General features: G+C 34.8%; 11 protein-coding genes across 12 annotated transcripts; 5 read left to right on the top strand and 6 right to left on the bottom strand.

Annotated features, from left to right (window-relative positions):
* Positions 1 to 3,934: 3,934 nt before the first annotated feature.
* LOC147397244 (EIN3-binding F-box protein 1-like) lies at positions 3,935 to 7,759 on the bottom strand. The gene is made up of 2 exons (XM_086452775.1): positions 7,419 to 7,759; positions 3,935 to 6,656 (listed from the first exon to the last, which is right to left on the bottom strand). Exons 1-2 carry the CDS (start codon positions 7,441 to 7,443, stop codon positions 4,681 to 4,683), a joined length of 2,001 nt encoding a protein of 666 aa, XP_086308901.1. The 5' UTR covers positions 7,444 to 7,759; the 3' UTR covers positions 3,935 to 4,680.
* A 2,934-nt stretch (positions 7,760 to 10,693) lies between these two features.
* LOC147397243 (uncharacterized) lies at positions 10,694 to 11,425 on the bottom strand. Its single transcript, XM_086450193.1, has one exon. The coding sequence runs from the start codon at positions 11,423 to 11,425 to the stop codon at positions 10,694 to 10,696; it is 732 nt and encodes a 243-aa protein (XP_086306319.1).
* Positions 11,426 to 41,082: 29,657 nt separating this feature from the next.
* LOC147397242 (cytochrome P450 family protein) lies at positions 41,083 to 43,257 on the bottom strand. Its single transcript, XM_086449805.1, has 2 exons — positions 43,074 to 43,257; positions 41,083 to 41,397 (listed from the first exon to the last, which is right to left on the bottom strand). The coding sequence occupies exons 1-2, from the start codon at positions 43,249 to 43,251 to the stop codon at positions 41,171 to 41,173; spliced, it is 405 nt and encodes a 134-aa protein (XP_086305931.1). The 5' UTR covers positions 43,252 to 43,257; the 3' UTR covers positions 41,083 to 41,170.
* Positions 43,258 to 49,132: 5,875 nt separating this feature from the next.
* LOC147397241 (SNARE-like superfamily protein) lies at positions 49,133 to 57,803 on the top strand. The gene is made up of 6 exons (XM_086452774.1): positions 49,133 to 49,268; positions 49,404 to 49,519; positions 55,016 to 55,129; positions 56,276 to 56,355; positions 57,137 to 57,261; positions 57,503 to 57,803. The coding sequence occupies exons 2-6, from the start codon at positions 49,467 to 49,469 to the stop codon at positions 57,572 to 57,574; spliced, it is 444 nt and encodes a 147-aa protein (XP_086308900.1). The 5' UTR covers positions 49,133 to 49,268; positions 49,404 to 49,466; the 3' UTR covers positions 57,575 to 57,803.
* A 5,099-nt stretch (positions 57,804 to 62,902) lies between these two features.
* Positions 62,903 to 67,102, top strand: LOC147397240 (SPX domain-containing protein 1-like). Its single transcript, XM_086452772.1, has 3 exons — positions 62,903 to 63,376; positions 63,924 to 64,050; positions 66,388 to 67,102. Exons 1-3 carry the CDS (start codon positions 63,065 to 63,067, stop codon positions 66,831 to 66,833), a joined length of 885 nt encoding a protein of 294 aa, XP_086308898.1. The 5' UTR covers positions 62,903 to 63,064; the 3' UTR covers positions 66,834 to 67,102.
* Positions 67,103 to 71,398: 4,296 nt separating this feature from the next.
* Positions 71,399 to 74,207, top strand: LOC147397239 (putative polygalacturonase At3g15720). Its single transcript, XM_086451819.1, has 8 exons — positions 71,399 to 71,535; positions 71,638 to 71,796; positions 71,884 to 71,904; positions 72,009 to 72,216; positions 72,309 to 72,390; positions 72,590 to 72,698; positions 73,283 to 73,399; positions 73,779 to 74,207. Exons 1-8 carry the CDS (start codon positions 71,434 to 71,436, stop codon positions 74,007 to 74,009), a joined length of 1,029 nt encoding a protein of 342 aa, XP_086307945.1. The 5' UTR covers positions 71,399 to 71,433; the 3' UTR covers positions 74,010 to 74,207.
* Positions 74,208 to 76,535: 2,328 nt separating this feature from the next.
* LOC147397238 (DEAD-box ATP-dependent RNA helicase 15) lies at positions 76,536 to 83,402 on the top strand. 2 transcript variants are annotated; one of them, XM_086452769.1, is made up of 12 exons: positions 76,536 to 76,696; positions 76,789 to 76,905; positions 78,292 to 78,392; positions 79,357 to 79,529; positions 79,784 to 80,015; positions 80,154 to 80,272; positions 80,803 to 80,859; positions 80,961 to 81,145; positions 81,940 to 82,084; positions 82,181 to 82,264; positions 82,367 to 82,430; positions 83,007 to 83,402. In XM_086452769.1, the coding sequence occupies exons 2-12, from the start codon at positions 76,790 to 76,792 to the stop codon at positions 83,015 to 83,017; spliced, it is 1,287 nt and encodes a 428-aa protein (XP_086308895.1). In that variant the 5' UTR covers positions 76,536 to 76,696; position 76,789; the 3' UTR covers positions 83,018 to 83,402. The 2 variants fall into 2 exon arrangements, with proteins under 2 accessions (XP_086308895.1, XP_086308896.1); XM_086452770.1 differs by lacking the exon at positions 76,536 to 76,696 and having other exon boundaries at positions 76,879 to 76,905; positions 79,222 to 79,529.
* Positions 83,403 to 84,900: 1,498 nt separating this feature from the next.
* Positions 84,901 to 87,986, bottom strand: LOC147397237 (Putative thiol-disulfide oxidoreductase DCC). Its single transcript, XM_086452771.1, has 5 exons — positions 87,762 to 87,986; positions 85,827 to 85,884; positions 85,483 to 85,590; positions 85,240 to 85,332; positions 84,901 to 85,135 (listed from the first exon to the last, which is right to left on the bottom strand). The coding sequence occupies exons 1-5, from the start codon at positions 87,943 to 87,945 to the stop codon at positions 85,054 to 85,056; spliced, it is 525 nt and encodes a 174-aa protein (XP_086308897.1). The 5' UTR covers positions 87,946 to 87,986; the 3' UTR covers positions 84,901 to 85,053.
* A 304-nt stretch (positions 87,987 to 88,290) lies between these two features.
* On the bottom strand, positions 88,291 to 92,932 carry LOC147397236 (beta-glucuronosyltransferase GlcAT14B-like). The gene is made up of 4 exons (XM_086452768.1): positions 92,119 to 92,932; positions 91,498 to 91,573; positions 91,282 to 91,397; positions 88,291 to 89,122 (listed from the first exon to the last, which is right to left on the bottom strand). The coding sequence occupies exons 1-4, from the start codon at positions 92,726 to 92,728 to the stop codon at positions 88,599 to 88,601; spliced, it is 1,326 nt and encodes a 441-aa protein (XP_086308894.1). The 5' UTR covers positions 92,729 to 92,932; the 3' UTR covers positions 88,291 to 88,598.
* Positions 92,933 to 99,395: 6,463 nt separating this feature from the next.
* Positions 99,396 to 100,929, top strand: LOC147397235 (putative sugar phosphate/phosphate translocator At5g25400). Its single transcript, XM_086452767.1, has one exon. It carries the CDS (start codon positions 99,546 to 99,548, stop codon positions 100,596 to 100,598), a length of 1,053 nt encoding a protein of 350 aa, XP_086308893.1. The 5' UTR covers positions 99,396 to 99,545; the 3' UTR covers positions 100,599 to 100,929.
* Positions 100,930 to 118,369: 17,440 nt separating this feature from the next.
* On the bottom strand, positions 118,370 to 123,773 carry LOC147397234 (Major facilitator superfamily protein). The gene is made up of 6 exons (XM_086452766.1): positions 123,597 to 123,773; positions 123,383 to 123,485; positions 122,303 to 122,520; positions 120,786 to 121,327; positions 120,159 to 120,499; positions 118,370 to 119,068 (listed from the first exon to the last, which is right to left on the bottom strand). Exons 1-6 carry the CDS (start codon positions 123,597 to 123,599, stop codon positions 118,536 to 118,538), a joined length of 1,740 nt encoding a protein of 579 aa, XP_086308892.1. The 5' UTR covers positions 123,600 to 123,773; the 3' UTR covers positions 118,370 to 118,535.
* Between the last annotated feature and the right edge of the window lie 2,744 nt (positions 123,774 to 126,517).

The raw sequence follows: 126,517 nt of genomic DNA, 5'->3' as shown, positions 1-126,517 counted from the left end.
TTCCTCAACTCTTATATTATGTTTGGATTGAGAGAAGGAAACCCATTAAGAGGAGAAGAGAAGATAAACTTAATTTTTCTCCATCGTGTTTGGATTGACAAGAGAGAATTTGGGATAGCTTTGAAATTTTAAAATGTCTTAAAAGAGATTTAGGGGCATAGTTATAAAATATTTTAAACGGATTTCTCTCCAAATCTCTCCACTTTTTGAGAGAAAGAAAACTCACATTTTTATCTTTTCTCTCTTCTCCAATTTTTTCCCTTACTTAACAATCCAAATGGAGAAATGGAGAGAAACTCATTTATTTTCTCTTCTCTCCATTTCTCTCAATCCAAACCATGGTTCTAAAACTTAGCTTCACGTCTCCTCTTGTCCATGTCAGATACTGAGTCGTCTTGTCCTTACGTTTGAGACGTCTCATTCAAAAATGAAAAAGATTTTAAATCTCGTTCGAAAAAATGACTTGTTCGTCTCATCCATGCTTGATACCGAGACGACTCAAGCGATACTTCACGATCTTGGACGAGTTTTGAAACCATGATCCAAACACAACATTAAGGTATTCATACACACTCACAACAAACATTGACATGCAAGAGTCAAGTTCAAATATTTTTCCTCTCATGCATGACTGCCTAACAAGTTGGTATGACTCCTAAAGTATACAATGGGAAACAAATAGAAATGATATGTCAAAGAGATTATGAATGCCACACGGACCTAACACTATGAGGGGCTAGGTTCGTGACATCTAAATACTCAATATGATAACATAATAACATAGTATTTTTAAGAGGACATGGAAATAAAATCACCTAAAACTATCCTAATTTAATTGGAATTGTAAGATATATTGATGATTGGGACCAATTTCTACTTTATGACAATTGAAAAATGCTTTGATTAAGAGAACCATCTCCCAAACAAATTTACAAATAGAAGAGAGACATAAAATTCTAGAAAACATATATTGATTTTGAGTTGGAGTTGAAAGAATCATATTGGTTGATTTGCAGTTAGTTATGTGATTAAAGAAAAAATATTTATTATGTAAAAGATTTACATATCTCTATTTTTTTATTAATTGGCAAAATAGATAAGGGTACTATTGAAAAAAAATGTCGAAGAACGCTAATAACCTCATAAAACCTTGGACATTAGCGCTTATATTTCGTGTACGTACGGTGTATATATATATATTTACCATTCTTTGGTTGCATTATAAAAGAAGAAATTTGATTTTTTATGTTTGGAGTTTGAGTTTAATCATGAGAAACTAGCTTTAGGATTTTACTACGTGGCTGGGTCTTGTTGAGGTGGAAATAATGTTTCTCAGAAAAAATTATTTCTTATAGAAAAGTACAATATTGTCCTTCTAAGCAATTAATATAATCTTTTCTAGGTAAAGATTTTTTCCAGGGAATCTCTATCATTTCAACCGCCCGTTTGTGGATAGCCTCAATCGAGGTGGTTGTACTTGTACGTAGTAAAGTCACCTGATTTAATTCAGAAAATTGGAAAAAAAATAAATAAATAAAAATATTTTGGGAGGTTAAGTTCGTCATTTTACAGTGTTCCTAGACTACCACGTGTACGCTCTGCGCTTCACGTGTACTATTCGACCAGGGTCAACTAAGTACTTTTGGGAAAAATAAATACAGATTTCCATGAGTTCAACTTCCCTAGAGATACCACGCGTACTGATCCTAGGATGTTTGTAAGTTTTCTTCTTTCCATCTTGGCCGTTCGTAATCTGTTTCGTTAACGCTTTTTAAGACTTTTGTACAATTCCACATTGTTTTTTTATTACCTCCCATATTAATATAAATTATTACAAAATACACCCTTATGTGAGAAAAGTTTAGAACACCTCCTTTACCAGCCTCTATGTTTTCATTTTACTTTTTCTTCAAATTCATCCTTTTGAAGGGCAATTTGGATTTTATTAAACGTTTACTAGCAGAAAATATTAAGAAGGGTTGTCGGTATATTGGATTAGAGGATTAGACCAAAAATTCAATCTATTTGATCCAATAACTTTGGATGTCGACCGAGCACATTGAACATTTGGACTCCACTAATAATTTAATTTGATAACCTATCAAATCAATTTAGGATCAACCATGTCCCAATTAGATAAAATGTGAGTAATTATATAAATTTGAATTTAAAACATTGATATTTGATAAAAAAAATTCAATTTGAAAAGCCATCCACTTCAATTCTTATCGGTTTGAGAACTAATTAATTAGTCAGATTTTAGTTGAGAGAATGTTCACTGATCTCTCTCTCATATTACATTGACCTTTTATTTCTACACCGACAAATCTCCCCAATAACCTTATTGAATGATCCCACACATAGAAGGTCATTGATTGGTAGGTCCCTTGAATGTTTGGCCCATCCCTAGGTAAACCTATTTCTAATCAATAATACTAACCATTGGATTTGAGCATTTTGGAAATGGGGTCACCAACAATCCCATTTACATTTGATGGAACTCTTATAAATTTCATCATTAGTAAAATGGCAAATAAATTTCAAGTCATTTGGCACTTTGAAGGAAGTATTATTATTATTTTGTGTTTTCTGAGAAATCATTTTCTCTGGAAAATCGAGAAAGGTAAATGAGTCGCAAAGATTGAAAAGAGAGAAGACTAAGTCTACCAACCAGAGCAGAGATCATTATTCTAACATGAACTAATTTAGGCCTCGTACATATGGGGCGGCAGTGACACTCCTTAGAGAAAAATGAGCATTGTTAACGCATATTTGCATTAATTAATTTTTTGAAATGTTTGGGGGGAAAGTCTTATCGGTTAAGACATTTTCCTTAACGTTCACATATACATAGGAACATTGACAGCCATGATGAGGTGTCTGATACAGTGTTTGGGAAGCATGTCAAGTTATTATCAAAATAAAACCTATAAATTTCTTGGCATATATGTGTCTCTCTAGGTACATTTGATGGTAGACTTTGTTACCACTTTCCAACCTGGATACCCAATAGTGTATCTAATACAATCAACTCAAAAGACTAATCAACTCAAAAGACTCCATATTGGACTAGTCTAATTTGACGATCAGATGACTTTGAATAAACCATACTAATGATTTCTACTGACACATTCTTGGAAAACTTTGTATGTCTTAAAGTGAAGGACCAAATTAACTAAGTGGTAAGACTTTGTGGGATTTCTACCGACACATTCTTGGAAAACTTTGAATGTCTTAAAGTGAAGGACAATTAATTAAGTGGTAAGACTTTGTGGAAGTTGTTTTGAGGTGTTAGGTTCAAACTTCTAGAATCCCTTCTTAGCTTAACCACTAACCCCACCAAGTTAAAAAAAAAAAAAAAAAAAAAAAAAAAAAAAAGAGAATATCTTAAGTGTATAATTCTTTTTTAAAATATAACAATAAATAATTTATGATATATCCGTAAACTACTGATATTGCATATAAATTCTTTTTTAAGCCTTTTCTTGATCAAGAAAAATAACACCTTTTAGTTATATACTTCAAGCTTTCTTTAGCCCACAATTGTGCAAAACTAGACAATAACTTTTTTCCAGAAAAACCGAAGATTAATGTGAATCCTATTGAATAATATTTGATGAGAACTCTCCCTTGGACGATATTTGAAACCCTTGGTCCAATGATCAATGGATTTGACAGAGGCCATATACATACAGATTTAAGTGCAAATTTATGGGCAATTCATCCACTCTGAATTCCCTTACGCATTTAAGAATCGTGAACTCAATCCTACTTCACAGACTCTCAAGATCAAGGTCTATTAATTCTCATATGCCCTGTCTGTCTGCTAACGTGCTTGGATCAAATCCAAGCTATAATTTTATTTATTTATTTATTTATTTCTCAATCGCTGTGCACAATCAGAGGGTAACTAAAAAACCAAAACTCACAAAAATGCATATAACAATCATTCATAAAGAAATTGCACGGTACAGTTCACAAAGAGAGAGAGGCCTGCATAAAAACTAGGGCTTGGTAAAAAAAACAACCCAAACAAAGGGTTGTCATGGCAGAAACTGGAAGAACCTCTGCTGCCATAGCCAAAGCCCATGAATAACAGACACCCCATACTTAGAACTGCTAAAAGCAACAAGAACAACAGACACCAACAACAAGGAACCCATCAGACGTGGAAGACTTGGTAAAACCCAACGTGGACAGACTCAAAAACTAGAGTACTGAAACATAAAGCTTAGCCCAGGCACGCTGGCATGCAAGGCTAAACTAAAACACCAGGTGTGACACCCAGCAACATAAAAACTAAAACCATATCAGAGGTGGACTAAAAACCAGGACTTGGTAACCGTATTCTCAGAGAACTATGACCATGAAAGAGCCTCTCCTAAAAGCCAAAAACTCTTGGCAACAACCCTCTATATCAGGAGAGTTGCAAAAACAAGGAGAGGAACTGAGCAGCCAAAGTCCCCTGGAAAACAACCAAGTCACGGAAAGCTGAGAGACCCCCATGACTGTGGGCCAAAAAACCATGAAATACTTCTACCCATATAAACTGCCTATATGGGGGCTTTAATGCTGTTTCAATCTGTGGCACTGGAGTTTGAAAACCTCCTAATTTGATCAACCCCCATCCCTTAGTGTTCGCCATCTTTAATTCTTTGATGGGGCCAGTTCCTTCCCTAATTAGGAAAGGATGTCGCATCTCCAGAGACGCTCCATAAGCTGCTCGATTGTGCTACTGCTGATTGAGTGGCAGTGCTGAATGTTTAAACCCATTAGCGTCTGACCCAGATTTCCCAAATAAGGAAAACTCTTGTCTGACACCTGAGTGCAACCTGACAAGGAAAGGATCTGCAAGTTGAAATGTTTAGCAAAAGACAGAGCTCCGATACCAAAGTCGGTGATTGCACACTTTGAGACATCAAGATCACGAAGCATCGAGCAGTTCTTTGAAATTTCCACCAAGCTTGCATCAGTCATGTTCCTGCAACCATCGAGATTTAGTGATTGAAGGGTCTCACCATGCAACCTTGCCATGGCTGAAACAACAGCATCTGTCAGATTGATGCAGCCACTAAGGTTAACTTTCACCAACCCCACTTCACAGTTCTCAAGAAATGGGAAAAACCCGACATCTGTAACACCACAAAGCCCACTCAGGTCAATGTGTTGCAATCGTGGGCACAATTTCCCCACCATTGCCAAGCTAGCTGTACTGAAACCTGGGCAGTTAGAGATGGACAGGGATTGCAGAGATCTGCTGGGAGAGACCAGAGTCGATCCCGAAACTATGTCCTTAATCCCCATGCACTTTACAAGGGAGAGTGCCTTTAGCTTTGATCCACAGTTTGAGAGGACACCAAGAACCCCCGATAGGGAAATCCGATTGCATTCCTCTAGTTGAAGATTCTCAAGAGATGCAGCAGCTTTTGCGAAAGCTACCATCCCACTGTCGGACACAAAGGAACACTTACGAAGGCATAGCTGCTTCAGGTTTGGAAAACCCTTTCCAACAGCTTCAAGACCAAGATCCGTTACCCCTCGGCAAGAGGTGATTGTAAGCGACTTTAGCTTCTGCAGCCCATGAGTGTTACCCATAACCCAGAAGCCCCTTTCACTCACATTCTGGAGGCTAGTGAGGACTAGATCTGTAACAGCCTTGCCATAGTGCCCTATAGCTGCAAGAGAAACATCGGTGATGTTCACAGACTGGAGCTTTATCTTCATCAAGGAATTGGAAGCCTTAGATGCCAGACTCGTAATTCCTAGATCACCAACAAGTGGGCAGTCCTTGATCACAAGGGACTGTAGTTTCAGGCACCGCTGCCCAATTGCTTGCAGACTATCGTTCCCAATGTTACAACAAGACTCTATTGTCAATGAAGTCAGATTAGGGCAGTTCTCAGCAATGGCAATCAAACCCTTGTTGGAAAGGGAGGGGCACTGATATAGGTCAAGCTTCTCTAACATATGGCAACCATTAGCAATCTCGACTAATCCTTCATCCCCAATCGAAGAAACACCCCAAAGAGAAAGTACCCTAAGGGATGGGCAACCACGGGCAATTGCGGAAAGGCCAAGGTTAGTGACCCCGCGAGTAGAATTGCTTCCTTTAATCAAAAGCTTGCCCAGCCCACCACGGCTACCGGTTCCTACAGCAATGGAGGCAAGTCTAACATCTGTGGCTTTCTTCCCTTCCAAGGACCTAGTAAGGTACCCCTCACTCTCAAACTCCTGACTATCATCATCATGAGAAACGGACTGAGGTTCCTTATCGAGTTTTGAGGACCCGTTTACCTTATCTGAAACCAATCCTTCTTCGGTCTTCAAGGACTGAGTGGTGGGGTTCTTACATACTTCATCCCTACGAATACTACTCTGAAGCATAAGCCATCGCTTGGAAACACAAGCACAGGCGCTCCTGTCTTGACCGCCGGGCAACCGTTTGAAGATCTCAAAGAGGCACTCATCAGGAAGAACTTCAATGGATGGCTGCTTAGGCTGATCGAATATGTCTTTTCTGAAAATGAATGGAGCACTAATTCGAGCCCTCTTGCGAGGAGGGCAATATAAGTCCACACAGGGACCAAGAGACAACAAGAGACCCAAATCCATGGGATTTGAGTACATCGATCCCCCAGAACAGAAATCATCCTCCCCTGAAAAAACCAAAATTTTAAAAATATAGTTCAGCTACAATTATCCCCAAAATTGTATTAAGATCATCACAAACTCACAAGACAGATCTTTAAAAAAGACACTTTTTTCTGTTAAATTTTCCAATCAAAGCTTAAAAAAAATGAAAATTAAAAACTATCATTCAGCGAAAATTATTACCAAAATTTTATTAAGACTATCACAAACTCACAAGACAGATCTTAAAAAGAAGACTTTTTATCTGTTAAATTTTCCAATCCAAGGTAAAAGATGAAATTTAAAAACTATAGTTCAGCCAAAATTATCCCCAAACTTTTATTAAGATCATCACAAACTCACAAGACAGATCTTAAAAAGGGGACTCTTTATTTTCTCTGTTAAATACTTAAATTTTCCAATCAAAGCTATAAAAAAAAAATGAAATTTAAAATCCACATGCCACAGTTGCTCTAGAAGAATCAGAAAATCAATTTACTATAAACAAAACTCATGAAACTCAACTCTAAGCTATAAATCAAACCCTAATGTCAAAAACAATTAAGATCAACTAATATCCCAGAACTGAACTAATACAATCGAAATTCAGATACAAAACATGAATAAAACTCTTAACGATCAGAAAATTCATCAATCCTATCAGATAAAAAAAGGTGAACCCAAACCCTAAAATCTTAGCTAGAGATGTCTCAGATTATCAAAATTCATCAGATCTACTATCAGAACCATAAAAATAAAAAAATAAAAATCAAAGATCCGAAGCTTACCACCGTTGCTGACGAGTGCTGGCATGATTGCAGTCTAAGAAACCCTTGGAAGCCGAAAAATCCTCGATCGAGAACAAAAACCGAGAGATCAAACAGAAACAAGAGACAGATAACGAAATTTAAACCTTGTACAGGTGAGAGCATTACAGAGATCGAACGAACGAGCGAGAGAGAGAGAACAAGAGAAACCCTAACAGAGAGGGAAAAAAGAGAGGAGAAGAGAAAAGAAATACGTGTGTGGTTTATTGATTCTCTCTATTTCTTGACCTTTTTATTTCTATTAAGGCGTCGTCTTCAGATACACGATACATGCCACCGAATCTCTCCCAAGTGCAATGTATCCCACCTCTAAAACCGCTTTTACCCATTCTCCAACCTTTTTAATACCAGAAACCGGAAACCAGATACCGCTTTTTGCCTCTTAGGTTCGTTCCCCCTTGGTCGTCAGCTTTTCGATTTCTTTATTTATTTATTTATTCAATTTCTTTATTTGTGAAATTAAAGAGGACACATCATGACTCATGTCTACAAACCACAAGTTGCTGTTTTATTAAGTTCCGTTTCGTTGCACTTCATATTCGTAACGGTACGTAATTATTGTACCAAAAAATTTGGACTTTGTACTCTTGGTTGGTTGGTTGTCATTTTTATCTTAGAGCTGCTATTAACCCACCAAGTTTTACTTATAACATACCAATCCATATGTAGAATTTCTCTTCTTCTTTTTCCAATGCATTCTCTTAAGAAACATAAGTAGCAATTTGCCATTCAAAAAAATTACAATAAAAGATCATGGTTGATATAAGAAAAGTTTGTCTCTCGTCGTAAGTTTGAGAACTAACATATCGATCTGATATTTGATGTGTATCTCTAAATTATTCTTCTAAAGAGAATAAAGAATTACGATTCCAGAAGTAGCAATTACTTGCAACTAAGCAAATAAGCGATCAATAACGTTATAAAAAAAATTCGTATTCTCACAAGACCTGAGGTAGAGAAAACACCATTATATAAATGACTAGAGTTATTAATGAGTCGGTTCCAATTTGATTCTTTAACTACATAGAATCAAAAATCATTATATTTTCTTAGTTTTGATTCTTATTGGTTATGGTTTGTTCTAAATATAAGAGAAATGATTTGATAAGCTACCTCATGTGGGTTTATCCATCAAAATAAATGAAAAATAGATCAATTAGTGTTACTCAACTATATATATATATATATATATATATGAACCGTCTTAACTCTTGTTATGGGACAATAACTAAGGGTCTGCACGATTGCACATGAAAAAATAGGTAGGAAAATAGTTTCCCCCCGGAAAATTAATAATTCAGTGTATGAACACATCTACGGTTGGTTACGTGCACACCTTCATGTCAGAAATGTGAAAATTTTAAGTAAATTAAAAGTAACACCAACATTAGTGCTTTAGAAATGAGGAAAGTTTTCTTATCTTTTCAAATCAAATATGTAAAATAAAATTACGTTCCCAAAGACTTATTTATCCACTATCTTGACGTTATTAGTCTCATATATGGTTGGATCATTTCCGACATATAGGCTATAGACTTTTAATTTGTTTTATCATCCTATAGTTGAACTGTCATTATTTAATTCAAAATTAATCTCATAAGTTTTGACTAAAACTATGTAAATAGTAAATAAGTTCAATAAGTTATTTTGTAATTGAACCTGTCAAAATTCAGAATATTTAAAAGGGCCTCATTTAATGTAATTATTTCTTAATTCCCACCCCTCCCCAAAATCATACAATACCCTCAAAACAGTAGGAATAAATTTTATAATTGTTGAACTCTTTCAGCTATTGGAATACTTTAGAAGAAATTTTATATCGATTATGTTTAACATAAATAGATTTTCCACGGAAAGCCTTTAAAAATGCATTAGTATAACATGTGTATACCTTTAAGTATTTAGTAAAACTCATTTTATCGTATTTCATGGAGTGAACTCCAATGTCTATATGAGCCAAAATACTAAGAATAATATTATTGAATTGAAAATGATTTTTTTTTTCTTTTAAATGATGGTGGATCCCTTATCGGCATACTCACATCGATCTATTGTCCTCGAATTAAAGTGACAATATATCTATCTTATATAATAAAACACAAGGACTCTCTTTTCAATGTTTATCCCCCCCATAAAAATAAAAAATTGGGATTGGGATTTAATCAATGAACGAATCTCGATAATAATTGTCATCTTTATTTCTTTTCCACTTTTACCCTCCTTTTCTAAGAAAAATCCCTCCAAGATTATTCTTTTTACTCTTCTCTCCCTTATTTAATAATACCCCCTACAATTTAATTGCGTTTTTTCATCTACCCCCTTAACCTCAAAAAAGATGATCATACCGATTGGCATTGACAAACTCTCGTATCTATATAATAAAATACAATGGCAGGGCCCACTTGTGAGGGTTAAACGTCCCCTCAACTACAGTATATGTAAGGGACAAACGTCCCTCAACTACAGTGGTGTCTTTTCTCTTCACACCTTCAACTTTATATTGTCTTTCTCTCCTTCCTCTCCACTCATTTATTAATATCGTTCTAATTTTATTATATTTCCTTTTTAACACCCATTTTCAATAATATCCCTTCTAATTTTATTATATCCTCTTTTACCCATTTAACCCTAAAGTGAATCCCACTTCTTTATCCCATTTTTCAATTATATCATTTCAAATTTATTATTTTTCCTATTTCACCCTTTAAACCCCAAAGAGGATGTTCGTGCCTCGAGCATAAGCGAACTCTAGTACATATACATATTAAAAATCAAAATCCTCAAGACTTGGAGCAAATGATAAATGCGATAACACAAAAAAAAAAATTATTGGCAATAAAATTTTCATCAAATCATTTGTTTATGAATCGTAATTAATATTTTAAAGCAAAAAAAATTAGAAGTTACTAGTTTTTTTTTATTAATATGTTTCTCTACATCTTATTATTATTATGTGGCTCACCTTTCACATCATGAGCCCATCTCAATATGTTTGTTTTCTAAAACCATCTCCCCAAATAAATAATGAGGAAACATTGAATCTTTGTGAATTAGGTGTTTCAATATTTTTGGAAATAAGCTAATTTGGGTGAGACACTCTCCTTTCACACGAGTGCTAGTTTTGGTCATTTTCCTCCTATCTACACTTACAACATTTAATTAATTAATTTATTATTTATTATTTTTTTTTAAGATTAATGGGGGGTTAGGCAGACCCCCAACCATAGAAAAACTAGCTACATTCTGTCATATCTATGCCCGGAGGCGTCCTTACAAACAATGTCCCTAAGACTAGTTGGGAGATCCCCATACTCAAAAAGAGTTCTGCCCGTATTGGGAAGGATGGAGGCTAAAAAGTCCGCCGCTTGGTTGCATTCTCTAAAACAGAAGCTGAACTCGATTTGATGAAAAGACGAAGCTTTAGCTCTTATAGCTTTGACCAACCTCTCTTCCTTCCATGGAATACCTTGCTTCCCCTTGATGCATTCGATTGCCACCTTAGAGTCTGATCTAACCTGCAAGTTCTGGATATTCTCTTCTACTGCTATAATCATTCCCTTTAGAATTGCTTGAAGCTCGTGGAAAAGGACGGTTTTCCCTTGCGTACGCTCAGCTAGGGCCTTTACTGTAATGCCGTTTCTATCTCTGATTATGGCTCCTTCTCCTCCAACATCCCCTCTTAGAAATCCATCAGTATTCAGGACATGAAATTCCTCTGGGGGTTTGTCCCAGTTGCACCTTACCAAGGTTCTAACCTCAAAATTCGGTGAGAGGCTCCATAGATCCATGATATTCCTTGAGTGGGCATTATCTTCGACACTGGCTGTCAAGCTTTGGAATCTCATCTGGACATCTCTTACAATGAAGGACTCTAGAAGCTCCAGAGGGTTGTAGCTGTTTTGGAACAATCTTTTACATCTTTCGGCCCATAAGTGGTGTATGAAAGCGTTGAAGGTGAGTTTCTTCATGATGGTTATCGTAGAATTGCCACTAAAGTTGTTGCAAGCCCATTTCACTTCTTCTCTCCAGTCTCTGTTCGAGTGGCTTATACAGGACCTTTTTAAGATCTTCTGCCAAAGCTTAAAAGAGTACTCGCACCCTAAAAACAAATGGTCTTCATTCTCCGACGAGTTTCTGCAAAAACAACAGCTTGAAGTTTGAATGATGCCTTTTCCCTTCAACCTATCTTGTGTCTTCAGCCCCTTGTTAAGACATAGCCAAGAAGTAGCACTGTGCCAACAACATTTAATTTATGTAAACATATACATTAAGGGCATGATTGCCTCGAAAGAATATAAGATTAAATAAAGAGAACTGATATTGCCACACAAACTTTTACTAATGCCGTATCAATTCCTATGTAACACCTTACTTGGTGTGGCGTTAGTAAAAGTTGGTGTGAAAATAATAACTATCTAAGTAAATATTTGTAAAAAAAAGTAAAGTGGCGTTTCCTACAGAGTACAGCTAGGCTTATTATGCTAGTAAGGATTCCACCCTTAGGTTGTTGACCTTACCTTGTGACATCCTAAAACATGATCCGAATCCATAGGATTGTAAACGATAAACTTTTATGAATTTTGTAAAAAAAATATTTTTTTTCAATGAATTTTAATTTTAAATTTGAGAGTTCTGTGAAAGTTGAGTAACCGTGCATTTTCAAAACCTTGGATAAAGTCCAAAATAATGCACAAATATTTTTTGAATGATTTTGGATTTGAGTTTTATAAAACCACAAAATAATAAAATGAACAAAATGCACATACAAACTATGTGGATTTACGTAATTTGACAGTGTCCACGAATTAGAACCAATCTTCTTCACTAAAAAAAATCAAAGGAGAATAGTACAATAAAAAACATTTAAAGTTTTAATCCCAAACCCAAGTCCTAAAACCGTTGTACATCCCCTCTCCATTTCTCTCTCAAATCCTAGAAGAAGAAGAAAAAATCTCTTGTAACTTTTAGAGTCCTAGAGATACTTATTTATAAAATCGGGAGTTATTAAATGAGTGGTTTTTTGCTCCCATGGTTCACAGACTGATTAGTGCTTGCCACGTCAAGCATACAAGGGCAGTTTTATAACTAAGGGATGCCATTTAATGCATGTGCCTTCGTGTGAATGGTTGATCCCAGATTTTTTTGTGAGCTCTGTGAGCAATTTTTTTTTTTTTTCATTATTAAATGCATCAATTTTCCTAAAAATAGGAAATCCAAAAAAAAAAAAAAAACTAACTAGACATTCTATAATTCCTTCTTAGTAACAATAAAATAAAAGAAAATCCCGAAACTAAAATACAAGACAATTACTCAACAAATTTTTCCATGAAATCTAGAGGGATATGGTGTTAGATTACTAATTTAATTATCCATTTGAGCAAAATGACCCTTAGTGAGGTTTAAAATCTTACCAAGTTAGTAAGAAAAGTGTTTTTCTTTCTTATATTTCATTTCTCCAAAAATTATTTTATTTTTCTTTGACAATTTTCAAAAATTCGTACCTTCTAATATGTAAGTGGGTTGCACTAAACCAATCTTGTAAAAACATAACCATGATTGATCCGAAAAATTATCAAATTTGTGGGACACTATTTCAAATTGGTTGGACAAATTTATATTCATTATAATTTTTTATTTTTTATTTTAAATTTATTTAAAAGAGGACCTTCATATGTTTTCATCGAAAATTACATTCACAAAAACCGGTGGTTCACTAACCCAACCAATTTTATTACAAAATCCGATCACACCTTGTTAGACCAAAAGTTTAGTCCAAATTTTTAACACATTTTGATAAAAAGTTGTCTTTTCAAAAAGCTTTATTATGAACTATTCTGACCTAATTTTAGGAAGATAAAATTTACTTCCACCTACCTGGTGAAATGATGTTTCTTGTGATTCAATTTTCAATTTTGTATCATTATATGACAGGATTGTACTACTCCTAACCTATAGGCCGACTAGTAGGGGTAAGGTAACTAGTCTCTTAAAGCATCATACCCCACAAACCCACTTACTAGATAAGTTACGATAAATCCTTGTTTAAGGGGGTTTGAACTAAAGATCTCTCCCTTTTTAGATGAATGTCCTGACCATTATGTCCAACACTCGTTAATTGGTTTAAGTTTGGCCAAATGCAATGTTGCCAAAATAAAACATCACAGCTTTGAAGGGACCTACAAATCAAAAACCAATTTGGTCTAAGATTTCTAACCGTTGAATATAAGTATTTTATTGATAAATTAGAATCATAAGAGCATTTTATATTCTTTGGTGAAAATCCATAAATCAAATTGAAAATCAATTATGAGATTGATTTAGATTTGATTCATTAAATAATGGGTTAAAAAGCATCCACATAGCAATATATGGCCTTATTAACACATGGAATAAGTATTTATGACCAATTCCTCAGATTGCCTTTGTGTGGTTGTTTTTGTTTGCCTCATTCAAATCACTTGGTCCACCACTTTATATAATGTGGCCAACCTTCCATTTTAAATAGTAACCATTAGCCCTAACCCTAGTTTGAAGATAAAGAACCTAAGGTTAAAGACTAGAAAACGTTACACGGTTTCTCACATGACCTAGACATTGATAATTGATATAATACTATTTATTATTCAAAATCTCTTAAAACTATAAGAGATATTTTGTGGCAGTGGATCTAGTTTATTTATTTAGATATAAACGTGAAACACATGGAATAATCAAATGGGTTTGGTTGAAAATTTGAGACTATATGTAGGTCAGGTTCATTGTGGTAGCACACTTGGCATTTTTTAGTGTTTTTAGTATGGGAAAATTTGAAATATATATGGTAAAAATATAATAAAACTGGACGGTTGTCTCTCCATTTTATATCTTGATCTTTATCCCCTCAAAAGAATGTATTTCAAGGACAACTTCAATTTTGTCATCTCTTTTTTCAAGAGTACTCCTAATTTTAACGTTTTTCGTGTTTTATATCTATTTATAAGAATACCCTTTAACTTCATATATTGTCTTTATCAATATGAGCAATATTTTCTCAAGGCCACCCGTGACAACCATCCTTCACTTACTTGGTGTATGTGATTTGCGGGTGTTGCATATGCTTGGGGGAGGGACCCATGTGCCTTGGCTCCGACCCTGGCTCATTTGGTCCCCCTAGTCGGATGTAAGTCCGAGCACCCTCGTTATCGATATATAAATATATTGCCTTTCATTCTCATCCATTTTTTAAAATACCCCTCTAACTTTAAATTTTATTGTCTTTTCTTTTTAATATTATATATCTAACTTTATTATTTTTTCTCTTTACTCCCTTAACCCCAAGCACGGGCAAACTTGGCATTCGGAGGCCCTTAAGAGAGCCAAACATTTTTTCAATGTATAAGTTAGAAGTTTCAGACTTGGATGATTTTTTATGAGCATAATCTCTAGGATAAGGATATCATCCTCATCAAAAAATCAGCTCATTCTGAAACTTCTAACCTCATTAAAAGTAGTTTACAAAAATGGGATGGTCCACGATTCTTCAACTTGTAAACTATAGTTAGAAGTTTCGGAATGAGTTGATTTTTGGTGAGGATGATCTCCTCATAATAAAAATCATCCTCACAAAAAATCAGTCAATTTTGAAATTTGTAACCCTTATTTTAAAAAATGTTTGGCACAATGTTTGGCTCTCTTTAGGGCCTCCAAACGCTTCCCATACATATATATAAAAGATTGCATGCATGACACTAAGGACCATCCATCTATATGGACCAAACATACAAGTGGTCCTCAAAAACATGACGAGGTGTGATAAGTTTTTTGCTCATAGGATCCGAGATAGACCAATCACATGAGCCCATTTGTGTTTCCCAATTTACAAAACTACCATCATCTAGGCTTTACGTATCAGTATCACACAGTGGATCACCCCATGTAAGTGTTGTGAGCAAATAATTTCTCATGAGGTGTCACATGCATGCATGTAGATGACAAAATTCCAATATAACTTCATAATCTTATTTTTCAAAGATATTTTTCATTGTTGATAAAAACACATTTTAAATTTAGGAGTTAAATGACGTTCAATTTTCAAAGCCTTTGAATGAATATTTTTTCTTGAGTCACAATCCAGAACAGTGTCCTGTTCCTCTAGCAACATACGGTGTCTAGGTGACAAGTCTTGGTTGGAATTTAAAACACATGGGGCTGCGTGCCATGTAGAAAATTGCTTTTTTAAGTGCCCGATGTGTTTCAAACACCAACTAAGACTTGTCGTGTAGAGAGTGTTTCCATTCTATAAGAACAAGACACCATTCTGGATCCTGATTCTTTTTTCTTTTCTTTTCTTTTCTTTTAAAATACCATTAAGCCTAATCTAAACCAAAGTGTCATTTGGTACATAGCAATTCACATGACCTAAATGAGGACCTTAGACCATACAACATTATAGGCTCATGCTTTGTTGACTCGTGAAATACGACTCAAGGAAAAGCACATGATCTCGATTGTGTCTCCCCAATTTACAAAACTACCATCGTCTAGGCTCCAAAACAGTGTTCTGTTCCTCTAGCAACATACGGTGTCTAGGTGACAAGTCTTGGTTGGAATTTAAAATGCATGGGGCTGTGTGCCATATAGAAAATTATTTTTTTAAGTGCTCAATGTGTTTCAAACACCAACCAAGACTTGTCGTGTAGACAGTGTTCCTATTCTATAAGAGCAAGACACCGTTCTCGATCCTAATTCTTTTTTCTTTTCTTTTCCTTTAAAATACCTTTAAGTCTAATCTAAACCAAAGTGTCATTTGGTACATGGCAATTCACATGACCCAAATGAGAACCTCAGACCATACAACATTATAGGCTCGTGCTTTGTTGACTCGTGAAATATGACTCAAGGAAAAGCACATGATCTCAATCATGTTAGTGTTACGTTTAACTATAAGGACTTATCAAGAAGACAAATATAAATAAGTCCGATAGTTGGATTTTACATTGAATCATATGATAATCTGACTTACCCACGTGGCATACTCAATTGACACCCTTGATTTGCCAGGTTCGGGTACCATAGATATGCTCTCCTCAAAATACTGAACAACACTTTCCCATAAAAAGGTGTAGCTTTGTATCCCAGGGAGAGCAGATCTACAGTTCCCAAACCTGTCACATCAAGGGTGTCAATTGAGTATGCCACGTGGGTAAGTCAGATTATCACAACTCTTTCGCATTTATACAATCAAGATAATGTGTTTTCTCTTTATTCATATTTCACGATTGGTTGAAAAATAATCGTGTCCAACTCTTTCATTGGATAGATCCATAAGAATTCACCAATCCCAACAACAAAGAAACCCGAATTGACCATTGTTGTGCCAAGAGTTAACATAAATCCTTAACCCTAACACATCTTACTAGGACTACAAAATGTTCTTGGTGATATAAACCATCAACTCAACTGAGTTTACAATGGAAAAAAAAACCCAACCAACTGCATTCTCAAAAGCTCGAATGAGTCAATTCAATTTTTGAATAGTTGATGAGGTGATCAATATTCACACTTGCCATTACCACTTAAACTCGTACAAATTTTGGAACCATGAAGGCAACGAGAATATGTGTAACTGATGCATCGCACCAATTGTGGGCATGGTTTTAAAAAATTTAAAATTCTTCTCAGATCAAGATAACTTGTCTGATAGTTCGAATATCTCATATGAGTTTTAATTGATTACAAGCTTTTTCATACAAAATAACTAATTAATAATATTATTTATTTTATAATAATAATGGCTAAGGCATCCCTCCAAAAAGGGAGAGAAGTCTTGAGTTCAAGCCCCCGTGAACTGGCATTTATCTCGACTTACTCGGTCTGTAGGGTATTGCATGTACCCGAAGGATTTGGGCGAGATATGTTGTTCTAAGAGGTTAGTTGCCTTACCCTTGCTAGTCGGGCCTATAGGTCCAGAACCCTATCATAATAATAATTATTATGTTATATACAAAGTAAAATTTTATGGGTAAATATATATTAATTCATCTTACATAATAGGAAAAGAACAATAATTATTTTAGATATAAATATATAATATTTAAATCGATTTCAACTTAACAACTTGATTGAGATGGGATGATTTGGATGAGTCTACTCGGTCTTGATGGGTGTTGTGCCATGATGAGAAACCATGTTTTATAACTATGATTGTGGACTCTCTCAATCATGGGAAAGGACCCACATTCTCAATCATGGGAGTACACTTAGCTTGTTTTATTGGAGAGTGGATCGGGATGTGCAATGAATTCTTGTAGGTGACACACATGGTAGGTATTATTAGGTACAAGGATGCATGATAAAAAGAGAGAAAGGTTAGGATCAATGGATCTTGTTGAAGTTATTTTACAAGAAAACTAGATCCCAAGAACTCTCATTTTCCTTTAAAGTTATAGAGGATTCATACAATTATCTTCTATTAAGACTTTTGCACCTTGGAAAAAGAGGGAAAAAAGAGAGAGAAAAAGCAGATAAAAGAAAGAAAGCTAGCTAAGACATCCCACTTGGGTCTTTAATTGCTTTGGTTCTATTTTGTTCTTTTTTCTGATGTTGCCAACTCACCCATTGTGGGATGTTCATGTATTAGTCATCTACTTTGGATTAATTCTCTCCAAATTGAATTATTAACTCTAAAGTCACCACAACTTGAGTTATTATAATGATTAACAGATCCACTTGAATCTTCAGCCTGCTTATTTTACAAGGAGACATAAACAATTCCAACTAGGTACCAAAAATAATTTCAACTAGGCATGAAACGCGTTGTCATGCTCTCTAAGGTGCGAAAATCAAGATTCACCTTTATTTTATTTATAATTATCACGGGGTGTCCGGACTTACGTCTGACTAGGGAGATTGGATGAGTCATGGCCTTAACCAAGGCATATGGGACCCTCCCTTGGGCACATGCAATGCCCACACGTGAGGGAACGCCATCGTGGGTGGCCCCGAGGAAATATTGCTCATACTAGGAATCGAAGACACAGTGATTGATGATGTGGAAATGTGTAATATACTTGACTGCTTGTTTTTTATATAGATTGGGGAATTAGTCTCTAGAGAACATTCTATCTGCTTGGTTCAAGTTTTATTTCAATTGTAAAATTTGTTTGGAGAGAACTTGGATTATGAAATTGATTTTGGGAGAAAAATGGTCTCTATGCCCTCCACAAAAAAGGTCAGCTTAATTCAATGAGAAAATTACAAAAACACTAAATAAAAATATTCAAGACTTTGTAACCTTATAGAAATATAAGACTACAAAGTCTTGAACCCAAGTAATGAAACAAGTTTGGTGGTTCTCCAGTCAATAATAAGCAACAAGTGTGCTCATGCAGTTTTATTTTTATTTTTTCTTTCAATTATAAAATATTTATGAGAATGAGACTTTTTATTTCAAAATTAAATTTGAAACACATTTCTATCAATCCCTTAGTTCTTCTAATAGTTAAACAAGAAATAATGAAGATTCTGCAATTTGTACAAACATCTTGGTGCTTATATAGGTGTAAACTAATAATTAATATAAACGAGTAGAATTTACCAAATGAATTTTGACTTGAATCAAAAGACCATTGTGAAAAGCAAGTGACAAGAGATTAATATTGAAAACATGGTTTCACACGCGATAGGCATTAATAAAAATAGGGTCTTGTTAAGCGTGCCCTAACAGCAAATGTTAAAGTACAATAAATACACTTGGGAAATTGAATTTTGTATCGAAAATGCCCTAAAAATTTATTTTTTATTGATATATCCTCAGATTCACATGTTAACAAAATCCATAAAAATACTAATTGTTGTTCTAAATAATTAAATTAGTTTAAGAACAGAAAATTTTGAGACATTTGGCCTAGTTGTTGAGATATAAATATGTTAAACACATGGATTAATTATTGGTCAAAGAGAGTTGGGGTGCTTTACATTGAAGACTAGTAATAGTTTAACAAAATGGAGATTTTATAAGAGTATTTTAATAGGGGACAAATAAAGGTCGGAATGTAATCTCAAATAAAAAATGAAAATGTATATATGAAAGCTTGTGGGGGGTTTAAAAAAATATCTGCTACCTTACGACATATATAGCTAGGAATTCATGTATTATCTCATCAACTTTGATTTTTTACCTCCAAATTGAATTATTAATGAACCTCAAAGTCTGTACAACTTGAAATTTTTTAATATGTTTTAGTAGATCCATTTGAATGATCTAAGTACGTGTCTTACAAGGACCCACATGTTTAGCTAGAAATAATGCAATCTAGGTATCAAGTCTTTGCTAGAATCAATCTTGCTGGCTTGTTGTCTAAGGGTGCAAAAATCAAGATGATTTTTTGTTGGGAAAATTATGTAATAGGATTTGGGCAGAGGGTTTCTTTCTAAGTAGTCTCTAAGTTTACAACAATATCTAAATAGTCCATTTAGTGAACTTTTCTTTCTTAATGATCCTGGACCTTAACTCACATTATAATATTTTTGAAATATCCAAACTACCCTTTTGAATTCGACGATAATCATTAATGAACTTGAGGCTTTTATGTCATTTTTAATTATTGTCGAGTTCAACAATATGTTTATAGTCGAAGGGTTTGGTTGAAAATTTGAGACTATATGCAGGTTAGGCTCATTGTAGTAAGAAACTTGGAATTTTTAAGTGTTTTTAATAAGGGAAAAATTGAAATATGTATAGTAAGAGATATAATAAAATTGGACCGTTGTCTCTCCACTTTATATCTTGATCTTTATCCCCTCAAAAGAATGTATTTCAAGGACAACTTCAATTTTATCATCTCTTTTTCAATAATACCCCTAATTTTAACGTTGTTCATTTTGTATATCTATTTCTAAGAATACCCTTTAACTTCGTATATTGTCTTTCTCAGTATCAACAATATTTCCTCAAGGCCACCCGTGACGGCTCTCCCTCACTTACCTGGTGCATGTGATCCGCGGGTGTTGCACATGCCTGGGGGAGGGACCCATGTGCCTTGGCTCCGACCCTGGCTCATCTAGTCTCCCTAGTCAGATGTAAGTCCGAGCACCCTCTTTATCAATATACAAATATATAACCAGTCATTCTCATTTTTTTAAATACCCCTCCAACTTTAAATTTGACTGTCTTTTCTTTTCCTATAATACCTGTCCAACCTTATTATTTTTTCTCTGGGTAAACTTAAGTATATAAATATACATATAAGGTGGCATTCGGAGGCCCTAAAGAGAGCCAAACATTTTTTCAATGTATAGATTAGAAATTTCAGAATTGGATGATTTTTTGTGAGGATGATCTCTATGACAAGGACATCATCCTCACAAAAAATCAGCCCATTCTGAAACTTCTAACCTCATCAAAAGTAGTTTACAAAAATGGGACGGTCCATGATTCTTCAACTTATAAACTAGCATTAGAAATTTCGGAATGAGTTGATTTTTGGTGAGAATAATCTCTTCATCATAAAGATCATCCTCACAAAAAATCAGTCAATTTTGGAACTTGTAACCCCTATTTTGAAAAATATTTGGCACAATGTTTGGCTCTCTTTAAGGCCTCCAAATGCTTCCCATATATATTAGATTGCATGCATGACACTAAAGACTATCTATCTATATCGACCAAACATACATGTGGTCCTCAAAAACATGATGGGGGTGTGATAAGTTTTTTGCTCATAGGATCCGAGATAGACCAATCACATCAGCTTGTTTGTGTTTCCCCAATTTACAAAACTACCATCATCTAGGCTTTATGTATCACACAGTGGAGAGTCCCATGTAAGTGTTGTGAGCAAATAATTTCTCATGAAGTGTCACATGCATGCATGTAGATGACAAAATTCTAATAGAAATTCAAAATCTTATCTTTAAAAGATATTTTTCATGGCTGATAAAAACACATTTTAAATTTAGGAGTTAAATGATGTTGCATTTTCAAAGCCTTTGAATGAATATCTTTTCTTGAGTGGCAATCCAGAACAGTGTCCCATTCATCTAGCAACATATGGTGTCTAAGTGGCAAGTCGTGGTTGGAATTTAAAACACATGGGGCTGCCTGCCATATAGAAAATAGCTTTTTAAAGTGCCCAATGTATTTCAAACACCAATCAAGACTTGCCGTGTAGACAATGTTCCTATTCTATAAAAACTAGACACCGTTCTGGATCCTGATTCTTTTTTTCTTTTCTTTTCCTTTAAAATACCTTTAAGTCTAATCTAAACCAAAGTGTCATTTAGTACATGACGATTCACATGACCCAAATGAGGACCTCAGACCACACAACATTATAGGCTCGTGCTTTGTTGACTAGTGAAATATGACTCAAGGAAAAGCACATGATCTCGATCATGTTCGTGTGACATTTAACTATAAGGACTTATCAAGAAGACAAATATAAATAAGTCCAATAGTTGGATTTTGCATTGAAGCTTATGATAATTTGACTATCCACATGGCATATTCAATTGACACCTCTGATTTGATAGGTTTGGATACCGTAGATATGCTCTCCTCGGGATGCTGAACTGCACTTTCCCATAAAAGGTGCAGTTTTGTATCCCAGGAAGGGCAGATCTACGGTTCCTAAACATGTCACGTCAGAGGTGTTGATTGAGTATGCCACGTGGTTAAGTCAGATTATCACGACTCTTTCGCATTTATACAATCGAGATCATGTGTTTTTTTTTATATTCATATTTCACGATTAGTTGAAAAATAATCATGTCCAACTCTTTCATTGGATAGATCCATAAGAATTCACCGATCCCAACAACAAAGAAACCCGAATTGAGCATTCTTGTGCCAAGAGTTGACATAAATTCTTAACCCTTCCACATCTTACGAGGACTACAAAATGTTCTTGGTGATATAAACCATCAACTCAACTGAGTTTACAACGGAAAAAAAGACAACAAAAAAAAAAACCCAACCAACTGCATTCTCAAAAGCTCAAATGAGACAATTCAATTGTTGAATGGTCGATAAGGTGATCAATTCACACTTGCCATTACCACTTAAACTCGTAAAAATTTTGAAACCATGAAGGCAACGAGATATGTGTAACTGATGCATCGCACCAATTGTGGGCATGGTTTTAAAAATTTTAAAATTCTTTTGAGATTGAGATGACTTGTCTGATACTTTGAAAATCTCATATGAGTTTTAATTGGTTACAAGCTTTTTCATATAAAATAACTAATTAATAATAATAATAATAATAATAATAATAATAATATTTATTTTATAACTGTAATGGCTAAGGCATCCCTTCAAAAAGGGAGAGAAGTCTTGAGTTCAAGCCCCCTTGAATTGGGATTTACCCCAACTTACCTGGTCTGTGTACGTATTGCATGTACCTGAAGGATTTGGGCGAGATATGTTGCTCTAACAGGCTAGTTGCCTCACCTGTTAGTTGGGCCTACAGGTCCAGAACCCTTATGATAATAATAATTATTATTATGCTATATACAAAATAAAATTTTATGAGTAAATATCTATTAATTCATCTTACATAATAGGAGAAAAAAAAAGGACAATAATTATTTTAGATATAAATATATAATATTTAAATCGATTTCAACTTAACAAGTTGATTGAGATGGGATGATTTGGATGAGTCAAATCGGTCTTGATGGTATTGAGCCATGATGAGAAACCATGTTTTATAACTATGATTGTGGACTCTCTCAGTCATGGGAAAGGACCCACATTCTGAATCATGGGAGTACACTTAGCCCGTTTCATTGGAGAGTGGATTGGGATGTGCAATGAATTCTTGTAGGTGCCACACATGGTAGGTATCATTAGGTACAAGGATCGATGCATGAGGAAGAGAGAGAAAGGTTAGGATCAATGGATCTTGTTGAAGTTAATTTAGAAGAAAACTAGATCCCAAGAACTCTCATTTTCTGGATCTTGTTGAAGTTATTTTACAAGAAAACTAGATCCCAAGAACTCTCATTTTCCTTTAAAGTTGTAGAGGATTCATACAATAATCTTCTATTAAGACTCTTGCACCTTGGAAAAAGAGGGAAAAAAGAGAGAGAAAAAGCAGACAAAAGAAAGAAAGCTAACTAAGACATCCCACTTGGGTCTTTAATTGCTTTGGTTCTATTTTGTTCTTTTTTCTGATGTTGCCAACTCACCCATTGTGGGATGTTCATGTATTAGTCATCTACTTTGGATTAATTCTCTCCAAATTGAATTATTAACTCTAAAGTCACCACAACTTGAGTTATTATAATGATTAACAGATCCACTTGAATCTTCAGCCTGCTTATTTTACAAGGAGACATAAACAATTCCAACTAGGTACCAAAAATAATTCCAACTAAGCATGAAACGCGTTGTCATGCTCTCTAAGGTGTGAAAATCAAACTTTCACTCCTAATAATACCTACCATGTGTTTGGTTCTCTTTAGGGCCTCCCAACGCTTACCATACATATATACATGTATAAAAGATTGCATGCATGACACTAAGGACCATCAATCTATATGGACCAAACATACATGTGGTCCTCAAAAACATGGCGGGGTGTGATAAGTTTTTTTCTCATAGGATCCGAGATAGACCAATCATATGAGACCGTTTGTGTTTCCCCAATTTACAAAACTACCATCGTCTAGGCTTTACGTATCATAGTGGAGCGCCCCATGTAAGTGTTGTGAGCAAATAATTTCTCATGAGGTGTCACATGCATGCAAAATTCCAATATAACTTCATAATCTTATTTTTAAAAGATATTTTTCATTTTTGATAAAAACACATTTTAAATTTAAGAGTTAAATGACGCACCATTTTCAAAGCGTTTGAATGAATATTTTTTCTTGAGTCACAATCCAGAATAGTGTCCTATTCCTCTAGCAACATATGGTGTCTAGGTGATAAGTCTTGGTTTGAATTTAAAACACATGAGACTGCGTGCCATATAGAAATTTGCTTTTTTAAGTGCCCGATGTGTTTCAAACACCAACCAAGACTTGTCACGTAGACAGTGTTCCTATTCTATAAGTACATGACACCGTTCTAAATCCTGATTCTTTTTTCTTTTCTATTCCCTTAAAATACCTTTAAGTCTAATCTAAAACAAAGAGCCAGTTAGTACATGGCAATTCACATGACCCAAATGAGGACCTCAGACCACACAACATTATAGGCTCGTGCTTTGTTGACTTGTGAAATATGACTCAAGGAAAAGCACATGTAAGCAACAAGTGTGCTCATGCAATTTTATTTTTATTTTTTCTTTCAATTATAAAATATTTGTGAGAATGAGATTTTTTATTTCAAAATTAAATTTGAAACACATTTCTATCAATCCCTGAGTTGCTTCCAATAGTTAAACAAGAAATAATGAAGATTCTACAATTCGTACAGATATATTGGAGCTTATATAGGTCTGTTAAACAAGTAAAATTTACCGAATGAATTTTGACTTGAATCAAAAGACCATTGTGAAAAGCAAATTTTAATAGCTTCTCGTTTCGACCCATTTTCAATTTCTGGATAAGAATTTGAATCCCAAGTGTTAGGAAAAGTGCTTTCCAAACACGTTCGCGAAGACTAAAAGTGGTCTAGAATTTTACATCCTTTTTTTCTACATTCAAATAGTGAATCCATCAATTAGGGTGCTTGTATAAAAGTTTTGGTACACAGCCATCCATGTTGAATCCACTTGGACAATTATGCACTTTAAATAGTACCCATTTTGCCAAACCCTAGTTTTAGAACAAGAGATTAATATTGAAAACATGGTTTCACACGCGACAGGCATTAATAAAAATAGGGTCTTGTTAAGCGTGCCCTAACAGCAAACGTTAAAGTACAATAAATACACTTTTGAAATTGAATTTTGAACCGAAAAAGGCTTTAAAATTTATTTTTTATTGATATATCCTCAGATTCACACGTTAACAAAATCCATAAAAATACTACTTCTTGTTCTAAACTATTAAATTAGTTTAAGAACATAAGATTTTGAGACATTGGGCCTAGTTGTTGAGATATAAATATGTTAAACACATGGATCAATTATTGGTCAAAGAGAGTTGGGGAGATTTACGTTGAAGACTAGTAATAGTTTAACAAAATGTAGATTTTATAAGAGTATTTTAATAGAGGAAAAATAAAGATGAGAATATAGTCTCAAATAAAAAATGAAAATGTATATATCAAGGCTTGGGGGGGGGTGGGGGGGTTTAAAAAAATATCTGCCACCTTACGACATATATAGCTAGGAATTCATGTATTATCTCATCAACTTTGATTTTTTTACCTCCAAATTGAATTATTAATGAACCTCAAAGTCTTTACAACTTGAAATATTTTAATATGTTTTAGTAGATCCATTTGAATGATCTAAGTACTTATCTTACAAGGACCCACATGTTTTGCTAGAAATAATGCAATCTAGGTATCAAGTCTTTGCTGGAATCAATCTTGCTGGCTTGTCGTCTAAGGGTGCAAAAATCAAGATGATTTTTTGTTGGGAAAATTACATAATAGGACTTTGGCGGAGGGGTTTCTTTCTAAATAGTTCTTAAGTTTACGACGGTATCTAAATAGTCCATTTAGTAAACTTTTCTTTCTTAATGATCCTGGACCTCAACTCACATTATAATATTTTTTGAAATATCTAAATTACTCTTATGAGTTCAATGATAATCATTGATGAACTTCATGCTTTTATGTCATTTTTAATTATTGTCGAGTTCAACAATATTTTCATAAAAAAACATCGAATTTGACAATAAAAAATGTTGAACTAGACAATAAAAAGTGACAAACTCAACACTGTAAATGTAATCCGGTTTTTTTGTTTTTTAACTTTTTTTTCCTTTTTTTGACTTATATTGAATAAATCTCCTTAAAATACCCAAAATGCATAAATCATAGTTGCAAAACAAACATTATAACATAATCATAAAAAAATTTAGAATCTCAACTTCGTTGTTACAACTTATATCTATCATAGTTGCAAACAAAACTTACATTTAGATCTTCAAAATTAAGAGTATATCATTTTCCAATCATCATTTATCATAATTAAAAAAAAAATCGTCAAAAATGATCGCAATTACCAGTGAAAAATCTAATTATGTGAAAAAGATGAGAAAAATGATAGTTTGGATATTTCAAAAACATTATAATGTGAGTTGAAGTCAAGGGACCCTTGAAAAATAAAAGTTTACTAATTGGACTATTTGGACACTGCCCAAAACTTAAGAACTATCTAGAAAGAAACCCCTCCGCCACGGTCTTTTAAGTAATTTTCCCATTTTCATGTTGATTAGTTTGCAAGTGGGGATTTGACTCTAGATAGACGGCATATATAGTTTTGAACATCATCATGACTGAAATGACTCCCTCGAGTCAAATTGTTATCTTTACAAACGGGTAGAATATTCATTGTGAATTGTCTTCACATTGACTCATTTGAGTCCCACATTACTTGTCTATTGTTTTGAAAAAATCAGCCAAATCGATAAAGATAAACACTTTCCTTACTAACTTAGTAAGATTTTAAATCCTACTAATAGTCATTTTGTTAAAATGGATAGCCACATTGGCAATCTAACACCACATTCCTCCAATTTTCATGGAAAGGCTCAGATAAAAATATATATATATATATATATATATATATATATATTGGGTTTCATCCAAGGCTTTTGAAATGGATGGCTACCAAACATCCAAGGAATTTATAACTTTAAAATTAAAATTCAACTGTAAAAATATGTGTATATATATATATGGGTCAGGATCAAGGGCCATATGAAAAAACATATATAAAAACAATGTAACATTAATAAAATTTTAAAATATGGATTAGAAGTTTCGGATTGAGCTGATTTTTTGTGAGGATGATCTCTATGATGGGAAGATCATCCGGAAAAAAAAAAATCAGTCCAATCTGAAACTTCTAACCCCATTAAAAGTGATTTAGAATATGGACCGTCGATTTTTTACCACTTTTTATCAATAATTTGTAAATCACTTTTGATGGATTTAGAAGTTTCAGATTGAGCTGATTTTTTGCAAAGATGATCTTCTCATCATAGTGACCATCCTCACAAAAAATCAACTCAATCCAAAACCTCTAACCCATATTTTGAAAAACCATTGTTTTTACATATATCCCTTGAACCGCCCCCCTATATATATATATATATATATATGGGAGCAGTTCAGCAGCCCTAAAGTTTGTCAAGTTTGGTGTCAAACATTTTTTTATAAATCACTTTTGATGGGGTTAGAAGTTTTGGAATATGCTGATTTTTTGTGAGGATGATCTCTACGGTGAAGAGATCATCCTCACAAAAAATCAGCTCATTCCAAAGCTTCTAACCCTAGTTTACAAGTTGAAGAATCATGGACCGTCCAATTTTTGTAAATCACTTTTGACGAGGTTAGAAGTTTTGGACTAGGCTGATTTTTGATGAGAATGATCTCCTCATCATAGAGATCATCCTCACAAAAAATCAGCTCATTCCAAAGCTTCTAACCCATATTTTGAAAAATGTTTAGCACCAAAGTTGACAAACTTTAGGGCTGCTGAACCGTTCCCATATATATATATATATATATTAATAATTTTGCCCTCTACAACCTTGAAGCAGCAAATCATGTTTTTGAAGGCAACAAGGTGGGCCCCAAGGTCCCATAGTCATACAATCCTTACTAACTAAATAAGGCCAGTTGGACTGATCAATAAAACTTACCCAGGTCTGCTGGACTTTTTATTTTTCTCGATAAAAAGTTTTTATTTTTTTGATAATTTAAAATTTTATTACCTAAATAAAAATATGATCTCATGAAAAAGCTTTTAATAAATCATCTTATTTTATATTATATATATATATATATATATATATATATATATATATATATATATATATATAGGGTCCTTTTCAGCGACAAACATTTTGATAAAATATTTTTCAAAACATGGGTTAGAGGCTTTGGAATGAGAACATTTTTCAAAACATGGGTTAGAGATTTTGGAATGGGCTGATTTTTGATGAGGATGATCTCTACAGTGAGGAGATCATCCTCACCAAAAATCAGCCTATTCCAAAACCTCTAACCCATGTTTTGAAAAACATTTTGCCAAAATGTTTGTTGCTGAACATTTCCCATATATATATATATATATATATATATATATGGGTGGCATTCGAAGGTCTTAAACAGAGTCAAACATTTTTTTTCAATGTATGAGTTAGAGGTTTCGGAATGGACTGATTTTTTGTGAGGGCGATCTATACGATGAGGAAATCATCCTCACCAAAAATCAGTCCATTCTAAAACTTATAATCCCATCAAAAGCAGTTTACAAAAATAGGACGATCCACAATTCTTCAAGTTATAAACTAGGATTAGAAATTTCGGAATGAACTGATTTTTGGTAAGAATGATCTCTTCGCCATAGAGATAATCCTCAAAAATAAATAAATAAATCAGCCCATTCTAAAACTTCTAACCCTTATTTTGAAAAATGTTTAGCTCTCTTTAAGGCCCCCGAACGCCCCTATTTTGAAAAATGTGGAAACTAGAACCAGACAAGATCGAATAAAACAAGTGTAAAGATGGAATTTATTTTATGGATTTTTAAAAGGGTTTTATACATAATATAAAAAAAAAATTTAAAATTCATCTCCTGTATTTCTAGTACTTTCTTCTTCTTTTTTTCTTTTTTGATTGATAAGCTGAGATTAAAGGGCCCTTCCCCAAACATTACATCATCGAGAATAGTTACAACACATATCCTCTACTAGAATTCTCGCCAATTCTTGTGGAATGCAAGACACATCCTTGGTTACAAATTGAACTCTTCGGCTATGTTTGGATTGAGAGAAATAGAGAGAAGAGAAAAGAAATTCAATTTCTCTCCACCATGTTTGGATTGACAAGAGAGAACTTAAGACAAATTTGAAATTTTAAAATATCGTAAAAGAGATCTAGGGGTAGAGTTAGAATTATAAAATATTTTAAAGGGATTTCTCTCCCCTTTTCTCCACTTTTGGCGTGAAAGAAAACTCGTCTTTTTTTTCTCTCCAATTCTTTTCTCTTCTCCTCATATAACAATCCAAACAAAAGAAATGGAGAGAAATTCATCTATTTTCTCTTCTCTTCTCTCCATTTTCTCTCCGTCATGTTTGGATTGACAGGAGAGAATTTAGGACAACTTTGAAATTTTAAAATATTTTAAAAGAGATCTAAGGACAGAGTTGGTATTATAAAATATTTTTAAAAAATTTCTTCCCATTTCTCTCCACTTTTGGAGAAAAAGAAAACTCACTTTTTTTTTTCTCTCCTCTTCTCTCCAATTATTTCTTTTCTATCCCCACTTAACAATCCAAACAGGAGAAATGGAGAGAAACTCATTTATTTTCTCTTCTTCTCTCTCCATTTCTCTCAATCAAACACAGCCTTAGAATCATGTGATCATGTTCGCTGAACATCGTGTGGGAATGAATAAAATTTCGAAGACAGCAATTTTAACATGGCTACGGATTCATCAATTTTCAATTTCAGCATGGATCTAAGATAAGACTATCTATGGGATTGAACAAAAATCTCATTTACAAATCGTCCAAACAAAAGTTTCTAGAAATATGAGACATATATAGTTGGCCATGTGATCCAATGGAATTATCCTTCTAAAGAATTAAAATCAATTTCAGCATACGACCCTGGAGAGAGGATTCATTTGGCCAATCATGCACTTTAAATAGTTGCCATTTGACCAAATCCTTTCTGTCTACGAAATGGATTAAGATTGAAAAGTTTAATAATCAGAGGCTCTTAAATTAATTAAATTTTGAAAATGGAATTTTGAGACAATGGATCTAGTTGATTGAGCTATAAATGTGAAACACATGGATTAGTGATTGATTAGTCAAAAGAGGGTTTGACAAGTTGGATATTAATATTTTAATAGGAAAAAATAAAGTATAAGTGGGAATATTATATCTCAATGAAAAAGAAAATACATGCCTAATAGTTATTCTAGAAGTTAAAAAAAAAAAAAAAAAAAATTATTTTAACGACAAATCGTCTAACACCTTGAGATATGCAAAAGTCGAGTTCTAGACTTGATTAGGATAGACAAGTAGCAAAGCTTTCGACAAGAATTTTCTGTGATAAACTCACCCGAACACAGAATTATAAGGGATCAGCGTTAATCTCTCAAATATACCAACACAATAAGACCCAATTAATGAGAAAAGTGTCCCCAAACCCAAAATGAAAAGTATCAGAAAGAAGGGTTTGGCATTAAATTAGAAGGATGTCTAAAAATGTAACGTTCCAACTCTTCACTAAAAATCAGTGGCAAAGGCTATTGTAGAAAATCTATAAATAGGGGGTACTTGATAGAGTATAAATCTGGCGAAACTTCAAAAAATTTATTCACAAACTGTTTTTTCTTTCTTGCTTAATTTGACTTTAGGCCGAAGAAGTTCTAGGGAGGATACCCAAAGTTTATAATAATCAGTTTGTGGCACAGTTTTTAGGTAGACCCCATGTACATTTATGTCTCTTTTGTGGATCTAGGGCTGGCAATGATCCGAAATATACCTAATGTCCGAACCGATTTAATCCAAAAAATATGAAAAATCAGATTTTTGATTCAGATTCGAATCTACCCCAATCCAATCCAAACATATTTCAATATATTTTTTTTGTATTATTCTTAATTTCATATAAATACAACATTTTAATCTTTTTGATTTCCCTCTATATTTATCGTAGATTTTATAAAAAAATTTGAACATTGATAATTTGAAAATAAGGAATGTGTTCGGATCGGACTGCATTGATTTCGGATTAAGGATAAAATGAAACGGATCAGATTCAGTTCACATATTCGTTAATCCAATTGGATCGGGTACATCTTTAAAAAAAATCGGATCGGTATTGGAGTGGCACTGATCCGGTACAAAACTGATCCATTGCCAATCCTAAGTGTATCTACACACACTACCCAGATTTGTGATTTCTTATCCATTCAATTTCATCATATGGGATTTTAATCAGATGGGGGGCAAGAAGTGAAAGGATCTTACAAAACCAACAAGCAAGATCCTCAACTTCAGATGGGCCATAGGAATGCCAAACCTATGTAACAGGAAATAACTAAATTCTCTTCTAAGAGAGTTCTCTATAGAATAGATATGACCAACCAGGAGAATCAAGAGACAAATCCTCATTCTCGACTTTGTTTTCTGGAGACAAAATTGGAGATTCTCTCAAGGAGTGCCAAGGTACCACTCTCCCTAATCAAAGGGTTCCTTCAGGAAGTCTAGAACTTACGCATCAAACCTCTCTCAAAATCCAAGGATCCTATCCCCACTTTTGAGTATTCCATTTGAGACTCGTGTGCAATTTAAACAGGGAGTTTTAGGCCACCACCCATTCCCCACACTATCTCCACAACTATTTACCAAGTACTACCATGTTCATCTCCTATCATTCCTCATGTGCCACAAAAAGGAGTTATAGGCCACCACCCCTCACTCTCACAACCAGGATTTGAGTCAACCACCACTTTTCAAAAGCTAGCCCTCCACAAACATTTACCAAGTAATACCGTGTTTATCTCTTATCATTCCACTCCACCAAGTGATTCCAACCCCCAGCCACCATTTTTCCTCCTCTACTCGCTCCTTTTTGTCTATGATCCTCTTCCTAACTGGTGAGCAACAGACACAGAATTAATCTAGCTGACCTCATACATAAGATGAGGATTTTTCATTGAAATGTTAATTATATAAAAAGGACAATTCTAAACATCACTCTAATCTTAGCTAGTAATAGTAATTAAAAAAGAACTCCGAAAGCAGTCCAGCTAGTTTTAATCAAAATCACCAGGAGAAAAAACAGAAAAAAGAGGATAGATGCTGCAACTTTAGCAAAAAAAAATATTGCAAACCCTTGTACTATATCGGAAATGAACAAAATCCAACAAAGAGTCGCAGATAGCCACAAGTTCAAGAAGTAGCAAATGTCATAGCAGCACAGCAGATAACACTTCCATAAGACCTGAAAAATTGGTACTTTTTACCTGATTATCACATTCTCCTATCCTTCTTTTCTTTTATGGATTACTTGTCCTGTTTGGACAGAAGAGATGCCAGTCCAACCCTCCCGCCGAACACCAGTGATGGTTCTTGCTTTTTTGGCAGAAATGACGTCAAACCTACACGCCAGCCATAACTAGGCAATGTTTCTTGCTTGGAGCTCGTCTCTGAGGACCTGTCATCATAGAACCACAATGAACACATTAATCAAGGGAAGGGCACTAAATTTCTTTTACAGATGAACTCTTTAATAGAAGACAGGAAAACAACTTGGCCATATTCCAGTAGGTATTCTGGATATGTAGCACATTGAATCATTGATCCAAATTGAGCAGAATCATTAAGGGGGGTAGCTAAGGAATAATTTACCGTGAATAGAACAAAGGAAACAGAAACAAATGTTTGAGTAGAAAACACATACACGCAAGGCAATGGACCTTCATTTGCGAATGTTGACATGCCCTGTCGTTGCTTATGCTTCGGATTGGCTGTACATAATATATATACTCTTCCACGACGCTTTACCGTCCTACAAAACTCACACATCTTCTTCACTGATGACCTGACCTTCATTGCTATTCGAGATCAAATTCAATAAACCATCAGCTATCTCATCAAGAAATCAAACACGAAAAAAGAATCTACTGGATAAGAGGAAAAAAACACTATGTGTAGGAAAATCAATAAGCCCATTAGAAAAAACACAGATTAGACCACCAGCATAAGATCATTTTCAAAAGTTCCAACAATGAAGGAACATGATTCATTAGCCAACCCCAGGTCTTTGTGATAAGGCTCCGATGATGACGATAACAATGAGCCTAAAACAGAAGTTTTTGTATATATCATATTATAATATTCCATATTAATTAAGTCTGACGTATGACAATCCATGACATCTATATGCAATAAAACAGTACAGAGTAAGGATTAATCATATTCTTGAACCCTTTTTTTTTTGCTACGCAAGCAAGGCATTAGTAATCATATTCCGAACTTATTTCTATTTTAATACTTTTTTCTGTTATTTGATAGAATTGTATTAGCTGGGAAAGAATCTAGAAAGGCTTTACACAATTGGCCTCTTTAGCAATGTTGTTAAATAGCATATGCGACCATGTGTGACCAGCACATGCTGTTTGCATATGCGATTTCGCACTTCGCATATGCAGTGGCATATGCTGCCAAAAAAAATATTGAAAAAAATAAATATGCCTGCGCACAAATAGCATATGCCATCATACACAAAAAATATGTCATTTGATATTGGCAGATAGCATAATTTGGGGTATGCAACTGTAGCCTATGTGATTTTCACTTTGAAAATAGCATATGCGACCGCATTTGATAGCACTGCTCTTTAGTACTCTGTTCGGGAGTTATTCGACTCTTGGTTGGTTTGGTGCTTTACATCATAAGCCTCTAAGCACATTTTGTGGAGCCTTGCCGTTTGCCATTTGCTGGGGGAATTTGGAAGAAATAGTTGATACACACACCTCAATCCATCTTCCTCATTTAACCCCAAAACTCATCTTCCCCAACATACAACAAAGAAGAATTGCCTGACATGATCACATACCATTTCTATTTCTATATTGCATAAGATACACAAGGCACCTTGACAAATTCTTGCATCAATAATTTCATTCACAATGAGAGCCCATCCAAAATATTCCCACCTATGACATAAAGCTCCATGGAAGGGAGAAACCATCAAATTAAGTACCTGCTTCATTTTAGCTTCCAACAACCTCGATATAATTTTGTAAGAACTCCCCGCAAGGCTAATAGGTCTGATATCTCTAAAAACATTTTTCTCTTACCATTGTCAAAATAAAAGTGATAAAAAATATTTTTAATTCCTCCAATCTGAAAAACAATCATCTTGCAACCCAATCATCTTCGTTAAATTTTCCTTACTACATGCCATCATCTATTCAACAGTATAATTACAAAACCATACAGATTCGGAGCCCAACCTTCTCCAAAAGATTTGGTGTTTCTTCCTCGAATCACCAAAGCCATTTACATTAAAAGGGATTTATTCATAGGCCTTAAAAGCCCAAGGCTAAGATGCCACCCCCTTTGGGATTGCACAACTTTTTCCTTTCTACCAAATGATATCTCTTCTTGTCTTCCTTCCATTCCATAAGAAATCATACTCAAAATTCTCCAATCTAGATGTGATTGAAACTAGTATAGAAAAAGTGAGAGATGATATATAGGGTAACTGATCACAATGGTTTCACTTTAAGTAGACTAAAGAACATTCATCAATTGTTTATGAAGTTCAGTTCATCCACAGAACAAGTCTCGACGTTTTTAATCGGAAGGACTTTATACCTAGATAATGCTCGAGTGAAGTGCTCTCTAAATAGTTACTGAGAAGAAATTGAAAATTCTCTATTAATTATATCCACGACCTCCACCTTATGTTTCTTTACAACAAAATAATACCCCAAACACATTTGGAATTTTCATTTTTTGTGTTACATCCAAATATTACATGGATAAACCTTCCAATAGACCATTAGGTAATCTTCAACGACATGGTGTTGTCTTCTTTATTGTTTCAACGTTGGTCATCCAGGGTGTTTATGGAAAGAAAAAGAAAGGGGGCCCACCTCTGTTCATTTTTTGTTGAGGCATCTAGAAGGATAGGAACAACATTGTTTTGAAGGGAAAGACAAACTACGTACAAGAGGTTATCATTAGTAAATTGAGCTTGTTGTAATACTGACGCTTATCGTTCAAGGATGTTTTCTTTGAAGGTTTTGTGTAGATGGGAATCTGGACTAAATTGAGCTACTATTGCCTTTGTAGTGGTGGTCTATTCAGCCACTATCTCCTTTCATTACTTACGATAAAAAATTTACATGTCAAAAAAAAAAAATCAAAAACCTTGCCAGCCCATTAAAATGTCTACTTGATTTTAACAAGGGGGGTACAACGTGTAGAAAAGTTCTTGGTAACAATGTTTTTAGACGCTAAGGTGTGAGGCAAGGCGCTCGGTTGGCCAACTTCTTGAGGCATAAACCTCAAGGCTTAAAGTGTAAGCCTCATATGTATTATATTTTAAATAAATAGTATAACATTAAAAAACGAAAAATTAGGATAGTTATTGCATATTTATAAATTTCAAATTCACACAAGCGAATTCAAGTTTTAATCAATTACAATAAATAATAATATAAAATATTATTATTTTATATTTTAGCAAAATTGAAATTTTCTTTGAATGGTTGAAAGTCTCTACAATAATAACTATTTATATTTATTGCAAAAATATAATTAAATATTATTATTTTTTCAATAACTTCATTTGTATAGTACTAAATACTACAATATATATATATTATAAATCGCCTTCATGATTTTCTTTGTATATGTTACTATTTCGTGTTCAAATTCATTTTTAAGTGTTTCAATTAAATTGCATGCTAGCAGTAACAGAAATATAAGTAAAAAAAATTATGAAATCTTGCTTAGATAACAAAAGACAAATACATTAGTAAATTTGCTTGAAACAAATAAGAAAAACAAGGAAGAAATGCATCATTTAAAAAAACTAATGTGAAAGTGTATATGCCTGGGTCAAAAGGCGTATGCCTCACATTGAGGCATATACCTTTTAGGTGCGTCATGGTTTAAGCCATAAGCCTTAGCTGCTTTAAGGTTTCAACCGTATGCCTAAGGGCATTTTTAATGAGCCTCATCTTGAGGGGTAAGCCTCATACACCTCTAAAAACACTACTTGGTAATACCAAGAGCTTTCAAAGGCATGCATTGTCGATTGTTAAAAAATCAATTACCAAAATTTTTAGACAATTTAAATTACTCTTGAAAAACTCAATCTTAGAAATGTAACATAAATTATATTGATAACAAAATAATCAACAATTCAACAATTTGTACCTGTGGAATACATGCTTACAAGGACTAGTTCTTAAATCATGAAAATTAGGTTCAAAATAAAATAAAAAATGTCACCTTTTGATTCTAGTTCACTGGGTCTCAAAATCTACTAATAGAAACATTTAGAACCAGTAAAACATCTAAACTCAAGTTCACAAGTAGAATTAAATACAAGAAAACGAAGACAAAAATGAACATAATATCGACTTCCAGTCACAATAAAATTACAAAGCCTTGTTTGATTAATGCATTGATAGAATTTTTCATGCTGAAACCAAACAAAACCCTTTAATGAAGGGATTATCAAGAGAGATCCCATGTAATAAATCAATTGCAATCCACATAATTCATTATGAAACATCTTAAATCATTTCTGTATCTATAGAAGATGACCAAATTGTCCTACAGTTGACGAGGAGGTTATCAAAAGTTCTTGATGAAATGGAAAGAATATTGGTTGTTAGAGAACACATGGATCCATGGAAACAGGTTTTCAGCAGATGAATACAAATTTGTATGAGCAGAGCCTAAATTCTAATTCAAGTTCTTATCAAGGAGGGAGTATGGATGCAACAATTCCACCCAATAAGAAAAGAAGAGTGCAAGGAAGAGGAAATTAGAATTGGGTTTCTTTGACCCATGGTTTAAAATATCGTATCGATTGATTGTTTTGGTTAATGAAAAACCCAATACCGTATCAGCCAATACATTCAATACAAACCCGATACATTTCTAAAACATTCAATGTTTCGTATCGGTCTTGGTCGACACCGATACCTTCTGATATTTTAAACCATGCTTTGTCCAGGGTTTAAGTTAGCAATTTCTTCAAAAACATGTTCTCTTTTCAAACTTGTTTCCAACTAGAATAAGGAGGATACCTTTAGAAGCTTAGTTTCTTTCATAGGAGGAACCCAAAGAAGGGTTCAAGGGATATGAAAACAAACGAATTTGAAGAGAAACTAATAGAAACGTTTTCCCTTTTTCACTGGAGTTAATTCCATCTTCTTCATTCTTTGTAGTGTTGATTCTACCGAGGATGTTAATTGTGGATTACTCACAATTTTATCATCTTCTTCTCCCTTCTTCCCTTTCTTTGTTGCAGAAACGAGAGATTGAAGTTTTCTAACTAATTTCCTCGTTAGACATTCAAGTTCATACCGAATAGAAAAGCATAATAGCTCATAACTAACACAGAGGAGGAACATATAACCGAATTTCAAAATCAACAAAAATGCATTAATAGATAGGCATTTCCAGCTGCAACTCACTAAAGACCTAGGGTTTTTTTTTTTTTTTTTTTAAAGCTTGCCAAGATAGTTTCTACATTCTAAATCAATCGAAACCCTAGTATTCATTGGAGAACATCTTTAATCAGTGAAAACTGCATTAATAGATGGGCATTTCAAGCTGCAAACTACTAAAATCCTAGGGTTTTTTACAAGCTGGACAAGAAGGTTTCTACATCGTAAATCAATGGAAACCCCTAAAATTCATTGAAGAACATCTTTAATAAATGACAAATAAGTAAAGAAATCATTCATGATCGATTGTAACTGTTATCTGACGAACAAATTTTCAAAAAATAAAATAAAATTCTTTTGATTTCTCGACATGAAGAAAAAAAAAGTTAAAAAAAAAATTGAGTATCCCATAAATGAGTGTAGAAAAAAATACCTTGTTGAAGATTTCCTTTTTTTGATAAAAATAATTTTTTGCGCTTCAGAGAATGAAGAAATCACCAATTTTCGTCTGAAAAAGCAATTTTATTTGCGGAATAGAAGATGAGTCATGATTTTAAAACTCGTCCAACACGACCCGAGAGACTCATCTCTATCTGCAATCCGAGTCATCTCTCTTGGGATTTTGCTGGTCCGATATTTTCAAAATCTCAGCCAAATTTTTTCAAAATATCACGAGTCATCTCGGCTCGTTTAAGTCAATTTGATGAGCGATTCACATGGAGTAGAATTGTGGACCACTACCGAATATTCAAATTTAAAATTAAAATACAACAGTGAAAAATAATTTTTTTTTTAAATTCATAGAATTTAATCCACTACAACATTGTTGTATTAGATCATGTTTTTGAATGATACAAGATGATTTTATCAAGAAATTTCATTTTTTTTCCTATGGGCAGAGAGAAACATTCTTCTATTATTACTTATGTCACCAGTGCCACATGTCAAAATAGTGTTAGGCTGTGAGCAAACAATCACTCGGATGATCATGTAGGGAAAGGGAAAACAACAATATCAGGGTTGTGAGTTCGAATTACATGTGGATAATGTTTTTTTTTCACGAGATGGTCTTGGAGGTATAATGAAACTATCTCCTGGATTTTCTAAAGAGGGGGAGACTCAAATATGTAAATTACACAAATATCTTTATCGCCTTAAATAGGGCTTCTCATCAATGGTTCTCAAAATTCTCTCCAACTCTATTTGTTTTAATCTACGTCGATCGATGATATAACAAACTCAAACTTTTTTTAGAACAAGAATGTTCAATCAAGGACCTTAGCCGCTTACAGTACTTCTTAGGCATCGAAGTATTCCAATCTAATCATAGGATTTTTCTCTTTCAACGAAAATATATTCTTCACATTTTACGTGATGCCAGCATGACTGGTGCTCATTTTGCTTTTTTTCCTACAGAACAACAACTTCGCCTCAAATCCACATATGGTAAACCTCTATCTAATCCAACACCTTTTCGTTGCCTTATTGGTCATCTGATCCCTACCTCAAGGTTACACGATCAGACATTCAGTATATCGTTAACATCCTTCGTCAATTTATACTATCACCGCGAACTACTCATTGATGATGTGAATCGCATCCTTCGTTACAGAAATGGTTTTATTGGCAAAGGCATTCTCCTTTCTTCAACTAGCTCTCTCTACCTTAGTTGATTTTCATATTCTAGGCGGGCCGATTATCCTACTACTCATCACTCAACAACTGGCTACTTTACAATGTTGGGCTCTAGTTCCATTTCTTAGAAAATCAAGAAACAACTAACTATTTTTCTCTCCTCGGCTGAAGTTAAATATCGGGCTTTGGCAACTCTCTCTAGCGAACTCTAATGGTTGAAATTCATTCTCAAAGGCCTTGGGATTTCTCATTCTCAACCCATCTCGATATATTTTGATAGTAAGGTTGCTATCCACATTGCCGAAAATCCAATTTTTCACAAACGTTCCAAACATGTCGAAATCAACTGTCATTTCATTCGTGAGAAAATACATTCAAAATTAATTTCTCCTTGCTACCTTCGTTCTTCGGATCAACTCATCAACATTTTTACCAAGCCACTTGGTGTCGAGCTTTTTCAACAATCGGTTCGCAAGCTGAGTGTGATTGATATCTTTCCCACAGCTCCAACTTGAGGGGAAGTATTACTACATGCATGGGTCGTGCATGTATGACATCTTAGTTGCCTATTTTTGAAAGATTTCTTATCTATCAAGAATTCTCATTCCTAGTGAATTCTATCTCTGGATAGTTGTGTTCTCATACGTATCTTAGAGATTTAATTAAATTTGTAGTTATCTTTATTCTAATTCTGTAGCGATTTGTATTTATCCCTTTCTTGTAAATTGATGTAAAGATCTCCATATATACAAGAAGTCATTATTATTTGCATTTATCCCTCCCTTGTAAATTGATGTAAAGATTTCTATATACACAAGAAGTCCTTATTTTTTTATTTCTTACATGTTCACCATTTTATTAAGCGGATGTTACAATCCGAATCAAACACCCCCCTTTGTCTTATGTTAATATTTTATTTCTACAACGTCAATTGCTATATTTTCCTCTTAATGATGTGCAAAAAGCATAGATGTTGCATCCATGAATACCCCCACCTTGAACTACATACTATCATCTAAAATCAATGAAATTATAATCCCCTATCCTTAAAATCATGTTACTCAGAGTTTTAAAATTGTAAAATTTCATTATATTACCTTCAAAATTCCTTTACTCAATATTTTAAATTATAAAAAGATCTTTAAAATATGTGTGCATTTGTAGATGCCATCTAATGGTATAGAAAAAAAAAAAAACCTCCTTTGATAAAATATGTATCATTTTAAACTTTTGTTTTGAATATTATCATTACAAGAACCTTTAAAAATATTTATTAAAACATTTAAATTACTTTTCTTTAAATTTCAAAGAAATGGTCTTTTTTTCTTTCCATAACATATGGTCATATGCCCATCTTCTCTTATAAAGGAAGGCATTTTTCTTTTTGATTGGTTCAACACTGGTGCATTGAAGCTTGTGATCGGTGACAAGTGATGGTCATTAACGACAAAGCTATTTGAAGTGGTGGCGATGGTGATGCCGACGACAACCATCCAATGATTTCGATCTTGAGACAACATATTACGGGTCTTAATGGCAATTAAACACAACAAAATCCTTAGAATAACATCCTTCAATGTTATGAACACATCTAACTTATTCTAAGTAGTTGACTCATCCTTTATATACCAATCCGACAAGAACAATCTTAATCAATGGGAATATGATGTCGTGTACGTTGATTGTATAATAAAATTAAATAATAATTTTATCTTCCAAAATATATCGATAATAACAAAATGTGCATCCGCAAGGACTTACATTTTATATAGGCATGATTAAATTAAACAAAAGATGTTAAATAAATCAACACAAACATTTCATGTGTTGTACTCTATCTCGAAGAATTTCATTGTACAATGCCATACGATTCGCCTGGATTACCTGCACTTTGCGACTTTTGGGTTGACAAACTTGATGGAATCTCGATGACTTTCTATGTCGTGTTCTGAACTCCTCACCATTTCCAATTGGGTCAACTACATCCTCAGCAAATTGAACCCTTTTTTTCTTCTTTCCATTTTTTCTCTCATCTAAATACATAGGAAAATAATAAAAAAGAATAAGTTACCTGAGGTTTGGTCAACTCAATAAAATTTTTGACACATACATTCATTTATTCAGGTTAGGATCATCAGACGCCAAGCCTAGTTTGGATCAACCGAGTCAATCCCTCCCAAATCCATTCAAATTGATCAGACACGAGTTACAAGATTAGATTAATCTTAATTTAAAATAATTGATTTTTTGTTATATATTAGATTAATAGGTGTTACAATTATCATAATTAGCTCGAACACTTGACTTTACTCGAATGCCCATTTAGTCGAAATCAAGTTGACAACTCACGAGTTGACTTGAATGAGTCAAATGTAAACATTTTAAATTTACATATAGTTATTAAAATAAGTACAAATATTTATTATTCTTTGTTATATATATATATATTATATGGGGAATGCTAACCTCCAAGATCTCATGGGGACGTTAGTATTGTCTAACAATTTTTTTTTTTTTTCTAATAATACTCATTCTCATTTTGTCTTTTAGTGAAAAAGACAAGGACTTGTTAATCTTTTATCCAATAATTTTTATTTTTTTTTATCGATTAAAGGGATGTTAGGTAAATACATTTATTATACTATTAATAAATGTATTTGTTATATTGTCATTTATTGCAAAAACAAATATTTAATTAAAAATACTTAAATGCTCATAATATTTATTATATAAACAAGTATTTATTGTTTAAAAAATCTATACATCCTTGTCTTTTTTACTAAAAAACAAAACGATGAGGGATATTATTGAAAAAAATAAAGTGTTAAACAATGCTAACGTCCCAATGAAGTATTGCATCTGAGCATTTCCCATCTTAGCATTTCCCATGTTAACATATATATATATATATATATAACTCGGCCAAGTTTCTTATCCGACTTAGTATATTTTGAATTGACTCAACTGAATTTACAAGTTGATTCAAACATTTGCCAAGTTGGTTCCATTTGTTTTTCGGGTCGGGTACATCACACCCTAGCCAATTTGACTGGTTTTTAAGATGACCAGGTGAATTTTAAAAATATGATAACAATCCCAAAACATTTTTAGGATTGGGCTCCATTGACTCAAGAAATAACCCACGGTCTAGACCGAGTAAACAAAAAACTCCAACGGTTGGAAGTAATCCTCAAAATAAGTATTGTAATAATATATATGATCACGACACACAAAAAATTCCTTCAATTGGACTTTGTGCTCAAATGGTTAGGAACTTATCTGTGTTATTTCTTGAGTCATCAATGATAAATATTAAAATGTTTAAAAATAGAGAAAAGGTTTCAATTCATGTGGGACAGATCGCTAGGCTTTTCCAATCCATGGTTTTAAAACTCATTTTGATGTCTCGTCCATGAATGAGACCAAGTCATCTCGGACGAATTTTCCCATACATAAAAAGTCATCTCGTTCAACAATGAGAAAAATGAATTATGATTTTAAATCTCGTCTGATATATTTAACTTGTTTATTTGTTTCAATGGTGGACGATACCGAGACGTATTGGATGAGTCGTCTCGGTCTCGGACAAGATTTAAAACCATGTTCCCATCATGTCATGCATTGGCTGAGTTTTAAAAACATGCACATAAATTGATGAATATGCGAATCTTAAAAAATAAAACAAAACAAAATAAAAAATCTCAAGTACCGGAAGATAAGCAAGATCGTAGAATTTGAGGAGTTGAGTCCGGATTCCGATCAAATTTGGAGAATTGGGAGGTGGAGTAAGATAACTTCGGGCGACGAAAGGCGAGGAGAATGACAGTGCTAGAGATCGCTATGGCAGTAGCAAAGACCATACTATGGGAGCTCAAAATTGAAGCCATGGTTGAGGAATTCTCAAGGGGAGAAATGGGATTATTATAGCTAAAAATGGGAGATTATTATATTTAAAAATGGCATAAGCATCTATATTTATCGTAAGTTGTTTGCTTTTGCTCGTGCAACTAACGGCAATTTCAAAGAGGATAGAGGATGTCAGTTTTTCTTTCCACAATGCCAACGAAGTTATAACTGATAGGACGGTCAATGGATCGGGTTTCGTATTGGACCCAATTGGATCTAGGTCCTAGGATCAATACATTGGGAATTAAATTTGACCTTGAACTGATGCAACAAGAGATTGATCAGACCGTCGTCGGATTGGTTTTTTTTATCGGATATCAATATTATGATCCAATAACAATTGGATTGGATGAAATCCAATTTGATGTATAAAATTTATATAACTTCATATTTTCAAACACAATTTATAATATAATTTACGTAATTTCTCACATTTGTTTTAATATCATCAGAGCCCCTTTGAAGTGGGACGTGGTTGAAAGTCTGGGATCTGGTTCACATGTTTGATTTGTTGAAATCAAGATTGTCATTGTCAGACAGGGAAGATTTACATTGGGGGGCAATGGGGGGCAGTTCCCCCCCCCCCCCCCCCCGCCCCAAAAGAATTTTCAAAATCTATGAAGATACATGAGTTATTGGGATCAGGGGTGCCACTTGATCCGGTTCAAAGCGACAGCTTTGGGGTGGTTTGGTTCAGTTTGGAACAAGTTGCAGTTCGGTTCTGAATTACAAAAATAGAGAACTTATCAATTTGGTTCGATTCTCGAATTAAGCTTGTATAGAACCGAACCCCTATGCAATAAATAAATAAATATACATGTATATAATAATTATTATGAATTATTTTATGAGTTATGACATAAATTAGTGATTTTTGTATGGATAAACTAATGATTTTCTATGGATAAATTAGTGATTATTGTATGAAATTTTATATTTATTATATGTTTATTTTTTCATTAAAAAACATTAATTACAATTTATAGAATATTGACAATCGGTAAAATCGAATTAAACCAAACCAACTTTAGTTCAATTTGGGTTGGATTGATTCCAATGGAATTTGGTTTGATTATGGTTCTTATTTAGTGGAATCGACCTATGTTGGTTCGGTTCCAATTTGACCTCAAATTGAATCAAGTTGCACTCCTAATTGCAACGGATAAGAAAATTCATTGCTATTACCCCCCCCCGCAAGCGCAAAATCCTGGCTCTGCCCCAGTTAATGCAAAAACATAAGAAACGAAATCCAAAAATACGAGAAAGGGTCATGCTCCATTATTATTATTATTATTATTATTATTATTATTTTTAATTTTTAATTTTAGTGAGTCCTAATTCTTGTTATGGATCTTTGTTAAAATCCACCACAAATGAAACACCAGATTATGAGAAATAAAAAATTAAAATTCTATAATCCAAACCAAACACGTTTTAACCAATTGGAAACAAAGCTTTGGGTCAACTGGATTTTAAACAAATTATAGGTCATAAGGGTATCAATTTATGATTGATTAATTGAAAAAGACATCGAAACCACCAAGAATTATGATGTCCATTTGAATATAATGGCTTTCCAATCAGATCTTTTAATATTTGATTACAACCAAAATCAAATTGGTAATACAACCTTATTATAAATATAAAATTATTTGATGTCAATTTCTCAGAAAATGTCCTCTCTTTTTTATTCTATATTTAACTGCCCAATATTGGATTGGACCATTCGTTTCAATATTTGGTTCTCCTTTTATTTTATTTTTGAAAAAATTAGACATAAATAAAACTTTTGGGACCCACTCTCCAAAGTTCTAAGCTTGCCCTATGAAGTGTAAGTAGAATTATTTAACATTTATATGGTTGGTGTCAACTAGCTTTGTAGGTAAAGTCTTTACGTGATGATAGTAGAGACCTGGTTTCAAATCCCACTAGCAACGAGTTATTGACCTCATTAAAAACAGACTTAATGATTTATTTTTATTTTTTTAAATATCTATATGACTATATCTACATTATTCGAATCATAGTAGTCGCCCTGCCCTTCTCAAAATACATCCCAATTGATATCAAGTTACTAAGTAGAAATAAACTCACTTGGAAATATGTTATTGTGTGGATTCGGTAAGAAGTCATTGAATAGATCAATTGGATATTTATTTTTAAGTGAGGTGCATCTTGAGAATAGGGGGCACCGAGCGTGAGCCATATTATTATTATAATTAGAAGAAGGTGAGCATTGTTAATGTAAATTTATATTGATTAATTATTTTAAATTACAAAATTTTCCTTGGATACACATTTTAAATAGCATCCAATATATATATATAGATAGATATGGGAAATATTCGGCACCCTACTAACTTCCATTTTGCCCTACGTGTTTTGTCCTACATGAGTTAGAAGTTTTGGAGTGGACTGATTTTGGTGAGGATGATCAATTCATTCCAAAACTTCTAGTCCCATGTTTACAAGTTGAATAATCGTGGACCGTCCATTTTTTTAAATCACTTTTGATGGGATTAGAAGTTTTGGTTGTTAAATATTATTTTTTTTTCTGTTTTCGATCATTTTGGATTTTTTAGATATTGAACTTTTCCTTCAACAATTACATGATCTTAGAGCACAGTTCCATATTACTGTTATAGAAATTATTTCAAATAATCAAATCAGGATAATAGTAAAAACATAAAACTCGATATATAGTTTCAAATTAAGTTGTAGGAAGCACTAGCAAACATGAATTAAAGTTTGTGGAAACAACCTTAAAATGACAGGACCAACTTAAGGATTAAAAAAATGAATGTGAACATATGATACAATATATATGTAGTAGTCATCTATGAAGGGTAATTCTCGGAACTATTAAAACATGGCAACCAAGATAAATAATTACCGACCCATAGAGTTATATGGAAAATGTATTGAACTTAAAATACAGGTCGGATCACTAAGGACTGACGTGACAGGCATGATAACACTATCACTGACAGGATATGTGTGACAACTCACAATCTGATAGATTGGTTGCAACTGCCCCAGACCTGTCAGGGCAGTTGTAACAACTCCTGCATCTGTCAAGACATAGAGCAGGTGCAACAACTATGAAAGAAATTACTGAGAATATCTTGGGAAATCCATCAATCAGAATCCCTATAAATATTAGGTTGCAACTCATGTCAAAGGTTAAAAAAAATATTCTCTGAAAACTCTTTAATAGCTCGGCACTAAGTCTAATTTGATCGTCGGAGTAGTCTTGTAACAGGCTATCCACCAAACTAAGAGCTTTCAAGAAATATCTCAAAGTAGAGCGAAAAAACGCATCTACATCATTCTTTCTATATTTATATAATATAAAAATGCAAGAAAGAAACTTAACGGTTTTTTTTGTTCCAAATGAGAACGAATCACATGCACAATTAAAAAAGAAAAAGAAAAAGAAAATCTTTCTCTCTATAATGGAGCATCAAACCAAATATATAATATTTTTGGAAAACAATCCTTTTGTACCTTGCAATATGTAATGTTGATACACGATATGAAATAATCTAGTGAAGCAAGATCAATATTAAATCAGAACTCAATAGGGCCATAGAGACTTGAGAGTTACTTTGATAAAATGTGCACTAATGGCCTACATCTTATAATAGAAAATAGTATTTCCTGTATTTTCTATGCACTATTGCTTTTTCTTTCTGTGCTAATCGTACTTTTCCATTTTGCTCATTTTCTATGTACTCTTTCTTTTATTCAAGTGAAGAGATTATGTGCCATAAAGATTGCAAAACACAAACTACATTTTCAAAATGAGTAGACTCTTTCTTAAGAGTCATTTACTTCGTGCATTCATCTTTGTTTGTATTCTAGTTAAGAGGATTTCTTTAATATAATATTCTTGACTACCAAGAATATACTAATTTGAAGTTTTCTTGATAATCTCTTCATAAATTTTAGATTTTTAGTTTACTCCAATATCCCAAATAACATCATTTTCATTTGAAAACTCATCTTAAGTATGAAACAAAAAGTAGAATCTTTATGTATATTATCTATAAAAATAAATAAAATCTATTTGTATACAAATTCTATTAATGAAACTTATCTTACCAAATGTATGATGACATTCTCATGAAAATTTTATGGTAACTAAAAGAATCATAAGCTTAGTATGAATAGATCACATTATTTATGCATGAATGGAGATAAAAATTAGTAATGAAAAGATAATTAGTACCAACTCAACCATAAGGCAACTAAAATAAAATTATATTTTTAAATTTAATTGATTATTAAATAGGCAACAAATGAAAAATCAATTTACCTTTTAAAAAGGTAGAGGATTTGGATTTTTCTACCAGAGGTAACGGTTCTTCGTTTGACAAGTGAATTTCGCAACTAGTAACGATTCAACGGTTTCGTATTGATAGGTGTGAACTGAAGAGAGTTGATAGTGGATGAGTAAAGCTAACCTTATTACTTTGTAAGATTTTAAATCTTACTCTGGATAGTCGAGCTCACCTTGTGGCATCCTAAAACATGATACATGATCTGACGCCACGGGGATATAGAGAACAAAATTCCATAAACTTTAAAGATTTTGAAAAAATTGAAAATTTTAACCAATCAAAATAAGAAGTTGAAAATTTTAAAATACTTAAAATCCACATTGCTTGGCCTAACATTACATGAGAATAATTTAAATGATTTTAAAACACTAAAAGGAAGGATTAAAATTTGAAAACACTTACTTGATTAAACAAACTTTAATATATAAAAAATATATTAAAAATAATTTAAAATCTTTAAATATCTAATACAGATTAATAAAATATAGAATTTTAAATAATTAGGAAAATTAAATTGTCGATTGATGAAGATCAACCGTTAGTAAATCAAATCAAATAAGACTCAAGTTGTTTAATCGCAAAAAAGGGAGTATCTCTTGAATAAATTTTAATAAATAAAAAATATCAACAACCAATAAAAAAGAATTTAAAGTCTTTAAATATCTAGTACAATTTAATAAAAAACATTTTTTTTTAATAATTAGGAAACTTAAGCTACAGAATGATGAAGATCAACACTTAGTAAACCAAATCAAATAGGATTCAAGGTGTTTAATTGCCCATAAAAAAGATCTCACCTGTGATAACAAAGGGATGAGTAATGCTCTGGCATTTAGTGTGATTCTCTCATTTCTAATTTGAAGGTGCGCATATAACCATAGATGCTTTTTACTCGTATCTCACGGAAACACATCTATGACTATCACATCAACGCAATGAGAATCACATTACAAAGTCCCCCCAAGATTTCTCTATACTTAATTGTGGATCAAGTTTTTAATTTTCTCATGCGATGATATTTAGAAACAAATTTTTAATTTACTTTTTGTAAAGGCAGAATAAGTAGAAGATTATTTTTTTTATTAATAATTATTTACAAATTTTCATTGCATATGATAATCAAATCGTTACTTAAAAAAAACTAAAGACTAATGATAAAATTACGTGCCCTTGACATGTCAGCCGTGTACACACCACACGTCGAATTCGCTAACATCAAATTAGGTTGTCAATAGATAGTCGAAATACGGATCCAAATTCGAATATTATTCAAAAAATTTGGATATCGGATTCAAATTCGGTTATTTGTTAATATCCGAATGTATTTGGGATATTGAGACATGCCCAGACTCAGCCTGGACAGACCCCATATGATTTCCTTATCTAAATCATGCTTACAAATTATTATGAACCCCTGATTTCTCTAACTCCTATATAAATCAACAAAAAAAAAAAAAAACGCACAGTTAATGATGTGGCGTTAGTACAAAATTGGTGCGGCAATAACAACTCTCTTAAATTATTATTTTTCCATCTTTTTCTCATCTTTCTCCACTCACAACCAAAGATCTCGACTTGGGGTTTGCAAGCAACAACCAACTTCTCCGCCGAATCCATCTTGTCCGACGAGTCTATCTACTCCGTCCACCTGTCAAGTAACTCTCTCTCTCTCTCTCTCTCTCCTCCTTCAACCTAGAACCATAAAACCCATCCTTTGCTTGTATTACCGATATACCCTCATCGTCTGGGCAGATTCAAATTGATGCCATTGTAATTTGCATATTCATTAGGGGTGTTTCCAGGCAATAATCCATATAGATCGAACACAAACAAGCAAACGATCAAGAAAAAAAATGCTGCTCGCTGTACTCTTCTCCAACTCCGAAGGCAACATATTGGTTGAACGGTAAGTCAATCTACACCGCTCGTTTTCTTCGATCACTCAGTAGATCTGATCTCTCACCGCAAATCGATTTACGATTCTAGAGTTTCTTTTTTTAATTTCACCCTATTGATCTATTATTTGGCTTATTTTTATTTGTTTTTTTTTCCTTTTAAGGTTTGATTTATCTGTTAATTTAATCTGTTATTTGTTGTAGAAAATGTTTTGTTTGGTAGAAGTTTTGGAATCTTTATGGATCTTCTGATCGTGTAATTTTGTAGTAAAAAAAAAAATTTTGAGGATGGCTGTGAATCTGTTTGATGGATCTTGGTTTTAGTTTATTTGGATGATAATTGATTAGTTATCCAAGTGGATTGGTAATATTAAGTGGGTAGATTGCCAAATTTGTTTGGGGGTTTGAATTGTTGATTCATATAAAATTTAAGACCTTTAACACAAATCATTTATACTGTCAAAGATGGTAAGGGTTGGTTTTTGGGTCTCCTATAGAGAAAACAATTCGCCATGTGAGTGCTAAGTGAACCCCAATTTATCTTGCTAGACCAATCTTGTTGAATGATCAAGAGAGAATCTCATTTAAAATTTAATGAAGGATGGTTTTGTGGGGAAGTTCCTAGAAGAGATGCAACAACAACAATCAAAGCTTACAATTGGTGGTCTTGTTCTGGGTTGGCCATCCGTCCTCATTCTAATGAAAACTTTTACAAATCAAAAAAAGGGGAGAGGGGGTAAACAAGGAAGAGGGCAAAGTTGCAAGTTTCTTAGAGATATAAATGGGTTCAGGTGCTTTGTTAGGTTTGAGTGTCTGACTGATATCAATGTCTCTAACGAACTTGAGGCTAGAGGAAGACATTACTTTTTTCCAACCTTTGTTGGCCTTTGATTGTTGATGGTCACTTATCAGGCATTATTAAGTGGGCTTCATGAAAGGGATGAACCAGTGTACACTTGCATAACTCCAAGGGAACCTTACTTTATGAAGTTTGTTACCCACCAAACCTTACTTTATCAAGTTTGTTGTACAACAAACCTTAGAGTAGATCCTAACCACATCAATTTGTGGCATCAAAAAACATGATTTGATGCCATGGCATTATAAAGGACAAAATTCTAAGAACTTTGATTTTTATTTTTATTTTGAAAAAAGAGTTAATTATCACCATTGAATTTTAGTTTTAAATTTGGGAGTTCAATAGCCATCCATTTTCAACCCTTCGATCAAGCTCAAAAATGATTTTTTTGAATTTTTTTATCTTAAGTCTGAGTTTTTTTCCATGAAATCTAGGAGTTTGTGGTGTTGGATTGCCAATTTGATAATCCATGTGAGCTTAATGACCCTTACTAAGATTTGAAATCCTACGAAGTTAGTCATGCTAGATTGATTCATAAAGTAAGGTTTTTTCGGTAACAAACTTGATAATGTAAGGGGTTTTTGTAATAAAATAGCAACAGATAGGTCTGCATTGTAAATCTCTCAAAAGTAACCACTTTAACCTGCCACATCAGCTATAATATATGCCATTGATTTTGTTTCATGTACGGCGAATCGTGGGTGTACAAACTGGGAGTAAAACAGGGAGTAGCTCTAGAACCCCTCACGTGTGTGTATATATATATATACACACACACACTAGTGAATGCCTGTGCCTACGCCACGGGTGATACAAGTGTGGATGTGTTCCTAACACGTTGGAAAGTTTTTTTATGAGTAGAAAACTCATTTTCACACCTAATAAATGTCCAATTATTGTATTAAACCTATTGAACTCGTTCAAATTTCTAGTAAATCCATCATCTTTATCTTAACCTCTTGACGAAACCTATTCTCACATCCCTCACTATTTTGAATGGTTCATTTTTTCTCCAAGCAAACAAAAAAAAAATATCATGTGTTATATTAAAAAAAATGAGACTCATCTATCATTCCTGCAATACTTCCCATGTAAATAATCAAGTTACGCGGGACCAACATATTTATGTAGAAGACAAACCAAGAACACTTCATTTGTGTAGAAATCTACCAACTTTCAACGTGAGTTTGCAACTCACGAATTGGAATATGATATTACACCCTTAGAAAGCTGAAAATGACTTTTTGAAACACATAAATGCGTTCAGATTTTACACCATTAGGAACGAAAAATTAGTTGGGAGACATAATTGATTGAGCTTCACCAACAGGGCTTGTTCTTATAAGATCATAAAAAGGTTGTTTATAGGGCAAATTATCAATAACACCAAATAAAGCTAGTCTTCTTACAGGATCATAAAAAAGGGCTCATTCTTTCATGTGAAACCAACATATTTATTAATTGCATACCTCCTATTCTTTTATTCCTTACTACTCATGGGATCAGTGCCACCAACCATGTTCATCCAGTAATTCTATTTAGAGCTTATTAAAGCATGATTCTTCCAATAGTTTGTTCTACGTCATTTACAATTTTTTCAATCTTTCATTACTCCATTTAAAGCCTCCACACAATAACACCACAAACGTTCATGTACACATGTTAAGACATGAATCCTGAAATACTATTTCATTACCTCATTTTGGTCTTTCATTACCCTTTCAAAGTTTTCACACAATAAAAACACAATCTTGATGTAGTTAGGGTTTTGGGGATAAAATCCAAGGGCTTTCATCATAGAGGTTGAGAATTAGGGCATTTAGGTAATTTACGATAATCTCTCAAGGAAGACCCAGGTGAAGTGGGGCTGTTTGACCTAGTCCCCCATTTGGCTATTTGAAGGCCATCATTTCAGGTTTTACCCCAAGGCCAAGACGACTTTTGTTGTTGTTGCAAGTCTCCAACCCTTATATCAGAAAACCTAAAATCACTCTTTTAGTAATCCGAACTAACAAAGACATTGGGATCTAAATGAGAACTCGAAAAATGAATGTGACCTGATTCATTAATAACATAAACCATGAAGATCCAATAAAACTAATAGCAAACACGGGAATCAAGAGGTGGGGATGAAGCCTAACCTGGTTTTTATTCTTCTTCTTTTGTAGTTGATGCAATTCTTATATTAAAAGACCACTTCACACTCAAGGATCATTACTGAAAAATGAAACCCAAGAAATTTAAGAAGCCCCAAAACAAAGACTAAATTCATATAGGAGCAAAGTTAAAAGAATAATAAATTCACATAAGAAAAGCTTACAATTCATCCTCACAAATCATTTCTAATTCAAAAAAAAAAAAAAAAATCCTTAAACGCTCTGCAGCCAAAGAAAATAAAGTCTTAACATCCCTATAGTGAGTGTTCTTTCCCATCATATATACTGATTATTTCTCCCTGCAATGCCCAGCTCAACAACTTTTTGTGTCCAACACCATCGACTATTATAATTATAAAAATACGCATTTCACAACTAAGTCAGTGAAATCACCAAAACTAACTACACTAATATCCCAACAACACTCATTTGGTGGCTTTAAGACTCTATAGAATGTAGTGAGATTTTTTTTCACATGGTCAATCCATGACCATTACTTCTATTTAAACATTAATGCAAAGAACATCTCACATTTTCCCTCTTGTTTTCTTATGTAGAATGCATAATTTGAGAAGTGATGCCAAGCATTGTTAGATAACCTGTTTCTTACTTTCTTAGGCATCATTATAAATAGGGTTTATGATTTTACAATAGAGCCTGAGTAGAAGTACACTGGGATCAAAAGGTTGAGGGATGAACTTTACCATAAAGAACATCAGATGGAAGAAGCCAAAGATGAATTGGCTGGTGATGGTAACTTGATCTATGAGGTCAATTCTGGCGAAGCCAGAAATTGAGGTTCAGTGAGACGTTTTAATTCCAACTGTTGTCTGTACATTTGAAACTATTTTAGATTAACAAAAGAAAAACTTTAGGAAATAACCCTGTAGTAGATTAAAAATATCACATATTGGGATTTTAGGTGTAGCTTAGTTAAAGGTTGTAAGCCTGCACCCTCATAAAAAAGAAAGAGATGAATCCCCAAAAGTAGTAGATGGAGGGCAATTGGAATTACCTTACTTCAAATCTGATGGAGGGCAATCCTGCGAACAGTTACCCATCAAAAGTAAAAATGGGGGAAACAATTGATAATATAGTTGAAAAAAAGTGGTGCAAAGTTCAAATAGTTGAAAAAAAAATGATGCAACATATTCTCTTTGTACTACAATGAGTCCATGAGGATCAAGCCAAAAGATTACCGTGAAAAAAGTTGACTATAAAATAAAATTGAAAGAGAAATCATACAAAATCATGCCCTCAATCTCTTAGACAAATGTATCAATTTAAAGAAAACAATCAAACAAAATAAACAATTTCTGCAAAGAACAATCAAACAAAATAAAAAATTTCTGCAAAGAAAACCCTATAATTTCAACAAAAACCACCTCTTAGTCGTCGAAACCATCCAAAGACCCTTCTTCTGTAGTTGAGTCCTTCATCACAAAAGATCTGGAGGTTGAAGATGGCTAAAACCTTTTTAGAAAACAGAACCGTGAGAGAGAGAGAGAGTCTAGGGTTTTACCTAGTATTCATTCAACTTGTGATTCCCTTTCTTGAACTTGCAACACAGAATCGAGAGAGAGGGAGTGCCTTGGACCTGTAGGAGAAATGAGAGAGGAGGGGGGGAGAGATGAGTCATGAGAAAGAGGATGGGATATTGAATTGAGAGAGTGTGGGGGTTTGAAATGTTTCCGCTCATCGAGATCCATGACGATTTGTGGATAGATTACATCCCAACCCCTACTTATGTGAGGGATAAAGGGAGTGGGGTTCACTGTTGTGTTTTATTAAATAATATATATATATGGGAGCGGTTCAGCAGCCCTAAAGTTTGCCAAACATTTTTTAAAACATGGGTTAGAAGATTTGGAATGGGCTGATTTTTTGTGAGGATGATCTCTATGATGAGGAGATCATCCTCACCAAAAATCAGCCTATTCCAAAACTTCTAACCCCATCAAAAGTGATATACAAAAATTGGACGGTCCACGATTCTTCAACTTGTAACTAGGGTTAGAAGTTTCAAAATGAGCTGATTTTTGGTGAGGATGTTCTCTTCACCGTAGAGATCATCCTCACAAAAAATCAGCCTATTCCAAAACTTCTAACCCCATCAAAAGTGATTTACAAAAAATGTTTGGCAAACTTTAGGGCTGCCGAACCGCTCCCTATATATATATATACATAGGTATATGTATATCTTATTTTTCCTTTTTTCTTTTTCTTTCTTTTTTTTTTCTTTTCTATCTCAATATAACTTGGATAAGTATCCAAAGAGAAATAAAAAGGCTAATCATTCCCTCAGAGAAGGGAATCTAAAGTGGTTAAGTCTTATGAAGTCATTTCACAAATGCGTTGAGCGCATAACTATCAACACACTAGAGACCTATAAAGCACGAATAATCACAACATCATTGAGCTACCTTTAGTAAAGTTGAAGAGAGAAGCTTGCTTATTTCATTCATTTCATGTTATGGTTTGCCATATTGCAGCTTCCATGGTGTTCCAGCTGAGGAACGATTACATTGGCGCTCTTTCTTAGTTAAGTTGGGAGCAGATAATCTTAAAGGTGCCAAAAATGAAGAGCTCTTTGTTGCTTCACACAAGTATGTGTACTTGTACATCTTCTTAATTGAAATATTAATACACAAAGATTGTCTATGCGCATCTTCTTTCACAAATTAAGTCATTGGCACTGCACAGAGTGTTCCCATGTGCTGTCTATACCTCTGCCCAATCTGTGATGTGCTCTAATAACAAAATGGTTACTTCGTAGTGCATCTGAAGCATTTTTGAGATTCCTACATGTGGAGTTATAAAAGTTTGGACTTGCTAACTCATCTATAAAATTTAGTTGAAGTATTGGTCTTCTCAACTGTCTTCTTATTTAGTAAAAGTTTACTTACCCTTCAAAAAAAAACCTAGTTAAATATTGGTTGTGCAGATGTTGCACACTAGTTGGCAATATTTGTGTAACAATGATTTGCCATTTATTATCCATGTTTAAGTAAGTCACCATAGGCATTTCCATGTCTGAATCCCATGAGTGGAGCCAGGATTTTACCCATGTGGGGGCAACCAAGAGTAGAAAGGGCAACTAAGAGTGAAATTTTTTTTTGTGCTGGCAATAGTGGCAGATGTTTTTTACCCACCACTAAAATCTGTTGTAATAGCTCTATAATCCATAGACTTTGAAAGTTCTTGTGAGGGCCCCCACTGTAAATCCGTCCATGCTGAATCCATTGAATTTCTTGTCGCCCAAAAGAAACGTATTGTTGTATGTTCAACAATTTATGGTCTCTAGTGGATCTCTCAGTAGGATTCGAAGCCAAGATTTTCCAATCCATTAGACAATGGACAAAAGAACCATCTTATGTGGAGGTTGCTAATGTCCCCCTCAATGTTGGTACTCCCCTAATACAAAATCTTATTATTTTATATTTTAGCAAAACAAAACATTTTATAGTTGAAAGCTTTTGTAGTAAAAAGTTATTTTATATTTATCGCAATTTTTTATTCAATAACCTCGGCAGAATAATAAGTATGACAGAAACTTATCTATGACTCAAATCAATTCAACCACTTCCTTTGCGAGTATTACAATATTACGTGTGAAGTAATTGGGGCACTATTATTCCACTTGAAAATGATTTTAACTGTTTACATGCTTAATCATTCCTCTTTGATTCTGGACTTTACATAATGCTTATTTTGTTGAATGGGAGTTTGTTTTCACACATTTACTTTTTCAGGTCAGTTTATATTGTTTACACTGTACTGGGAGATGTCTGCGTCTATGTTGTCGGAAAGGATGATTATGATGAACTTGCTTGTAAGTTTATCTTGCTAGGCTCTCTCTGTCTATATTAAGAGGAATTTCAAAATGGGAAGAAGATAGCCTACCTGTGCAAAAACTTGGTAGAGTTGCATTGTATGGTTGTGATTGATTCGATGGTGGTGTGGCGGAGCTTGATGGGAGTTGGGCCCACCTTTCATGGCTCTCACTAAGGAGATCTAGTCCTAAAATTTCTCTAAAGACCAATCATCTGATATGTGGACATCTATTCTCGTGACAGTCCCAAAAGAATGAGATAGATTAGATGGTTACGGTCAATGTTGTTAAATAGCATATGTGACCAGCACGTGCTGTTCGCATATGCGATTTTGCACATCGCTTTCTTGGTGGCACATGCTGCAAGAAAAAATATCGAAAAAAAAATGCAGAAAAATATGCCATTGCACAAATCACACATGTCATTGCACTCATGGCATATGCCAGTGCATGCAAAAATATGCCATCGTATGTTGGCAGATAGCATAATTTGGGATATGCGACTGTAGCATATGCGAATATGCGACCACATTTGACAACAATGGTTACAGTTGTCTACTGAAATTAATTTTGGCCCAGTGAACTCCTAATTTGGATCACTGATAGAAGAAACAAAAAAGAATAAATAAACTCATAATTGGGATCCATCAAATGTGATCCCAATAAAGCACCTCCTGTGTACTGCATAAGATGGACAACTTCTCCAATCCTCGTGCTACCATCCATCCATTTTATATGTTTGATCCCTATATTGATCTTGGCTTTTGTCTTATTTCTTCAGTGGCAGAAGTGATATTTGTCATAACATCATCAGTGAAAGATGTATGTGGAAAACCACCAACTGAACGCTTGTTCCTCGACAAGTACGGGAAGATATGCCTGTGTCTTGATGAGATCATTTGGACGGTAAGAAAATGCACACTACATATTTGGGTTCAGTTTTTTCCACTACTGGTACCGCAACCATCCTTTTAGGTCTGAAAATGATTGGCGAGGGAATGAAGGCATCACCACACTAATTCTTCAAACCTTATGAAGTCCTCTTCATCTTAGAAAAGAAAACCCCACAATATTCTTCATCATCATACCAAATGTCTTTATATACTAATCACATTAATGACTTTTCTATTTCTGTTCTACTATGAAGGGTATGCTGGAAAACACGGAGAAAGATAGAATCAGGAGACTGACGAGGTTGAAACCTCCCACTGAGGTCTGAATGGCTTTACCATCTCGCCTCTGCTTAAGATGGTTCATTTCTTGGGTTGTCTTATATTTCTCTGTTGTCTTCTGAATCTTATTTTCGAGTTTTTGTATTATCACACTGTCATTTCAATGGGTGAACTCCTGAAACTCTGTATAAACCTTCTTTCTTGACATAGATGTGATGAAAGTCGAGGAAGAAATAGTTTCTTTCAGCTGGTAAAATCCATCTGTTACAAACCTTATTTGCCTGATTTCTTTTTATTTCTTTTTTTCTTTTTTTTTAACCAGTATCCTTGTAGGCAGCGGATTGGGCCAGTATCTGGCCTTTACCCACTCCATGGACTATGGTTTTGTCTAAGGACTAGTCCCATGCACATGCAATGCCCCGCACATCACCTCATCAGGTAAGTGAGGATGCGCTGCGGGTGGCCCCTGAGGAATTAATGCTCATATTGGGTATAAAACTCACAACCTACGGGCACTAATCACTTATTGGTCCGAAATTGCCATTGAGCCAACCCCTTTATTCCCAGACTTCTGATTTCTTGTTTGATAGACAAGCTAGGGATCAAATATTAAATACTTGATAGGGATGTTAATGGATCAGGGCCAATTGGGTTAGAGTTGATTTGGGACCAATCCAATGAGGATGGGAGTCTAAGGGTGTGTTTTACGAAGATTCTGTCTTCTGGGGGGAGGATGCATTAGTAGATCGTTAGAGGCCTTTGGGTTGGTCACCTCGACCACCTTGTAAGTCTCTTTTGTATTTTGCAATCTGTGCCCTTTTTAATAAATTTATACTTATATTAAAAAAAATGAGGATCGGAGGACAATACAAACCTTAAATGAGTCAAACCATTAAAATCGGTGTATTTTATTTTATTTTATTTTATTTTGTTTTGTAATTTATAATATTTAAATTGAAATCTATTATTTTATATTTTTAAATAAGTCAAACCATTAGTTGATGCTAGGCTATAAAATTTTGCGATTACACGGGTAATAAGCTTTTCAATTATTAAAAAATGATTATTCTATATTTCTAACATCAAACCCAATTGACCATGACAATATTTCACATTGATCATTTCGGCCGGCGAATTAATTTTTAAACAATGGATGGAGTACTCTTTAAGGTTGTGTGATTGCATATTTTTTTGGAAAATTTTTTTTAATCAAAAAGTGAATTTTTCTCAAAGTTCGAAAAATATTTTCTCATCTCATCCATTGGGATGATTTCACCCCTTTTTAATGTTGGTATCTCACAATTACTCTCACCTCAAAATAAGAAGTCAAGGTATATTCTTTAGCTGCAATAAAGAGAACTTTTATGGTCACACCAATTTTTACTAAGAGCACTCCAAGATGTTTGCTAGTTTTTTGATATATTTCATGAGTTATGATGAATGCACGCGATAAGTAAATCATACATGATTTGTACACGGTTGACATGGAAAGGGTATAAAATCATAGATCTTTTTCTTCGAGATATATAAGAAAAAAGATTTGCGGTTCTATGCCCTTTTCATATCAATCACGTAGTTTACGACGTGCATTCATCATTGCAATAAATACACTTTGAAAATTGAATTTTGTATAATAAAAAATACTTTTAACAAATTATTTTTTACCAAAATACCTTCAGAATCCAATTTTCAAAGTGAATTGATTGCACTTTAATGTGTGCCCTAACAAAATCCTATCCCTATGAGTTAGGGTACTCTTAGCAAAAGTTGGTGTGAAAATAGAATCCCTCGCAATAAAACAAAATTATTATCTCAAGGAATGGAATTTTTGAGGGTCAAAATGAACAAAATATTTCTTATCCGTGGCCTTGGTTTTATCTTCGTGACAAGCATCGATAAAGTCGAGGGTATGCTCCGCATATTAAGCTGTTAATTCAACAGAATATTGCCACATGTCCGATTGAAGGAAAATATTAAGTGATGGCTCGGCTTCTAGAGCCGAGTTTAGTCCACTCTTAACTGAGCCGTAGCTGTCACAAATCACGCCTTTGTCTTTTGCTCTATAATAAATTATCTAAATATAAATAACACGTGTCGAAAAGATAGATGCAACACCACAGCCCTCTAAATTTTACAAACAAAACTCAAATAAAAATAATAATTTATTTTGAACTTGAACCATTATTTTAAAAATCAAACTTCCACATTACTCTCGAACTTAAAAATGAAATTTAATAGTAAAATTGAATTTTTTTTTTTTTTTTTGAAATTCATAGATTTCTGTCCTCTACACCCTTGAAGTATATGGGACCATGTTTTTGGATGCTAAGAGGTGAGTCCAAGGACCCTTATTAAAGGTGACTCATTTTTATTTGGAAAATTTTCATTAGCTACAGATAATGTGTTAGTTATTTTATTTTTTTTAATTAAAACCTTGTATGTATGATTGTTAACATAACTCTTTAGGTCTAATTAAATACATTTGGGAGAATAGGCCCATGGGTCCACTTTTTATTTTGATAAACTTCATATGCTAGAAAGAATGTGTTAGATATTTCGTTTTTTCAATTAAAACCTTCTATTTATGATTGTTAAAATATCCCTTTAGGTCTAATTAAATACATTTGGAAGGAAAGGCCCATGGGCCCACTTTTTATTTGGAGAAATTTCAAATGCTAAGGAGAATGTGTTAGATATTTGGTTTTTTTTTTTTTTTTTTTTTAGTTAAAACCTGTTATGTTTGATTGTTAAAAATATCTCTATAGGTCTAATTAAACACATTTGGGAGGATAGGCCCACTACTTCAGCCCAACCACCTAGAAAAACACAAGGATTAGGGTTTTGATCTTGAGCATGCAAAGTAAGTCTGATCTCATAATTCTCAAGCAGTGGAATTTAGAATGGGGTTTGAGCCCTGGTCGTGGGTTCAATTCTCCATGCCCCTTTACCAACTTATCTAAGTTGTCATCACCACAATTATATAACATATATTATATATTTTAAAACTTGGACACAACATAGTTTTGATGATCTACCACACAATTTCTATGAAGGGTTGGGTTTCATAGATAAAGTGTTTTGTCCTATATGGGCTAAAAGTTTCGGCTTGATTATTGTGAGGATGATTCCTATGGTGAGAAAATTCTCCTTACAAAAAATCAGCTCATTCTGAAATTTCTAACCCTAATTTATAAGTTAAAGAATCGTCAATTTTTTTTTCCATTAGTTTGTAACCACTTTTCATGGAGTTAGAAGTTTTAGGATGGGCTGATTTTTTGTGAGGATGATCTCCTTATCATAGAGACCATCCTCACAAAAATTCAGCCCATTCCGAAACTTTGTAGTCACATAAGACAAAATTTTGTCTAGAACATTATTTACAATTTTATCTATTGAACATTGTCCGTCAATGAAAATCTATGTATAAGTTATTAAATTATTCCATTAGCCAAGTATCTCTCTACTTGTAAACATGTTCCAAGTTCAAGCCTAATCAAGATTGCATGGGCCTCAAGTTCGACAGGCAGGGGTTTGGGTCGAACTGGGTCACAACTCACAACTCGTCTTTCTAGATTTGGGTTAGGACTTAGGACTCAATTGGGTCAACCTGATCCCATATTTTGACAATCCAATTCTAGACTCACCACCTTACGATTTGGTGATTCTCAAAATTTGTTGAGATATTTTAAATCTTTGGGTGACAATTGTCCCCACGAGGTATTGCCCACATTCTCAAAGATTTAATATTTCTCTAAAATTTTCAAGGTGAAGGTCACCAAAATCTTTCAAGTGATTATGAGTGTCCATGATATGGAGTAATAAACCACGACTCATTAGTATTTCTTGCATTTAAAAAATCATATTAACTCAATTACCAAAGATACTATAATAATCAAGTGATTTTATTAATACATATGAAATATGTATTACACCTTTTGAGACATGTGGATTATGGGTTTTGTAAGTGTTGAATTTAATAGTCTACAATTTATGATAGAACCTTCTTAATCAATAGTAACATATTGAAATTGTAAGTCAAATGAGCATTCCATCAAAATATCTATCAGGAAAATGAACTTATCAACACAAACCAATGTTGGGATATGTGTTCCATATATTGCTCAAACATAATCTTGTGATCAAATATTTAATAAAAAATATAATATAATGACTCGCTATGGACGTGATTTGGTAGTTTAACTAGGCACGTTTTGTTATCGGTTGAGCAATGCTAGGCTTGGTTCATGTTTACGGTCGAACTTGAGCTTGCGAGCTAGGCTCGTTGGACGATACAACTCGAGTTCTTGTATTTTATATATGTTTTATAATATTAATATCTTTACATATAAAATCCCAAAATATTATACTTTTGGGTTTAATAAATTATGAGTTTGATTGTTAATGCATCCTTGCCTTTTTGTTTGGCCCATTGACACTACTAAGTCTCATAATTGCATTCAACACATTACTAATATATTGACTAATCAAATTTCATATGTAAGTTGAAATCTCTCTTGAAATAATCAATTTTGTTAATTATGACTGATTAGAACATTGTTAACTACCTTTCTATCATTACCCTTTATGATGAATTTACCATCTAATTTTTAAAATGAGTCGTGCTGGGGTGACATTGGGATTTTGACGTGGGGTGCGCACATAACCTTAGATATGTTTTCTTGATATACGAGTAAAAAAACATTTATAATTATATGCACACCTCCACGTCATAAATGTGAGTATCTCACTAAATCCAATGTCACCCCAACATTAGTGTTTTATTATGCATTTCATCCATGCACTTCACACTAATAATTATTCAATCACGATGACAATGTGTTTTATTATGTATTATTGGTAGCAAATAGCAACTCAAGTTATAGTGATATGGTTGATATTTCAACATCTTCTTCCTTAAAGTTCACCATATCAAAAGTCATTCACAAAAACTTTATATATATAAAAAATGGGTCTTGTTAACGTGTGCCCTTAGGACATACGTTAAAGTGCAATAAATACATCTTGGGAATAAGGATATTTATTCAAAGGTATTTTCGGTGCAAAATCCAATTTCCAAAGTGTATAAAAAAAAAACAAAATATAAAAATAAAATTAAATAACAATAATATAAAAACTTCACAAATGAAAAAAAAAAAAAAAAAATTCTAATGTGAAAACTTGAATGACCAATTATCTGAAATTTTTATTTTTTATTTTTTATTATTTTTAAGTTTTGGACATCAATGTATGTATACCGGAAAGCAGCAAAATAAAACCCTAATAATCGGCTTAAGCCATTTAACGTAGTCTCTCTCTCTAACCAAAAGGAATAAATTCCGAAATATCCCCTCGCGTCGATGGATATTCTCTCTAGGCTCCCCCGAATATTCTGCTTAAACCGTTATATATTACTACCATGCCCCCTCCCCTAACCCTCTCTTCTCTTCCCCCCATTAACCATTATTGCCATTAGTTTTCCGTTAAGTTTGTGTCAAATTCCGTCATATATTCCGTTCGTTCTGAATCAACGAAACGACATGAAGTTTGGTAAAAGTTTGAGCAATCAGATCGAAGAAACGTTACCAGAGTGGAGAGATAAGTTCTTGTCGTATAAAGATTTGAAGAAGAAATTGAAGCTGATCGATCCAAAAGGTGGTGGTTGTGATAGATCGAATAAACGACCTCGATTAGCTGTAGAAGGAGATTTTATGGATGGGATTGGAGAAGAGAGAGAGGTGAACGCGATGACGAGGGAGGAGATTGATTTTATTAAGTTATTAGAAGCAGAACTCGAGAAATTCAATTGGTTCTTCATCGAACAAGAGGAAGAATATATTATCAGATTAAAGGTAACTTTTTTATTTAAAAAAAAAAAAAATCTTTCTTTTGATCTCTGTTTGTTGATTTTCTGAATACTTGTTTGCTAAAGTGCGCCGGATGCGATCTGAAATTCTGGAGATAAACAATATCTGAATTATCGTTTAAACAGCGCATAGTGGCGTATTTTAGTTTCTTCGGTTCCATAGATATTTCTATCTTGCGCTTTACTGTTTGCGTTATTCCTTCACGATTGACTTTGGCCTTTCGTCTCGAATCGCAAGCGCTGACGTGGTGTTCTTATCTTTTTTTATTTCTTTCTAACATGCGCCTTGGAAAAGTAACATTGTGGTGCTCTACGCACCGTGTGTTCTTTAGTTAAAACTAGTGGTTCGAAGATGCTGGGCTCGCTTACGTATCCATATTTTCTACAATTCTGCAAATATTCGCCTTTGAAAATGTTTTTTTTATATTATTTTTTCACTTTGTTTTAGGAGGAAATACTACTTTATGCTTTTTTGCGCGCATTTTAATGTGAATTGATGCCCTTTCGCTGTCTGTTGTTGGACTGTTGTGCAGGAGTTGAAGGAATGGGTAGCAAAATCAAAGGAATCGAACGAAGAGTTGCTAAAGATTCGTAAAGAAATTGTTGATTTTCATGGAGAAATGGTTTTGCTGGAAAATTACAGCGCCCTTAACTACACAGGTAATCTTGTTTATTTTTACACAAATACCCCCAAATACATCATATACATAATGCATGCGACATGTCCAATGATGTAAGTTGGACCTTAAAATACCCTTTATTTTTAATTGGATGGGATAAATCACAACTTTTCCAATTCTACTTTAGGCTATAGGAACGAATGAATCTTCTTTACTATTATTATAATGAGACAATGAGAATACGCGTTCCTTGACACCAAAAATGCCCCACGTCGCTAAGCCCTACAAAAACCTCTATAGGGTCTACGTTGATTAAGTTCTAGTCTGGCCCTTACAGTTCGAAATGGGTTAAAAATATAAACAAATCAAAAGATTAGAATTTGAGAAGGACAAATTGAAACACTTTAAATAAAACAGTATGAGTTGCTCTTTTTTTTTTTTTTAAATAATGTTAATCATGTAAAAAATGGTAAAAAAATTTGTCCACCATAACTAGACTTACATAAGAAATCTATTATCTATTATAAATACACTGATATTTATATATAATCAAAATATCATAACCTGCGAAGCTGGGTGGGGAAAATATTTAGTTCTAGCCAGCTTATATTGGAACCTGGCATGACATTTGTGGGTTCAATATCTAGGTCCTAACTCATGTTTTTTTGGATGGGCTGGGCCGAGTTTGTGGGACGGATTGACACCCTTATTATCAAGTTATTTTCGTGATCAAATAAAATTACGATCCCACTATAAAATTGTGATCTCCCATCACTTTAGTTTTTAAAAATTATGAAGCTACCCACAACAACCCTTGTAACACTTAGGTTAGTTTTCTAAAATTACATAAATGTTATTCTATTATTTTATTTTAAAATTTGTCTTATTTAATATTTTAAATTACTAAATACCCTTATAATATATTAAATGATAAAATATGATATAAAATTAGATCATTTATTTTTAAAAAATTGAAATAGTTTTTTAAAGTCTTTATAATAGAGAGTTAATAAAGCATAACTCCTAATCTTATGCCGTGTGCTAGTGTTTAATAACCAACAAAAAGGTTTTGATCTCAATTCTCTCTCAAATTCTTTGGAGAATTGGAAGAGGAACATGAATTACGTAACCTAAGAGAAGTGGAGAAATGGGTGCGCTAGTGAAACAAAGAATGACGATCTATGCTTCAGAGGGATTATTTGATTTTTAGTTTGGTATGCAATGAGTATAAGTCTATGTGTCAATATGAGTTCTTTATGATGAGTATAGATTATAGTCAATCCTTGGAAGTAAGGGGTAGTTTTATCATTTAAAAATAATACTTTTATGAGGGAGAATTTGGAACAAAGTTGAAAACCTCCTGTTTGGAGGTAGTGATTGTTTCAAATTTAGTGAAATATCTTAAATAAATGTACTTGGGTTTGAGGATGGCCCATAAAAGACTCTTAAATTTTGGAGTCAGAATTCGCCATTTACAAAAATTTGGTAGCTCTTATTTTTCTATCAAATTCTATAATAATTAAAGCGAGCTGCTATTGGCGTCCCAACTTTTACTTATTACACCCCAATTTCTTAAATTATTTATCACACCCCAATTAAAAATTAAAACATATCCTTCAAAAGTTACAAAGGTTTGGTTCAAATTATAATCTTAACATTACAAAACATTATAACACTTGTTGAAACAGTTTTAGTAGTTGTTTACAATCATGATTAAGCTCATACAGAATTATAAAACCCAAAAATATAAATCTAACAAAAAACAGGAGAGCATTTATTGGCACCCTTACTTTTACTTATTCTCAAACATTTACTTACTTTCTTTATTTTTAATTAATTGGGGTGTAATAAGTAAAAGTTGGGGTGCCAATAGTAGCTCTCTATTTAAAATATAGAATTAATAAAAATTTATAATTTTGCAATTTTTCTTATTAAATTGATTTATTATTATTGTGTGGAACAGTACATGAATATTATGAATCTTTAAAAAGAGATGTGCAAAGCCAGGATTTTGCTCATGTGGGGCCAGCCAAGAGTAGAAAAATTTTGCGGGGACAATTAAGAGTGAAAAAAAAGAATTGTGGCAGAATTCTTTATCCGCCGCTAAAGTCTGTCGCAATAGCACATTAATCCATTGCATTTGAAATCTTTTGTATGGGCAAGTGCCCCCATTCTAAATCCACCCCTGAAAAGAGAGATCATAACAAATTATACAATATTATGTATAATTTGTGCAGCTGAGTTTTGTTGTAGTTGTAAATTTTTTGAAAATTTTGTGTAATTCGTGGACTGTACTCAAATTATTCATCAACTGCTGAATCGAGATACTCAATTCAGTTTAAACTGATCAATTTTCCTCCCATAATACTTCAAACAGGTCTGGTGAAGATACTAAAGAAATATGACAAGCGAACAGGTGCCCTTATTCGCTTGCCCTTCATTCAAAGGGTCTTGCAACAGCCATTCTTTACTACAGACATGATTTACAAGCTTGTTAAGGAATGTGAGGTAATGCTGGATCATCTCTTCCCCGTAAACATACCATTAGTTCAGAGTACCATAGCAAATGGAAACGAAGAATTCAACCTCCCTGAGCCTAATGCAGCTAAGAAAGAAGGGTTGCTTAGAATGCCTGAAGATCTAGCAGAGATTGAGTATATGGAGAGCTTGTACATGAAGAGCACTATATCAGCGTTGCGGGGTTTGAAGGAGATTCGGAGTGGAAGTTCGTCGGTGAGCCAGTTTTCATTGCCCCCATTGCAGGTTAATGTGTTGGAGGTGACTTCCAATAAAATTCCTGTTCTGGAGCAAGCAGCCAAGTGATTGTGGTTTCTTGAAGGGAAACTTTTACTGTATTTATATGTCTTTTTTTTTTTTTTTCCCAAAAGTTGCTTCTGCTTGGTTGTATTTGCTAGGAACGTGAGTGTAAATTTGCATGAATGTGGATAGTGCAAATAAACTTCTAAAATACTAGATGTTGGAGCAAAGAAACTTTGGGTGTGTTTATTTGCAAGGATAACCCTATACAGCCTAATTTTAGTTGACATCTTAAACTGTTATATTGTATTGTCACAGTGATATTTGTGTTTCCAGCTCATGTGTGTTCTTTACTTCTTGTTCACTCTTTTTTAAATGCTCGCCATGCCAAGTTTTGCTATCAGCACCCCATTTCATATGTAAATTACCAAAGAATTAAGACTTTGTGTGGCAATAGAAGAGCGTTATTATTATTGTAAGTTATATATCTTCTTTGTGCATCTCGAATAAAAAAGCAATGGTTTTGTGCACTGCCACATCAAGAGAGTTAGGCTACTCTTTATGTTTATTTGTATTTTTAGTCCAAATTGTATGAACCGGTATAGAGGATTGAAATTCTCCTCCCAAACAACGACACATTCCAAGGAATTAATGCCTTGCGCCTTTTTAAAAGACTAATGATTTTCTAGCTAGGAAGTCTTCACTCGGTCAATACTCAGTTGATGTGGTATGGACACAGAGCCATCAGGATACACAATTATCACATCTTTTATGTGGATTTGCAATTGTATATCCTACGGAAATAGATCTATGATTATGTGTATGTGCTATGTCAGTTGAGTATTGACCGAGTGAAGATTTTTAGTTAGAAAATCAGCTGTGTTTTTAAAATTTTCTTTGTGGTTTACGTGGCATGTGTTGAGGTGTTGGACCTGGTGCTATCTATACTTTTTTTTAAGGGGTGGAATGGACTAGTTAAATATTAGGGATAAAATTAAGTTTGCTCCCAAACAGGTCTTCTAAGATGCTTTCCCTGGACTTCTTTGAATATTGAGATGGGAACATCTACAAGTCCCTCGGAAATCAACTCGGCGGGGCAGTCCCTTATCTTTGAATTGGTCTTCACTTTCACTAGTTGGAATTTTGGAGTAATACATCCACTTATTTGTTGCACCCACATGGTATATACACCAATCAAACGTGTTTTCGTTAGTTACACTCAAACTTCTTTCTCACAACGTCGTCGTCTCACAAAGAATTTCATCTTTGACTAAGCTTTGTTTTGAGTCTTGCAAGACATCTGATACGAACCTACTTTGATCGGATCACAAAAATAATAAAAGAGGAAGAAAGATCAGAAATTGATCTCGTTCGAGGGAGATTGGACCTCCTATGGCCACCAATTCAAGATGGTGAATCTCTAAATCCCAAAAGATTTTAATAATAATTATATGTCTGACTAATTCACATTAATTAATTACTTAAATAGATTTTACAAAAATTTAGCACGTTGCACCACTCCTAAAATTTAGAAAAGCTATTTCCTAAAACAAATCAACTACTCAATTAGTTATTTCCTTCTCAAAGTAAAACACTTACTTCCAAAACCATCCCCACCATTTACAAGGGAAATAACTACCTCTTCCCACGTAACACATACATTCTAAAACTTGTGAGTTGTGATCCTATGCTCCTTAGCAACCCAAGCTACAATAGTCCCTTTTCCAAATATAGGCATGTAACAACATCAAACTTAAGTTCTTTTTCGTTTGTTTATCAATTCTACTTTGTAATGTATTTGTAATAAGGGAAAATGATAAAAAAAAAATTAAGAGAAATGCTAGGAATTGATTTAGATTAGGGTTAAAGCTCTAATGTACAACATTTGAATGCTTAAAAATATTGACAAATATTTTTAAAAAGTATTGATAACAAAAACTTATTAATAATGTGTTAAATATGCACAAAAATTATTTTTGATTTACTTATATCGATGCGGAAAGGTCAATATGTGTTTAGCCATGTCGACAAGACATAAGCGACGTGGAATAAACCATGTCAAATCTATCCTTTCAACATATTTTTTGTACTTAAAAACTGTGTCGACATGACACGAGTGACATGACTAAAGCCATGTCAAATGAGTCCTGTTGATACAAAGTTTTTCTGTAAAACATAAGACATGAAAACAAAAATCGATAAATGCATGGAAAGATACAAGTTTTATCTACAACTTTTAGAATTATCATATTTATTGTAATTGTAGTCATTTGATTGAGTTATTTACCTTTTAGATTGTGTTATTGGGAATCGAGTTCAAACAAATGAAATAAATAATGAGAAAGCCTAAAAATATAATGAGATTTTAATAGTTATCATCTTTTATTGTTGTCCATCGAAAAAATGATTTTTAGAAATTTTTTTTTTTTTTTTGAAACACGGTATCCCTACTGGTAGAGGACCAGTTCATCAAGCAATCCATAGGACAGGTCCAATCCAGGTTTCCCAACCATACCCGACAAGAATAATCTATGACCACATGCACCAACCCACACAACACGTGTGACTTTTTAATCAAGAAATAATTCATAGTTTCGAACTCACAATTTAGAATCAATAGAAAATAAAAGAACTAAGAGGAGTTATCTTCAACTTCGCCAATGACATGAACAGAAATTAAGGGTTTTAAATTTCAAATGTTTTAGTTATTATGGTGGATCCAAGTACTAATATGAATGTGACTCATCTGTCCTTTTCTTTTTCATTTTAAGTGGGTGCAAATATCTGAAAAGGTGGGTACCAATATCGCGACTCTTTAATAAGATTAAATGGAAAATAAGATTTTGATCAACTGACTCCAAATTTGTTTTGGATAAAACATTTTTGTTCAATGATTTAAAATAAAGTAACTAAAATGGGACCATTGGTGGTAGAAATGCCTAACATGAGTAGGGCTAGCAATGGATTTGTTTGATACCACTCCAATACCGATCTGAATTTTTTAAATATTAATCCGATCGGATTAATGAATATGTAAACCAAATCCGATCCATTTAACTTTATCCTTAATCCGAAACCAATCCGATCACATGTCTTATTTTCAAATTATCAATGTTCAAAAGATTTAAAAAATATAAAATCATATAAATTGTTTAAAATTCTATTTTATAATTACAAATATACCAAAAAGACTAAAATATTTTATCTATATGTATTTATATGAAATTAAGAATAATAATAAAAGAACAAATATTTATGTGGGTCCTATAAATAGGATACAATTAAACTAGAGAATCTAGACTCTACACAACCAATTGGATCGGGTCATCTTTGATTGCTTTTAATTGGATCAGGGTGGATTCATAACCGATCTGATTAACTTATAGGTCAACCAAGGTCAAGAGTCAAGACTAAATCATATCTAACTAGATCCTGATTAGATCCTTCAGATCCTCACAATTATATCATATAATGCCGGATATTGGATCCATGATTTTGAAAATCCAATCTAGATATTCTCTTATGGATACACTTATATTCCTAGAGATTCACACCAGAGCAATATCGAAGAATTAGTATTAATCCTAGCCTTTCATGAGGTGTGAACGGTACACGTGTCGCAATCTAGAGAGCGTGTAAATATTTTGATGCTACTTTCCACTTTAAAGTTTTTCCCACGTGATCTGCACGTGCAAATGTTATATATGGTAAGGCGGGAAGTATTGCTGATTTTCGTTCGGGATTTAAACGTTACGTATAAAGAGTGAAATCGTGTAATTACCGAAGCACAATAGCTCCTCAACTCCCATTTTTCAATCCACGCCACGTGTCATTTTATTCTATGTAGACCCATATAAAATGAAAACTACTCGCCAAGTGTCAGTGTCAATGTGTTGATTTTGATTCGATTCGATTTCGTTAAATGGACACCCCTAGTTGATCTACCAAGGTGTAGGTCAAACCGTCATCAATGTTGATATAAAAAAACATGTGACTTGGCATGCAAAGGAGATGGTAGTTGGATAGCTACTCAACACCCAGGAACACTACATCAATAATCCATAAGAACAAAAATGTTTAAAATGGAAAGTTCAATTCAAGTTAACTTAGTTACTACAAATGGTTTGTAAATATAACTTTTATAGATGGAATGAAACTGGTGAAGATTTCATAATAGATAACGTGAATTCTTTTACTATATTTAAATCAAATGTTTGCAAATAAATACTAATAGTCTCTTGTAAGCTGTAACCGATAGAGAACATTGTTATTTCATTCATGGATGTCAAGGTAACTCTCCCTCTCTCTCTCTCTCTCTCTCTTGGTATGATCCATGGATTAGCTGACATCTGAAGTTATCTTACAACAATGGTTTGTGTGTGTGTGTGTGTGTATAGGGAGCTTTCAAAATGTTTATCATCTTATGTTGGGCTTCATTTGGGTGGGCCCGGATGCCTTGGGTCCACTGGGATTCATATTCATCAAATGTTTTTGATGTTGTGGATTATGGTGCAGTTGGAGATGGTAAAACCGATGATTCAAAGGTAAAATTCTCTCCCTCTAATGGTTTATCTTTTTTAATTTTATTTTATATAAATACAATCTAACAATTTTTTTTTTTTTTAATTTATAGGCATTTTTGAAAGCATGGGCTAAGGCCTGTTCAATGTCGGGCTCTTCAACCTTAAAGGTTCCATATGGAAAAACATTCTTGCTGAATCCAGTAACCTTCAATGGCCCATGTAATTCTATCGATATTAATTTTCAGGTAATTAAAGAGAAGATTTATATATAATTTTTTTCTCTTATATTTATTAAATTAAATTTAAATATCATGTTAAATAATTTTTTTGGTAAATATTATAATCAGATTTTAGGAGATATATCGGCCCCAAGCCATATTTCGGCATGGAATGGTAATAATTTGGAACATTGGATTGTGTTCCATTCGATCAATGGTCTCAACCTTAACGGGACGGGTCAGATTGACGGGCAGGGTTCATCTTGGTGGAAATGTAGAAATGATAATGTAAATTCACCTACTTTTTTTTTTTTTTTAATATTCAAATTTATATTTTCTTAATTTATTAACTTTTATTTTGCTTTGTTCATGTAGATATGTCCAGGAGCACCTACGGTAAGTATTATTTTTCTCTATTAAAATTTGATTTTCACTATATTAAATTAAAGAAATAAAAGATAGAAATTATTTTTTTACTGTTATCTATTGGTCGATTGCAGTCCGTGAAGATCAGCCATTGCAACAACTTTCGATTGAGAGGATTGAAATTCATTAACAGCCCAATGATGCATTTGGTCTTAAATAATTGCTTGGGAGTTCAGATTTCGAAGATTATGATAACTGCACCCGAGAACAGTCCAAACACCGATGGTATACATCTTGGAAACAGCAAGCACGTCGAGATCATGGAATCCGTCGTAGGCACCGGTAGTTTTCTGCTCTAATTTCATTCTTAATCGAATAATTTAAGTAGACTATGTAGTCATTTTGAGTTAAATTTCTTCCATTTTGTATTGTAGGAGATGATTGCATTTCAATTGGAAATGGTACCTCGGACGTAAATATTACTCAAATTTTTTGTGGGCCGGGACATGGTATAAGGTTAGTAATCAATATCTATTATTATTGATAATTAATAAAATATTATAAGATATGATGCGATGTAATAAGGTGTATAATCTTATGTCAAGATGATATGATGTATCGATATATATATATATTTTATCACATTGCATCATATAGTTTACTATTACAAAGAGATCTAGAGTGGTGGCTAATAATTCTCTTTTTGTTATTGTAGTGTTGGGAGCTTAGGAAGATCAGAATCTTATGCCAAAGTTGAACAAATATATGTCTCTAATTGCACCTTCCACGGGACGTCGAACGGATTGAGGATAAAGACATGGCAGGTAGAAAGGACGTCAAATTCTCATTTTGTTACGAAATCTTCAATTATATTTTATTTGGCCAAGATTATAAGCAAAAATAGTAGTTTATTTCGATCCAATTCTTGAATTTTTTTTACATATAAATTAAGAATCCTGATAATCTGACTACCCCATGTGTCAAATTCAATCCACTACTCTAATGTGATAAGTTCGGGAATTGTAGTTCTGCACTCATTGGGATACAAGGATGCACTTCCCCATAAAAAGTGTATTTCGAGTGAATTGTGTGTCCCGAGAAGTGCAGTTCTATGATTCTCAAACTTGTCATGTCAAGTAGTCGATTGAGTTTGCCAAGTGGGGTAGTCAGATTATCTCGACTCATAAGTTAATTTATGGAATGTAAATTATGTGTCGATCAATAAAGACCACCTTGCAAGGTTATATACCGCAAGGTGACTGATTGGGAAGCATTAGCCCTGACATTTAAGGCTTATAGCGGTGGATTAGTTAAAGAATTTCGAGGGCATAACCCTACATATTTTCATTTTTGTGAAGGAATTTCTTCTACTAAAGTTTATTTCATGTTATTTTGTTGAATTATGCAGGGAGGATCTGGTTTTGTTAGAGGGGTCACCTTTGAGAACATGAAGCTTACTTCAGTTGATAACCCAATTATCATTGACCAATTCTATTGTAATGGTCTTCATAACTGCAAAAATAAGGTAATTATTACTGTCCAATTTATTCTCCTTTTAAAATTTACTTATAAGGACATATCACTAAGGGTCGAAAGGAAGAATCATATATACATGTACGGTGGATTTGAATCCATGATCAACAAAATCATGTTTTTCGTAAATATTCCTTCAATTTTATGGTTGGAGTTTGCCAACTATTTATTTCTTACTCTTAAATTATATCAAATAAATGTTCCTACCCATGCACACACGCACAGAAGAAGCTAATATCCCATCAAAACATTGTTCTATATATGTTAGCAATCTTTAAAATCATGTTTTTTCATTAATGTTTTTAACAAATACTTGTTCAAATCTCCTGACTTTCTATATTATTTTTCTTAAATTTATATGAACACCAAAGACAATGGGAGTGGAGGTTACTGATGTACAGTTTGTGAACGTGGTTGGATCTTCAACCAAAGAAGTTGCCATCAACCTTGCTTGCAGTGAGACGGTTGCCTGCAAAGACATTCGTCTCGAAGATATTCGGTTAACAACAACAGAACCATATGCAAAGCCTACCTCTTTTTGTTCAAATGCCCATGGAAACTTGATACCTCCTGTCGTTCCAGCAGTTCCTTGCCTTGCTTAGCTTGCAAATATTTGCATATTTGTGATCACAAATGTGATATTGTATGTATTTGCTTATATAGCCAGAGCTGGCTAGAAAACAAACCTCCCTTAAAAGCTTCAACTCAAGTCAAGAGAGGTTTTGAATTTGTTTTTGTTTCAATGTAGGTTGTTATCTTTGTCCTAAGTTTCTATTATTTGTTTGCTAGCTTTAATTTCCATTTTGACTCGAAATGGGTCTTTAAGATCCTAAATCTGATCAAAGGTTGGAATCTAATAAAGATTTTCTCTAATATATTATTGGATTTGTTGTGAATTTATCATATCTTTACCTTTAAGGATCTAAATATTATTAGATGAAAAAAAAAATTATATTAATAAAAATGTATTATTTCTTTAATTTATTAATCTGCTTAAAATATATATATATATTTATGATGAAGATTTTAGGGAAAAAAGATAATAATCTCGATAATTTTTTTTCCATAAAATAGATGCAAATATAGTTTTGTAATTTAATTATGCACATATCTTTGAAACCTCATGTTGGTTATTTCAAATATTTCATGTCGATAGGAATGTAAATGGGCCGGGTAACGGCCCTCAACTTTCTATTACAAGCCTGACGCAGGTGGGCAGACTTGGTTAGGAATGACCTAGCTCTCAAGTGTTTGGCCTATTTACGGGTCATGGTAACCCACATAAGTAATTGTAAGATAAGTTATGGGCTACTGAGTGGGCTTAGCACCTTGGTCTGAACAAAACTCTAAACATGAATGGGGTCTTTTTATCTACAGTAATTAAATGGGCCTATTTGCATTACTTTAAACTTGTCCATGATGGATGGGGCGAAACCCGGCCCATTGATTCCATCATCTCATTGAGCTCTCCAACTTTTTTGATCTCTTGGTCGATATTTATCCAAAAATTAACCTAATTCGATGATTCAGAATTGGTAACTCTAGGAATCATCATTAAGTATGATTTTAGTGCGTAGGTCCACTAAGGGATGGGCCTAACACAAATAAGATAGTGGGCCCAAATTTTGTTCAAAGTGGACTCTTGATACTCTTCTCTGTTCAAAGTTCAAACTGATCACATACCCCTTAACCTCGGTTTTATTATCCCTCAAGGATAAATAAAAATTAACTAGTTACCCTCATTTTTTATTTAATGATCAATAATAGTCCTTGAAACCCTTTCATTACTATTATAGTAAAGAAATGTCTCAAGTTTTGATGTAAATCTCGATGAGTTTTTTGTGCATCTCGAAGCTTTTTTATGGTGGGTGAGGCTTAATAAGGCCTTTTTTTTCCTCTCTATCGGGGTAAAGCTACTAATAATTAAAACCGAGTCCTAATAAGATCATTCTTGATTTTTATTTACAGAATCGTTTTTTTTTTTTTTGTGGTAATTTTAAATTGAAAATAAAATATAACATAATTTAATTTATATACTTACATTTGATTAGATTGGACTTCATCGATTGAGAATTGAGTTGATAGGTTATTGGATGGAAACCTTATTATATCTTAACCTTATCAACATACAAATCCTTAATTCGATTGAAGTTATAAGATTGGAATGGATTCTCCGATTTGATCTGAGACATTGACAACCCTAGTGGTAATATCACAACTCATTATATATATATATATATATATATATATATATATATATATATATAAATTAATTTTAATTTTATTGACATTGAAGCAATACCATTAATATCGCTAAACCTTGTACACTTTATAATTTAGTCTTGACCAAATTGAAATCTCAACGGCTAAACTTGATTTCAATCTTTGGTTTAATGTTTTTTTAAGGAAAAATTACTTAAAGATCGTCGACGGAGAGTTTTCTTTTTTAATAGTCCTTGAATTCTAGGCAATATCTTGATAGTTCTTTTAGTTTTTATTTTATTTTATATGGTCATTAGTTATTGTCGAGTTTACAATTTTCTCACTACTTATTATTATTGAGCTCACTGCTTTTTATTATTGAATTCAACAATTTTATAATTGACGAACTTGATGTTGTAAAATCCACTTGTTTTTTTTCTCAAGATTTTTCGATCAAAAGAATCATCTTTGATCGATTTTCATAAAAAACAAAGAAAATTTTTTTTTTGAAAAATTCCTAATTTTCTACATGTCTTTAAAATGCTTCTAAAATCCTTGAAAATGATTTCTTCTTCCCTCTCAACTTAACGTAGAATGAAGTCTTCTAAATTCAATCGGGATGCCTAAAATCCAATTTTTTTTTTGGATGGTTGGTTAGGGCACATTCGGCATTTCAATTGTGAGAAATGTGAGGAGTGGGGTTAAGGGACTGATTAGAAAGAAAAGTTTTACTAATTGGACTTTTAAAAGAAGTTTTAAAAGTTAGGGACTATTTAGAAAAAAAGGTTCCACCGCTAAGAACCTTAAAGTAATTTTCTTTTTTTATAGAGCCCTTATGTCGACATTTATCTCGATTATTGATATTCTTTAAATACTCCGTAATTATCCAAGGATTTCAAGGTCAATTACGTACTTTTAGCTCTATAGTCTCCGCTCCCTTGATAGTTGAAACCCTAGCTTCGCTCTCTCTCCCTCTCTCTTCTAGCTGGTGCTCCTCTCGATTTTTCGTTTTTTTTTTCTATTTTTATTTTGTTTTTTTGCAGACGATTAGACCTTAGTTTACTTACTTCTTCTAGCGGAATCAAAGGTAAAGTTTCAGATATTTTGGGAGATTATTAGAAACCAAACCCTAATTTGTTGCAAATGCTTCAAACTCTAACCATAATTATGTTGGTGTAGAATGGGAGAAGTCAGGGACAACGATGCTTACGAGGAAGAGCTTCTTGACTATGAAGAGGACGAAGATAAGGCCCTCGATTCCGTGGCGGTCAAGGGCACTGGCGAAGTACCGAAGAAGTATATCTCTTGATTTTCTCTTCTTTGATCGTTTTCTCCATTGTTCTTTTGCTTAGTTCTATTTTTTGCCACAGATTTGCCATTCTGTAGTTATTTTAGCTCTAGATCTGAATATTTTGTGTGTATTTTACTGTGCTAGGTTATAGTATGCTATTAACCTCGAATTTGTGTGTGTGTGTGTGTGTTTGCGGATTTTAAATTTTTGTGAAGGTTTCTTATTGTAAAAAAGGTTGCTTTTTTATGTTTTTTGTTATTAAAGAAAGGTAAATCTAAGATTTTTCTTGATCAATTTTTAAGCTTTGATTAAGAATTGATGTTTGTGTGTGCGTGCTTTCTTTTGATTTTCTGAAACTTTATTGTAAGTAAATCTGTTTTATTGGCAATTTATTCCCAGGAGAGGAAAGATTACTTTCCAGAGGGATCTTAGGTCACAAAATGAGTTATTGTTGAGTATCCCTGATGTTTTGTAGTAGTGATTTTGTTGAGAGCTGGTCTCAGGTATCTGATAGCCAAAAAATTTACTAAAAATACTTGGATAATGTGGTATGGGGTTTTAAATCATTTGGTCTTTTTTCCTTTTTCCTCAGGCCGTTAGTCACCGTGGTAGGGTCACTGCTATAAGCATGGTTTTAAAATTTGTTTTGACGTGACGTCCTCATCCATAAACGAGAACGAGTCGTCTCGGATGAGTTTTCCGATATGTTTGGGTCATCTTGTTCAACAATGAGAAAAATGAACTGTTGTTTTAAATCTCGTCCGCTGTATACGACTTGTCTATCCGTCTCGTTGGTGTACGATACCGAGACGTATTGGACGAGTTGTCTCAGACGAGATTTAAAACGATGGCTATAAGTCCTTTTATCGCATTGCCGTCAGATGCTTACTATGCTCCTGTTTGAGTAATTATTGTGGGTTTGGTGAATTTCTGGAGGCATTGCAGCCTCTATTCCATATTCAAGATTCAGAATCTTGGTATAGGAGGCCTTCTTTTCCAATTCATGACTGAGATTTGGTCGGTATGGCTCGAAGGAGTCGTCGTAATTTAGCTAACATCAACTGTCTTGACTGGTCAGAATGATTTTATAAAAGTAAACATGTGTCTTCAACATTGTGAATTTGTCTTTCTTTTCAACTCTAGCTTGGCTCAAGAAGTAAGTTTAAATATGTTAGACCCTCAATTGGGAAAGTTATTTTGGTTATTTCATATCCATGATTAATGGACAATTTGGAGAATTTTCACTCAATTTTTATGATATATCCATTTTTGCCTGTGATGGTTGGTATCTGTTATGGTTATGTTTATCTTGATTTGATTTTGTAGATTGAGATACATCGGGTAGTACACAAAGTTAATTTTCCTTGATTTTATTTTCTTTTGATATACAGGGGATATGTTGGAATTCACAGTTCAGGATTCAGAGATTTTCTTTTGAAGCCAGAGCTTCTTAGAGCCATTGTAGATTCGGGTTTTGAGCATCCTTCCGAAGGCAAACTTCTAACTTTAGTCTTCAAACTTCCTTTTTGATTTTCAATAACAAAACAAATTAGTTGAGTTATTAACTTGATGAAACATAGAACATTTCCATTCTTAAATGCTAGAGATCTATAAAAAGGGATAACTAAATGCTGCAGTTGCAGCCATTTTCGTATTTTGGTTTTCATCACTTAGGCTGCTTTTATTCCCCCAAATTTTATAGTTTTTGTTAATTTACTTACCATTATACGTTTTTTTAATTGCGTTCCAATTACCTTATTCTTTCATATTGTGGCTAAGGGCAGAAAGCCATCTATCATCCCATTTCATTGTCTAATGCTGCAAAGTAGATGTCAGTGACCAAAAAATCTGGATTGCTTCTTTTACCTTTTTTTTTCTGATGTGCAACATGAAGCAGACATGATATTCATATTGAATATTCATTAGCTATGAATTTTCTTTTGTGGCTAGATTGTCTTTTGTTTTGGGTTTGGATTTGCATCAGAAATGTCTTATGAAGGTTGGGTCATGTTGATGCATTCTAACATGAAATCCTGACAGTTAAAGCATGAAATCCAATGGTTGGGATTTATCCTAGGGACATGCGTCTTATCTCTACTGTTGGATTTCGTGCTTCAACGGTCTTGATTTCGTGTTTGTGTGTGCGTTAGTTAGTATCAATTCTATAGATTTTGTTGAGAACTTTGCGAAGTACAGGATTGATGTTTATCTAAGTTGTATACTACTGTTTGGATATTTCACATTCTATATAGTTGTTTGCGTATAAGTTCTGTCTATGTGATGTGTACTCTGCTCTAATTATATTATTTGATATTTTTTAGGTAATACACTACTTCCATACTCATGATTTTGGAGGAGAAAACTGGTCTGGTAAACCTTTCAATTAAAAGGATCCAGAAAGGTCATTTATTATTTACTGAGGGGCCGTTCGCTCCAATTTTTTGGTTCTTCATCAGTGCAACATGAATGCATCCCTCAAGCTATATTGGGGATGGATGTCATCTGTCAAGCCAAATCTGGGATGGGAAAAACTGCTGTGTTCGTTTTGTCAACTTTGCAACAAATTGAGCCTGTCGCGGGTCAAGTTGCTGCACTTGTTTCATGCCATACAAGAGAATTAGCTTACCAGGTTTGTCTTAAGTTATGGATCTTTATTTAAACACATATCATATTATGTATCTTTTCAGGGGGTCTTCATTACAATTAGATTAGAGAGATTCTATTACCACTCCAACTTTTGCTAATGCCACCCCAATCCATATGGAAATTACCAAAGAATTAGCACACATCTTTGGGTGGCATTGAAATAGTTGGTTTGGCAATATAATCTGTCTTAAATTATATAGGTCCATATTCCTGATAGGATTCATCTGCCACTTGTAGATCTGCCATGAGTTCGAGAGATTCAGTACCTACCTGCCTGATATTAAGGTCGCTGTCTTTTATGGTGGCGTCCACATCAAGAATCACAAGGATTTGCTAAAAAATGAGTGCCCACATATTGTTGTTGGAACGCCTGGGAGAATCTTGGCACTGGCCAGAGACAAGGACCTCCAGTTGAAGAATGTGAGACATTTTATTCTTGATGAATGTGACAAGATGCTTGAGTCACTTGGTATGTTTTCTCTTGTATGAACATCGTTCCTTTCTGAATTTTGATACTTGCTTAAACTTGAATTTCAGTAATGTATCACTAATTCACTTTTGTGTTTGGTTCGAATCATTTCATTTCAATGTCTTGTATGTTTTGTAGACATGCGAAGAGATGTACAGGAGATATTCAAGATGACTCCTCATGATAAGCAAGTTATGATGTTTTCAGCAACACTTAGCAAGGAGATCCGCCCTGTTTGCAAGAAATTTATGCAAGACGTAATGTCCTGTGGCCAGTACACCTTGAATCTAGAAGTCATCCTTTTTATAATGTCATGTTGGATTTCTACAGGAAATAATCGACATACAAGCACTATTGTCTCACAATGTCATGATTTGCTTGGGCGCATTATTTTTCTAGAAAGCCTTATTGGGGTCTTCTACTAGTGAAATTTAGATAGTAATATTGGGGTAGATAAATTACAGATTGAGTCACTTTATACATTTTCAGTGTTTTTAGATTACTCTCCTTTTACTTGACCCACAGTATTTAGTTAGTCTGTGCTTTTGGAGTCCTCTGTAGCCACAATTCCTTATGCTTCTCGGTCACCTGTGGGATTTCGTTGGGCACAGTGAGATATACCCCTGGGTGAAGTTTCTGTAAGGAGGCGCAATGATGGCATTCAAAACAGATGAATTCAACTCTTGGGTCGGATAGTCTTTCGTTCATCATTAATTTGGTACTGGATTTGATTAGCTTGAAACCAAGATCCTAATCTTCTTCGGTGTTAAATTTTATTCCCTTTCAGCCAATGGAAATTTATGTGGATGATGAGGCCAAGTTGACCTTACATGGTCTTGTACAGGTATATTGAACATGTGAAAAATTGGGTCTTTTGTTTAAATTTTTTTATTTGGAGGTTGATGCTAATATTCAACCTTGCAAATGTTTTCCCCCCCTTTGCAGCACTACATTAAATTAAGTGAACTGGAGAAGAACCGAAAGTTGAATGATCTACTTGATGCATTGGACTTCAATCAAGTTGTCATCTTCGTCAAGAGCGTTAGTAGAGCGGCTGAGCTGAACAAACTACTCATGGAATGCAACTTTCCATCAATTTGCATCCACTCTGGAATGTCACAGGAAGAAAGGTCAGAAAACACGAAGCACGTCTATTCTCTAATTTTTTCTTTGCCTGTAAAACCATTGATACCTCTTAATATGTGCTATTTATCCTGACAATTATGCCCATGTTGGGTTAACAAGGGGTATCTGGATTTTTGATGTTGAGCTTGGAAAATCAGCTCGAAGTATCCAGTTATAGAGTTGGAGATAAAAGATGGGAAAAACCTTTGATCCATATTGAAGTCCCTTATTAACAATTATTGTTAAGATTGGACTTTGTATTAGTTTATTGTATCTAGTTAAGGTATAGATGATGATAATCTTGAACTAGATGGTCAGTTCAAATAATTTATTTTAAAATTCAACTAGAAATGAAGTTTCATTTTTTTTTTAATTATTATATATTTTTTCCTAATCTATTTTGTTCGACTGCAATTGGTAGAATTTTATTTTTTTGGTATCCTGATAAGTCAAAACATCTTCTAGGATGGCAATTTTACCACCCTGCCCTGATAATATATATATACACTTATAAAACAACAAATAGCGCTTGGCTTAGTGGTAAGACGCACGAAACTGATCTCAGGTTCAAACCTTCTTGAGATCATTTTAAAAATTTTATATAATGGGCGGGGCGGGGTGGGGAAAACCTACTATGGGTGGGGTCGGGTACGGGGCAAAAAATTATGACCCGAGTCGGGGCGGTTTCGGTTTGAGCATATCTAATCAGGGCCAGGTTTAGTTAAACCCGCCCCGTCGCCATCCTTAACATCTTCAGTGGTCCGGATATTTCTGAATCTTGAGGATATGGTTGTTGCAGGTTGACACGCTACAAGGGTTTCAAGGAGGGGCACAAAAGGATTCTAGTTGCAACGGATTTGGTCGGCAGGGGAATAGATATTGAGCGTGTCAATATTGTGATCAATTACGACATGCCTGATTCTGCTGACACCTACCTGCACAGGGTAACTTCCATTTGTCACAAATCAGTGGTGATTCCTATTTTATTGTTGCTACTAAGCTGTCTATTTACTGATAACTGTTTTCCTAAATCTTGACAGGTGGGTAGAGCTGGTCGGTTTGGTACTAAGGGTCTTGCAATTACATTTGTGTCATCTGCTTCGGACTCTGATGTTCTTAATCAGGTTAATAAGCCCTCTTTAAGTTTTTCAAAGTCAATTTGATTGCTTGCAATGTCACGTTAAGGCTGACCATTATGTCAAATTTTCTTATTGGGTTGAATGCAGGTGCAAGAGAGATTTGAAGTGGACATAAAGGAGCTTCCGGAGCAAATTGATACCTCTACGTACAGTGAGTTTGCACCCCCTCTTTCTATTGTTCTATTTATTTTTATTATTAGTACTATGGAAAGTTGGTATGTGGTGCATGAATGCAAGCTTGAAGTGTTTAGAAAAAGTTTTTATTACATAATGCCCTGTACACGAGGACATGAGTTGCACGTGGAAGGTGGGACCATAATGTGAAGGGTCTCCACTTTGACACAGGTTGGTTTAGTAAGCCGCCACAGATTGTTGTGTGTTACTGTGAAGTTTAAAGAATATTATTGCCAGCATTATATCCAAGGTGAGAGGGGTATCCTTCTTAGATGTTTTGTAATTGATCAAGACATCAAGGGGATCCACTTGTAAAGGAGATCATCACTTAAAGAATATTATTGCTGCCATGCATTTTTTCTTGTAAACATTATTACTTTTATCTTGTGTTTTATGTTCTCTTTCCCATTGTTTCTAATATTTTTCTTCCCAATAAAAACTTCCTCTGATATTTCATTAGTTTTCAGTTGTTATGGGCTTAGATGGATGATTTATTCTTATTTGTTATTGATTGACTAAGTCACTATTCTGTCATGATTTGTGTCATTTACAGTGCCATCTTAAAGGATGTACAAGCGTGTGGAAGCTTCAGTGTATTCATTCAGGAAGATCAAAGTCAGGAGTCAACTTAGTAGAAAGGTTAGGTGGCGTAGGCACTACTCTAGAAGGAGGGCTATACTTGCACAATTCCTGCTGCTTTCAGTTCTCTCATGCTAGGGGTTGGGATAGCTGCATGTTGGCATGTGTATTGTTTTAAGTGAACATTTTGATACAAGGCTCCAGTGTATTAGCAAACTCAGTTTTTCTTATTTTGGACAAAGTGCGAGCAAGATACTGTTTATTTGGCTTTTGTAACAAGTTGAAGTTTTCATGATATTCTGTCATGGATATCTGTTAACTCTACTACAAATATATCTGTTGGTATGGATATCTGTTACACTACTACAAATATATCTGTTGGTGTTTCTATCAATCCGAAAGTTTAATTTGAATGTGTTTGAGAACTATGTAACCCGTTCTCACTAGTAGTATTTAAAATAATAATAATAATAATTACGAACTGAAAGAAATTTAAGAAAAGAGTATTAGTAGGAGAACCGGAACAAAAGGAAGAATACCCACAGCTGGTGAGTGTTGTTTCCTGGGGATATTTCCTTGGGACTTTACTGGGATTGCTGGTGAGTGTTGTTTCCCGGGGATATTTCCTTGGGACTTTATTGGGATTGCGTCTTTACTTAAGTAGGAAGGAAGGGGATAACATTTTAAAGGTTGTGTTTGTCAGACGGCATACATTAAACCACCCTAGGGTCGGATTGGCTAGACCGCTGTTTTAGTGTTTGTCTAACACGTTATTAAATATTAATTAAAATTGCGTATCCCACATGAAAGTGGAATCCCATGAAACAAATGGATTCCACTTTCCAACATAACGTTTCTCGGTTTACCATACTAGTTCACTTGAGAAACACTTTCTTTAGTATGATTTCAAATCTTACTAAGGGTCGTTGGGCTGGCATCAATTACTATATTGGCAATCCAACACCGTAGCCTTCTAGATTTCATCGAAAAACTTATATTTAAAAAAAAAAAATTCAACAAGAAAAATCTGTTTCGAGCTTCATCCAAGGTTTTGAAATTGTACAGCTACTGAATTTCCAAATTTTAAATTAAAATTCAACGATGTAAAATAACTTTCTTTTTCAAAGTTCTTAAAATGTTGTCCTTTACATCCCTATGGCATCACACCATATTTTTGGATGCTACAATGTGAAACTAAAAAAAAATTCAACTTTGATCGAGCCTTGTTTTTTTAATTGTTTACCTAAATTTCATACATGCCATGAACTCTAAAGGGATGACGTAATATTTTTCCAACATGGTAGACCATTTGGGCCCCACAACTCTTAGTAATATTTGAAATCTTACTTAGTCAAAGTAACCCGACTTATCTCAATTTTCTCACATTAATCCGTCCAAATTACATTATCATTTTTCACATTAAGTTACTTTTAAGTGTCTCAAACATGCTTAGTTGAGCTTCATTTTCATTTTCATATATGTATATGTTCCAATTATAATTTCAAAAGAAAAAAAAAATTAGAACAAACATTGATGCTGATCCAATGAGATCCACCACTGGTAGACAAACAGTATGCAGAATAAACCCACATCAGGATCAGTGTCAGCAAATGGCATGGAAGCTAATATGACCAAGGGTTTCCACCACAAGAACAAGGAAAATCATATTCAAGATATATAAAACAATTTTAATTACGACCAAACAGGCCCAAAAGCACCGAAGTTCGATATCCCTGGTAACTGTATTTTTATTTTCAAGACTCATCATTTCCGTACAACAGAAGTAAAGAGACTGGAAATGTAAGTCATTGATATATATGTGCAATGCCTTATTTTGTGTAGAAAAACTGTATTGTACAACTATACTATGAAGATTCAAAATCCTCTTGCCATCAATTTATATGAATTATTAGATTCAAATCCAATTTTACTTATAAGATAAGAACACTAACACCTCATTGAAGAAGACAACTTTACCACAACTAAGAATAGTTGGGATAAGGCACAGATGGTAATTAAGTCTATATTTCACAAGAATCCGATCGACCAAAGAACATGTAACGGTTATTTGCTACATTGTCATACGCAAAATCCCGTAGAAACCTGCAACCATCCGCAACAAAAATTTTACTATAACAACAACAAAAAAACCTGGAAAAAATAAAACTTTTAGATGTATAATTGGCCAAAGAAATGAGGTGACTTACAGAGGCAAGAACTGTATAAAGAATGCAAGCTGAGGAAAAGGCAAGTCAAGGTATTCCATGATCTTCAGTACTGCTTCTGACTTTATATATGATCTGCAACCCCATACTAATATCTGAATTTATCTTGTTTTCAGCAATTCTTCCATTAAAGTTTACATAATCTTTATAGATGTTCATTAAAGACTTGTCATGAATTTGTTAATAGTAACACAAGAACACTATGAGTCCTGTTTCCATAGATACCTGTCTTTTGCAACTAGTACGACGCTGGAAATATCATCAGGTGCTCTTCCAGATCTCTTCAGTAGTTTCTTTCCCGAGTCGCTCTGGAGAGGTTCAAACCTGATTCTTCTGTCAAAATATAATTAAAATATTTTATATAACTGAAACAGGAATTTTTAGATATGATGGTGGAATGTATTTAAGAAAAAATAAAAAATATCAAACTGCAGAGATAAGAAATCATTGGGTTCTGCTCGGTTCATGCAAAAAGAACATACATATTGAGATAGCAAGTTCGATCTCAGTTCACCTTCGAAAACAAAAAGATCTAGAATGAAACAAAGAGAAGCTAGAATGAAACTAACCTCTGGCGATCGTTATCACGAACAAACTTGACGCCTCCATTACATAGGTTGCAAACACCTATCAAAGTAATTTTCCAAATCCAATTAGTGAAACTGACCACTAGAATTCGCATACTTATCTAAATAAATCCATATGTCCCAACCGATGACATTGGATCCACAAAGAGAAGGAAAACTTGAAAAGACTACAATTGTATTCGATTTTGATTTCTTCTGAATGTTGTTAAAATGATCATTTATAGACCTCAAGCCCGAAATTACCCAAAATAATAGAACTGTAAAAAAAAGTAGTAATTTTTTTAATTCGACTAGAACTCTCCTACTAACCTTAGAATATTTAATAACAACCTTTTAAAAGATGTTAAAATGAAAGTTTTGAACCAAAAAAATGTGTCTTGATCTTGAAATAGCCTTTTTTGCTATTACAAACATGTCCAATGGATGTTATTGTTGTATCCATCACAGTGTGTGTCAATATGAACCTAAGAACATATTATAATAGTCATTTTGATACATGATCGGGAAATTATGTCTGCTTGAAGCTAAGGTGAGTGTGTAGTCTTTCAGCCCATCTGATAGATAGGAGTGTATAATATGAGCAAGTTATGATTCTAGGGCTGACAATGACAAGGAAACACCTTGATCGATCCTACCCTCATCTAATGACCCTGATATGACATGGATGGTGACGTATCAAAATATTCAATTTTTCATTCTGATCTCAGCCAAAATTGAACTATTCAAAGATGGCACACAACTTAAAATCATTCATACAAATACTCAAAAAAGGCATGCAACTTATATCGCAATGAGTAAAGAGAATTTCAATCTTTTCATGAAAGATGAAAGTTAACTAACTCCTAGTCATTTTAGTCCTTAAGTCAATGGACTGTCATAAATTTGGGGGTGCAACTCAAGAGGCCGATGTGGACTGGGCCAAAGCACGTGGAGATATGAACTGGGTGATGTGGAGTAGAGAATGTTATTACTTGAGCACTGATTTCTTATGGAAAGAGAGAAAGAAGAAGTTTGAAATAATTCTGATTTTCAAATTGAATGTAATAGAAAAATATTACCAAAATAAAATGGTCGAGACATACATAAAACACTATCCTAAAACGAAATTCGTCTTTGCTACGGTACCACAGTCTGTAGGCGTTCGTTCTGCAGGATACAACAATCCACGTTTCCAAAAGAGTACTCTAAATTGAAAACGTAACGTCTAGAATTTTTTAAATGGGCCTTTGCACGCACTCGCATGAGGTGTAAATTTGAGATTTTGCACCCCCTCTGTGTGCACGTGCATTAAGGTTTTCAGACCGGTGGATCCAAATCTTAATTGGAACCTCAAGTTTTTCGCTTGGACCCTCGTGCGCGCGCGTGAGCCCGCCCACTACTTCTATCCACTTTTAAAGCTATTAGAAGTACAACTATTTAAGAATTGCAAATCAATTCTTCTCCTAGTCGATGTGAGACTAAAATTACTCGAGGCAAAACAAAATTATCAACTAAACTTAAAGCAATAAAGTAAAAAAAAGTATAAAGCAAATATGGGATTGAATTACCCTATGGTTAATAGATTGATTTACCATATGGTTTAACCTATTTGAATATTAAAGGATTTTCCACATTCAACTCTCTAAATTCCAACGAAAAAAGGCCCGCTCTAATACCATGATAAATTTGGGGATCCAACTAAAAATCAATTGACAATAAGTGAAGAAGCCTAGGAGCTTATAAGGAGAGAGACAAGGCAATTTGTGTCCTATGTGGGACTAAACTCAACAGCTTATACAAATGAAATTCAATATGGTTCATCTTTTAATTATCAACAATAAGCTTTAAAAAAAAAATCTTGGCATCTTGTTCGAGATTCCTGCTATAACGTTAGAAATTGCAGAGGAAACGATGCTAAAATGAGCTTTAGTACGTTACCGTCGAAAAGCATAATAGGCCTGGAATCTTGTTCGAAGAAGCTCGAAGTGGCCTCCACCCAATCAATAACTTCTCCTTGCGGAGGGGACAAAACGGCGTACTGTGTGAATTTCCGTCTAACTTGCGCATATCGTGAGACACGTAATCGTGCGCACGCTGTTGGTGTTGAAACGAAGAGAGCCATGAAAATTCCGTGACGAACCAACAGAAAACCACGGCGCTAGTTTTTATTTATTTATTTTTGTACACCCTACGAAATGACCATAAAACCCTTCACGGTGTTTCCTCTATGGTGGTTGGGTTGCAAGTAATTTATGAGGGGGCAATAAGCAGCTCTTTCCTGTCCTTTTTTGAATTTGGTGTTGCTTCACAAATCAGCTGCCACGTGGCAGTCTATCTACCTTATCAACCTGAAATATCAAACAAACCGAGTCTGGAAATGACCAGCCGAGTCGACCCATTTTATTGATGCAAAAATTTAATTTTTAAGCAAAGATAGAACTCAGTCACAAACCACATTCGATTTGAATTAAGCTTAATTGAAGAATTCTTTGAATCGAAAGTGTCTACATGTAATAATTACCTTCTCAGGGGTATTGAAATACACTATAGGCTGCCCTGGACATTACAGGGGATTACAATGGTCGAGCGATTAATCTACCATTATACAGACAAGTTATTATTAATGCCTACCTCACCTTTGACCACGATGGGTCATATTAACCCATCACACAATTAGGATTTTCCGTATTACTCTTAGCACGAGTGAGCACTAATCGATCGAATATAGGATCCGCTACAGAATTAATACAACCCGAGACTTGTTGATTATAGGTTTCAACTACAGTGCTTTGCATGGAAATCATCTTGCGATAATAAACCCATGATGAGACGTCGGATTCTTTCTGCACCTGGCCCTGGCTTGAGCTCAGTTGCATTTGCGACGGTGAAATGTGGGACAGTTGTGTTCGTGTTTGTGTTTCCTCTATTATCAAACCATCCACCAGGCACAAACCCATCGGCAGAACGGCCTAAAAGCTCTGAGTCGATCTTGTCAAGCACTGATTCGTTGTACCCGAACTTCCTTGCAAAGGGGGTGTTGCTCTCAATCATCTTCTGGTAGTCGTCCATAGTAAGGAAATGCGGATGTTGCTTTGGAGGGTTGTCCCAAGATATGAAGTGTAGGTCATGGTTTACAGTGGTGTTGCGGAACTCATCAGCATTGCAAATTACTGTGTGGAAGTATCCCTCAGGTGAGGAGAGGAAGTTGGCATAGTACATGAGGACTGTTCTCGGGAGGTTGTCCCATCCCCATAAGCAGAACTCGATGAAGGGACGAGTAAGCATCATCCAAGCCGAACCTGACAGAACCACCATTCGTAACCCAAGATTAAATTACAAAAAACAAAGTTTGCTAAAATCTTAGAGGTGTCATACTAAGTCATACACAATATACTTGAAAAAAAAAATTCTACTACCTGCAGTTAACTAAACAGTTTAATCGTTTTATGATTTTCTTATTGGAATAAAGGTCTTGGTGAATCGGTAACCTGTTATTCAGTTTCCAAGTATGACCTGTCCATGTGAATGATAAATTCACAATTCTTACTCTGGTTTGATCGAGTCACCTTGCCAAGAGTTAATTAGTATTTTGAGGGGATAAAATCCATTCTTAGCTTATACTTTGACCACAAAATTTGATGATATATGTTGGAATATGGTCCTTTGGGTCATCTTAGATTTTCATGTTCATCAGTAGTTCCAATTTATTTTCCTAAAAACGTTTGTAAGTCTTCTAATTATTTACAATCCAAGTAGATTTTCACATTGTCTGCTTAAAGTTTCTTAATATATTTTGAGTAGCTTCTGCAATGTTTATAGAATCAGCGATTACAAGCTCTTCAGATTATTTCGTCAACTAGTTTTGAAGCCATAAGCCTAAAGCTAGTAAATCCCATGAATGACTTGTCACATGTTCATTGACCCATTATAACAGAACAATAGAAGGTAGTGAAGTTTCATTATGCTAAGATTGTTAGATAGGAACATTGATTGATGGGTGTTCATGGTTTCTAGTTTTATTAAAACTACTTTTAGAGGAACATGTATTTTATTGCATTGGAATAACTTGAGGATGGGAATTCAAGACTTAAGTCAGAAATTGATCCAAATCAGCCAAGTCTATGATAATACGTGCTGATATTATAAAAAGGATCTTCTTGATGAACTTGGCTAAATGTTTTTATATGAGAGCTTATGTGGTACTCAGAAACTGGTCAATCTGAGGCATCTCAGCAAAGTTCAGTCTTGATCCACTAGATTCTGAACATGTAGTCCTGATCTTTCCTTCTATAGACACATAAAGAATTGTGATTGGCACATTGTCTAGTTATTGCAACAACTGTTTGGTGGTTGCCCAAAGCGAAAAAAGAAGAAGTGAAAATTAGAAGCATAGTTGTTATATAACATCAAGATAACGCCAACACCTTGAGCAAAAGATGAGGGTTCTTTATTAGAAGATGTCCAAGGATAGACTTAATTGGAAACAAAGACCAGAGGCTCCTTTAGATGGAAAAGAGGTCGTAGTATCGGGGCTAGACGCAACTTTTGTTTGGGACGATTAAAGTGTAGCATATCCGTCACTAATAAATGATTCATGGAAATGTGTTTTGGTTACAAAGCATCCGATCCTATCCACCAAATGCAGAAAGGAAATCCAAGACCTGAAGTAGGAGAAATTGTAGGGTCAGCCTTACAGAAGGAAGTAGTTGGTTAGTTACTCCCAAGAAGAGATAACTGGGAGGAGAAAACCCATCAAATGTAGTACAAGCTTAGTGGCTTGTACAAAGCCATCTAATATATATATATATATATATATATATATATATATATATTCTCAAAAAGCAACTCTTGAAAGAAGAACAAAAACTTGAAACTTGTATTATAGAAATACGAAAAATCTCAGAACGAGACGTATATAAGAAAACAAGTGGCAGTTTAGGGACGAAGAGAGGTATGGTGTTTGTTCAAGTTTCAACGAGATGCTAACTTATAGATCCAACCATATTAGAGCTCATAAAGAAGTAGATGGTGTTGCAAGGAAAATTAAAGTGGAGCAAAAATGCTTCACACCTTCGATTGATATATACACAAAAAGCTAGGGATTGAGAGAATTGAGAATTTTGCATACCACTCAATCCAGTTGATTTCACAAGAATGGTAGATATTCGACCGTCTAGGAAAGTGGTTCATTTCTACTTTGTCATGCAAGTCAGAATTGTACTCTATGAAACACATATTACCGTCCTTCCGCTAAAACTTTAACACACAAAAATAGTTCTTTCTAATAAAATGTAGCTTATGGGAATTATTTTTAGTGAATCATGCTCTTGTTTTCTTAATTATAACAACGGCTGGAAGATTTCAAGGTCCAAATTTTTAGAACAAAATAGGTAAAATCTTATGTGAGATTGGAAAGAAAGCAGAGTAAACAATGAATGAAACAACAGGGAAGACTCACCTGTGAACAGCTTAAATGCTGTAGGTACACTTCTTTGTTCCGAAGCCCAAAACACGTCTGATTTTTTTAAGCTGTAGAGTGCAGGATCCATGATCACTGGCTTGGCTCTCTGAAACCTACCGATCAGCCACAGAAACATTTCAGACATCAGTACCGGACCCCATTAAAGTAAAAGAAAATGTTCTAGTAAAAGACAAAGAGAGGGAAGAAACATACTCCTTCCATCCAATGTCGCTTGTGTGCTCGATAAAGTTAAGGTGCCTTGGAATCGTTGACAAGGTATGAAGAAGATCTATTCCATTCAAAAAAAAAAAAAAAAACCGAGAGCTCTGATTAAAATGAATTGGATTAATGGGTATAAAGCAAAATTAATGCCCATTGATCATCAAAAAAAAAAGATAGAAAGCACCAAAATTTGGGTAGTAAAAAAAACAGGATCAGCTATAAATTCTGGGAAAAAAATAAATTTAACCTTCAAATAAATTATTTTTCTTTAAAAATCCATTAGAAATTTAAAATTAATTAAAAAAAAAAATCATAAAGAACTCACAAGCTGAATGCATCAGAAAAATCCTCAAATAAAAACAAAACCAGTTATAAATTCTGAATATATATAATAATAAAAAAAAACCAAATAAATGGGGCTTTTAAAAAAAATAAAATTCGATATCCTTAGAAATTCATACTTAATTAAAAAAATATAAAGAACCCACGAGCCGAATGCATCAAGAAAACAAATTATACAGCTAAGTATAAACAATAATCCCTAATTCTTTGAACACAAAAAATATACAAAATCACCCAAAAAAAAGCTACTTTTCTGAGTAGAATTTTTACCATCTTGTGTCACTAAGGGATAATCCGAAGCACTGAGATTAATAAACCAATCCCACTCTCCACCTTCCTTCAACAACATCGCCGCCGCATGAAGCGTATTAGTAACCATAGTCGGTCCTCTATAAGTCACCAAATTCGCCCGAACAATAACCCGGACATTACCCAATTTAACAAAAGTGGGATCATTTCGAACGAAATTCACCAAATCTAATCGCTCAGCCGGAGACGCCTCAAGATCCAAATGGACAACATACTGGTTCAGAGGATGATAAAGAGCTCTAAGTGTTCTCTTCAAAGTCTCTCCATCTCCAGCTGAACCAGAGATGAGATAAGCGATTCGAGGAATAGGGTTCGTAGATGTTTGAGTTATACGTAATTTCGATTCGACGAAAACTGGTTTTATTCGATTATCTATAGTGGGTTTACGATAGATGGGTAAGACTAAGAGACCGTTGAAGGCGAAGGAGGTGATGATGAGAAGAGAAGATAAGAGGAGAGAGAGAATTAATGGCAGAAACCATTTTTTCTTCTTTTGTTGCTTTCCGGAATCCATGTGAAGGAGCGGAGAGAGTCGAGAGAGAATCGAACTCGAAGAGCTCAAACTCTTCATGATTTTATTAAAAGTGAAAAAATTTAATCATAGTGTCGAGACTTGTATTGCAGAGGGTGCGTAAGAGAGCGAAATGCGCACTGTAACAACGAGTGGAGAAGAGAAGAGAAAAGAAGAACTAACTGAGGTCTCTGAGGTCTGAGTACGGCAATTTGAGATTTTTTTGTCTCATAGCCATAGGAGTGCGTAGGGTAAGGAAATGCGCACTATTACGTCAGACAAGAAAAGGTGTGGCGCATGTTACGGTGGTGTTGAGTGACGTAAGCCTTTCTTTATTGCAGTGGTGGTGGTGTGGTGGCATCATTAGAGAGGGAACGAGTGCTCAGGATAAGTGCTCGGCGCATTTTAGTTGGCATCAAACCTTGTTCACATGAAACATGATGAGAGAACACTACACGTACTACCTGATTAGTGTATCTTATTGAATTCACACTAGATGCATGCCACGTGTCTTGATATTATATTTGTACAATCAAGAATGTCAACCTTATTTATTTCTATTAAATGCTGGTAGCGTTGCAACTAAAGTTGGGCAGTGGATCCCTTTCGTGGTACTGGTTGGTAGGATGTCAATGGGCCGGGTCGGACCGGGTAAATAAATGGAAAAATAGTAATGCCGTGACAGATGGAATATTAGGTCTACCCTTGACCAAAAGTCCATGTCGTTGATTGGTGATGACAAACCAAGGAGTGCAAGATTAGGTCTATAATTGATTAAAAATCAGTATTGTTGACTTGACTGGTGGTGTTTTAGGGGTGAATTTTGAATTAATTCTACATACTTCTTGAGAAATGAATTAGGTGAATTACCATATCCTGATCTGAATTTGACAAATTTACGATTCCAACTTATTGTTCATTTTAATTGCCAAAATGTAATAAGTCAATATCGAATGTTTAAAATGACAAACTCGCTGATTTCTCCTCAAAATGACAATCTCATTGGTTTGTATAGTGGTGATCTAGCTAAAAGTAGTGAAACATGCGAGATAATCACTTTATAACCTCTGATATTGTTATCGATCACATTTTGGTAATTAAAATGATTAGTGGGCCAAAGTTGTAAATTCATCAAAAGTTGACTATGTTTTCGTAAATATCTTAAATTAAACTATTAATTTTTTTAAAAAATGGATCTAATCAAGGTGTAAAGTTTGTTTTCTTTATTAAATCAATTTATTTTTTAGGGGTTATTTTATCTGTATGACTTCTTCATTGAATTAGATCATCTTTTAGGGGTTTCATAGAATTTTCGTCATTAATAATTTATTTTGAAATTTTCAAGTAACAATGTAAAATCGAGCATAAAAGCTCTTATTTTGTAATAATGTATAATACTAAAAGCTTTTGAATAAGTTTCTACGTAGTTTCAGCAAAAAATCTTTATTTCCTAAGGAAAAAAAATTAAGGTTTTTCATTTTTGCATGATGTGTACAAGGAGGGGTTAACACTAATTTTAATATTTACAGGCGAAGAATAATATTAATTTCATTTTTCAAATCGTGTTTTGAAAGTCTCACTGGAAACATGAAATTAATATTAACCTTATTCGTAAATAGTACAATTGGTGATACCTGAATCATGGTTATTGACTTTTCGTTTCCAAATCGATCAAGTTTGAATGAATTGTTGATGTTAAAATTATTTAACATGATCAGCAAAATGTTTTCTCAGGAAATGATCATGAGAAAATAAATTTCCTCATTGAATGTTTGTTGGTGTTTGGTTACACCTATAAATGTCAAAAAGAGTTAAAATTTTTTGAGGCATGCTGGAGTAACATTGAATTTGACATCGTTTCGCATATTAGTGTGTACAGAACCATATATGCTTTTCACTCGTATCTCAATGAAACCGTCTATGATTCTCTACAAACATCCATGTCATCAATGTGCAAAACGATGTCAATTTCAATGTTACTTCATCATTTTCCTTAAAATTTTTAATTTTAAGATAGAGATAATCATGTGAGAATAACATTATAATTTTTGCTCCAGATAAGAAATTCATTTTCCCAAAGAGTTGGGTAAGAAAACAGGAAAAATGATTTTCCCTTCAAAATGCAAGACATACATCAGCAAAATGCATTTTTCCCTAGAATCCCACTGATTTCAGCCACCAATCAAACAAACCCTGAATTGCATGTGCACTTGGAAACTAAGGCTCACGGCATGTTGAACGACTTTTCCTTTAAGAGAATCAATGAGTCCCTAAAAGTTAAAGTTGTTTTTGTCTGATTTTCCAAAACTATATTAAAAATCTCTTGTCACCATCACTTTGACAATAGGTCGGAGTTGCATTTCTTCATTAATGGGAAATGATTTGAATCATGAGTCATTGGTTGGACATATAAAAAAGTGCTTTTAGTATTTTGTGAAATAAGGATTAATCTAAAATTTCTCATTTTTAGGGTAATATTTATGATTTTGGAGTTTATTTATTTATTTATTATTTTTTTTTTATATAGATAGAGGGCTAGGATATTTGGGAATAACACAATAATCAGGCTTTCAACATATAAATTTTGCTTTGGTGGGCCGTACGTACCTACCATCTTAGCACACATTCAACATTTAAATGTAGTCACTTTTCCATGGAGGGGCATACAGAGATTTGAAGGTGTGACTTGAAGAGCAAACTCAGCTAACCCCTGATGATAGGGTCTCACTATATAAAGTCCTCCCGTATAAGAGGTTTTTGTTGCTAGGGCATTATTTAAAAATTGTCTGGAGCATCATCCCCCAAAGCATGGTGTTATGTAGGCAAGGTTTGGTTGGGACTTGGGGACATGGTTAAAAGGGTCATAGATGACTTGGTTTCCAAATCCTAATTTTTCATCTCGTCTTGGTCCTCATCAGAATTAAGATGACTTGAGTCAATCTCTTTCAAACCTAGTTTAAATGTATTTAATAACATACTTATAACTAAATAATAATAATTTTTTTTTATCTTAAACTAAATTTATAGATGCTTAGTCTCTTAAACTAAATTTATAGATGCTTAGTCAAAAAATCTTATTTTAAGTAGATGACATATATTTAATATTTAAATCATTAAAAGTCAATTATATGTATAAAAAAATAACACCAGAATTGACTTGTATCAGTTGATTTAGTCAAGTTTGAAGAAAAAATAAATGAGACTTTTGAAAATTTGGTGAGAATCTCGGATCTCGAATGAGACACTAAAACAAGGATTCATATTAAAAATCTTATTGAGATGGCTCGGGAAAGAGATCATTTCCCAAGTCATCCCAACCTAATCCAAGATTGAAAACCATGGTAAATGATTATTTTCTTCTTTTTTTTAACAGTATGATTATTTAAAAGCTTTCCACCACGAATCATGTTTGTTAGAAGTCTTGCTAATAATCTTTACTTATTATAATGAGAGAAGATGGAATAGAAGTTGTTCAACACCAAAAATTTAAGTTGCCATAAATGCCCTCACCTTAACATTTAAATTTAATATTGTAGACACCCAAATTTGAACGGGCCCATACTCGAAAGAGCAAAAAAATACAGATTTTTCAATAAAAATTACTAACGGGCCTCAAAAGCCCAAATCAATCGAAATATGACATTTTGATCGAATCAAGACCCTTAAGACCCCCTAAGGGTCTAGGGAGACCGCCAAAAAGACTTGGCATGCTCCCATCTACCCCGTTCCACTCAAAACATCGATTTTTCGACAAAATTGGTCAATGGGCTTCAAAAGCCCAAATCGCTAAAAAGTGATGTCTTAATTGAATCGAGGCCCCTGAGACCTCTCAATGGTCCAAAGGACCTACCAATGGGGTTTGACCTATCCTCCACTTGTCCAACCCTCACCGCTCTGCCTTTATATCTAAGAATACCCGAATGTTCGATGAAATTCTCCAACGAGCCTAAAAAGCCCGATTTGCCAACACGTGGCATCTCGATCAAACCAATGATTTCAAAAATCTCAAAAAAACAAATAAAATTAAAAAACGAGACTTGGGACGCTTACCACCTCCTATACCCTCCACCGCTCCATCTCCAAATCCGAAAAAAAAAACCTAAGCCCACTTATGGTTCATAAACCCTCATCTCTCTAAAATCAATTTCTCACCTTACCCTCAACCTAAAATCGATCCTATATCATCTAAACCCTAAAATGAACCTACCCCAAAAAATTCAATCCAAAACAAATCTCATCCAATCCAAAATAACCCACAACCCTCCTAAAACCTAAGCCTAATACACTAAAAGACCACAAACTACTATCCATACCCAATTCATTATCCAACCCATAATCCTAACCCACACACCACTATCCACATCAACCAATCACCATCTTGATAATCAAATATGACACATGTCATCACCCCATCTCACCTCCCTCATCCAACTACCTCCCCATTAATTTTCTTTAAATCTCATCTATCCACACATCAACCCATCACATCAACCCATCACATTTTCTCTCAAATCAAACACATCTACTCATACCCATAACCTATACCTCTCCTAATCTACCCACATCAGCCCATCACCTTTTTTCTAAAAAATCTAATCTACCCACACCCCTAACCTATACCTCCCCCTAATCTACCATCATCATTCCCTACAAAACCCACATCTACAACCTAAACCTACACCCATCTTCTCAAGTCAAACACTCAACCTCTCCCATCAACCCATCTCAACCATTCATCTCTACCCATTTTGACACATGGCATCATCTCCTACACCCTCCCAAAATATCATCAACCACCTTCTTACACAACCCTTTTTTTAATTAAAATCTCATCCCCTCAACTCACTTCACCAATTAATTACTCTCTTACACAATCCCATCATCTCAACCACTCATTTATTTTATTTCATCTAATATTCAACCCAAATGGGTTGAAAGATCCAACCCATTTACCCTTCTTACACAAATACCATTTAATCATCTCTAATTTACCCCCACCTTTTTCTTAAACCCCACACCATTCTATCACTTCCCTTCATTTTACCCCATTATATCCCTAAAATAACTTCTCAACATTTATAAATATCCTCATCCTCTTCCCAAAAAAATCCCAACTTTTCACTACAAAAATTCTCCCCTCAACTCTTACTACCAACCACTATTCCCAATTCTCACCACAAAAATACTACCAATTATCTCCCCTAAGTCTCACAAAAAAAATTACTATACTCCACTCATCTCTCTCATCATCTCTTCTCTACTCCTTCAACCATACAAGAGTTGTATTTTCTTAAATCACTAAGGACTCAAGAAGACTCAAAGAAGAAGAAGAAAATAAGATCGAAGATATAAGGTGAGTGCAACAAAATAACCCCCTTCTCTTTTACACCCTTTCCTCCTCCCTCTTCTATTATCCCCTTCTCTCTTTTCAAGGCAAATGTTTATAAGGATCATCCCCTTCAATGGGATGATCATATAATCAAGCCAAAAATAAATTCCTACTTAGGGTACACATTATCAACACGTGGCACTTCGATTCTATTATTGTATTTTCGATTAAAATGTCCGAGTTGAGTTGAGGTTACTACTATTTAGTGGGGAGAAAAAGGTGCCTAACACCTTCCCTTTTCTCCAACCGAGCCGCTTACTCCGAATCTCAAAGTTCGATTAGTTCCTATTCATCGAGAGTCACTAAACGCCGAAAATGTCACTTTTTCAAAAAATGCACATCGGGTGACCATTCACACCCACTTACAAAAATGAATGGTGGCGACTTCTAACCTTAGTAGATGTGGTCATCGTAATGACGAGATCGCGTGTCTACAAATATAATTAAGGCCATTTTGGTGAAAGACAAAGAAACTTACAATCACATGTTTATTGGTTAGATTTTGAAATTACAAAAATATCATTTCTTTACCATATAACTTTTAAAATGACCCTTTAACTAATATTTTAAATTTACAAACGAGTCCTTTAGAGACATGTGCGTTTGCATATTCAACCTCCTAGTAATAATTAGAAAAAAAAAAAAAAAGAAAGTGAAACCCTTTACTTACTGACATAGTAATATTTTGAACCTTACAAGGGTCGTTTTGCTCAAATGGATTATCACATCAGAAATCCAACTACACAGCCCTCATTAATTTCATCTAAAATCTTAGATAAAAACAAAAAAGATCTTTCGAACTATATCCAAGGTTTTGAAAATGGACGGCTACTAACTTCATAACTCCCAAACTTATAAATGAAATTTAATCCTAATTTTTTTCTTCAAAGACTATGGGCTTAAAAACACGCTTCCATAGGCCCCATTTTTAATTCTAGAATGGGCTTTAACAATTCAATTCAATCCAATCCAATCCATGGCCCATAAACAATACTCACCCTACACGCAAAACTCGCATGTTCAACAGTTATCTATGCACTGCCACGTCAGCGCAGTGTTGAACACAGTGTTCAAACGAAGGCAGTCCAGCATTTTCCCCCATTTTATTGCCCATTTAAATCCCCTTAAATAGGAATGTTATAGTCTTCGACGATGTCCGATGCAAAGCGTCCATCCTACAATCTTCCCATGATTCTTCAATGGATCCCTAGAAAATCTATATTAACTCAAATAAATCCGATTTTAATTTCATCTTAACCGTTCATTTCATCAACTGCGTCCAACGACGTTTCATACTAACGAAAATTATTTGTTTCCGTTTTTTCTCAGCTCCCCTTCTTCAGTTCTTCTTCGTCGCTCTCTTCCCCAAAACAAGCAAAAACTAAAATAGACAGGTCTTCTCCTCTCTCCTTATCCTACGCCCACTTCCCAGATCTCCCCTTCTTAACCTACGCACCCCTCACACAGAGCTTCAGATCTGAAACAAAAATGGCGAAAGAAGGATCTTCTCTGAGCGAAAGCGTAGTAAAAAAGATCCTGCTATCGTACGCCTACGTTGGAATCTGGATCTTCTTAAGCTTCACAGTGATCGTCTACAACAAATACATCTTAGACAAGAAGATGTACAACTGGCCTTTCCCGATCTCACTCACCATGATCCACATGACCTTCTGTTCCTCACTCGCTTTCCTTCTCATCCGAGTCTTCAAACTCGTCGAACCCGTCTCCATGTCTCGGGATCTATTCATCTCATCCGTCCTCCCTATTGGCGCTCTGTACTCCCTGAGTCTCTGGTTCTCAAACTCCGCCTACATCTACCTTTCCGTCTCCTTCATTCAAATGCTCAAAGCCCTAATGCCCGTAGCCGTATACTCAATCAGTGTTCTCTTAAAAAAGGAAACTTTCAAGACTGAATCGATGCTTAATATGCTTTCGATCTCTTTCGGTGTCGCCATTGCTGCTTATGGTGAAGCTCGATTCGATACTTGGGGGGTAATTCTTCAACTCAGCGCGGTCGCATTTGAGGCGACTCGATTGGTTTTGATCCAGATCTTGCTTACTTCAAAGGGTATAACTCTTAATCCAATTACGTCTCTTTATTACGTTGCGCCGTGTTGTTTGGTGTTCTTGTTTGTTCCTTGGGTTATTGTTGAGTTTCCTGTGTTGAAAGAGACTTCAAGTTTTCATTTTGATTGGGCGATTTTTGGGACGAATTCGTTCTGTGCGTTTGCTTTGAATCTTGCTGTGTTCTTGCTTGTTGGGAAGACTTCGGCTCTTACCATGAATGTCGCTGGGGTTGTGAAGGATTGGTTGTTGATTGCGTTCTCGTGGACGGTAATTAGGGATACAGTGACTCCGGTGAATTTGGTTGGGTATGGGCTTGCATTCTTGGGTGTTTGTTATTATAATGCTGTGAAGTTAAAGGCGCTTAAGGCGAAAGAAGCGCAGAAGAAGCCTCAGCCGGCCGATGAAGAGGCTGGGAGGCTGTTAGAGGAGAGAGAAGGGGAGGGGATTGGAGGGAAGACTGATTTGCAGGATTGATCCAAGAGTTCGGTTAGAGAGAATTTATATGAAAATAGAACACGAGAAAAAAATGATAGATGGGTTGTGTTTTTTGGAGACGAGTGAAGGAAATGGGTTGTTTCAATTTCTTTTGCTCATTCTGATGAGTTGAGTTTTTTTTTTTTTTTTTTTGGGGTATTATTTCATCTTTGCTAAATTTTCTAATCGTTGTATGAGAGTAGAGAGAATCCTGGAGGCACCCTGGATTACTTCGTTTATTTTCCTTTTTATTATTATAACTATGCTGTTGTAGGAACTTTTCCTTCTGTGGGAAATTTAAATTCATATTTATTGACTTGCATTTTGTTCTCTACATGTTTGAATTATCTTTGCGTTTTGTGCTGTAAAATATGGTTATTGTCATGTTATCGATAGGAATATGCTGCAATGGATCACGTCTCTAACACTGATGAATGTGGATCTGATCTTTAAGCCGTGTTTTGTTTTAGGTTATTGTTGGAAGCAGGTTTGTAAATGAGATTTGTGTTTTGCTTGGAATTTAGAAAGAACGACATCTTGAAATTTTAATTAATCTCAAGAAAATAAATTTGTAAGTAGAACTAATGGAGCTTAAGAAGAAATTATTTAGCTGGCGAGCTACATGTGTAATAATTTGAAAGTAAAACTTAATTCTAAAACAACGGAAGGGATGTTTGGAACTTTAGGGGACATTTGGAGTTGAATAGGATTCTCAACCTCATAATATTCTCAGGACATGTGAAGGTTCAATCATTTGATTCCTTGTACACTGCCTCGTCCAATAGGCTTTGAAGATAAAAATACTTATGTGCTTCTAGAGGGGATGGGGAGGCATTGTTCATCAATCCCAACAAGTCATCTATCAAATCGTTGCAATTGATGTTTGATCCCTAAGAGAAGGAAGAGATCTTCGGAAAGTGCCTTGTAAATCTCACATTTGTATTCATCGACACAAGGCTTTATCCCAAAATTTTGGGGTTGGTTGAACAAATACCACGATCTTATTAATGTATGCTACATATAAAAATCTTTTACAACAGAAGAATTGAGAATAAAAAAATAAAAACTATTACTAAACAACTACGACTAAAATAACATTAGATTATTTTCAATACTCCCCCTTAAGTTGGGGCAAATATATTAACTAAACTCAGCTTAGTAAGGTGAGAATTAGTGATAAAAGAACCAACAGACTTCGTAAGCATGTCAACAAGCTGATCTGAAGATGGTATGAAGACTGTCTGAAGATCACTAGATCGAACTTTCTCCATGAGAAAGTGAACATCAACCTCAATATATGCTTAGTTCTTTCGTGAAGAATTGAGTCAGAAGCAAATATGATAGCAGACTTCTTGTCACAGAACAAAATAGAAGAATCGAAAATAGGAAATCCCAACTTTGTTAGCATATATCGAAGTCAAATCAACTCACTTGTGCCAATGGCCATAAGACGATATTTAGCTTCAGCAAAATAATGAGAAATTACATTTTGTTTTTTTAATTTTCCACGAGATAAGGTTATTACCATAAAAAGTACAGAAATCAGAGGTAGATCTCCTATCTGTAAGAGAATCAACATAATTAGCATATGTAAAACACGACAATGAGGCTGAGCAGTGGAAGAGCAGAAAAGTCCGAGACCAAGACACGACTTCAAGTAGTGAAGAATACGATAAACGACATTAAGGTGAGAAATATACGGAGTATGCATGAATTGACTGATCACACTAACCGCAAATGACAAGTTCGATCTAGTGTTAGTCAGATAAATCAGAAGATCTACAAGTCTGTTAAGAAGAAAGATCCGATAAAAGATCACCAGAGTCAACATGAAGACGATGATTCTGATTCATAGGGGAGGAAACAGGACGATAACCAAGTATACCCGTATCCTGAAGAAGATCCAATGTGTATTTACGTTGAGATAGCAAGATACCACGGCGAGAGCGGACCACACTTCTAATCCCAAAAAGTACTTTAGAGGATCCAAGTCTTTAACCTCAAAAATACTACCCAATAGCATGTTAAATTTGTCAATCCATTGTGCATCATCACTAGTCACAATAATACCATCCACATAAACCAAGACAATGGTACAACGATCATCCAATCCTCGACGAACAAAGCAAGTATGATTAGAGTGGCATCTAAAAGATTTCAGAGATAAAATAATCTTAGAAAAACGTTGAAATCAGGCTCGCAAGGACTGTTTCAAGCTATACAAAGATTTAAGAAGGTGATATATTTTCCCTGAATACTCCATCTGAAGACGAAATCGAAGAGGGGGTCCATATAAATAACCTCAGTCAAATCACCATTCAGAAATACGTTCTTCACATTAAGTTAGTGAAGTGACCATGAGTGACATGCTGCTAAGGAGATAAGTTGAATAGTGAAAAGTTTGGCAACCAGAGCAAATGTGGCACCAAAATCTTTTTCAGGAGTCTATGTAAATCGCTTAGCAATGAGGCATGTCTTATACTGATCAACAGTCTCATCAACGAGATATTTCACAGTGAAGACTCATTTACAATCAACGGTATGTTCCCCAGATGGAAAGGTAACAAGTTCGTAGGTATTATTTTTCTACAAAGTATCCATATCAGTAGTCATAGCTCTATTCCATTGAGGGTCTCGCAAAACCTTTGATACAGATCGGAGAACGCGAATATAATTAATGGTTGCAAAGTAGACCTGATAAGAGGAAGAAAGACCCTGATAGGAAACAAAGTAGGCAATAGGATGATCAGTCACATACCCCCGCTTACCTTTGTGAATGGCAATAGACAAGTGAGAGTTAAAAATAGAAGAGATAAGAACAAGTATATGTGTAGAGATAGGAGAAGGTATTCTACTGAGGGTCTCGCAAAATCTTAGATACAAACCGTGGAACGCGAATAGAATTAGTGGCTGCAAGATAGGCCTGATAAGAGGAAGAAAGATCTTGATAGAAAACAAACTAGGCAATCGGATGATCTGTCACACACCCCCGCTTATCTTTGCAAATGACAATAGGCAAGTGAGTCAGAAATAGAAGGGATAAAAACAGGTATATGTGTAGAGATAGGAGATGATATACCTGAATCCAAGGAGGAGGATGGCAAAGGTGGAGGAAGGCGAGGGGGACGACTGTAGACCTGAGGCGTCGGTGAAGATGGAGAAAAAATTGGATAAGGCAACACTATAGGAGACGAGTCTTGCAAAATAAAAGAGTCCTGCAAAGTAGATGTGGCACTAAAGTAGGGAACATTTTTAAAGAAAGTAACATCAAGAGAGTATTACATGGTGAGAAATTGGATCATAACATCGATACCTTTTTGACATAGAGGAGTAACCCAAAAAAACATACCAAATAGCTTTGTCATCCAATTTGGTGCGATTAGGAGCTCTGTCATGAATGAAACATGTGCACCAACAGAATCGAGGTGTAATGGGAAAAAGTATACTGTAAAGTTGAAAGACATGAAGAGGCACTTGTCCCTTTAAGGTGCGACTCGGGATGCGGTTAATAAGAAAAGTCGTAGTGAGGACTGCCATATTCCAATATGCCTTAGGAATATGCATTCCTCGGAGAAGACACCGAATAGTGTTCATGAGGTGGCGATTCTTACGTTCTACCATCTCGTTCTGTTCAAGAGTATAAGGACAAGTCAACTGGTGAAGCATACCATGTTTATGAAGATGAGAACGAATTCCATCAGATATATATTCCCCCCCCAATTATCAGATCGAAAAGATTTAATTGTGGTATTGTATTGAGTTTGATTCATTTTAAGAAAATTAACTAAATAAGAAGCACCTCAGAACGAGAACGCATCTGATAAACCTAAGTATAATAAGAATAGTCATCAATAAATATAACATAACATCTATGACCATTAAAAATAGTAACAGGAGAATATCCTCACACATCAGAATGAACTAAATCAAATATTGCATTAAATCAATGCATATGAGGAATATAAGTACGTGTGTTTTAAAAAAATTCACACACAGAACATTGAAATTAATGTCCACTACAAGCAGGGGCGGAGCTAGGATTTTGCTCATGTGGGGGCAACCAAGAGTAGAAAAGAAAATTTGTGGGGACAATTAAGAGATTAAAATAGTTGTGGGGGCAATTAAGAGTGGAAAAAAAATTTGTGGGGGCAATTGTAGCAAATTTCTTTATCCGCTGCTCAAATCTGTCGTAATAGCTCATTATTCCATGGAATTTGAAAACTCTTGTGGGGGCAAGTACCCCCACAGCCCCACTCTAAATCCGCCCGACTACAAGCAATTTTTAAAGTAGGAAATAAAGAACATAAGTGCTGAAAATTAGCATGTCCTAAGCGAGTACAACCCATCCCTCTCATAGCCCTTACCAAAAATCTTCCTCAAAGTCAGGTATTGAAAAATACAGTAAGTAGGAAAAAAGGTAACTGAGCAATTTAGAGATTTAATAATACTACTCATAGACAACAGATTAAGGGATAGGTGAGGGACATGAAACACAGAGTCTAGTGAAATCCTAGAAGATAAGGGGATGATGCCCTTACTGTGGATAGGTGTAAGAAATCTATCATCAAGACGAATCTTCTTATGAGTGGTAGGAAAAATAGAAGAGGTAAAATGACTAGACTCACCAGTCATGTGATCAAAGGCGCCATAATCAATAACCCATGTCAAAAGAGCAGAGTTAGATTGAGTGACATGAAAAATAGAAGATATACCTAGAGGCGTAGTAACTAAGGCCACAGTTAAAGAGGAGTGAGTGTGGGCATGAATCTGATCCCGGACAATAGTGACAATCTGAGTTTGTAGCTGTTGCAAGTCAATCATGCCAAGTGAAGGATGATCAGTGAGATGAGTTGATGATGACTCCACTGTAGCGGCACGAGGAGTAAATTGTCCTAAAGATGGAGTGGAAGGAGATCGTGGTATTAGATGATGATAGAGCTGAAAGTAACGGACCTTCTTATTGTCAGTCTTCCCATAATAACTGTAAGTAAGGCCACTCCCTTTACCACAACCACGGTTGCCACGACCACGACTACCTGATCCAGGGGTACAAGAGTTGGCAGCTAAAGCCATCTGATTTGTAATTGGAGCAGAAAGAACGTTGGGACCTGAGTCTGAGAAGGAACAATATGACGACGACACTCATTACTGTCAATGGTTGCAAAGACCTCAAATAAAGAAGATAAATGAGTGGTGTTGAGGATCTGTGTTCGAAGGGCCTCAAAGATGAAGTGGAAGGAGATCGTGGTATTAGATGATGATAGAGCTGAAAGTAACGGGCCTTCTCATTGTCAGTCTTCCCACAATGACTGCAAGTAAGGCCACTCCCTTTACCACAACCACGGTTGCCACGACCACGACTACCTGATCCAGGGGTACAAGAGTTGGCAGCTAAAGCCATCTGATTTGTAGTTGAAGCAGAAAGAATGTTGGGGACCTGAGTCTGAGAAGGAACAATATGACGACGACACTCATCACTGTCAATGGTTGCAAAGACCTCAAATAAAGAAGATAAATGAGTGGTGTTGAGGATCTGTGTTCGAAGGGCCTCAAACTCAAGTTGTAGACCCATAAGAAACTTGTAGGTCTAATGTCGAGCAATCCTCTTAACCATAGACTCATAATGAGAAAGTTCCTCCCAACGTGACTGAAGAAATCCAAAGTAATTCACTACACTTTGAGTCCCTTGAGTAGCATAGGCAATGTCTCGATAGAGCTCATAAATCCTTGAGTCATTCTTGGCATGTGCATATGTCTGAATAAGTGCGGACCACATAGATGAGAGTCTCATGGTACATTAAGATGGTATAAATGCACTGCTTCATGGAGTTGAATAGCCATCAAAAGATAACGCAGTTGTCGATCTCCCATGATTCAAATTTGGGATCAGTAAGGGGTGGTTTAGTAATGGTGCCGGAGAGCCATCCAAATTTCCCTCTACTACTTAGATAGAGGCGCACAAATTGAGACCATGACTAATCCGGCCATTGAGAGGGGCAGTAGTAATACGTTGGGCCAAAGAATTAGACCCAAGAATTGTGGCAGAAGTCGTAATTGTTTATTCCGAAGAAGATACTTGCAGTACCAATAAACACAAAACTTCACAGGCACCCTAGGTGATGCCACAAGCCTTCCTAGGCTATACAGATGCTGTTGCAGGCCTTCAAAGACACCTACAAGTGCTATTGTACCTATCTGCTGTTGTCGCAAGCCTCCCTAGGCTGTGCTCTTGTTGCCGTTGACCTCCAAAGGCACCTATAGGTGCTGCTGTCGCAAGCCTCCCTAGGCTATGTTGTCGTTGCTGCTGGCCTCCAAAGGCACCTACAGGTTCTGCTGAACCTAGTTGCTCCTGTTGCAAGCCTCCTCAGGCTTTGTTGGTGGTTGCTGCTGCTGCAACCCTCCACAGGCTTTGTAGATGTTGTTGCAGGTTCCCAAAGGCACCCTAGGTGCTGCCGCAGACTTTTAAAGAGACCCACAGGGCTGTTGTAGGTGGCTGTTGCTGCCGCAAGCCTCCACAGGCTTTGTAGCTGCTGTAGTAGGTTCCTAAAGGCACCCTAGGTGCTGTTCCAAGATCTTATAGTCCCTGTAGTTGCTATTGCAACTCTTCAAAGACAAAAATGATGGAAAAAATCCTTAACGGAGGGCAAAAAACATTAAGAAAGCCTATCAAAGGTAGAAATACTATCGTAGGGTAAGAGACAGCGCAAAAACGTAGCATGTGATCAAAGTCCTATCGCAACATGGGATAAAGGGAATAATAAACAAAAAGAAACAAAAAAAAAAGGTCCTTGAAGGGGAAAAGATCTAACGAAGTTGCTTTACATTAGGTATAAAGGTCTAGGGAATAAAGGGGAGAAGAAAAACAAGGAAGAAGTGGGGGTGAAAAATGAGGAGGAGAACTAAGGAGACGGGATAACATTTCTTGGTTATGATACCAAGAAGAATTGAGAAGAATAATTGTCAAGTCTTAATTTGAGAGCTTGAGAGGAATTTATAATAATAAAAGAGTTAAAAGACGAAAAAACTCTTACAAGAAATAAAAGAATAGAAACTATTACTAAACAAGTAGGACTAAAATAACACTAGATTTATTCCAATAACAATTAGGAAACATTTTTTTTTTTTTGGATAAGTATAAAGATATATTGAGGGAAAAGAAAATCATTTACAAAAGTAGGCGGTTGAGATAATCCCCGAAGAGAACAAAGAAAAAAACAAAGTCAACAAAAAGAAATAAAACAAACAAACAAAACGCTAAGAGTTACACAAGATCTCATCTGAAAACAAAGTTGTCGAAGGAGACCCCCAAAAAGTCTGTGCTCAATTTTGACCATAGTACAACAAACCCAAAATCTCCAGATAGACAACATGAAGCGAACTTTCCTTACCCTAAAACGCCTTGTTGTTTCTCTCTTCTCCAAAGACCCCATGCAATGGCCGACGGAAGGATATCTCAAAGGTTTCTTTTCCTAAGAGAGACAGTGTTCAAAGTCTACCCTTCCAATAGCGAGAAGAAATTTTTAGGAAAAACTCACTCCATTTGAAAAAGGGAGAGAAACGTAGTCCAAATACCCTGGGAAAAGGAACAATGAATTTTAACGTCTGATTAACTGACTTCGAATCACTAAAGCAAAGAGGGAAACAATTTGGAGTAATCCAACCACGTCTAATCAAGTTATCCAAGATAAGAATCCTCCCTAAGGAATCTAACCACACGAAGAAACAAATCTTGGATGGATAAGAGCATTCCAAACAATAGATTTCAAGAAAGAGTTGTTTAATAAAGGAAGAAGAAGTTTATAAAATAAACGAACTGAGAACCTCTTATCTTTAACCGATAACCATTCTCTTTTGTCCTCATCATTCTCATTAATCTGAGCAGAATTCAAGAGATCAAGAAAATATGTTACCTCTGTTATCTCTCAGTCATTGAAGTTCTTCCTAAATCCCAAATCCCAAGCAGTGGTGATGCCATTACGAATAAAACAATTTTGAACCGAACAGTTTTTTTTCAAAGAAAAAGCACAATTCTTTTTTAAAGGAAAAGTGTACAAAGACGGGTATTGAGTTGACAAAGACAAGTTACCACACCATTTATCCTCCAGAAACTTACTCTACCTCCTAGCCCTACTTTATGAGTGATCCATCTATCAAACTAGTTGACTATCTTGAGAAGCCCTTTCCACACGCTACAACCATACGTGCCTGAGGTCTCACCACTATACCAACCAAATCTCTTCTCACCATTCTTAGTTTGGACAACTCTCCTCCACAAACTACTTCTTTCCTCCCCAAATCTTTACAACCATTTACCTAACAAAGTTCTATTGGTAAGCCTTAGATCTCAGATCCCCAATACTCCATTTTCTTTTGGGGTACAAATCAACTTCCAATTTACCATGTGGTACCTTCTTCCTCCATTCTTATCATTCCACAAAATAAGTTTCCATCAAAAGAGAATTGAATTATTCTCTCGCTAAATGGTGCTGCTTTTGTTATGTAGACTTTCCATACCATTTTGACCTCAATTAATATCTTTTGGTGAAATGTCCATCTTCTTGATGATTCAAGTAGGATAAATTTTTAAATAGAAATATGTTCAAGTGGATTGGGTGTGTTGTTTCTGTTATTAACCCCTTCCCCACCAAGTTGGACATAGAAGAAGGATAGATGCCTACTTGATGTGAACATCCTCAAACCAATGGCGAAAGATCTGAGTAAAACATATCTGCAAGTGGATGAATGGCTGGAAGAGAGAGACAGTAAAGGAGCCAACATCAATTTTTTCTAGTAAAAAACGATAAGCACGTTCTATATGCTTGGTGTTGTGTAAATGTCTTAACAGTTTTCTATTTTTTGGGTTTGGAGTTAGACGCGCTTTAGCAACTCCGTCTTATAAATAGAGTCTCAAGGGCCGTAAAACTTAAGAGAAAATGGTGATTGTTCTTGATCTGATCTGTGGATGTAGGCACGCTGCTGAACAACATAAATCCTTGTGTTTTGTGTGATTTTGTCCTTTTTGTTGTTTTGTTTCTTCACACTTGGTTTGGGCATGAAAGACGGGATTATAGTGCATACAAGTGCCGTTTTATCATCACATAATAAAGTGGTAGGCCGAGAGATAAATACAATATCATGTTGAAGAAAAGAAGCCCAAGTCGACTTTACCATAGAAACTGCTGGAGACCAATAGTCTTGGTTTCTGGCTCGCCACAAGATCATAAATGGAGAGACTGCAGCTAATTGTGCCATTATATGGCAAAGAATTCTCTCGACAACCTGAAATGGTCAATGGAGCATGTACTGACAAACGAAGTTAACACCATAAGCCTGGTTGAGCTGTGTCAATGAGAGATATTGAAGGGCTCCAACCAAGCTGTGATATTAGGTAGGGATAAAAAGTTGAGGCGGGGGGGGGGGGGGGTGGTTTCAGAAAAGGGATCTCTGTCCTGCTTAAGCTTACAATCAGTCATTAAGTTTTTAGCATACTTCATTTGACTTACGAAGATGAAGTGGGAGTATGTGGCCACCTCAATCCCAGGAAATAAATGAAGCAGTCCAAGATCCATAATGGATAAATCACACCATTAATTCTAGGCATTAAGATATCATTATCATCTGTGGGGATGTTGTCATTGACATAGTAAGTGGAAGGCAGCTTTGAGGTATACAAACATGGAGGTGTCCACTATGCTGCAAGTATACCAATGTGAATCATGAAAAGTTGAAGCACTCAAAATAGACGGGGGTGCATGTTTGAGTCCATTTATAGCCTGGTATAGCTTGCATAAAGAGGATGATTTGATTCATCATAACTAGGGTGTTGCTTCATAAAGACTTCCTTTTTAAGATGACAATGGAGGAAATTCTTGACATCAAGTTGGTGGATGAACAATGACAAGAACAAGTTTATGGTTGTAGCCCTCGCCACATAAATGAATGCCTCCTCAAAATTAATGCCGTGTAGTTGTGTGTAACCTTTGGCAACAAGGCAGGTTTTGTACCTGTTCACATTTCCATCGGGAATAAATTTTGTGTGGAACAACCACTTGGATCCAACAACGTTGACTCCAAGCATATGATGATATAATGGTGGTATCCTGTCACATAGCAGCAATCTTTTCATCCATGGAAGCTTTCCTATTGTTAGATCTTCAGTTTTGTAGCATGGTCAATGGCAGTAAGAAGAACCCAATGTTGTTGCTGAAGCTATCCAGGACACTTCTGTAGAGATTGGATTGTGGCAGCATGCATACTCTCTGTTGATTGTTGGGTGTGGATAAGAGTCTAGCCGCTGAGATCTTTGTGAGCCCTGATTTCATGTTGGAACTTAATGAAGGTGCAATGGGTGTTCTTAGATTTTTTATTTATTTATATGAATCAATTATTACACAAGGATGATATTGTCATGGAGAACAATTTGGTAAGTAACATTTTGCTCTTTTCTCATAGATAGTGGCTATAAGCAATGAAACCTGTGGGGAATGCTATTACCAAGAAAACACGGTTTAATTCTTGGTGCAAGATCGCAAAGGTAAGGTAAGGCAACCCAATATATGGAGAAGAGTGTAGTCCATCTTTAACCTAATAAATTGCTAGAGGATAGAATGTCATAGAAAAAGCTTCAATGATAAGAGCACATGTGCTTTGCTGTGGTACGTGCAGATGGGTGGGCGGGGCGGGTGGCCCCATTTCTGCGATATGTCAATGCTTGTGTTCTGTTCTTCCATTTGGAAGTTTGAGAGGACAAAATACTTGATTATGAATCACACCCACTAAGATAATCTAGAAACTTGGTTTATTAGAATTCCGTACTGTCAAGCCTGGCCACCACCAAGGCTGGGGATCAATATTACTTTCCCCTCCTCGATTCTACTTGGATGGACGAACGGCCTCAATTGTTTTGATCGCCATGTTGGCTGTTGTTGAGGGCTTATATTCATGGTTTTTAAGCCTGGTTTCACGTCTCGTCTCGTTCAACTCCGATACCGAGTTGACTTCGACAATACGTCTTGTCTTGTTCAACGTTGAGACAATGGTTTTTAACCATTTAAAAAATCTGAAAAAATTCAGAAATGATTCTTATTAAAAAATGAAGCCAAAAAAACATAAACTTTTAAAAAAATTTCATAATATAACTATCAAAATAAATAAATTAAATATTTATATTGTTATGTATGTTTCATTTTCATTGCACAAGTGCACTAAATTTGTTTTCCAAACACAACATTTAAAAAGCATCAAACTTACCATCAAAAATATCAAAGCATTATCATCAAATAATTTATGCTAAAACACCGATCCATTTGAACTTTCTTGAAATAACATACAGACACTATCAAACTTTCAAATGAATCATTCCAAAGTTTCATGTAAACATAAGGAAACATTGAGTTGTTAGGAATCAATCAAAGCATTAATTGATTTCAATTTTGTCTTGAATCGGATGAAGTAAATCCACTTTGATTTCGTCTTGAATCAGATGAAGAAGATGAAGTTTTCTTCTAAAATCCTTTTTTTTTTTTTGTTCACTTAGTTGAGAAGATGAAGAAAAATTGATTTGGGTGAAAAAAATATAGGATTGAGGATGTTTAACTCGTTTGTCTAGTTTAATTCGCGATTTATTCATTGCTGTGAAGTCTCATTTGCCTCAGATGAGATATTGGTAAATCTCGTTCGAGACGTCTCGCTTATCTCACGATACGCAGTTGTCTCAAATAATTTTGTGAGTTGGTCTCGTTCAGCCGTGATATCAAGTTAACTCAGACTCTATCTCGGACGAGTTTTAAAACCATACTTATATGTGGCCAAGCTTTCTCTTTTTGTTGGGGTTTATAGTCTTTGTAATTGATATATAATTTCTCACTAGTAGTTTAGCATTGGATTGTGTTTTATGGTGTGTTTCCTACTTACTCACCAACGTCAACTCTGAAATGCTAATTTGGATTTTTCGCTCCTTTGAAGGACATCCTCGATGTTCTTATGCTGTTATTAGAAGATTCATTCCTTTCTAGAATTTGATGAATAACCATTCAGGTCTAGAAGTGAACTTGAGCCCCGATGAGATGGGGTTGGTTCTACGATGTATGAGTATGGGGTCAAATGATCAATAAATTAAAAATGATTTTTAGCATCACACTATAATGCATTTGATACTAGTGTTACGCCTCCTTCCTCCGCTTACTATGCAATTTAGGTCTTTCCCCTTGACCAAAATTCATCTTCTTTGGCTAGTAGTGAACTAACTATAAACATAGTACTAGCATACAAAAATAAATAGTACCTTAGCTAAAAGGATCAACATGTTGGAATGATTTCTCTCTTCAATCTCCATTTTCTTGAATGCTTCTTTGTACATAGAATCCCTAACTTGCACCAGTAATGACGTCTTCCGTGCCTTCTTCTACTTGCAACATTAGGTTTAAGAAATCCATATAAAAATGTGAATATCTTTCAAAGATGTTCAAAACAACCTAATTTCATCAAGAAACTCAACAGGATTTAAGATCCACTTTGTCGCCAAAGACTTAAATTTCAAAGCATTGAAACAATAAACATTGAAATTAGGGTTACATCTTTCCTGAAAGACATATAATAAAATCATCGGCAGTGCTCATCTTAGAGCTTAAGAACCATAATTCATGGTTTCTGATTTATGATCATCGTTAAGTGGAATCTCCCCATGATCTATGATCTTAGGGTATAGCGACAATCACCAAAAATTTGTAGCATCCTAATTTGATAAATCCATATATACTTGTTCTTAAATCCAATAAACCTTAGAAAACCTTGACTTGACTTGCACTTAGAGTTCATAAAATCAAGATCTCTCTCATTAAAATAGCCTCACCTCAGTACTAAATCTTTACTTACTGCATATTCCACTTATATTTTTGTGACCATCATAGCTACTGAATAAGCCACTCACATTTGCCAAAGATATTGGCATCCATGCACTAAATTTCTCAATTCATGTGGGGGTTTATTATTCGTCGTGAAATTGTATTTTACGTTACAGGGTTTTAATGATCAAGTGGACATATTGGGGCCCACTTATAATGTGTATCAAATCTTATAATATGATTTAGATCAAATCTACTTAAATTGATTATTATTTTTTGACTAATGATAATCTGACTTTTGAAAATTTTCACTCACTCGACGTGACAAGTGCACAGAATCATAGATCTTTTCCTTGTGTATCCCGAAGAAAAAGATCTATGATTTTGTGCACTTACCACATCAACCGAGTGAAATTTTTTGAATATTGCTACTCTTATTATTATTTTTTTTAATATTATATATTATTCTTTGGTGGAGACTTTTAAGTCCTACATCAGATGGGACAAGATATACTACCATATAGCCCGGTAAACCTCTACAAGAGATGAGGCACGCCATGTAAAGCACAAACTCGAGGCTTCTTAATCTGGTTTTTTTAATTCCTTTCCTTAAAGTAAAGTAGAATTATTATAAAATGGATGTTGAGATGATCATTAAGAAATGTGTCGTAATAAATGCACGCGGCTGACATGGTAAGGGCACAAAATCATAGATTATTTTTATTGGGATACACATGAAAATATGTGAGGTTCGGTATCCTTGCCACATCAGCCACATACCCAACCGTGTACCAAGACCAAGACCGAGACCGTGTGCATTCATCATTATTCTTAAGAAATACAAAAGCAAGACAAAACTAAGTGCATCATCTGGGCCAAAAGCTGGTGTACTCAATGATGATAGTATAAATTTAATCCCATCTTCCCAAGAAATCTTCAAAAGATTACACCCCTAGATTCTTTAAACAACTTATATTAAATAACAAAAATTCCATAATAGATATGATCATTTTGAGCGAGGGACTAGATTCTATAAAGTGCAGAAGGAACAAAGAGCATACTTGCTTGCACAAGGAACAAAAATTTGAAACAATGAGACCCTACCCCTATGAATCGCATGATCCATCGTGAGGACTAGCCAATCAAATAGTTACAGTTAGAAACGATGTGGAGACTTCACCAGACAAAGAACGATAAAAAGAGCGAGCACCAAAATCCATCAAATTGCAATGGATTAATCACCTTGTGGACATCTCCTCCACACAAGCCTTTTTCTATAATATTAACTCTTAATTTGTCTCTCCGAAATGATTGATCCACACTTATTGTTGTCACAATCTTAATATAGTTTATTAATGCGAATTCAAACAATTTCATCATCATGAAAGCTCTATCCTAAGATTTGAGGTTGGCTAATGGAATCTTGTTCCCCAATAATCTAACCAACCTAGGTGGTATGATGTATCCCTACTTTGGTTGGAATTATGTCAAGGGACCTACCATAAGAAATAAAAGAATCAAAGAAAAGGAAAGGACAGCTTCGATCTTGAGGTGCAACTTCATGGGTATTTCAAAAGAATAACATGATTTGCTTGACTGCATTCAAAGAAGACTAAGAGTCTAAATTACTTCAATTATTAGATTTCATGTCATTCATGAGAAGAAGGCAAGCATGTATCTTCCCTGCCATTAGCTGAAGGTGCACCACTTTAAGGTTGGTTTTTCCTATTAATTAGATAGTAAAGACACACCCAAATCCCATTTAAAAGAGTAATAATTGGAGTTTGTTTGGGTGTATTTTTTTATTTTTATTTTTCATATATATATATATATATATATATATATATATATATATATATATATATATATATATATATAGGGGGGCGTTCAATGGCCAACTTTTTAGCAAACTTTTTGGCAAAACATTTTTCAAAACATGAGTTAGAGGTCTTGGAATGAGCTTATTTTTGGTGAGGATGATCTCTACGGTGAGGAGATCATCATCACCAAAAATCAGCCCATTCCAAAACTTTTAACTCCATCAAACACAGTTTACAAAAAATGGACGGTCCACGATTTTTCAGCTAGTAAACATGGGTTAGAAGTTTTGGAATAGGCTGATTTTTGGTGAGGATGATCTACTCACCGTAGAGATCATTCTCACCAAAAATCAGCCCATTCCAAAACCTCTAACCCATGTTTTGAAAAATGTTTTGCCAAAAAGTTTGCTAAAAAGTTTGCCCTTGAACGCTACCCATATATATATATATATATATAATGAGTCGTGATGAATGCACGCAGTTTTGATACGCGGTTGACGTGGCAAGGGCACAAAACCATATATCTTTTTAATAGGGATACATGGGAAAAAGATGTGCGGTTCCATGTCCTTGACACATCAGCCGCATACCAATTGCATACCAAAACAGCGTGCATTCATCATTATTCATATATAATTAAGTGGTGGCAGATCTTTTATGTAATCTATCTCTCTCTCTCTCTCTCTCTCACACACACACACACAAATAAGAGCGCATATGCCTTTCTTTGAATTGTGAGAGACCTACAAAAATGTTGGTTAAATTGCAGACATAATTGGGTCTGGGCCTATGAAACCATTGTGAATGAAAATTTCGGCATTAAAGAGCATTAAAAAGATACAAAGTGGACTTTAGGCAGATAAAAAAATGAGAGCTTCTTGTGACGAAGACATTTGAAATGGCATCATGGCTTTAAAATTCTTCAAATTAAAAGAGATTGGAATGATTGGGGTACCAGCTGATGAGATAGTCGATGTGAATCATCCATCACATTGCACATTCAATATCCGAGATGAGTTGATATTTTGAAAATATGATATAAAATCCGCCGTGTCTATTTGGTTTTCCTTATATAAAATAATTGAATTTAATGATTTAAATGTTAGTGATTTGTATAGATATAAGATTTGTAAGTGAGCGTCCACTAACCAGGCCTTATGATAAGAAAATAGAATAATTATTAATATACCATTATCACCATTATCATGCCCAAATCATCTTAGCTGACTTTTTCTTAATATTTTCTCAAATGCATTTATTTTTAAACATTTTCATTCATCCATTTCAACTTCCTCATATTTATTACTCTCAAATTTATAACATGATGCTTCTCCAACATATAGCTCTATATAAAAAAATTCGTTTTTTTTAAGAGTTCAAACTCCTTTATTGGCTACCTACAGGGATTTATCCCAACTTACTTGGCATATGGGGTATTTCATGTACTTGGGGAATTGGGCGAGATATGATGCTCTAAGAGCCTAGTTGCTTTGCCCCTACTAGTTGGAAATACAGGTCCAGACACCCAAGATAATGAAAATGGCCACTTTGGAATATTTTTTTTTCCATCAATTTTTACAAGACATACTCTTCCTCGGTGTCAATACTATAAATTTACATTCTACATATGCGGGCTTGGTTCTACTTATTCTAAAGGCCTTGGATTCTATCACCGTTTTTTTTTATATATTTTTTTTCTTCATAGTTTTGATTTTGTGTGAACTCCCTTTCTAGTCTCACCAAGTAATATTTAATCATCTGTAGATAATATACATCAAGGTACGTCCTCTGAACGAACACATTTGTAAGTATTACAAAGAGACATACTGGAGTGACCTGTGTTACACTGTGCTGACGTGGTGGTGCGGATGAAAACATAGATTTTTTTTCTTTGCATCTCGAGGAAAAGTATCTATGGTTCTGTGTGCACCTCCATGTTTGCAGTGTGTAATGCAGTGTCGTGCACAGTCATTTCAACATTTTCCTATGAGCCGTTCTACACTGACTTTCTTGGATAGTGTGCTCAATACTGTACTGACATGGCAGTGTGTACGAAACCATTGATTTGTTCCCTCATATCTTGAGGAAAAACTTCTATATATGGTTTTATATACACTACCACGTCAGCACTGTGTTGAATGCAGTTTCCAAGGAAGTCAGTTCAGCATTTTCCTCTTCCTATTACAAAAGCTCAAGACGTTATATACAAAAATGTCATCCTTCAATGACAAATTTGTTTCTTTTTGTTAGAACTTCAAAGAAAAATACATCTACCCAGTACGTAAAAAATAATAATTTATTCATGACATTAATTGTTTGAAACATTTAATTACTTAAAAATTAGGGCTGGTTATTTGCACACATCGAAATGATTCATTTCATCCACTTTCTTGCAATGCCCACCTTTAACTTTAAAATAACATCTACACACACCTTAAAATAACATCTACACACACCTATTGAATATATTTTAACTTAAATTACTTATTTCACCCACCTAAAGATACTAAACCATTTTTCTTCTTCTTCTTCTCTCTCTCTCTCTCTCTCTCATTTCTTTTTCTTCTTCTTCGCATTTAGAAAGATTTCAATGAGGGTTTTATTTTTTGATTTTACATATTTTTCTTACCTTAAACACTTTCAATCGAGTCGAAGTCATTTACATGAGAAAGTTATGTTCGGTAGGTACGTACCGAACTAATTTTGTAATGTTTAGTAGGAACCTACTGAATTTGCTAAAACAAGTTCGGTTTGAACCTATCGAACAAAATTGCCAAAAATTTCGAGTTCTTTGATTGAAAATCGTCGTTTTAAGGTTTTACTAGTGGTTTTTCATCTTCCTTGATGAAAAAGTCACTCCTAAAAATTACTTATATCTCCAACTTTTAAAAAAATGCAAACTGTATCGGGTGAGTTTTTTTATCAAATCGATCCAGATTTAATAGAATATTGGGTGATTTGAATTGATCAAATGAGTGGAAGTGATCCCCAATTGCGTAGGGTCTACCACAATGAACAAGCTGGCACTATATTACTTGTTGTCATCAGGACAAATTTTGTTAATATTCTTTCTTTGCAGAAAAGAGAATGAAGAAGAGCACATAAAACATAAGATAAAACCCAAGCCATATCATTCTAAAAAATACTCTAATTAACATATAAAGGACATGAAACAGACCCCAAATCCCTAAACCCTAAAGAAAAAGGAAATAAACCCAGATCCAAAAACACTTCCAATGCACTTAACGAACAACATAAAGCCCGAAGGCAACACCTTAACACCTTTCCTCCACAGAAGAACCATGGGCAACACTTTCCATCTCCAAATCACATTGAGGTTTGTTTGGCTTGTACCACATGGCACAAATAAGATATACTCCAAAATTAATGAAGCTTAACAAAGCTAGAAGCCAATAGAAGCAATCGAGTCTCCCGTCGTTAATGTTATCAGCTAGCCATCCCTGCCCATCATCACTTCCTGTCACCATCTTCACGACCGAGACCAAGAAACTACTAACAAAGAAGCCGAGCGAGAGTGTTGAAAGAAAGAGGCCAGTGCTCATCGTCTTCATTCCTTTCGGTGATTGAGTTATAAAGAAATCGAGCTGACCGGTGTAAATGAATGCCTCTCCAGAACCCACTAAGACAAATTGTGGAATTAGAAGGAAAACACTTATGGGTAGAATTGAAGTGGTGTCACCAACTGATTTAGCGACCGATAAACGCTTCACCTCAGCAAGAGCTGCAGCTGCCATTCCTATTGTGGACATGATGAGGCCTATTGATATTCTTTGTAGGCTGCTAAAACCTGTTGCAAAGATTAGAAAAAAAACATGGTTATGATTTGCATGAAATGAATATAATGTAATCTAATCATTTCCCATCTTAACCAGCGTGTTTCGTTCATTTTTGTACTTGGTTCATGCAATTCTTTATTGAATGGAGAACAAGATTTGTTCAGCCGCCCCAAATTTTTAGGATAAGGTTTAGATAATGATAATGTGATAAAATAGATATGATAGTACTAATCTACACACTAACCTTTATCATTATAAAATTATCAACTATTTCATGTTTTATGCTTTTAAATGATCTCTCGCTCTCTCTTTCATTCTTCCATGTATAGTTGAATTGTTCCTCCATTCATTAATTATGTCTAATCAATGTTTGCTATTAATGATTATTCTTGAATTTATAAAAAGCATAACTTTAGACAAAGTTAAATTGAGGAACAAAATTCATTCAATTGAACCAAACTTTTAAGAGTTTTGTAAACATGTCCCCCAAGGGCACACGTTAAAGTGCAATAAATACACCTTGGGATTAAGCATATGAGGGTATTTTGGTAAAAAAATGTTTTAAGGGCATTTTTGATACAAAATCCAAATTCCAAAGTATATTTATTGCACTTTAACGTGTCACAAGACCCAATTTTTAATGGGATAACTCTTTGATGATGACATTATTAGACACAATCTTAACCACACTACCCCTTTGGTACTAAACTATTACTTATCTCATATTATATGCTTATAAGTTAATATTTCTATTCTATTTTTCTTTTTTCGATAAACAGTCAGTAATTAGTGGGTGAAGACAGGTTTTGAACCTAGGTTGTGGTATCAACATCCAATGGCCATACCAACTTATATCTAACTGAATTACGATTATTCATCCATTTAATTATGTCTAATAGATTTAAATAAAATTGAATGGGGGAAAATATTCTTTCATCCAACCGCAATTTTTCGGTGATCAAGCTTTGAAGATGATGTTGATGGATGCAATCTTAAATATTCTTGATCACACTATCCTTTGTGGTCATTCTAATCAATTACCATATACTACATAACCTTATAAAATCGATCGATATATTTTTGTTATTCCTTCATAAGTACCTGGTTTCCCTTTCCATTTCTTCCAAAGAGGCATGATCAAACGGTCGTAAACTGCGAGAGTGATCATTATGGATCCAACAAAGAAGACGGTGAGTGACCCCGCGGGAATTTGGAAATTTCCAATTGATCTCTCCATGGTAGTTGCTTGCTCTACTGAGAAAGTGATCATTTGTGCATATGTAGTCCAGAATATGATAGTGGTTGCCCATATGGGCAATAATCTGATCACCATTTTCACCTCTTCCACCCTTGTCACTGAACATAGTTTCCAAGGATTTGGAGCTGAGGAACCATTTCTCTCATAATCTCCCTCTGCAACAACGGCAGCCTTGTCCAAGCAACTGTAATAGAGAACAAGTTAATTAATAATTGTGCCAGAAAATCCCCACAATACCAAATTGAATAACTTTTTGATATATTGCTTTATTTGGATTAAAAACAAAAAAACTTTAGTTTTGAAATTAAGGTTTATTAGTTGCTTCCTAAGCATAAATTATATATCCTTGCATTAGGAGTCACAATTATTATTATTATTAAGGATTATTCCTAAATCTAAGAAAGAAAGAAAGAAAAAAACTTCATTTAAGAACTGAATGAATCCCATATGTATTAAGAAGTATTACTCACTGGAACTGGTTTGTATGATGGATCCTTGAAACTTCTGAAGAATCTTCATATAGTAAGCTAATATTAGAAGGAAAGCTAAGCTTCCTTTTCTTTATAGAAGCAACCACAACTTGAAAAATGTGAACTATTGGACTCTCCAAACCTTTCTTGTATCTGTATCTCTTACTTCCTGATAAAAATATCAAGATAGCAACCAACATCGATACAGAACAGATTCCGTAAGCCCAACTTCGACCCACTTCGTCTTGTAGGTACACGAGTACGGTGACAGCCGTTAGAGTTCCACTGCTGATCAAGAACAAAAATCTGTTGAAGAAGTAGGCCATTTGGGTCTTTTCTTTTTCATCTTTCTCGTCAAATTGATCGGTTCCAAATCCCGGGACACTTGATTTGATGCCACCGGTCCCTAGTGCAATTAGATATAGACACAAGTAGAGAATTCCCATCTGGAATGCATTGGCTTGTTTACATGTTCGCGTGCCATCGCAGGGTGGGGGGTGTAGCTGTGGTAGTCTCGTGGATATCGCTAACGTGCCCGTTCCCTGGTTCAACACACCACCATCATCATTATCATCATTGCCGTCCTTTAAAAAAAATTGATATGTAACATTGTCTTAAAATTCAGACAACTCGATTGTATTTTGAGGTTACTCAGCCCCCAAACTCGATGTAAGTTGTTATATCAAATATGCGAAATTGACGAGTCAACTCATCAATTTGCCGCCCAAATTGAAAATATATGCACTGTGTGGGAAAAAACTGGATCAAAACTTGACCAAGTTATTGGGATTTTGCATTTTCATGGTCAGGATCGTATGTTATTCATAGTCATTTTTTGTGAGTCAACAGAACCGGATGATCAGGTGACTCATGTCTCGATCGTGTAAACACTAAATCCAACGGTCATGATTTATACATATCATGATAATTTTATTTATTTTCAACTCACAAGTTTTTGAGTTGACTTGATAGTGATTCGAATTGAGTTTTCGGTTTTAAACTCGTTTAGGCAGTTCTATTAAGGAGAAGTCCATTTATGGAAATCACCAATTCGAATTGAGATTGCTATAATTAAACAAGATATTCAAGGAATTGCTTTTTGAAATCTAGAAGCGCTGCCAGAAATTGTGAACGTTTTGTGAAAAACAGCTTTTGTGGACATTTTTACTCAGTTAAATATTTTAGGACATTCTTACTATTTACTTAAAACCCTATAATTATTCAGAGATATATCTGGTCCAATGGGGCTTCTGACTTGCTTTAACTTGGATTCCAGCTTCTGTGGGAATCTGGGTACATAGCAAATGATATAAAATTTGACTCCTGAAAACGCTTTTGGAGAGTGGGAACTGGGAAGGCTGCCCCCTAGATGTTGTCAGACTCAACCTCATACTATAAAATTTTGTTGCAAGAAAAGGTTTTTTATTAATAATTTTGTATTTTAATATGACCAAATAAACTAAAAATATCACCATTAATATAAAAACCATGACTAGTAAATATTTTGTAACACTTACCAGTATTTGGATTATGGCGAAGATGGCAATCGTCTTGTATCGGCCTAAGAAAGAATCAGCAAGAAAACCCCCAAGCAAACACAGTAGAAATGATGTGCCCATAAAATCTGTTACGATGTTGGCCGATGTTGCACTTGGGAGATGCATTGTTCCAACCAAATATGTCACAAGGTTTACTGCTATTCCCATTGTTGACAACCTCTCACATATCTCAATTACTGAAAAAAATAAATGAAAGAACTTAAGAATTTAGCAAATTTAAATGCTAAACACATTTTCTTATTCATTAAAAAAAATGGTGGAGCTATGATCTCCAATTTTTTTTTTAAGGGGTATGCACCCCTTAAGTTTCAATAATAATAATATTAATAATACAAAATCACTTTTGGGTGATTCAAGCTTGGCAATAATATTAAACCACTAACCTTTTGATGGGTCCCATTTTCATTTAGTATCTTAAAATCCAAAGGAATTTGATAAGAACATGACTATAAGGGGTTGACTTTGTAAGGATCCATTTCTTCGGGGAGATGGCTTTTTTTTTTTTTTTTATGTGAAACTTCATAAAACATAAATCAAAATGCAAAGTTGTATTCCAACTAGTGTAGTGTAGCTGTACTTCTAAAATGAACAAAATAATAAGCTAAAACATATGTGGATTGAATTATATGTATTCCCAAGTAGCATCACCATATCTTAGGTGTGTGTGCTCTCTTAGGACAATAATAAAGTATCTTATGTGTGTGCATTTTAATGAGAAATATGGTTTAAAATGCCATGAAACAAAGGCAATAATCAAAATTTCAAGTCATGGCCAGTGATATAATTATATAATCATCTGATATTGAAGTTTTGGATCACATTGAAATTTTAAATTTTCACTAAAATCATGCATCAAAGATTCTTAATAGAATCGAGTCAACTATCAGAGGTTTTTAGTACTCTGTTAAGTTATGAAGCATCTAATATGCCTTCTTATTGTGGAAGAGCTTATGGCGAATTATTCCTTAATTAGCTACGTGAATGTTACTGATCAAGCAGAGCTTAGTTTGTGCATGGAATACAAAGAGGGGAACAAACCAAGGATTTGAGAGGCGGGTACCCAACCACCAGTTTTCGACTTATCAGCGGGGAAGCCTTTGTAGTCCACAGCATCAGCAACCGACCAACCCATTTTCTCCTCCTGAGAGATAGAACCAAAATACTTAAAAATCAGTTGCACTCAATGAAAATTTCTTGAAAAAACCATTGACCCAAATAAGTTTGAGAAACTATGAAGATAACTAACACAAACCATTTTCTTTTTCAATCCCCACAACAGCAAAAGAGCTTCAAAATCTAAAAAAGAAAGCTTATGACACTATAGGATTTCTTTGATCTATTCTATGTTCCAAGTCATGACTTAGCTGGCTTTGGAACTTCTCATTTTATAGGCAACGTTTGAAGTCGGGTTCACTTTACAGTGACCTCCCACTACCGAGTGAGACTGATCACAACTTGTGATGAAAAAGTTGGAGATTAGGTTCATCACATAGTGAATGGAAGGTTCCAGGAGTTTATTTTTTTTGGTTTTATCTTGATATTTAGTTATTAAATTTCAAGAAAAAGTTGATGTTGAATTATTGGTGAGGAAGGTAAGCGAAAAAAATGGAATCTTGAACATGGATTGTTTATAGCATCTTCTCTACCACATCTCTTTATGAAATGGACGAATGGGCTTTGGATATGGAGACTGAACCACACCACACTTGGTCTTTTGAGTGCTCTTGCTACCCCACAAGAGAAAGCCAACCCCTTTTTTTGAATTTTTTCCCCTTATGTCCTTGTATGAGTCGATCTCTCCTCTGCACTGATTTGCATCAACATTTAAATATTTAAATAATATACAATTTATGTTAATGGGGTGTTGCTGTGTTAAGAGATATTTGTGTTGTTCATTTACCCAGTGCATTCAAGTTATGATCCCTTTACAACTGTTGTAGAATTAATGATAAGATGTAGATGATATGGTGACGTTGATGATCAATGTTTCTATGCAAGAAGAGGTAGCATGTCTCCATCAACATGCAGTGATGGCACTTTCCTATACTGAAATGTCATTTTAACAATTGAACTTGGATTAGCTTATACCAATGTCGAGATGTAAATATATATTTGGTAGAAGCAAGTGTCATATAGTTTATAAGCTCTCAGGTTTGGAGACGGCGAAAACTTTACACCACTGCCCACTTGATGTTAGCCTCCTTTATCACGGGTTTGAGATTGACAATGTAGAGTAAAAAGTTATTACGCGGGCACAATTCTATTGGATTTCATTTATATAAATTCAAAATGCAGAAAATCTTGTTTGGTTAATTTGTTGGCTCAATTAACTTAAATATTTATCTTATCGTTAGTTAAGCCTAATGGTATTGGTCAACAAAGAGTACTATTTGTGGGGGGAAATTCTTGAGCACGGACACGTGGCTCGATCAGGGGCCAAGATTAATGATTTTGAGGTCGGACAAAGACTCTTGTTCGGTTTATTAACTCCAATGAATGCATGTATTCCAAGCTCGGGGCTGTGCCATCAGCTCGTAGGTCGGTATGACAGGTCTGACAGATAAGCCTGCAATAGACAGCCAGTTCTAACCACCCACGTCATGTCAGACCAAATCTGACTTTCTCAGATAGGGCAGTTGCAACAACTCCTGCAGCTGACATGTCAGGGAGTAAGCTAACTACCTCAAGTCACCTCAAGGGGTGGCGCAGAAAACGATCAAGTTGAACGCCTATATAAGGAAGAAAACTATGAGTAAAAGAGGTTCGAATTCTTCTTCTCTAAGCACATTACACTGATCAATTTGGCTAACTTGATCGTCGGAGTGGGCTGTTTTGCAGGTCCCCCCGAGCTTAAAGAGAAGGAAAGTGTAGTGCCATTTCGTGCATCTACAATTTGGCGCCGTCTGTGGGAAGCTTACAAGGAGAAAAACGACCAATATGGGAAGAGCTAGAGGCGAAAATCGTGGAGAGCCATCAAATCCATTACCAGCAGACTCGCCCCCAAACGCGCCGGATCCAATGCTAGCAATGTACAACTTACTCACAGAGATGAGAGAGGAAATGCGCAGGGGGTTGGAGAAACAAAACGATGAGATAGTGAAAATAAGAAAGGAAAACGAAGAGCTCAGGCAAAGGTTAGGCGAGCGTGCGGAGACCGAGGAAGGCCCAGGGGCAGAGCAGAGCAGCGACCATCCTGTTCGAGCGGCAAGAACGGAGGTAGATTGGACTGAAGATTCAGCAGCAGTAAAAACGCAGCAGGGAAGCTCCGAAGTTAAAGAAACCATGACGAGGAAGGAAGTGGAGGAGATGCTCAAAAGGAGGGATGAAGGAGTTTAGGAGGAGAGGGAAAGGGGCCCTGGCCGCTGTACCTTTTTCTTTTTCTTTTAGTCCTCTCTGATTTCTTCCCTCGCGAGAAGGATGGATGGATGCTTCTAGTCACCGGTCGTGCAGCGGCGTGGCGAAGGCAGAAGTAGGCCCGCGAGAGGGCAAATGGGCAGCGTAACAGCAAGGAAAGCAAGAGTGAGAATGAAAGTAGGAGGTGAGGGGGATATTTATAGACAAGGAAGGCCTCGAGATGCGCGTTTAGGATCAACGGACAGGGTTTTCCCAGGTCAATAATGAGGCATTAAATGCTGAGAAACCCAATACGACCGTTCGACCCTTTACACACGAATCGATGCCACTCTCCGGGCGCCACGTGTACTCCTTGTAATAATTGCGCCGTTTAAACCAACAGACAGAGCGCGAACTGCGATAATAGCCCAACCGACCGCCGCCCTCGAGAAGTGAGAACGATATCTTTATTCGCCATAAAGATATCATTAATCTTAGCTGAGACCCAATGAGATGCATCCACGTGTCAATTTTTGTTATTAATAGTCCCGAGTACCCGATCATTCTGACCGAGCCCTCGGGAGGGGGTATTGTGGGGGGAAATTCTTGAGCACGGACACGTGGCTCGATCAGGGGCCAAGATAATGATTTTGAGGTCGGACAAAGACTCTTGTTCGGTTTATTAACTCCAATGAATGCATGTATTCCAAGCTCGGGGCTGTGCCATCAGCTCGTAGGTCGGTATGACAGGTCTGACAGATAAGCCTGCAATAGACAGCCAGTTCTAACCACCCACGTCATGTCAGACCAAATCTGACTTTCTCAGATAGGGCAGTTGCA

The sequence above is a fragment of the Akebia trifoliata genome, chromosome 8 (assembly GCF_017979445.1).
Source record: "Akebia trifoliata isolate Shusen 1 chromosome 8, ASM1797944v1, whole genome shotgun sequence".
Lineage (NCBI taxonomy): Eukaryota > Viridiplantae > Streptophyta > Magnoliopsida > Ranunculales > Lardizabalaceae > Akebia > Akebia trifoliata.
This window is presented reverse-complemented; position numbering and strand designations above follow the sequence as displayed.

What these genes read in the sequence shown, in the direction of transcription:
- LOC147397244 (XM_086452775.1), bottom strand. Translation starts at nt 7,443, where the DNA reads ATGCCAGCACTCGTCAGCAACGGTG. An exon ending in AGCACTCGTCAGCAACGGTG is followed by an intron (nt 6,657 to 7,418) that starts GTAAGCTTCGGA and finishes TGGTTTTTTCAG; the next exon opens with GGGAGGATGATTTCTGTTCT.
- LOC147397243 (XM_086450193.1), bottom strand. Translation starts at nt 11,425, where the DNA reads ATGAAGAAACTCACCTTCAACGCTTTCATACACCACTTATGGGCCGAA.
- LOC147397242 (XM_086449805.1), bottom strand. Translation starts at nt 43,251, where the DNA reads ATGGCTTCAATTTTGAGCTCCCATAGTATGGTCTTTGCTACTGCCATA. An exon ending in ACGATCTTGCTTATCTTCCG is followed by an intron (nt 41,398 to 43,073) that starts GTACTTGAGATT and finishes CTATGTATTTAG; the next exon opens with ATGAGAGAAAAAATGGAAAG.
- LOC147397241 (XM_086452774.1), top strand. Translation starts at nt 49,467, where the DNA reads ATGCTGCTCGCTGTACTCTTCTCCAACTCCGAAGGCAACATATTGGTT. An exon ending in CTCTTTGTTGCTTCACACAA is followed by an intron (nt 55,130 to 56,275) that starts GTATGTGTACTT and finishes TTACTTTTTCAG; the next exon opens with GTCAGTTTATATTGTTTACA. An exon ending in TTGATGAGATCATTTGGACG is followed by an intron (nt 57,262 to 57,502) that starts GTAAGAAAATGC and finishes TCTACTATGAAG; the next exon opens with GGTATGCTGGAAAACACGGA.
- LOC147397240 (XM_086452772.1), top strand. Translation starts at nt 63,065, where the DNA reads ATGAAGTTTGGTAAAAGTTTGAGCAATCAGATCGAAGAAACGTTACCA. An exon ending in AATATATTATCAGATTAAAG is followed by an intron (nt 63,377 to 63,923) that starts GTAACTTTTTTA and finishes ACTGTTGTGCAG; the next exon opens with GAGTTGAAGGAATGGGTAGC. An exon ending in CAGCGCCCTTAACTACACAG is followed by an intron (nt 64,051 to 66,387) that starts GTAATCTTGTTT and finishes TACTTCAAACAG; the next exon opens with GTCTGGTGAAGATACTAAAG.
- LOC147397239 (XM_086451819.1), top strand. Translation starts at nt 71,434, where the DNA reads ATGTCGGGCTCTTCAACCTTAAAGGTTCCATATGGAAAAACATTCTTG. An exon ending in TATGTCCAGGAGCACCTACG is followed by an intron (nt 71,905 to 72,008) that starts GTAAGTATTATT and finishes GGTCGATTGCAG; the next exon opens with TCCGTGAAGATCAGCCATTG. An exon ending in TTCATAACTGCAAAAATAAG is followed by an intron (nt 73,400 to 73,778) that starts GTAATTATTACT and finishes TGAACACCAAAG; the next exon opens with ACAATGGGAGTGGAGGTTAC.
- LOC147397238 (XM_086452769.1), top strand. Translation starts at nt 76,790, where the DNA reads ATGGGAGAAGTCAGGGACAACGATGCTTACGAGGAAGAGCTTCTTGAC. An exon ending in CAAGATGCTTGAGTCACTTG is followed by an intron (nt 80,016 to 80,153) that starts GTATGTTTTCTC and finishes TATGTTTTGTAG; the next exon opens with ACATGCGAAGAGATGTACAG. An exon ending in CTGACACCTACCTGCACAGG is followed by an intron (nt 82,085 to 82,180) that starts GTAACTTCCATT and finishes AAATCTTGACAG; the next exon opens with GTGGGTAGAGCTGGTCGGTT.
- LOC147397237 (XM_086452771.1), bottom strand. Translation starts at nt 87,945, where the DNA reads ATGGCTCTCTTCGTTTCAACACCAACAGCGTGCGCACGATTACGTGTC. An exon ending in GCCTATTATGCTTTTCGACG is followed by an intron (nt 85,885 to 87,761) that starts GTAACGTACTAA and finishes TTACTTTGATAG; the next exon opens with GTGTTTGCAACCTATGTAAT. An exon ending in CGTGATAACGATCGCCAGAG is followed by an intron (nt 85,591 to 85,826) that starts GTTAGTTTCATT and finishes ATATTTTGACAG; the next exon opens with AAGAATCAGGTTTGAACCTC.
- LOC147397236 (XM_086452768.1), bottom strand. Translation starts at nt 92,728, where the DNA reads ATGAAGAGTTTGAGCTCTTCGAGTTCGATTCTCTCTCGACTCTCTCCG. An exon ending in AGCGACATTGGATGGAAGGA is followed by an intron (nt 91,398 to 91,497) that starts GTATGTTTCTTC and finishes GCTGATCGGTAG; the next exon opens with GTTTCAGAGAGCCAAGCCAG. An exon ending in AGCATTTAAGCTGTTCACAG is followed by an intron (nt 89,123 to 91,281) that starts GTGAGTCTTCCC and finishes TGGTTCTGTCAG; the next exon opens with GTTCGGCTTGGATGATGCTT.
- LOC147397235 (XM_086452767.1), top strand. Translation starts at nt 99,546, where the DNA reads ATGGCGAAAGAAGGATCTTCTCTGAGCGAAAGCGTAGTAAAAAAGATC.
- LOC147397234 (XM_086452766.1), bottom strand. An exon ending in ACCCGCCTCTCAAATCCTTG is followed by an intron (nt 122,521 to 123,382) that starts GTTTGTTCCCCT and finishes TATTTTTTTCAG; the next exon opens with TAATTGAGATATGTGAGAGG. An exon ending in TCGCCATAATCCAAATACTG is followed by an intron (nt 121,328 to 122,302) that starts GTAAGTGTTACA and finishes GTGTTGAACCAG; the next exon opens with GGAACGGGCACGTTAGCGAT.